At 41.5% G+C, this 144179-nt stretch overlaps 1 protein-coding gene and 1 pseudogene across 4 annotated transcripts; one reads left to right on the top strand and one right to left on the bottom strand.

The window, feature by feature from the left end:
- Nucleotides 1–34982: 34982 nt before the first annotated feature.
- Nucleotides 34983–35448, bottom strand: LOC136150750 (large ribosomal subunit protein uL16-like; annotated as a pseudogene).
- A 6799-nt stretch (nucleotides 35449–42247) lies between these two features.
- ZNF292 (zinc finger protein 292) lies at nucleotides 42248–139711 on the top strand. Of its 4 annotated transcripts, XM_065911288.1 has the most exons (8): nucleotides 42248–42424; nucleotides 92900–93054; nucleotides 93243–93321; nucleotides 95648–95783; nucleotides 116120–116322; nucleotides 121921–122057; nucleotides 123902–124043; nucleotides 130220–139711. In XM_065911288.1, exons 1-8 carry the CDS (start codon nucleotides 42257–42259, stop codon nucleotides 137363–137365), a joined length of 8166 nt encoding a protein of 2721 aa, XP_065767360.1. In that variant the 5' UTR covers nucleotides 42248–42256; the 3' UTR covers nucleotides 137366–139711. The 4 variants fall into 4 exon arrangements, with proteins under 4 accessions (XP_065767360.1, XP_065767362.1, XP_065767363.1 ...); XM_065911290.1 differs by lacking the exons at nucleotides 42248–42424; nucleotides 92900–93054; nucleotides 95648–95783; XM_065911291.1 differs by lacking the exons at nucleotides 42248–42424; nucleotides 92900–93054; nucleotides 93243–93321; nucleotides 95648–95783; nucleotides 116120–116322 and adding exons at nucleotides 118171–118237; nucleotides 121351–121440.
- Nucleotides 139712–144179: the final 4468 nt, after the last annotated feature.

The following is a 144179-nucleotide window of genomic DNA, read 5'->3' as shown; positions in this document are numbered from 1 at the left end:
ACCGCAGCACGCCAGGCCTCCCTGTCCATCACCAACTCCCGGAGTTTACTCAAACCCATGTCCATCGAGTCGGTGATGCCATCCAGCCATCTCATCCTCTGTCGTCCCCTTCTCCTCCTATCCCCAATCCCTCCCAGCATCAGGGCTTTTTCCAATGAGTCAACTCTTCACATCAGGTGGCCAAACTATTGGAGCTTCAGCTTCAGCATCAGTCCTTCCAATGAACACCCAGGACTGAACTCCTTTAGGATGGACTGGTTGGATCTCCTTGCAGTCCAAGGGACTCTCAAGAGTCTTCTCCAACACCATAGTTCAAAAACATTAATTTTTCAGTGCTCAGCTTTCTTTATAGTCCAACTCTTACATCCATACATGACTGCTGGAAAATCCATAGCCTTGACTAGACATAACTTTGTTGGCAAAGTAATGTTTCTGCTTTTTAATATGCTATATAGGTTGCTCATAACTTTCCTTCCAAGGAGTAAGCGTCTTTTAATTTCATGGCTGCAATCACCATCTGCAGTGATTTTGGAGCCCCAAAAATAAAGTCTGACACTGTTTCCAACTGTCTCCCCATCTATTTGCCATGAAGTGATGGGACCAGATGCCATGATCTTAGTTTTCTGAATGTTAAGCTTTAAGCCAATTTTTCACTCTCTTCTTTCACTTTCATCAAGAGGCTTTTTAGTTCCTCTTCACTTTCTGCCATCAGGGTGGTGTCATCTGCATATCTGAGGTTATTGATATTTCTCCCTGCAATCTTGATTCCAGCTTGTGCCTCCTCCAGCCCAGCATTTCTCATGATGTACTCTGCATATAAGTTAAATAAGCAGGGTGACAGTATACAGCCTTGATGTAGTGCTTTTCCGATTTGGAAACAGTCTGTTGTTCCATGTCCAGTTCTAACTGTTGCTTCCTGTCCTGCATACAGGTTTCTCAAGAGACAGGTCAGGTGGTCTGATATTCCCACCTCTTTCAGAATTTTCCACAGTTTATTGTGATCCACACAGTCAAAGGCTTTGGCATAGTCAATAAAGCAGAAATAGAAGTTTTTCTGGAACTCTCTTGCTTTTTCAAATACTTTTGAATGGAATATTACTGAGCCATGAAAAATGAAATCACACTGCTTGCAGAGACTGGTGCTGTCTGTAGGTGCTCAGCTGTGTCTGACCCTTTGTGACCCCGTGGACCACAACCCACCAGGCTCCTCTGTCCATGGGATGCTCCAGGCAAGTATACTGGAGTGGGTTGCCATGCCCTCTTCCAGGGGATCTTCCCAACCCAGGAATCGAACCGGGGTCTCCTGCATTGCAGGTAGATTCTTTATTGGTTGAGTTACCAGAGATGTGGATGGACCTGAAGACTATCGTACAGAGTGAAGCAAATCAGAAAAACAAATATCAAATGTTAATGCATGCATGTGGAACCTAGAAAAATAGTGTAAATGATCTGATTTACAAAGTAGAAATAGAGACACAGACATAGAGAACAAATGTGTGGATATCAAGGGGGAGTAGCGGTGGGGGTGGTGGTGATGAATTGGGAGACCGGGATTGACATTATATACACTATTGAGGCTATATACAGATTAGATAATTAATGAAAACATACTGTGTAGCACGGGGAACTCTACTCAGTGTTCCGTGGTGACCTAAACAAAAAGAAAATCCAAAAGGAGGGGTCATATGTAAACATATGGCTGGTTCGCTTTGCTATACAGCAGAAACTAACATGACATCATTGAGCATCTATGCTCCAATAAATTAATACAAAAATAAACTAAAATCCCCAGGACAGAGACTAGCTGGATATTTTCCAAATACATTTCCTCTTCTGTGCACCCAGATAAACACTTCCCAACCCCCGAGCACTTAGAAGAAGGGACCATATAATCAGCTCTTGTGAATGAGATGTGAAAAGGGATGTGCCTCGTCCATCCAGGCAGTTAAGAGGGCTTCCCCCTGTGCTTCCTGGATAATGCCAGGGTGCCTCTGAGGGGACCTGTTGAAGATGGCAGAGTCACAGCAGAGAAGGAGCCTGAACCTCAGTCAACTGTGTATAGAAGACCCTCCCGTACCCTCCACCCTCCACCACTGACTGCACTGATCTTCACAGTGAGCAAGGACTAGATTGTCATTACCATAAGGCATCAGAGTTTCGGAGACTGTTTTTCAGACCACTGGCTGTTGGCCTACTCACTATCACTTTGCTCCCCTCAAAAGACATTTCTACCACTATGAGCTACCAGGCAATGTCTAAACAATTTTTTTGTCCTCACATTTTTTTTGTTCTAGTTGCCTGCTCAAAGCCAGTGGATCCTAGCTTGGAAGCCAAGGAATTGTTTGAATTTGATAAAATTTCAAAACTCCTGTCCCTCAGAAAATAAACCAATGCACTCAGGCTCTCATTGTTTTTAATTGGAGGCTAACTGCTTCCCAAAGCGGTGTCAGTGTCTACTACACAACGAGGGGACTCAGCTATAAGCATGGTGTGTCCCCTCACCCTCGGCCCTCCCGCCCACCAACCCTGCCCCATCCCCGAGTCGCCGCAGGCCCTGAGCTGGGCTCCCTGCATTACACAGCAGCTTCCCACCTGCTGCCTATTCCACACGCGAAGCCGCAAGTGTTAGTCGCTCAGCAGTATCCGACTCGCTGAGACCCCACGGACTGTAGACTGCCAGGTTCCCCTGTCCACGGGGATTCTCCAGGAAAGAGTAGCCTTTGCAACTTCCAGGGCATCTTCCCAACCCAGGGATGGAGCCCAGGTCTCCTGCTCTGCAGGCAGGTTCTTTACCGTCGAGCGTAGTGTACATATGTCAAGACTACTGTCCCTTTGTTCCACCTTCTTCCGCTTCTGTCCACGCGTCCTTCCTCCATGTCTGCGTCTCTATGTGTGCGCTGCAAATAGACTCATCTGTACCGTCTTTCTAGATTCCAAACACACGCAGTAACATACAGTGTCTGTTTCCTCTTCCTGCCTGACCTCACTCTGTACGACAAACTCTAGGTTCATCTACGTCACTCCGTTCCTTTATATATCATGCCCAAAATTTTGCTTAAAACTTCAAAATATTTTCAGCATCCCAGACCCCAGGCTAAGATCCTTGCTACTAGCAATTAGTATATTAGGAAGGTAGAGGAACCTGAGTAAGTCTTAAGTGCATGTTATTTTCAATCTTTCCAGTTTTACTTGTCATCCCCTTCATTATACAGCTGCCCAGTCATATTCATGTCTTTGATCTTTCGATTTTAAAAATGCAAAATAAAACCTAGTTCTCCAACATTGATTTTTCTCTCCCAGAGCAAAGACATCAGTGTAACAGTCCCAATGCCAAATATCAATTCTGCAAACAGGCCTTTTGATTTCTGTATTGATTATGAGCAGTCTCTGCATCAGAACCATCAGCGATGTGATGGTCAATATTCTATGCCAGGCACTGTGCAATTGCTTTTGGAAACAGCACCTTAACTCCCTAGCATGAGCCTTGAGACCTTTTCAGTTTTGCCCTGTCAAGCTCCCTAATCTCATTTCTCATCAGTACAGCACATAAAATTTTTGTTCTTATAAAATCACATGGCTCATGGTGCACGGAATCTACCATGCTCTAAGACTTCTCGTGGAATATCCTCCCCCTGACTATCCAAAATCTCCTGTTATCTTTGAAGGTTCAGCCCAAGCATCACCTTTCTAGGAACCATCCCTGGCCTGCACACTCCTGGATGAAGTGTCCTCAAGCCTGCTTCCACAGGGTGGCCCCGGCCCCGGCCACAGTACACATCACAGTGAAGATTTGCGGCCATGCCTCCCGTGGGCCTCTTAGCTCCTTGAGGGTGAAGACTGTCTTTTGTTGCATGCTCCTTTTTATGATTTTGTTATTGAAGTGTAGTTATTTAAAATGCTGTGTTAGTTTCAAGTGTATAGCAGTGTGACTCTGTTATAGGCACCTGGCCAAAAGACACCTGCCCCTCAGCCCTCTGTTTCCACGTTAGTTTTTCTTTCAGGGACTCCATTCTATTTTTTTTAACTGGAGTATAGTTGCTTTACAATGTCACATTAGTTCCTACTGTATAACAAATCAAATCATCTCTATGTATACATATAACCCCTCTTTTGGAATTTCCTTCCTGTTTAGGACACCACAAAGCTTTGAGTAGGACTTCCCTGTAGCTCAAATGGTGAAGAATCTGCCTGCAATGCAGGAGACCAGGGTTTGACCCCTGGGTCAGGAAGATCCTCTGGAGAAAGGAATCGCAATTCACTCCAGTATTCTTGCCTGGGAGAATCCCATGGACAGAGGAGCCTGGTGGGCTACAGTCCATGGGGGTCGCAAAGAGTCGGACACGACTGAGCGACTAACACACACATATACAGAGCTCTGAGCAGAGGTCCCCGCGCTATTCAGGTGGTCCTCATTAGTTACCTATTTTATACGTAGTATCAACAGTGATGGGGCTTACCAGATGGTGTTAAGGGTGAAGAACCCAGCTGCCAAGGCAGGAAACTGAAAAGAGACATCAGTTTGATCCCTGGGTCGGGAAGACCCCCTGGAGGAGGACACGGCAGCCCACTCCAGTATTCTCGCCTGGAGAATCCCTTGGACAGAGGAGCCTGGTGGGCTGCAGTCCACAGCGTTGCAAAGAGTCAAACATAACGGAAGCAACTTAGCATGCGCGCACACATAAATAGCGTGCATGTGTCAATGCCACTCTCCCAGTGCCCCCACCTCCCTCTCCCCACCCTCGGTACTATACGTTTTGTTCTCTATGTCTGGGACTCCATTCTTTTTCCTTTATGCCAGTCTCTTCTGCACCTCACAGAATATGATTACTGGTGGATCCTAAACTTCATATGTCAGAGCTTTCATTACCATAAGTGATTTTTCTCGAATTCCAGGGCAAAAAAGTCCAGAAGGATGCTGGCCTGACTTTGGTCATATTCTTATCCTGGATCAACTGTGGCAAGTTACATAGTGACCCTCCCAATAGATGCCCACCTCTTGATCCCCAGAGCCTGCCTTACAGGGATCTTGCAGTTGAGACCAAGTTAAGGATCTGGAAAGAAAGATTGTCTTGGATTATCTGTGTGAGCCCAATATAATCACAAGGGTCCTTATAATAAGGAGGCAAGAGAATCAGAGAGAAGCAAAGAAAGAGAGAGATGTAAAGGCAGAAGCAGAGGTCATAGAGGAGAGAAGATGCTATACTGCTGGCTTTGAGGATGGAGGAAGGGGCCACAGGTTAAGAAATGTAGACAGCCTCTGGAGGCCAGCGAAGGCAAGGAAATGCATTCTTCCCCTGAGCTTCCAGAAGGCATGCAGGTTTGCTGGCACCAATTTCATCCCAGTAGAAGAATTTTGGATTCTGACCTCCAGAACTGTATAATAATAAATGTGATTGGTTTTAAGCCAATATGTTTGTAATACTATCTTATAGCAGCCATAGGAAATTAACATACCAATAAAATATGGCCAGGGAATGGGTTGAGCTTGAGTCCAACTTGAGACAGATCCTGCCTCACATTGATTTCCTATGACCAATATCGCCCATTAATAGTATCTGCGTTCTAGGCTACATTATAGAGCTGACAGATGTGGAATTGTTTAAGCTATTAAACTCCCTTGAGGACCCTCAACATCTAAGATTTCTTTAGGGTAACATGACCAATTGGTAAATTAAAGGTAAAGATTCTAATACATTGACTTTCCAAGCAATTTATTTATATATATATGTATGTGTGTGTGTGTGTGTATATGTATGTATGTATATATTCTAAAAGAACTAAATTGTATAACATATATTAAGACATAACAGTATAAGATTTAATTCTCTAAATTCTCTATTCAGTCATGATCATTAAATGACTCCCATGTACCAGACACTATCCACCCAGGTGCTGGTGATTATAAACAAAAATTTATGTGTGAGCAAAATACAAGTGATCTCTGGTACTTCTGTGATAATCCAGTGATTAAGGCTCTGCACTTTCACTTCAGGGGGCTCAAGTTCGATCCCTGGTTAGGGAACTAAGATCCAGCATGACTCGTGGCATGACCAAAAAGTAAGAGAAGAATAATAATAAATAAATTTTATATATATATATATATATAATTGAGCTCTGCTTTCACAGTGTATATTTTGAATAAGAGAGATAAATACTAAAGAAAGTCAAATAAAAATGTAATTAAAATGTAATTATAAATTATAAAAATGCTATATTTTTTTTATAATTTTTTGGCAGCAAAGAGGAGACAAATAATGAAGTAAAATTTAGAGAGAATATAATTTAACTGGGAAACAAGTCAGAAAAATTTAGAATTTTTAATCTCTTCAGATTTCAAGGTTAAAAAAAATCCATCAGAAGTAAAAGTAATTTAGCCACACTGACATCTTTCATCCTTAGGTAAATGTAACATATTTCGTGAATAAAGACTCACTCTGACATTTGGACATACACCTTCTTCTTTACATTCTTATTTTATTTATTTCAAATAACACATTAAGGATTGGTGGAAACTTCCTGTGGGAACTTATCTTGGGCTTTCCACTGAGCCAGTCTTTAAGACAGAAATATATTCATCTAAAAGGAAAAATTCTCTCTAAATGTATTTAAACACAGAATCTGTGTGTGCTGAAAGGTAACAAGTAAGATAAATTTGGAAAAAACTTTGGCCGTATTTCTACCCTGGATATTGTTACAAAAGATATCCTGTTTATTTCCTCCCTGCTTTCTCTCAAAATGAATATTTGGGCTAAAGTTATTATTTTTACTTTTTTAAAATTCCTTTTCATAGTTTACCAAGAAGCCATTTACACTTGGGATTGGATGGTAAAAATTAAGGCTATGGAGAGGGTAAAGAGACCAGGAATCTTCCTGATTTTGTGGGTAGATTCTTGTTATCCAATGACTTCTAAAAATCAGCCCTGCTTCTTCAAAGGCGAAACTGTCCTCCTCACCTGCTATCAATGGACTGCTGATCACAGTCACAGGGCTGCCTCAGCAAAGTGGGCTCCGTCCCAGAAAGGAGTTTGATCAAGATTGCAGAAGTCAAAAAAGCCACAGTTAATGAGATATCTGAAAGAATTTGGAAGATACTATTGGTTCCTTATTCCCTACAAATTGTTTAATCTCCTTAATCTTCTTTAAAAGGACAAAAAGAAAAAAAAAATAAAAGGACAAAAAGAAATCATAAACACACTCAGACACAAACAGACACACTAAATCTTGGATTACAGCCCAAGCAGAGTTCAAACAACAAATCAGAACTTATAATGAAGGCGGGGTCTGGGGCCAAGTTACTCAAGGTATGAGTTTGTGAATTTAACTGGAGCATCTCAAATCTTGGTTGATGAAACCATCATCATTATCATCAGAGTTATGAGCGATTTCTGAGGGCCGGGATCCAGACTAAATAGCTAATATACATCAGGTTACCATAGTTACTTCTCACAGTGACTCTGAAAGATAAAAAGGTTTTTCCTCATCTCACCAATGAGGGAAATGACACTTAGAAAACTAGAAACAGCAGAGCCGGCATTCAAACTCGGACCAAACTTCCCCCACCCCAGGGTGCTCTCTGTCTGCATACCAGTATTGTTTTCACTGCTTATTGACTTTAAAATCTCAACCTACATAAACAATAGTATGTGATTTTCTAATTTGGGGATTGTTAAGCCTTAAAGCACTGTCTTTGGGCTTCCCAGGTGGCTCAGAATCCACCTGCCAGTTCAGGAGACGTAGGTTCCGATTGCTGGGTTGGTAAGATCCTCTGGAGAAGGAAACGGCAACCCACTCCAGTATTGCCTGGGAAATCCCACGGACAGAGAAGCTTGGCAGGCTGCAGCCCATGGGGCTGCAAAAGAGTCAGACGTGACTTAGCAACTAAACAGCAGTAAGTACTGTTTTGAATGCATCCAAACGGTTTGCCTTCATTAACTCTACATATATACGTCTGTCAGTTTAGATACCAACAATAATTTAATATCGTATTTCAAAGAACAGTTGCTTTTGCTTTTGAACTTTTTAGTTTGTGCTGGGGTGTAGCCCATTAACAATGTTGTGACGGTTCCGTGTGAACAGCGAAGGGACTCAACCATGCACATGTATGTGTCATTCCCAAAGAAAAGCTCTTTGACCCACTGATTCACTACATCTTTCACGTAATGTGTGTGTCAGTTCTGTGTTTTTTAAACTAATGCTGGATTTCCCAAACTGATGTTCATTGTGAAGAAAAGGCATTCTTCAGAGAAAATCGTTTACCTATTAACATTATTAGAAATAATGCGATTAGCATTATTAAACGCAATAGATTGTGGAGAAATTTATTACAAAAATGCAATCGTTGAGATATACTGGGTTATATTGTGGCAACAAGTTAATCTTGAATTCTCGGTTGCTTGCTTAATATAATAAAGATGCATTTCTTGCTCATCCTACATGTCCATCACAGGTCATCAAGTATCTCTGCTCCATCCAAGGACCCAGGCTGACCAAGACCCTACCAAATTGTAGGCACTCCATATGGAACACATAACTTCCTCAGTTAGAAAAGAAGAGAGATAAAGACTAAAAAAAAAAAAAAAAGGAAAGAAAAGAAGAGAGGCTGAAAAATTATACATAGGCTGCTTATTCCTTCACTCTGAAGATCTCTTTGGCTCCCATTTCATTGGCCAGAACTAGTCACATAGGTTCACAAACCATAAAGAGGCTGAGACATGGAGGAGGAACCAAATGAAACATATGACAAATGAAACATTTGGTGAGCATTACTATTTCTCCCACAATAACATAATAATTTTTGCCTTTTATTCATCTTTCTTGTCTTTTTTTATTGAAGGATAATTGCTTTATTTCTTGTCTTTGGGGAACAGCATAAATTATCGGTCAAGCTACATGCACTCAAATAGAAATCCTTTTTAAATCATACTGTTTTGCCTTTTGTGCTCATTTATAACCTGTATTTATTTGAACTAGCTTAAGAAGAGTATGAAAGAAGAGAGTAGTTTCCTGATGTGCCCACCAACAGTTTCCATTGAGATGAAACAGGCCTCTGCAACGCCCCTTGCTGCTTTCTGCTTTTACCCTTGGGATTTGATAGCACTTTTTGGTGGCTCAGATGGTAAAGAACCCACCTGCAATGCAGGAGACTTGGGTTCAATCCCTGGGCTGGGGAGGTCTGCTGCAGAAGGGTATGGTACCCACTCCAGTCTTCTTGCCTGGAGCAGTCCATGGACAGAGGAGCCTGGTGGACTACAAGAGTTAGATACAAGTGAGTGACTCACACTTTCCCTTTTTCCGTGGTTTGAATACAGGGTCCCACTACAAACAGAGATAAACATTCTCTTATACGCAGGTTACACGCCTATTCAAATGGTCCAATATTGGTTTTAGATAGAATCAAACTTTCTATTACATGACCTCCCTCAAGAAAACTAAAGACCAAGTATTCTCGAATCAATGTCTTTATTTTTGTTCAATATCACCCAACCTTAAATGAGTTCATAATTTAAAACACTATAAATCCACTTATCAATATCTTACAACCAGTTTAACTTAATAGTTCCATCAGAATATCATATTTCTTAAAGGTATACATTTTCTGAGTCCTTTACTGAAATAGTTTTATGGCCAAGGTCAATGATTAATTATAGCTCCTCTAAAGTCTTTCCGGAATGAAATGATTGTGTATGTGGTCAGGGTAAAGAACTTTGACGTCTGAGAGCTCAATTGTCTGTTTTCGCCCTCAGCAAATATTGCTTCTTGAGAAGAATCTTGCCGAGCCTCAAGATGCTGCCACAGCCATCCCGGTGCCAAAGTGAGATGACTGCTTGACGAGCCCCGTGCCTTGCGATCCCAGCCAGTTTGGTGTGAAAAGCTAAGGCTCGTGGCTCTGCTCTCTGAATACTCATTTGATAACTTTGAGTGAAGCCCTCTGGGAGATTCGCAGAAATGGGAGAACTCTAAAGACAGTAACAAATACTTTGCCGGTTAGGAGGTTTCTAATTCTGTGCTTTCAACAAAATTGAAGGAACACCTAATCAAGCTGTCAGTTGCCCTATTTTTAGCACAGAACTTGAAAGAAGTTTTAAAAATTGAATAATATTGCCACAATAAAGCTTCTTCCATTCCCATTACTTACAGGAATAAAGATTTCTCACAGGTTGCATCATTAAAAATTTTTTTTGAAAATTGAATGCTGCAAATTCCATCTTTCTCCTAATGATAAGTAATAGCTATCCATGAAAGTGAAACTGATGGCCGCTCAGTTGAATCCAGCTCTTTGAGACCCATGGAGACCCTGCTAGGCTCCTCTGTCCATGGAATTCTCCAAGCAAGAATACTGATGTGGGTTGCCATTCCCTTCTCCGGGAGTCTTCCTGACCCAGGGATCAAGTCTCAGTCTCCTGCATTGCAGGCAGATTCTTTACCTTCTGAGCTACCAGGGAATTATCCACAGATGCATGCAAAATGTGAGTAGTAAGAGTTACATCATAGTACTGCTGTGAACAGCAAATAAACTAACACAAAAATGCCGTAGACCATGAGTCACAAAAAATCAACACTAATACACATTATTATTTTTATCATTATGACCTTTGTGCTTGGCATAGAAACAACAGTCATATGAATTGCAGCTGTTTCCCCATGCATTTCTAAAACGTTTAGAAATGCTTTAGTCTCTTCATCCATAAAATGTGGGTAATAAGAGTACCCTTTTCATGAAGTTGCTGCGACAAGTAATTAACCCAGTTCACGTAAAACAGACAATGCCAGACACCCAAAGACTATCCGACCCATTTGAGCTATTAGTATTCTTCTCCCTACACTTGGCATGCATGCTAAGTCACCTGAGTTGTGTCCCACTCTTTGTGACCACGTGGACTATAGACCACCAGGCTCCTCTGTCTGCGGGATTCTCCAGGCAAGAACTCCGAAGTGGGTTGCCATGCCCTCCTCCAGGGGATCTTCCCAAGTCAGGGATGTGAACCTGTGTCTCCGACAGCTTCTGCATTGCAGGTGGATTCTTTACCACTGAGCCACTGGGGAAAATCAATAATGCAGACATCTTAGCACAAGACTCTCAGTTCCCGCCTGGTCCCATACTGCTTTTTCAGCTTTTTGTCTGTTAGGATCCAGCATGAAGTTATTCTGGGAGACTCTTACCTACTTTTCCTCACATTCCCTGCTTTTCCTATTTTCTGTTTCTCTGTTTGGCTCAGTTTATTATTTTCCTGAAAGGCCCCTGTTTGTATGTCTGGGCTTACTGTGGGGCTGGTGTTTATGTTTCTGTTGCTTTGTTATAGGTGCATGCTAAAAGAATTGCAGACTGGGCTCCTGCAACCTCATCAAGACGAGATAAAAATGGTGGAAAACGTGAACAGGTCCTACTGACTAGAGTCACAAGACACGATTGTGCTAATAGCTCTGTGCCCGGTCACTGTGAGAAAACCCTTCCTGGCAACTTCCCTGGGAGACGTCCTAGGAACTCATCTACACCTTATGGTTTGTCTACCCCAGATTCGATGACCTCAGCGATCATGGGAAAAGTGTGATTTGGCACAACTCCATAGTTCTTGGCCAAAACTAAGTCTTAGATTTTTTAAAAAGTAATATAATTTTATAATCCCACAGCCTTACCTCCAAAATCTAAAATCTTATTCATTACCCTGTTGACAGTAAAACCCAATGCAACTCAGACTCATTTGGCAGTAAATCCTGGCCCAAACTGAGGCGATCATTTACAATCTTTATTCTACTCTGTGTGAATATTTATGTATTCCTGAGAAATATTAGAGTGCTAGATTACTTGATTACGAGTTGCTTTCTTAAACTTTCTATATATGTATATATACATGTATATAAATAATTATATATATAAAGAATATATATGTAATTATTATATTGTTTTTATATCTATCTGGCCTCTGGTGGAGTTTGGGAAAATAACTTATAATAGAGTAATCAAGCACTTCAGTATTTCTCAGCAAAACATGTATATGTGTATATATACATAGATATAATTTTTCTGAAATTAATACTTCAAAAAATCTCTGAATTATGAAACAGATCTGTGTACAAGGGTTGTAGATGTGGGTTTGTGAACTCGAACAGATGTAAAAACACCTGTCATATACAGTCTTCCTTCCACCATGCATTTGACCAGGGTTGCAGCTGGGTGTAGAAACATTGTAAATGAGTAATAATGGGCACGATACCATTAATTTCCAGGTACCATTTCCTGTTTACTAGCAACTTCTTAGGATCGCCTTCACTTACAGTCTCAAGGAAATTCTGGTAAGTTTGTTTGACTTTTCTGGAGATAATACACATCCTAAGTTGTGTATTATCACATGAAAAGTTATGCTTTTCGTGTGTCTGCTTCTTCACCCAGATGTTAAAACTGTATTACCTTTTATTGCCCAAGACTTTTACTGGTGCCCCCAGAGTTGGACTGAAGCAGGTTTCTGAGTCACCCATTTAGGGGCATCTCAGTGTCCTTCCTTCTAGCAGACATAACAGGCTGATTCCAATATTTGTAATTTTTCCACCCTTGTTCCTCTAGTTCAAAATTTGTAGGACCCTGTTCTCATAATTTGCCATTAATGCTGTCGTCATTTTCTTCTTTTCTATTTCCAGTTCTCTACTTTCTTAAATTACTCCAAAAATAATCATTCACCTATTTTGGAAATAAACTTTTCATGATTACTAAACTCCATACAACAATAAAATTAAGCATATTACAATTTCATATAAAGAGAACTTGCGTTTAGGGCAGGACTGCTGGCTTTACCATCTCTGAATATAATTTCTAGCCATTAATTTCTGTGCGGACAACCTGGGATTCTCTATGTACGCACCACGTGCATGTCTGTGCACGCGTCCTCAGTCGTGTCCGACTCTCTGCAGCCCTATGGACTATAATGTAGCCCGCTAGGCTCCTCTGTCCATGGGGTGTCCCAGGCTAGAGTACTAGAGTGGGTTGCCATTTTCTTCTCCAGGGCATCTTCCCCACCCAGGGATTGAACCGTGTCTCTTGCATCTCCTGCGTTGCAGGCAGATACTTCATCACTAGAGCCGGCTGGGAAGCCCCCGACACATGGACCATAATCACAATAATTTAAGGGATGATGTGACTTTTCCCAAAAGATGAGAGTGATCATTTGTGTTTCCAGCCAATAAATAGTTTAATAACTCAAGCAGTTTCTCTCCTGCACATGCCCTCACACCCAGTGTGAACTGTTGACCGGGAATTCCCCGGCCTTCCAATGGTTAGGGCTGGGTGCTTTCACTGGTGGGGCCCGGGTTCAATCCCTGGTTGGGGAACTAAGATCTCGCAAGTCACACCACATGGTCAGGGTAAGGGGTGGGGAGGACAAAAAACCTGGAATTAATTTAATTGTTCAGCCTGATCATCCAGAGGTTTCTCTCCATTACACTTTTGAAGAAGCTATTGCTGCAGATTCTGGTCTTTGCTGTGGTAGATGGTTCCAATCATAAGCATCAGATTCTGCTTGTTGAAGTTTATACTTGTTCACCTAGACACACACCAAGTAAAAAATCTCTGGTTCTGTGCATGTGCCAGTAATTAGGGATACAAAGTGATCTTTCCACAAGACTTGCAGAGCAAGCTGGTGATCCGTATAAACTATAAAAGCATGGCCCAGCAGAGGAAGATGTGAGACCCTTAACCCCCGAGGTAACATTAAGGGCTTCTCTGTCAATTGTGAATAATTCTGTTCTCTCAGCAATACTCTCTCAAGTAAGTAACAATTGGGGTCTCTTTGTCACTGGCATTTTATGATCAGACCCAGCTCCAGCCCTGACATCATGACACATAACAGGTAAGAAGCTGCAGTTTATGTTCACCATAATATATTCCTGTAGACTAAAAGTCAATATCCCACTTGACATTCAGAAAATGTCCTCATGAACCTGCCATGAACAAATACCACAGACTGTGGAACTTACACAGCAGAAATTTATTTTCTCAGTTCTGAGGATGGAAGTCTGAGATCAGGGTGTTATCATGGTTGGATCCTGGTGAGGATTCCATTCTTGGCTTATAGATGGTCACCTTCTTACTATATCCCAACATGGTGGAGAGAAAGAAAGAGCAAGCTCTGGAATCTCTTCCTAAAGTTCACTAACCCCTTCTTGAGGGTCCCATCCTGATTACCCCATCTGAACTATAAAGAAGGCTGAGTACTGAAGAACTAATTCTTTTGAACAGTGGTGCTGGAGAAGACTTTTGAAAGTCCCTCGGACTGCAAGGAGATCAAACCAGTCAATCCTAACAGAAACAGAAAATATTAAGAAGAGGGGGCAAGAATACACAGAAGAACTGTACAAAAAAGATCTTCACGACCCAGATAATCACGATGGTGTGATCACTCACTTAAAGCCAGACATTCTGGAATGCGAAGTCAAGTGACCTTAGGAAGCATCACTATGAACAAAGCTAGTGGAGGTGATGGAATTCCAGTGGAGCTATTTCAAATTCTAACAGATGATGCTGTGAAAGTGCTGCACTCAATATGCCAGCAAATTTGGAAAACTCAGCAGTGGCCACAGGACTGGAAAATGTCAGTTTTCATTCCAACCTCAAAGAATGGCAACGCCAAAGAATGCTCAAACTACTGCACAATTGCACTCATCTCATACACTAGCAAAGTAATGCTCAAAATTCTCAAGCCAGGCTTCAATAGTATGTGAACTCTGAACTTCCAGATGTTCAGGCTAGATTTAGAAAAGGCAGAGGAACCAGAGATCAAATTGCCGACATCTGCTGGATCATTGAAAAAGCAAGAGAGTTCCAGAAAAATATCTACTTTTGCTTTATTGACTATGCAAAAGCCTTTGACTGTGTGGATCACAACAAACTGTGGAAAATTCTTCAAGAGATGGGAATACCAGGTCATCTGACCTGCCTCCTGAGAAATCTGTATTCAGGTCAAGGAGCAAAGTTAGAACTGGACATGGAACAACACACTCATTCCAAATCGGGAAAGGAATACGTCAAGGTTGTATATGGTCACCCTGTTTATTTAACTTATATGCAAAATACATCATGCAAAATGCCACACTGGATGAAGCACAAGCTGGAATCAAGATTGCAGGGAGAAATATCAATAACCTCAGATACAAAGATGACACCACGTTTATGGCAGAGAGTGAAGAACTAAAGAAAAGAGCCTCTTGATGAAGGTGAAAGAGGAGAGTGAAAAAGTTGGCTTAAAGCTCAACATTCAGAAAACTAAGATCATGGCATCTGGTCCCATAACTTCATGGCAGATAGATGGGGAGACAGTGAGAGACTTAATTGAGGGGGGCTCCAAAATCACTGCAGATGGTGACTCTGCAGCCATGAAATTAGAAGACGCTTGCTCCTTGGAAGAAAAGTGATGACCAACCTAGACAGCATATTAAAAAGTAGAGACATTACTTTGCCAACAAAGGTCTGTCTGGTCAAGGCTATGGTTTTTCCAGTGGTCATGTATGGATGTGAGAGCTGGACTCTAAAGAAAGCTGAGTGCGGAAGAATAGATGCTTTTGAACTGTGGGGTTGGAGAGGACTCTTGAGAGTCCCTTGGACTGCGAGGAGATCCAACCAGTCCATCCTAAAGGAGATCAGGATTTCCTGAATATTCTTTGGAAGGACTGATGCTGAAGCTGAAACTCCAGTACTTTGGCCACCTGATGCGAAGAGCTGACTCATTTGAAAAGACCCTGATGCTGGGAAAGATTGAGGGCAGGAGGAGAAGGGGACGACAGAGGATGAGATGGTTGGATGGTATCACCAACTCAATCCACATGAGTTTGAGTAAACTCTGGTAGTTGATGATGGACAGGAATGCCTGGCGTGCTGCAGTCCACAGGGTCGCAGTTAGTCAGACACGACTGAGCGACTGAACTAACTAATCCTAAAGGAAGTCAACTCTGAATATTCATTGGAAGGACTGGTATTGAAACTGAAGCTCCAGTACTTTGACCACCTGATGAGAAGAGACCCTGATACTGGGAAAGATTGAAGGAAAGAGGAGAAGGGGATGACAGGGAATGACAAAGAATAAGATGGTTGGATGGCATCACCGCCTCAACATGAGATTGAGCAAACTTGGGGAGATAGCGAAGGACAGAAACACCTGGCGTGCTGCAGTCCATGGGCTCAGAGAATCAGACTTGACTGAGCGACTGAACAACAATAACAAAACCTAATTACCTCCCAAGGATTCTGTCTCCGAATACCATGACAATAGAAGTTAGGGCTTAAAGTTATTAATTTCTGGGGGTGGGGGAGGGGACACAATTCAGTCCATGACAGTTTCATAATATTTTTTCTGAGCAAACAATGGAATAGTTATGCAGAGGTTAAGCTCTGTGGGAAAAGCATGTGGAGGGGGTAATGTGGCAATAGAGATTTAAGTGCAAGATCTTCATCATGAACTTCGTGCACGCACACACAAACACACAGACACACATGATTTCACAAGATGGCATCTGGGAAATTTCCCCAAAAAGTAGTGCATGGTCTTAACACAATCAGTAATTTGCTCTCCTATTTGTTTCTAGAGGGGGAATTTATGGGCTTCCCTGCTAGCTCAGACGGTAAAGAATCCACCTGCAATGCAGGAAACCCTGGTTCAATTCCTGGGTCATGATGTTCCCCTGGAGAAAGGATAGACTACACACTCCAGCATTCTTGGGCTTCTCTGGTGGCGCAGATGATAAAGAATCCATCTTCAATGCAGGAGACCTGGGTTCAATTCTTGTGTTGGGAAGATCCCCTGAAGGAGGGCATGGCAACCCACTCCAGTACTCTTGCCTGGAGAATCCCCACGGACAGAGGAACCTGGCGGGCTACAGATCATGGGGTCACAGAGAGTCGGACACAACTGAGTGATAAGCACAGCACAGGGAAATTTATATTTCAGAGTAATTTTGGGTGTTGTTTTTTTTTTTTTTTTTTTGGACAATTCCACCTGAAGACTAGCCAGAGAAAGAAAAGAGCAATCCTTTTCCCCTGGCCATTTTGCCTGCTGAAGGGAAGTTTCTTCGTATATCTACATCCACAACTGAGCCTTCATAAAGAGCACTTCTTTGCCCACTATGGGATTGAACCAATTAAGGGGAAAGGAGTTGTTGTCATTTATTATTAGTTCTTCATTCTTTTTCAGTTTCTGCATGTATCCAGGCTATAGTGATTGTTTACTTTAGAGGTGATTCCAGAAATAAAAGACTATCCTTTTGAAGACCTGCTCCTTCTTGCTTGATTTTTGTGTTCTGTGTTTGTTTAATTTTTACTAATAACCAATATGTCTCTGGAGAAGGAAATGGCAACTGACTCCAATATTCTTGCTGGGAAATTCCAAGGAGAGAAGAGGCTGGCGGGCTACAGTCCATGGGGTCACAAAAGAGTTGCACATGACTTAGCGACAAAAGCAACAGCGATATGTCTCTGCCTTCCACCCAAGTCCTCTCTCCCCCATGAATCATATTTCATTCTGTTCTGAATTCTTCCTTTTTCTGGTTCTTAAAACATGCATTGTACGGGCTGCAAAATCACTTCCTCAATGATTCTTTAAGATGATCACATATAACGTTCAGTAAATATTTGATATTCTATATAAATATTTCTAGTCTATTAATCGGGCTTCCCTGGTGGCCCAGGTGGTGGGGCTTCCCAGGTGGTGCTGGTGATGAAGACCCTGCCTGCCAATGCGGCAGACGTGAGCAACACGGGGTTCGATCCCTGGGCCAGGAAGATCCCCTGGAGGGAAGCACAGCAACCCGTACCACTATTCCTGCCTGGACGAAGGACAGAGGAGCCTGGTGGGCTACAGTCCACAGGGTCACAAAGAGCTGGACGCAACTGAGGCAACTTACCCCGCACACACGGCAGCTCAGTGGTAAAGAATCCGCCTGCAAATGCAGGAGACGTGGGTTCGAACCCTGGTGCGGGAAGAGCCCCTGGAGAAGGAAATGGCAACCCCTCCAACTCTTGCCTGGAGAATCTCTTAGAGGAGCCTGGCGAAGGCTACAGTCCGTGGAGTCGCAAACAGCAGAACATGAGTAGTGACGGAGCACAGGCACACAGGAGTCTGCTAATTATCTGGCTCCTTGAAAGGAGCCAGCAGGGCAGCGGCAAGCTGTGGGCACTGAGCTGCTTCTGGTCACCTCTTCAGGGCTGATGCCATCAGGCAGTGGTTTCACTCACAGCTCTCAAGCAGGAGTGAAGGGAAGTCAGCGCAGAGTGGAACTCATTTATCAAGTATTCTTTCCAATCTCTCTGCCTTATACTTGGTCCTGGAGATTCAAATTTAAAAGCAAGGAAACGTTGATTGATTTGCGGATATTAAAGAATCCTTGCATTCCTGGGATAAAGCCCACTTGGTCATGGTGTATGATTTTTTTAATATGTTGTTGGATTCTGTTTGCTAGAATTTTGTTAAGGATTTTTGCATCTATGTTCATCAGTGATATTGGCCTGTAGTTTTCTTTTTTTGTGGCATCTTTGTCTGGTTTTGGAATTAGGGTGATGGTGGCCTCATAGAATGAGTTTGGAAGTTTACCTTCTTCTGCAATTTTCTGGAAGAGTTTGAGTAAGATAGGTGTTAGCTCTTCTCTAAATTTTTGGTAGAATTCAGCTGTGAAGCCATCTGGTCCTGGGCTTTTGTTTGCTGGAAGATTTCTGATTACAGTTTCGATTTCCTTGCTTGTGATGACTCTGTTAAGATCTTCTATTTCTTCCTGGTTCAGTTTTGGAAAGTTATAGTTTTCTAAGAATTTGTCCATTTCATCCAAGTTGTCCATTTTATTGGCATAGAGCTGCTGGTAGTAGTCTCTTATGATCCTTTGTATTTCAGTGTTGTCTGTTGTGATCTCACCCTTTTCATTTCTTATTTTGTTAATTTGGTTCTTCTCTCTTTGTTTCTTAATGAGTCTTGCTAATGGTTTGTCAATTTTGTTTATTTTTTCAAAAAACCAGCTTTTAGCTTTGTTGATTTTTGCTATGGTCTCTTTAGTTTCTTTCGCATTTATTTCTGCCCTAATTTTTAAGATTTCTTTCCTTCTGCTAACCCTGGGGTTCTTCATTTCTTCCTTCTCTAATTGCTTTAGGTGTAGAGTTAGGTTATTTATTTGGCTTTTTTCTTGTTTCTTGATGTGTGCCTGTAATGCTATGAACCTTCCCCTTAGCACTGCTTTTCAGTGTCCCATAGGTTTTGGGTTGCTGTGTTTTCATTTTCATTTATTTCTATACATACTTTGATTTCTTTTTTGATTTCTTCTATGATTTGTTGGTTATTCAGAAGCGTGTTATTTAGCCTCCATATGTTAGAATTTTTAACAATTTTTTTCCTGTAATTGAGATCTAATCTTACTGCACTGTGGTCAGAAAAGATGACTGGAATGATTTCAATTTTTTTGAATTTTCCAAGACCAGATTTACATAGAAAACTATAAAACACTGATGAAAGAAATCAAAGAGGACACAAACAGATGGAGAAACATACCGTGTTCATGGATTGGAAGAATCAATATTGTCAAAATGGCTATTCTACCCAAAGCAATCTATAGATTCAATGCAATCCCTGTCAAGCTACCAACGGTATTTTTCACAGAACTAGAACAAATAATTTCACAATTTGTATGGAAATACAAAAAACCTCGAATAGCCAAAGTAATCTTGAGAAAGAAGAATGGAACTGGAGGAATCAACCTGCCTGACTTCAGACTCTACTACAAAGCCACAGTCATCAAGACAGTATGGTACTGGCACAAAGACAGAAATATAGATCAATGGAACAGAATAGAAAGCCCAGAGATAAATCCACGAACCTATGGACACCTCATCTTTGACAAAGGAGGCAAGGATATACAATGGAAAAAAGACAATCTCTTTAACAAGTGGTGCTGGGAAAACTGGTCAACCACTTGTAAAAGAATGAAACTAGAACACTTTCTAACACCATACACAAAAATAAACTCAAAATGGATTAAAGATCTAAATGTAAGACCAGAAACTATAAAACTCCTAGAGGAGAACATAGGCAAAACACTCTCCGACATAAATCACAGCAAGATCTTCTATGACCCACCTCCCAGAATATTGGAAATAAAAGCAAAAATAAACAAATGGGACCTAATGAAAATTAAAAGCTTTTGCACAACAAAGGAAACTATAAGTAAGGTGAAAAGACAGCCCTCAGATTGGGAGAAAATAATAACAAATGAGGAAACAGACAAAGGATTAATCTCAAAAATATACAAGCAACTCCTGAAGCTCAATTCCAGAAAAATAAACGACCCAATCAAAAAATGGGCCAAAGAACTAAACAGACATTTCTCCAAAGAAGACATACAGATGGCTAACAAACACATGAAAAGATGCTCAGCATCACTCATCATCAGAGAAATGCAAATCAAAACCACAATGAGGTACCATTACACGCCAGTCAGGATGGCTGCTATCCAAAAGTCTACAAGCAATAAATGCTGGAGAGGGTGTGGAGAAAAGGGAATCCTCTTACACTGTTGGTGGGAATGCAAACTAGTACAGCCACTATGGAAAACAGTGTGGAGATTTCTTAAAAAACTGGAAATAGAACTGCCATATGACCCAGCAATACCACTTCTAGGCATACACACTGAGGAATCCAGATCTGAAAGTGACACGTGCACCCCAATGTTCATCGCAGCACTGTTTATAATAGCCAGGACATGGAAGCAACCCAGATGCCCATCAACAGATGAATGGATAAGGAAGCTGTGGTACATATACACCATGGAATATTACTCAGCCGTTAAAAAGAATTCATTTGAATCAGTTCTAATGAGATGGATGAAACTGGAGCCCATTATACAGAGTGAAGTAAGCCAGAAAGATAAAGAACATTACAGCATACTAACACATATATATGGAATTTAGATAGATGGTGGCGATAACCCTATATGCAAAACAGAAAAAGAGACACAGATATACAGAACAGACTTTTGAACTCTGGGGGAGAACGTGAGGGTGGGATGTTTTGAAAGAATAGCATGTATACTATCTATGGTGAAACGGACCACCAGCCCAGGTGGGATACATGAGTTAGGTGCTCGGGCCTGGTGCACTGGGAGGACCCTGAGGAGTCGGGTGGGGAGGGAGGTGGGAGGGGGAATCGGGATGGGGAATACGTGTAACTATATGGCTGATTCATGTCAATGTATGACAAAACCCACTGAAATGTTGTAAAGTGATTGGCCTCCAACTAATAAAATAATATTTAAAAAAATAAATAAATAAATAAAAGCAAGGAAACAATTGATCAAAAACAAGAAGTTGCTGCCTAAAGAATTCCTCGATTCTGTTTAGGAGTCTGTGCTTCCACAGCTGAGGGCCTGAGTTCAATCCCTAATCAGAGAAATACGATCTTACCTGGCGCAAAAGAGAAAAAGGAAAAAGGAAACTTCTGCCTTGTTCTTCTGGTTCCATTATCCCTGGGACATCTGGGGACATTGGCAGCCTAGCATCCATCCCACAGTACAACTGGGAAAGGATCAAGGACACAGAAGAACACGGGGGTCCATCCGTAACTACTGAGTGTTTTAAAACCTCATTTGGTGCAGATCATGGCGATTTGATTCAATACCAAAGGCAGTTTAATCATTATTGAAGGACTTATTAAAAAGAACACATTTGAGAAACAGGGTTTAGTGATCAATTTAAATAATTATTTTTAAATGAATCATAAAATTATGTTTGTCCTAGATTCCTGCAGGTTTCTCCAATTATTGGCTTACACAACAACTTACCCTATCAATGACATTTTTTTTCCTACAGAAATCCATTAACAATTTGTATCTGTAAAGTGCAATGTTGATCATTTGATTGCTGTGAAAAGCAGTGGTTTGCTTTCAGCAAAGGTGACATTTTGGCCCTAATCAAGTCAGAGAATAACCGTGTGTGAAGCTGTTATCTTGGTGCTGAACAATGAAGGTATGTGCATCCCGAACAAAGAAGGTATTTGCAAGGTGTTGATTTCAGGAGAGATTTAGAGGAGGAAGCTAATACTTTCTTGCTAAATTATATATCACCATAATACTTTGAATTAATCGCAAATTAATGCAAAGGGTTGTATGGCTGAAAACTATATACAAAGAGCTACAGGAAAATAAATTTAGCTGCTGAAGATATATGTGTTATAAAGCTTTTTATTAAGAAATGGTTAATATTACATTCTTCTCCCATTATTTTCTACATTTTTAGTTCTGCTACTCAACTATGTTACAAGAGGAATTTATTACATTCATTGTATTCCCATTAATCTTTTAAAAAATAAATACTGTATTGCTTTTCATTTTATTTCTCCGCTATTGTTTTTCCACTAGGCAATGATTTTTACCAGGAGGCTGAAATCAATAAACATTTAACAAGTACTATACATAGGTTTATCATCAATCAAAAACCCCAAGGACCTAACGCAGCACTTATTAAAATTGAGTTGGATTTCATCCTTGCTGTTGTATTTTGTGAAACCTCTTTTACAGGTTCTGGTTTATTTTACTGAGAAAATGATGCAATTCTCAATAATAATTGACAAAAGATTTAAGGAAATGTAACTCAGAAAAAAATAATTTACTGCACATAGCTGGAACATGAAAATTTGGAACCTTTTTCTTCCACTCATTCTGGTTTGGTAATATAGTAGAGAAGGATATTTTGAGACTACTTTGGCTTTATATAGTTTTTACATAGAAAACCTTTACTTAAAAGGAGATCAGAGATAGAGTGCTTTCCAGGAAGGCAAAATCAAACTCGTATTTTTGAGGAAAAGCTGCTTAAAATAACATTTGGTTATTTGGGTTATACTGTTAACCAAATATACTTTGGTTGTTTGATTATACTGTCTATCCCTAAGCCAAGAAAGTAAGATGGGACAAGCCAAAAATTTAAAGATCAAATTATTAAAATGATGGCAGAACTTTAGAATTAGAGTGTGGCACTAATTATTATTAGGAGTAGAAGGGAAAACACATAGTTAATACTAAGGAAAGCTGAAAATACGGGTACAGATGGACCTATAGAGAAGAGTCTAGCTAGCAATGAGAGGTCCTGGAACCGAAAACCAGACAACTCCAGATGTAGCGATGCAGAGATGACAGAAATGAGCTGTCAGGCCAGGACCTCACACTTTTCATGCATTGGTCTCCTTGTGTAATCCTCCGTCATTTGGTTACTTCTTCCTTTATTGCAGCCCATCACAGCCCAACCTGCAGTATTTCTTTGGGTTCTGGAACCCACTTGCTGGTTTTTCCCACCTGCCAGGAAGAATTTATGGCTGAATGTTTACCAAAGAATAATTCTCACTTATATTAACACAGCACAGCATCAACAGTGCTAGGAGCACATTCTTCCACTTCAAGAAACTCACCGCCGTTATTTTTACACATTATCCTTGCCAAATGGGGGTCAGTAGTGTTTGGAATGGCTCTGTTGTCTGTACAGGCATGTATGTGGTTATAAAGGAAACTTCTTGGGGAATGTCTTGATAGTTAAGAAAAGGAAAGGAAAGGTGGGAAGGTGTAAACACTTTGTGGAGAATAAAGTTTAGTAATTAGAAATAAGTCTCTGCAAGAAACTGGGAATTTTGTAAGACTGACCATAAAATCTCTGGGCTTACAAACCCTTCTGTAATCAATCTATCCCCCCAGGAAATGTTCTCAGAGGGCTGTCAGTCCTTTTTCTCCCACCATTTGATTTATAAATTAAAGTCAGGGATATTTTGTTGAAAATTTCCAACAAACCAAAAGAGGATAAGGCCCATTAAAAATTTGTATACTCCCAGGTGTAAAATAAACAGTTAGCGGGAACCTGCTACAAGGCACAAGAATCCCAGCGTGGAGCTCTGTGATGACCTAGATGGGTGGGATGAAGCGGGTGTGGGAGGGAGGTCCACCAGGGAAGGGAAATACGTATCCCTGCAGCCGACTCGCTTCACTGTACTCCAGGAACTAACACGACATTGTAAAGCAACTATATTCCAATAAAAAAAAGAATATTTTCAGTTCATGAAAACTCAGGAACTCATTAGAAAAGACCCTGATGCTGGGAAAGATTGAAGGCAGAGGAGAAAGGGATGATAGAGGATGGATGGCGTCACCAACTCAATGGACTTGAGTTTGAACAAACTCCAGGAGATGGTGAAGGACAGGGAAGCCTGGCGTGCTGCAGCCCCCAGGGTTGCAGAGTTGGACACGACTGAGTGACGGAACAACTGGTCAGTTCAGAGACTTCTCAGCTTCTCAAAGGCTGATATTACTGTTGCAGAATATGTTACAACTCGAATGCATGGTAATCTGTCAAATAGGAGAAGAAAAATCAGGGCAACAACTGTCACTCCAAGCTTTAGTTAATATTCCTTTAGAATAGGGTGATTTTTCAGAGCCTTAAATGCTTGCAACTGAAAACAGCTTTATGAATAAGAATAAGGTAAATTCTTAGCAGATCAATACCTTGTTTTCAAGGAGCCGGGTTCTCATTGTATGTAACTATGGAAATCAGATTACACAGGAAGACAATCTTCCCCAGAGAGCTGGTTACAGGTGAACCTTCTCATACTGCTAGTGAAATTAAAATTCCAAATCCAGCTATGTTGATTGAATTCAACACACTCTACTGGGCATATGCCTCCTTTTAGTAAGCTTCATTTTAGTTAACGGAAACAAAGTACAAATACTCTGATTGAAAGCCTTATTTGGCTTCTGAGTGTAATGCTGCTGAACAATGTGAAAACATCCTCTGCATCAAGAAGCTGGTATTAACATCCTTTACAACCAGCAGTAACACTTAGCAATTGGTTTTGATAAATTGTTTTCTAAGCCAAATGATTGTTATGTTTTCTAACATTTCCAGGCTCCTCTCTCCATGGGGTTCTCCAGGCAAGAGTACTGGAGTGGGTTGCCATTTCCTTCTCCAGGGGATCTTCCAGACCCAAGGGTCGAACAGGGATCTCCTGCAACTCCTGCGTTGGTAGGTGAATTCTTTCACCACTGAGCCACATGGGAAGCCCATTTTGTCTTAGGTATCTCTGTTTTACAAGTTTCAAGTTGTTGATTCTGTACTAAAATTAACCAGTTTAAAGACTATCTTCCATCTTTTAGGACATTAGCACTTGTGTTGGTTTCCTGTGACGACTGTAGCAGTGATCGCAGACTAAGTGGCTTAGAACAATACAGATTTGTTAACTACAGTTCAGGAGGTCAGGAGTCCTAAAGGAGCCTCACTGTTAAGGTCAAGGTTTTGTCAGGGCTGCATTCCTTCTAGATGCTCTAGAAGAGAATCCATTTCCTTGCCTTTTCCAGTTTCTAGAGGCTGTTGCTCCCTTTCACCTTCAAAGCCAGCAGCGGCTAATCAAGTCTTTCTCACAGTGGATCATTCTGACCTCCATGTGTTATGACCAAACTAGACAGCATATTAAAAAGCAGAGACATTACTTTACCAACAAAGGTCCGTCTAGTCAAAGCTAGGGGTTTTCCAGTAGGCGTGTATGGATAAGAGAGTTGGAAAGCTGAGCGCCGAAGAATTGATGCTTTTGAACTGTGGTGTTGGAGAAGACTCTTGAGAGTCCCTTGGACTGCAAGGAGATCCAACCAGTCCATCCTGAAGGAGACCAGTCCTGGGTGTTCAATGGAAGAACTGATGCTGAAGCTGAAACTCCAATACTTTGGCCACCTGATTTGAAGAACTGACTCATTTGAAAAGACCCTGATGTTGGGAATAATTGAAGGTGGGAGGAGAAGGGGACGACAGAGGATGAGATGGTTAGGTGGTATCACTGACTCAATGGACATGAGTTTGAGTAGGTTCTGGGAGTTGGTGATGGACAGGGAGGCCTGGCGTACTGCAGTCCATGGGGTCGCAAAGAGCCAGACATCACTGAGCGACTGAAATAAATTATCCATATTCATTTGTGTAATTTTTTCAGACTCTACATGTATGTGATATCATGTGATATCTGTTTCTGACACTTCACTTAGCATGTTATTCTCTAGGTCCTTCCATGTTGCTGCAAACTCTTTCTTACGTCTGAGTAGTGTTCCCTATACATGTCTATGTGTATATGGGTAGATACAGCTACACACACATGATATGTATGTATGGGAAGCGAAAGTTGCTCAGTCGTGTCCGACCCCATGAACTATGCAGTCCATGGAATATCTAGGCCAGAATATTGGAGTGGGTAGCCTTTCCCTTCTCCACGGGATCCTCCCAACCCAGGAATCAAACCCAGGTCTCCCACATTGCAGGCGGGTTCTTTCCTAGCTGAGCCACAGGGGAAGCTCAATATATATGTATGGAGTTTCCATACACACGTGAAAAGTATGTTCTCCATAGTGGCTACACCAATTTACAGTCCCCCCAACAGTGTAGGAGGGTCCCTTTTCTCCACACCCTCTCCAGCATTTGTTGTTTACTATTATTATCTTCAATTTTTTTTTTGGAATAGTTTGAGAAGTATAGTATAAGTTCTTCTTTATATATTTGGTAGAATTCCACAATGAAGCCATCTACTCTTAGAGTTTTGTGTGTGATGATTTTTTAAAATTATAGATTTTGCTTCACTTCTAGCAATTGCTCTGTTCAATTTGTCTGTTTCTTCTTTTTTAAAAAATTTGAGTAGAGTTGATTTACAATGTCATGTTGGTTTCAGCCATAAGCAGCATGATTCAGTTATATTATAAATGTATCGGTTCCTTTTCAGTCTCTTTTCCCACTTAGGTTATTACAGAATATTGAGCAGAGTTTCCTGTGCTATATGGCAGGTCCTTGTTGATTATCTTTTATGTAGTGTATGTATGTTAATTCCAAGCTCCTAATTTATCCTTCTCCCCCACGTCCCCTTTGGTAACTATAAGCTTGTTTTCAAAAATCTGTGAGTCTGTTTCTGTTTTTTAATGATTTCATTTGTATCATTTAAAAAAAATAGATTCCACATGGAAGTGATATTGTTGTCTGTTTCTTCTTGACTCAGTCTTGGCAAGCTGCATCTTTCTAGAAATTTGCCCATTTCCTATAGGCTGTCAGATTTATTGGCATATAACTGTTCCTCTTATGATTTTTTATATTTTGTAGTATTGGTTTTTATTTCTCCTCTTTCATTTCTTATTTTGTTTATTTAATTAAATGAGACTTAATTTTAAGCAATTATTATGCTGTGTAATATTAGTAAAAGACTTCATGAATATACCATGTTTGAAGTTGTTTATTAACTTAGATGCTAAAATATCCCCTTAAGGGGAAACCTTATTCTCTTACATCAGTAAAGGAATATTAAGAGTGAGCTAATGTTTCTTTCTCATTTGATATTTCTGCTCATAGAACGGCTTTCTGGTACATTATTTCTGTTTTGTATTAGTGACAGGTCGCAAATGGCTTGGTTTCTAGTAAGAATTACTTATTTTATATAAAATACTCAGTGAACCAAGGAGGCAACTTGTTTTAACTTTGTTTCAGGAAGCCCAAGGCTTGCAGTTACTTTCATTCCACTGTAGGAGCTCCTTCAAGTACAGAGAGAAACCGAACCTTAGAAGCACTCAACTGTCTCAGCTCTGGTGCATCATTTAGAAAGTAAGAATCCCTTTTTACCGAGTGCTGACTGGCACAACCAGCGGGGAGTGAAGCCGAAAAGAGAAACCGGGAGAGCTTACGTGTCCTCTGTGCTTGGGTTTCCTGTCAAACGAGTAAAAGCAGGAATGAAAAAATGAATCGAATGTGCTTCATGTCAACTTTCAAGATTAAAGTCAAAACATCAGGTTTTAACTTCCAAGTGATCGCTACGTATCGCTCCTCACAGAATAATTAGAAACTGCTGTGTACATGTTTATTTGAGGTCGTAGGTCTATAACTACCAAAGCTAGCTTTACGATAAACAAGATGTTGGAGTGTTTTGTATTTTTCATTTACTCGAGTTATATATATATATATATATATATATATATGACTCAGAAGGCTACTTTAAAAGGGTGACCGACCTCCATTACTACCCTGTATAAAGTTCGTGCACTGAGAGTTTTCCGCTGGTCCAAACCCTTTCCCTGCACAGCACACGTGAAGCCCCCGCTGTGTTAAAGATGCCCGCACCCGTGTGCCTTGCAGCGCGTCACACAGGTGTCCAGAGTGTCTGTAGGGATGATCTTCGTGAGCTGAAGCCTGAGTCCTCCATTTCCGCCTCTGAGCTCATAAAACCGTTTTTTGGTACAATTATTTTGGAAAGTAACCTCCTTTGACACATTTGCCACTGTTAAGTTTCTATTTGGGGAGGGGGGCATATCTTCTCAGATCCTTAAAATTTGAACTTGTGTCTTAGTTGCTCTTGATGTTGAGTGATTATTATTTTTGTTTTGTTTTGTTTTGCTTCCAGTGACTCAACATGCTTCTATTGTATTGGATCTTTGATCTCTTTAGAAACCCCCTTCAGGCCACTAAATATTTTTCTAAGTTTTGGCCATCAGCCTTCTCATTGTATCCTCTACTTTGGCCATCCCATCCATTTTCATGGCTTTAATTTTTATAAACCTGACTCCCAAATCAATATCTCCAAAGTGAACTTTTCCCTTCACACATCCACCTGCCTGATAGACAGCATCACCTAGGTGTTGTGCTGGCATCTCCATCCCAAAATGAACCCATCAAAATCCCCTCCCGCACTTGCTCTCACCCAGGTTAAGCTTTCTCTTGCTTTCTTATTTCCGTTCAGGGTATTACTTCCCTTCCAAGTTTTGGCTTCCAAACCTTGAGTTCGGCTTTGACCTTTTGCTTCCCCTCTCCTGTCTGTCCCACAGCTGTTCAGACTTGCCTACGAAATCTTTCCATCACTTCTCTTCTCCCTTCCCAATGTCGTGTCCCAGCAGCTCTCATAAACCTCTCCCAGGGAAAAGTTTCTTAATTAGTCTCTTTGCCTTATGTCTCTCCTATTTGGTCCTGACGATTTCCAGCTAGAGTTGCTCTTGTAAAGGAGAACTCCGATTTTAAGGCAGCGCAAGGTGGCTCAATGGTAAAGAGTCTGATACAATGCAGGAGACGCGTGGAAGACTCGGTTAGATCCCTGGGTCAGGAAGATCTCCTGGAGGTCAGTGGCAACCTGCTCCAGTATTCTTGGGAAATTCTGTCATGGGAAATTCCCATGGACAGAGAAGCTTGGCAGGCTACAGTCCAAGGGGTCGCAAAAGGGTCAGACAAGACTTAGCGAGTAAACAACAGCATCAGATTTGAGCCCCAAATCTGGAGTAAGCTAAGGGTGGAGGATTAGTTAAGCCACTTTATCTTCAATTCACTAGTTCTTATTTGTATTGTGGGTAACAATAATTTCTGTAAGCTGTCATTATAGCTGCAATTACATGAACATATGCACATAAGATAATTTTCCCTGGCATTTATGGCCTTCCCAGGTAGTGCAGTGATAAAGAATCCACCTAAGAAGGCAAAAGATGCCAGAGACAGAGCTTTGATCCCTGGATCGGGAAGATCCCCAGAGAAGAAAATGGAAACTCACTCCAGGAATGCTTGCCTGGCATTTTATTACTGACAGCACTCAGCAGATGGTAAGCTATCATTATCACGTCACTTTGCTGCTCAAAATTGTCAGTAGACTGGCAGTGCAGTGGTTAGGACTGCACGCGGTCACTGCCAGCGGAGGGTGGCTCCCTGGTCAGAGGAGTCAGCCTCCGCAAGCCGTGAGGTGTGGCCGGACAGAGAGCCGTCGGCGGCGCCGTGATAGTCACAGCCCTGACCTTCCAGCGCTGGCCCACCTGCTGGACCCTCAGCCTGCGAGCTGAGCTGCTCTCCACACGGGCCATCTACCCAGTGTGTTTCTTAGCTTCCCCTTTGTCTCGCGGCTGTTTATTTCACTTCCCCTATCTGAGTCAGCATTCTGTTAACTACAACTGTGAAATTAAGTAAAAAGGGATATTACTAACTCACCCATGGGAGTCAGTCAGGGACCACAAGGATGCCAGGCCTCACGGAAAACACCCCCTCGGCCACTGGCTTTCCGGGACCCCACGGGCTCCGCTTCTTTCTACACATCAGCTGCATTTCCTGCCCAGCAAGGTGGCTTTCTTTGCCTCCTCTTCTACCTGCAGCAACTCACCTCACAGGTGTATGCCTCACGATTTCCATCCACTCAGCTGCACGCAGAGATCAAATGACTCTGCATTCCAACTGCAAATTTCTGGGTCAAAGAGTCGGTACAATCCAATCAGGTTCAGCATCAGGGCATTTCGCCTCAAACGGTCCGAGGGGCCAGGCCCCCTGCGTATGCCAGGCACCTCTCAGAGCAAATCCATCCAGGGGTAAGATGTTCCAAAGCCAGTTAATATCCCAGAAAAGAAGATCATTAGGGTATGAATAGTGTCTTCTTATCTTTACATTTTCCCATCATCCTTACAAAGTGTGACATCCATAGACCCTTTCAATAAATGTTTGTAAAAGGTCCGAAATTTTCTATTGTGAGTTTGCTAAAAGCAATACCAATATTAAGAGTGACATTAAATTTATAATTTACTTAGTCTACAGAGAAAGATATAGACTTGAATGGGAGCTCCAAGACCTCATAATGCAATGGAAATTTTTGCCCAAAAGTGAAGGCCACACGAAAAGAGGCTCAGTGTCACCAATTATCAGAGAAGGCAAATCAAAACCACAGTGAGGTATCACCTCACACTTGTCAGAACAGTCGTCTTCAAAAAGTCCACAAATAATGTACTGGAGAAGGTGTTGTGAGAAGGGAACCCTCCCACACTTTGGTGGGGATGTAATTGGTGCAGCCACTATGGAAAACCATGGAACTTCCTGCAAAAACTCAAAGTAGAACTATCACATGATCCAACAATTCCATTCCTGTGTATACATCTTGAAAAGGAGAAAACTCTAATTTGAAAAGATACACGTATCCCTATGTTCATAGCAGCACTGTCTACCTTAGCCAAGACACAGAGCAACCCAAACGCTAATTAACAGATGACTGGCTTAAGATGTGGTGTGAACGCACACACACAGAGGCGCACACACACAAATGCTGATTCACAGATGACTGGCTTAAGCTGTGGTGTGAATGCACACACACAGAGGCGCACACACACAAATGCTCATTAACAGATGGCTGGCTTAGGATGTGGTGTGAATGCACACACACACACACAGGCGCACACACAACAGAATGTTACTCAGCCATAAAAAGAATGAAATGTTGCCATTTGCAGCAACATGGATGGGCCTAGAGATGATTATACTCAGTAAAGTCAGAGAGAGAAAGACAAATACTGTAGGCTATCTCTTATATGTGGGATCTAAAAAATAATACAAATGAATGTGTATACAAACCAGAAACAGACTCACAGACTACTGGTCACCAAAGGTGGGGAGAACAGCTGAGAGGCACAACATTAACATATGCAAACCACCATGAGTAGAGCTAACAGGTAACAAGGATTTACCGTATAACCCAGGGAAGCACGCCCCCAATCTTTACCGTATAACCCAGGGAAGCACGCCCCCAATCTTTACCGTATAACCCAGGGAAGCACGCCCCCAATCTTTACCGTATAACCCAGGGAAGCACGCCCCCAATCCTGTTGCGGCCTATAATGGAATATAATTTGAAAAAATACAGAACGCCTGTGCTGCACAGCTGAAGCTAGCACGACATTGTAAACCGACTCTACTTCAGCTTAAAGAAGGCTGCCCGATTTGACCCAACATTTAAGAAACGCTCATGAAAATATGGTGCTATTTTTAAATGATGAGATTGTTTTAAAGGCTTGACAAAACAGTTCTAGAAGGGTTCCTTGAAAGTGGGTTCTTTTCAACACCTTTCTAAAGTGTCGATGGGACTGTAGCTGGTCCAACATTTTGGAAGCACAATTTAGCAACATCTGACTAAATTAAAATCACAAATTATTTTCACTTAACAATTCTTCATTGGGGAACTTATCCCACTCATATTTACCTATTCAAATAATCAAATATATGCACAAGGAAGGTCTCTGCAGCATTTTTATTAAAAAAAGAAAAAATAACCTAATTGCCCATCAGAGAAATGATTAATTAAATTACCTTCATTTATACCATGGACTATCATATGCCCATTAAAAGGAATGCTGATATGGAAAACTTGTAAATAAATTATTGAGAGAAAGAAGCAAAATGGAAAACCATTCAACTAAGTGGCATGAATAGATTTGTTAAAAAAATAAGAGTGGTAATAAGCATACATTGCTTATATATACAGAAGAAAATTCTTTTTTTTTTGGCCACTGCATGGCTTGCAGGATCTTAGTTCCCCAACCAGGGATTGAACCTCGGTTCCTAGCAGTGAGAGTGCGGAGTTCTAACCACTGAATCACCAGTGAAAATAAAATTTTAAGACTAAGTAAACCACTGCTGAGCCAAGTAACAGGGTGGGACTTGATCTTGGAGGTCAGAAATGGAGGAAGATGTTTATTTTTTATTTTATATCTTTATTTGCTGTTTGAAAATGTTATGCAAACACAAATTATATTTATAATTTTAAAATTAATGGCACCTAATTAGCAAGCATAGGAAGTCTCAGAACCATGGATATTTGGAATTTACAAATCAAATTTAAGTCTTTCTTCCCTGTCCACTTACCCTTGTATGTATAAAAAGATGCACTTTAATAAGACTGATAAATATAGGGAAATTTTTGAACTCTTCTCCTACCCCTTCACACCACTTCTCATAGGGCTGTTAAGAAGTAATTATGTTCTTCTCCTTAACAAGGAGTTTTTCTGGGTATGCATGAGGAAGAGGTTAAAAAATGCATACTTATTAAAAACACCCCTCCCACAAGCTTCTCATTGAACTAGGAGCTTAGGAGTTAAATGATTCACAAAACAAAGGCTTTGAATAATAGGATGATTAGAGCAAATTTTGAGGAGTTGGCTATAACTTTTTTGAAAACAGATTTGTGCCCACTGGTGGGTGGGGCAAGAAAGAGGTTATTTAGCCTTTTTTTCTTTCTTTTTTACAAAATAGGTACAATGGCCATGAGTCAGAGGGAAGGAGAGGAAGGTAGAAATTCGGTAACTCTAGGTCTGGAACCATATTATTTGAAGGATCCCAAAGTGATGGTTAAAAATGCAGATTTCTAGAGCCCACCTTCAGTCTACTTAATCAGACTTTCTAGAGGTGTGGCCTGAGGATTTGCATTTAAGTCAAAATTTTCAAGTGAATTGATGCACATTAAAGTTCTAGAGGTTCTTCTGTAAGATAATTCAGACACTGAAGAATAAACCTTATTTGGAGTCAGAGGTAATCTTCTTACATTTATTTTTCTCTTTAGAATTCTAGGACGGTGGTAAGGCCCCATATTAAGCATTGCACTAAATGACAGTGAGTAAACTCACGGTGAAAAAATTGAGAAAAGATTTGATTATGTTAAAAAAAAAAAAAAAACGGACTGGAAATTTAGAATCTCTTGAGCAGATGATAAAAGAAAAAATGATATTGTAACAAAATGTAAGAGCAAAGACAAAATTAAATTAGATCTAAAACACAGTTTGTTTGTGAAAGAGAACACTAGAGCCTGCGTTTTTGCAGTTCATCTGATACAGTGTAACAACTGAACAATTATCTTGCCATCTTTTGATTCCACTTGCCATAACGTTTGATTATAGATAATTTGGTTGATTAACACAGATTCCCCCAAGTATTTCAAAGGCAGCTGTAAATAGGTTCCTGGAGGTGTGCTGTGCTGAGTCGCTCAGTTGTGTCCGACTCTTTGCGACCCCGTGGACTGTAGCCTGCCAGGCTCCTCTGTCCATGGGGATTCTCCAGGCAAGTATACTGGAATGGGTTGCCGTACCCTCTTCGAGGGGATCTTCCCAACCCAGGGATCGAACCGAGGTCTTCCGCATTGCAGGCAGATTCTTTACCATCTGCAGAAGAGCATGGCAACCCGCTCCATTATTCTGACCTCAGTTCAGTTCAGTTCAGTCGCTCTGTCATGTCTGACTCTGCGACTCCATGGACTGCAGCACACCAGGCCTCCCTGTCCTTTACCAACACCCGGAGCTTGCTCAAACTCATATCCATCGAGTTGGTGATGCCATCCAACCATCTCATCCTCTATCATCCCCTTCTCCTCCTGCCTTCAGTCTTTCCCAGCATCAGGGTCTTTTCAAATGAGTCAGTTCTTCAAATCAGGTGGTCAAAGTATTGGAGCTTCAGTTTCAGCATCAGTCCTTCCAATGAACACCCAGGACTGATCTCCTTCAGGATGGACTGGTTGGATCTCCTTGCAGTCCAAGGGACTCTCAGGAGTCTTCTCCAACACCACAGTTCAAAAGCATCAATTCTTCAGCGCTCAGCTTTCTTTATAGTCCAACTCTCACATCCATACATGACCACTGGAAAAACCATAGCCTTGACTAGATGGACCTTTGTTGGTAAAGTAATGTCTCTGCTTTTTAATGTGCTGTCTAGCTTGGTCATAACTTTTCTTCCAAGGAGTAAGCGTCTTTTAATTTCATGGCTGCAGTCACCATCTGCAGTGATTTTGAAGCCCCCCCAAATAAAGTCTCTCACTGTTTCCCCATCTATTTGACATGAAGTGATGGGACTAGATGCCATGGTCTTAGTTTTCTGCATTTTGAGTTTTAAGCTAACTTTTTCACTCTGCTCTTTAACCAAGAGACTCTTTAGCTCTTCCTCACTTTATTTTTTATTTGATTTGATTTTGACAGGAAATAGCATTTATTGGTGAGCATGATCAAGAAGGGGACAGCGCCACGAGTGCAGGGCCCGCCATTTGTCCAGGGGACCACGATTAGGGATGTATTTGACCCCACAGCCGTCCGGGATGAGTCGCTTTTCTGCCACCGTGTTTTCAAATTCATCCGCATTGAACTTGGTAAATCCCCACTTCTTGGAGATGTGGATCTTCTGGTGGCCAGGGAACTTGAACTTGGCCCAGTGGAGGGCTTCAATCACATGCTCCTTGTTCTGCAGCTTGGTTAGGATGGACATTATGACCTGGCCAGTGTGGACCCTGGCCACTGTGCCCTGGGGCTTTCCAAAGGCACCGCGCATACCTGTCTGGAGTCTATCAGCTCCAACGCAAGACAACCTCCTGTTGATGCGGATGACATGGAAGGGGTGGAGCCGCACTCGGATGTGAAAACCATCTTTGCCACAGCTTTTCACCAAGTACTTGTTGGCACAAATACGGGCAGCCGCCAGGGCTTCAGAGGTGAGCTGCTACACTCATCTGACACCATGTGGCCAAAGAATGGGAACTCGTCCACTTTGGCCTTCTTACGCCCCAAGTCGAAGATGCAGATCTTAGCATCAGGGACACCTTGGCAGAAGCGGGACTTTGGGTTCAGCTTGTTCTTACAATACCAGTCACACTGGGCAGGGTGGCGGCCCATGGCAACACCAGGATCTTCAGTGGCTTGCCGAAGGGAAAGAGCGCTTCTTCACTTTCTGCCATAGGGGTGGTGTCATCTCCGCATCTGAGATTATTGATATTTCTCCTGGCAATCTTGATTCCAGCTAATGCCTCATTCAGCCCAGCATTTTTCATGATGTTCTCTGCATATAAGTTAAATAAACAGGGTGACAATATACAGCCTTGACGTACTCCTTTCCCTATTTAGAACCAGTGTCTTGTTCCATGTCCAGTTCTGTTTCTTCTTGACCTGCTTACATTTCTCAGGAGGCAAGTCAGGTGATCTGGTATTTCCATCTCTTGGAGAATTTTCCACAGTTTGTTGTGATTCACACAGTCAAAGGCTTTGGCATAGTCAATAAAGCAGAGGTATATGTTTTTCTGGAACTCTCTTGCTTTTTCAGTGATCCAACAGATGTTGGCAATTTGCTCTCTGGTTCCTCTGCCTTTTCTTTTTTTTTTTTTTTTTAATTTGTTTAAGCATTTTGATTTTTAATGACTGAGAATTTACAAAGGTTATAAAAATAATTACAGTGGAGTAAGCCTTCAGAATCTTTTTTTTTTTTTTCCTCTGCCTTTTCTAAAGCCAGATTAAACATCTCGAAGTTCACAGTTCATATACTGTTGAAGCCTGGCTTGGAGAATTTTGAGCATTACTTAGCTAGTGTGTGAGATGAGTGCAAATGTGCGGTAGTTTAAACATTCTTTGGCATTGCCTTTTTTGGGGGCTGGAATGAAAACTGACCTTTTCCAGTCCTGTGGCCACTGCTGAGTTTTCCAGTATGGCAGTTTGCTGGCATACTGAGTGTAGCACTTTCACAGCATCATCTTTTAGGATTTGACATAGCTCAACTGGAATTCTGTCACCTCCACTAGCTTTGTTCACAGTGATGCTTCCTAAGGCCCACTTGACTTCACATTCCAGGATGTCTGGCTCTAGGTGAGTGATCACACCATCACAGTGTGGTTATCTGGGTCATGAAGATCTTTTTTGCATAGTTCTTCTGTGTATTCTTGCCACCTCTTCTCAATATTTTCTGCTTCTGTTAGGTCCCTACCATTTCTGTCCTTTATTATGACCATCTTTACATGAAATGTTCCCTTGGTGTTTCTAATTTTCTTCAAGAGACCTCTAGTCTTTCCCGTTCTATTATTTTCCTCTATTTCTTTGCATTGATCACTGAGGAAGGCTTTTTTTTTTAATCTCTCCTTGCTATTCTTTGGAACTCTGCGTTTCAGATGGGTATATCTTTCCTTTCCTCCTTTGCCTTTTACTTCTCTTCTCTCAGCTATTTGTAAGGCCTCCTCAGACAACCATTTTGCCTTTTTGCCTTTCTTTTTCTTGGGAATGGTCATGATCACTGCCTCTGGTACAATGCCATTAACCCCCATCCAAAGTTCTTCAGGGACTCTGTCTATCAGATCTAATCCCTTGAATCTATTTGTCATTTCCACTGTATAATCATAAGAGATTTTGTTTAGGTCATATCTGAATGCCTAGATAATCCTATTCTTGCCTAGAGAATGGACAGAGGAGCCTGGTGGGCTCCAGTCCACAGGGCTGCAAAGAGCCAGACACAGCTGAAACAACCTAGCACACACACGGTGTGTAGAGAGGATCATTCCTCACTCCGTAAAGTCTCGGTTATTTTTGATAATATGAGGATAAGTATAAATACATTGTCTATGACTGCCCAAAATAAATTGAATTGAATTTAGTTCAACAGGCATTTATTGACTATTCATTTTTACCCTGAAATGTGTCAAGGAGTAATACAGAAGGGAGCCTGGATATAAGACACAATCTCTACCCTCAAAGGGCTTATAGGCTCATGAGCATAGACTGTAATAAAAGGTAAGATAAGGGATTTCAAATAAAAATGCAGTAAATAATAGATTGAAGCTATAGGAGTTTTGAAGGGTGGTTATTTCTGTATGGAAAGTGGGGGGGTGGTCATGTGAGCTAAGGGAAAGCAGAACAAATCAGTCAACTCAACTTTGGTGACAGATACATCCAAACTTCACTCCGCTACCAAGAGAAAGGAAGACTGATCCGAGGAGCCCTGATTACAGAGGGTGTGAGCGAGAGAGTGAGGGTGTGCAGCGAGGAATCAGAGTAAATGAACATTTTTGTAAGGGTGTGACAGAGGGTCAGCATCTCGTGGGACTGATCTGGTCCAGTGTATGAACAGAATACTGAATACCCAAACTGACGCTATTATTATTGTTTTTGTTGTTATACTGAAGAATATACCTGTATGAATCACAGAAATCAGCAAAACTAAGAAGTTGATGTCCTAAAATAGTAAAAGAAACCTGTGCATTTCCAAGTTCATCACACTTTGACAATCCTGTTTTTAAAAATCCAGATACCACAAAAGTGATATTGTTTGATGGATTTCCAATGAGGTAAAGGAAATGCAATGATTAATAATTAGAAATAAGAAAAAGGCAATTTTTATATTGCCTTTCTAAAGGCAGTTTCTCTATTTCTTCTCCAGACAGATGCTGTGAATCAACGCAAGCATTCCCTGAGACAGCATAGGCCACATTTATGATTTCAAGATTTTATTTTGCTTTATTTTGCAATTCTTTTCACCTAGGTTAATATGTTTGAATGATTGACACTCTATTAAAAGTATTTTTCCTTAGAATGCTATTACTCTTTTCTCACCCGCACTTGGCTTTTCCTCAGGGAAAGAAAGACAAATCCAAATAGGCAATACAAATATCCCCCTTCATTTAACTACTTTTTCATTTAAATATATCCCCTGGAGAGGGAATGGCTACCCACTCCAGCATTCTTGCCTGGAGAATCCCATGGACAGAGGAGCCTGGTGGGCTACAGTTCATGGGGTCGCGAAGAGTCTGACAGGACTACCACTTTCACTTCTTCACTTTCATTTAAATATATATGCTATCTTCTTTCTGGAAAGAATTCAAGGACTCGGAGCCATCCTTTCAAACGCGGCCCGGCGGTTCCGGCGCCTTTGGCATCAGCTCAGCATCTGGCACATCACCTGCCCCTTGTTCTCCACCGCGGACCCCGTTCTCTGCTGTCTCAGGAAGATGTTTTCCTCGGCCAAGTGTGCTGTGTTTTTAACCAATTCCAGCAGACCTCCAGCCCAGGCCCCTTCTTTGTGTCTGCAGACAATGAGTGGTTCCGACTCCGGGCGGCGTGGGGTGGGGAGCGGGGGGATACTTCCTGCCGGACCGATGCCCAGACAGACTCGGCCCTCACCTCAGAGATTCAGAAGGCGGCTTGTCTGGGGTCTGGCGGCCCAGCCCCTCGGAGAAGAGCAGGTAGAGCCCGCCGGAGACCCAGCAGCCGTGCCCGCGTCGGGGCCTCCGCACGACAGACCAGCATCCCCGCCGCTCCCTTGAGAGGCTCCAGCATCCCTCGGCCTGGAGGTCCCGGGCGGCCGCGACTCCTGAGCCAGGATCCACAGTGGTTCCGCGGCCTCGGTCCGCAGGGCTGGGTGGAAGAGCCGCGCCGCCAGATGTCAGGGCTGCGGCTGCTAAGCGCCGGCCTCCGGGCAGCGAGCGCCCGGCCGCGCCCCGGGAGCCCAGCCCGCCCGAGTGGGGACCCGAGGACACGGCTAGCCGAGCGGGTCGGAGGCAACCTCAGCCCGGCTCCAGCCCCATGCACCTTCCGGGTCGCCGCAGGAGAAAGCCGGGGCAGGGAGAAAGGGCAGCGGCAGGGCGGCGCGCCCTCCGCCCTCTGCGGCCCGCGGGCCCTCCCAGCGAGCCGGGGTTGCTCTGCGCCCTGGGGGCCTCAGCCCTGAGCCATCCGCCGCGCCCGCCGCAGCCCGGGCGCGGCCTTCTGGCTCTTAGCAGGCACAGCCCCGCGCCCTTCCGGCTCCCAGGCTCTGCTATTTCAAGAATTTTAGGGGGGGAAATGTGCACTGGCAAGGTGGGGGCTCACGCAGCCTGGGAAACTCATGAAGCAGGCTGGCAGGCGCGGCCTGGATGCAGTGACCTCTGTCCCCTAAGGGTCTCCCCAGCTTTGCTGATCGCAGGGGTGGAGTGGGGGGCTTTTTCTGTCTCCCAAATTTACTCTGAAATCAAGTCTCTCGGGAGTGAAGGTCCACATGATTGTATCACATCCATAGCAGTCGCGCTGTGTCCTATATGGATACACGGTACTCGCGACGCAGACACTGAGGTCCCCAGAGACGCTGAATCTCTTGGGCCCAGGGCTTATGCTTGTTTTCTGGGTGGAACAGGCCTCTGAATTCCCCCCAGGAACGTCTCAGTAAGTAGGGGTGTGTGCGCGCATGTGTGCAATGATTCCCATGACCTGACAGCTATGTTATTATTAATATAAGACCAAATAGACTTAAGCGCAATAATACATTGTGTACTTGTAGATACACCTTTTTAAATATATAATGAAATTTCTGCGATCTTGAAGATCGACTTGTCAAAGCATAGAATTTCCAGTCCTCGTTTAATTAAAAAACCTGCACTTCTGTAGAGATTCGATGGACATGTCTAGCTAGCACCTTTGGCGTTCCAAATTGAATCTACGTTCATTTTCATAATAGAGCACTTGTCAGAGGGACTGCCACTGCAGGTCACTCTTCCTCAAAACTGGACGCTGCCTCAAGGCAGGGACAGTTTCCATTCACCTTTGATTTTCCCCTGCGCAAAAGTATCAATAAATGATTGTTAAGTGATTCCACCACTCACTCCAATCCTTACATTTTCTATAGATTCTAAAGCAGGAATGTAGGAACGGGGCGGTGGGGAGGAAAGATACCAAATAAAAGTGAACGACTTAGTAGTACAAGCTGAGGCACATTTGCAAGACACTGATAATGCTTAGAATCAATTTGTTAATCAAATCTTTTTGGTTTTAGGGCTTACAAGAGCAGGAAGTGGAAATGATCGACATTCTCCGGGCTTTTAAGCCAATAAGTGGATACATCTCTTTTGGATATATTTTGCTTTCTTTTCTCCTTTTTTTTTTTTTCTTTCTTTTTATATATTAGGTGTGGTGTAAGGCATTATACTTGAAAATATGCCTTGCTGGCCTTTGATACCTTAGATGTTTTGGATTTATGTTTTGGCCTTAGATGTTTTGGTGGCTAATCTCATGTTTCTCATTTTTTATATTTTCACTGGCATCTGACGATAACATACATTGGAGAAATCTGGCTTAGATACCTAAAATACTCCACTTGGGAACATGAGCTACAAATACTAATATCCATTAGCTACCTTAATTGTTGGTTTTTAGCTCTCAATGGCACTTTTGTATCTTTGTTCCTTAGTCCTTGAGTGTACTCCACAGACTCTTCTCTTCGTAAATATTTGAAGAACCTTTGTTGTTAACAGGTAATATCAGCACACACATGTTGTATTATTATTTAGCTGATAATTGTTTTCATAAAGGGTGCATTTTGTGCCCACTCATACAATGGCAGTTAAACACTGCCATCACTGATGCATTACAAAACATTCATTCTCGACAACATACTGTCTAGAATGTTTTCTACTAATACTAGAAATCTCTAGATACCTCATCACTATCATTGTTCCTGAATTTCTGTAGACCAGTTGTAAGGAAGCTAAGTCTTTTGTCTAATTTTAGACTACTAAAAAATATTTTAGTCTGAACTTTACGCTTAAGCACTTGAATTTTTGTTCTACTTCTACTTTGTTCAAGTGCCAAGTAACCATTCTTTTCAGGTTGTAAATAAAATATGTTTCAGAAGACCATCCCTATTTACAGCGCCAGGAAAAAATGCTGTTAAACGTATAACTCTAGATAACCTTATTATTTTGTTCTAGCAATTTTACCTCCGTTGTGATTTTTAATGAAGTCCTTATTGCTGTCTTTGTCTTGACCTACTTTCAAGAGCTTTCATATACAAGGTGTTTCAGTGTTGGTGATTTCTGTACTGTGTAGGAGAGCCTTAAATCGCGGTGGAACAGATTAGTTGGCTATCATTTATTCCAGAAATGTCTTCGTGGTTTCAAATCACCTGGTTTCAACGTCCACAATTTCACAGTATGAAATCTTTTAAGCTCCGCTTTTCCTGGGTTTGCTCCGTTCTCCAGACTGAGGACTGACTGGACCTCATTCTGCTGTGATCCAACTGTTATTTTTCTTTGTTGCCTCCACCCCCTAGAGATTGTATTTCCGAGGGAGAGGCGTTCTTGGGGCTGCAGAGGAGAGTGGGACGAGGTCTGGTCCCTCAGGCAGTAGGAGGAGAGCTCTCCTCCCCATCCCGGTGAGAAGTTGGGGACAATTCTGACAGTTCAGCGCCTCGCCTCGGCTCTCGGGCTTGTGGTCCATGGGTAGGTTTTACCTGCTCCCAGATCCCCCGCCTCTGGCCTGCCTTCGGGCCCGTCGCAAATGCAGCGCTTACCCCACCCCACCCAGAGCGCCCCCTCACCCGTCCTCTCGGGGAGCGGGGCCCGTGTCCGCAGCAGACTTCGGGACGGGGGAGAGCCGCGCCGGGACCGGGCGCTCGGGAGGGCGGCCCCTCCCTGGGCTCTTCCCCGCGTCGCGGCGCCCACGTGACCGAGCACGGGCCTCCGCCGGCCCGCCCCTGCCGCCCGCGGCTGCCGCTTCCCGCTCGCGGTGAGTACGCCGCGGTGTTCCGCGCGGACAGCCCCGCCCTCCCCGGCCCCTCACCTCCCCGCCGCGGCTCCCCCGCCCCGGCCGCCCCGGCCTCCCGCCGGGCCCTTTGTACGTGCTCGGCGGCGTGCGAGCGCGCCCGGCACGTGACCCCGCCGAACGTGGCATTGTGTTATCACGTGACCCAGGTGCGTACGCGACGGAGCGGGGTGTGAAGATGGCGGACGAGGAGGCCGAGCAGGACAGGCTGAGTCGCGGCGGCGGCGGCTGCGCCGCGGAGCTGCAGCGCCTGGGCGAGCGGCTCCAGGAGCTGGAGCGGCGGCTGCGGGAGAGCCGGGTGCCGGCCGTGGAGGCGGCCGCGGAGTACTGTCAGCAGCTGTGCCAGGTGAGGGCGCCGGGGGTCCCCTCCCCCTTTCCCGCTGCTGGAGGGGGACGAGGGCGAGCGAGCGCCTGGCGGCCGAGCGCTGGTCGGCGCTGCCTTGGCATCGTCGGCGCCGCCGCCCGGGCGGGAGCGGCCAGCCCCAGGAAGGCGCCTTTGTGTGGCTGCCGCTGTGGCGGTTGTTGTCGGCTGCTCCCGGCTGGGGGAAGGGAGTTGTGGTCAGGATGGAAACCCCCCTCCCCTCTCCTTCCCCGAACTCGGGACTGCGCGGTCCCCGAGACCCAGAGATGCAGACGGCGAGGTCTGCAGCCCTCGCCGCTGTGGACGCGGGTAAGCCGGGAATGCAGGCCAGGTCCGCTTCCTGCTCATTGTGCACCGGGGATTACCGCGCCCCGCTCCCTGCGCCCCTGCTCCCCACTCCGACGGGCCTGCGCCCCCACTGGTTTGGTAGCTTTGCCTCCGCTGGCTTGCTTTCATCCGTCCCGCCCCCCGGTCCCGTTCTCGCTGTCTCCCGGCCTTTGTTGTTCGAGTTTCGCTTTAGGACTGAAGGGGCCTTTGTTGATGTTCCGAGGAGCAGTCCCCGCCGACCCCTTCCAGCCGGCCAGACGTTCGGGGGTAGTGGGGCGGGGGTCGTCCCCTCCTGCCTTTACTTGCTAGGAGCCCCGCTTCCATGGTAAAGGCTGCTCTCCTCGCGGAGGGAAACCGTGTGTGTATCCTAGGGTCGAATGTCCCTACGGGGTGGCTTCTCCAGAGCCCGCTTCTCTTGCTTTCACCCTGGGAGGAGTGTGTGTTCCTGTCTGCCCTTCCTCCCCCGTCTACCCACCCCTCTATTACTTGGAGCCGTCTCTGTTTGGCCTCCCGGTGGAACGGAGAAGGTTATGTGGACCCGTGCTCAGGTCAGTTTCAGGCCTTACCCTCCTTTTTTTTTTTTTTTTTTGGCAACAAGGACACTGCTTTCCAGTAACTGCGTTCTAACCAGGATTTGGAATGTTAATAGCACTGTTTGCTTGATACAAATCGGGGAGTTTGTATCTTCATTTGGACTAGATTACATACCCTCCAGTTAAGTTTGAAATTTCAAGGTGCTGCTGCTGGCTATGGTGAAGATTTTGGTTAGATTATCTTCTTGAGGAAGCAAAAGAATTTCTAGGGGTCGCATTTCGAGTTAGCTTGTGAACATATTATAGACAAGTTGTTTAGGAAAGATACTGAACTTAAGGTGAAACAATGGTGGACCTTTTTAGCATATCAGAGTCGATCACATTTTCACTTAATTTTTAGCCTCCACTCTCTGAAATCTTTACAAGATCAGGGATACTTGATCCCATACTCAAAATTCTCCATTGTTATTTGCACCTTATTGTCACAGATTATTTGATAGTGGTTCATTTTCTTGAAATAAGCAAACCAAAAACAAATTTGTGAGACCGCAAGGTGACTTTCTGGGAATAAATGCAATGTGAAAGCCACCCACTTAAAAGGTAATATAGGTCTGGTGAATACCTTTGCCATAATTAGAGATTATGTCATTCCTTAGAATCCTAGTTTTATAGAATTGTTGAAATTTACTAATCTCACTATCCTGACTGTAACCACTCATTCCTAATTGGCCTTGTAGATATTAAAGTTTATCTTAGATTTTTTTTTAAAGCTAGAAAACTTTAGTAAGATATGCATAAAAGGAGCTCTTTCATTTGTAAGTGAAGTTAGCTTTTTAGTCCGTAAAAAGTGTATCTTTGCTGAAAGACATTTTTCAGGTAGCAGTTTCCACTGATGGATTTAAGGCTGATTACTGTAAATACTCTTGAGCAGCTGTAATTATAAGCAGAATTAATAATTCTGGGTAAGTGAAGTCTCATACAAGATGGTTTGATCTGGAGGCTGTGGAACATAGATAGTTGTCACTTTAAAATGATTTTTAATGCATGAAGCAGTCTTCCTTTTTGTCAGCATGAAAGAAACTTCCTGTATCAGTTTTAAGTGTTTAGTCTTACAACATGTACATTGTTTTTACTGACCAGTGCTACTTGAAATAGTAATAAAACAAATGCTGGGTTTGTGAGTTTCAAAAATGATGAAGTATTGCAGGCACTAAAATCCCACAATAAGGTAACTGCATTTAAAAGTGATCTCCATTATTTGAATATGAGGGTGTATCTGATGTTTCAGATCTGCTATAGAACATTTTCTATATGTGTGTGTGTATATATATTTGGTTACCTATTTGGTTTTGCTAGATGGGAGATAACTGGAAACAATTGCTTCTTTAAAATTGTGTCATAGCCATTGTTACTTAACGTTTCAGATAGGAATTGAGCAGAGCAATGATTAACAACTACAGGATTTATTAGAGCGGTCTAAAAACAGTGCTAGAAATACTAGGAGCTAGAAATTGCATCTGCCTTTATTGTTTAGCTTTTCTATCTGAGGCTTCCTTGTAAAACGGGGATGTTCACACGCTTCAGGAAGGCAAAGATGAGTAAATATTTGTCAGAGTTAGTGTGTTTCAGAGTTAGCATTCTGTGAGTGTTGATGCTTGGTGCTTGTGGAACCCTCACTGTTGCATGGATTTTAAAATATGACTTAGTTTATATCCTGAATTTTTTATCTTAACAAAAGGTGAATTTCTGGAGAATGTAGTGAAACTGACGGAAATAAAGTTGCTTACTCTTTTCTGTTACAGCTTTTTCTTTCCTTTTGAATGAGGTTTAGGAGAGTAACAGATTTCTTGAGTTCTGAGACGTGGAATAGAAATGAGAAATGTTTAAGTTTTTCCTATTGTTAACAGTATTGTTTTGCTCTTTATATTGGGTTGCTTCCTGGAAGCATGCCCTGCTTTTACACGAGCATTTGCTTTAAGTACTTTTATTTTAAAAGTAAAAGGAGGGGAAGGTGGTAGACATGGGCACAAGGGGGTGTCTGTAAAGAAAAATCTTAGGTCTCTTTACATCTTTTTAAGCTAGTTGTAATCTGGATAATGCTTACTTGTTTAAAAACCAAATTAGAGTAAAAATATCTGTATCTTTATTATATATAAAACTGATTGTAGTTGGGACTTGGGGCTTTCTTGTATTAGACAAGACCAGCATTCACTCACGCATTCAGCATTGTTATTGAACACCTGCGTGGGGACCAGGTGACCGTGAGCGTGTTCCTGGGCCACAAGGATTCTACAGCCTCTGGAGAAAGACAAATAATTGCAGCAAAGTGTGATTTATATCTTTTATACAGAACACTGTTTATTTGGAAGTTTCAGCAGAGGCATTCCAGTAGAAGAATTGTTCTGAAAGGAGTTTAAAATGATTGTTCGTTTAAAAACTTATGGTACTGTAATGGTTGAAGAATGAGTTGTTGGAGCTTGGTGTTTGTTGACAGCATTGTATACCTGACTGGGTGACTGCTTGATGAATGAGTAGTGACTGCTTTTTGGTTATTACCAAAACTGATAACCATTTTATTTATTTTTTTAAAGATTTTGTTTATTTGGCTGTGCAGGGTTCAGTTGTGACATGAGATCTTCAATCTTCGTTGCTACCTAAGGGATACTTAGTTGTGGCATGCAGGATCTAGTTCTTAAATTGGGAGTGTGGAATCTTAGCCAGCGGACCACCAGGGAAGTCCCTAATAATTATTTTAAGAGGTGAAATTGCTGTTGTGGAAATTCAGTTGCATATCATACACACACGCACATCTCATACCTTTGTTCATACCATAATTCATATAAGCAGTGCTTCTCAGCTAGGCAAGTGCTTTTTCCCACTGCATTTCTCTATTCAAGGACATCTGGAAATATGTGGGGTCAGTTGTTTGGTTACTGCAGTGACTGGGGTTGTGATCACTGGCATTTAGTGCTCCTGGGCCTGTTGCTGCATTTTCTGAAGTCACCAGGACAGTTGCACACCACTGCAATGTACCCCCCTGCCTAAAGACCCACAGTGCCCTTCTGAGAAACAGGGGAAAAAAGAAAAGGAATATATTGATGTTTTTGACTGTTATGCTCTTCTTACGTTCATATAGGTATATTGGGCTTCCCTGCTGGCTCAGACTTTGAACCGCCTGCATGCTGGAGACCTGGGTTTGACCCCTGGGTTGGGAAGAGCCGCTGGAGGAGGGCATGGAGCCCGCTCCAGTAGTCTTGCCTGGAGAGTCCCGCGTGGACAGAGGAGCCTGACAGGCTATGGTCCATGGGGTCGCAGAGTCAGATGTGGCTGAGCAACGAGGCACACAGGTGTATTAAGAAGTGGAGTCAATCTGGAGCAGATCCAGGCCAGTGCTTCCTGACCGCCGTGTAAATGCACACGGAGCGTCAGCGCACATTGAACTTCAGCATTTCTACTTTCTTAGCAGAAATTACAAGCAATTACTTAAACAGTTACTCAAACAATTCACTTTTACTAGGTTAAAAAGGGTGGCAAATTCAGCATCCTTAGTTGACCTGATTAAAGCAGAGATTTGTTGACCTTTTGATGTCACTGAAATTCTGTGCTTATAAGAAGATACAGGAGACTAGTAAGAAGTAAATGAATAAGATTTAAACACTTTAGGTACATGCTTGGCTGTCCAGTGGTTAGACCTGTGCTTCCACTGCAGGGAGCGTGAGAGTCAATCCCTGGTCTCACAGGTGAGCTAGGATCTTGTATGCCAAGTGGCAAAACATCATTCCCTCCCCACTCCCCACCCCCCAAAAGAGAAAAGATTGAAATGTCACTTAAAGATGACAGTTGAAGAGAGTCAAAGGCTGTGTATAAACATACTTGCTTAATTTTTTATTCTCTTTTTAAATTGAAAATGTGGTATGTTAAAATGAATTTTTAAAAGACAAACACTGAAAACTTGATCTCATTCCCACCCTAGGTGTCCAGTCACCTTCCACAAAGACAGTCCCTTAATAGTATTTTATGGATCTTTCCAGAAATGCCATTTACTCTTTTAAGAAAAATTTTTAAAATGAGGGCATATTGTATAGTGCATCTTCGTTTCACCAAAAAAAAAGGTATCTGAGAGCATTTTGTAGCTGCACATGTAAACCTGTGGCTTTCTGTTTTAAATTGTATATTGATTCTAGTCTGTGTCTTAATCAGTTAATTGTTGGTGATTATTTAGAAGAAGAATTTAATTTCATGTGCAGCAGTTTCAGTAGAATTCAAAATAGGTAGTAAGCACTTCAGCCTGGGGTATCAGAAGGTTTTATTGAAGAGGTGGGATTTGACTTAGACCTTAATGCCTTTATTAACTATGTTTAGTGCCTTATTGGTGTGAGAAGCAAAAATGAAGTAAGTTAAAACCTTTGAGAGCTACTAAGTTAAAATTGTGCAGTTACAGTGTTTCTTTGTATATATTTCTTTCGTGTATTTGATACAAGTTGATTTTTTTGTCTGCGTTTTTTTGCTTCGTTTTAATTGTAGTGGCAAGAATTTTGAAAATTCTTAAACATTCTCCTTGAGAAACCAGACTTGATTGTTAGAGACTATCTTAAGTTAATTTGTAGGTCACTTCAAATCAGAAGAAAAGATGGCTTGCTTGTTAATTAGTGATAATTACTTTAGGTATTGAGGGAGTAATAAGTCATTTAAACTTCAAAAGTTTAGGTAATGCCCAGGGGAAATAATTTACGTGTTCATAATTAGAATGATTGCATGCTAGAGACATTAAATTCCGCTTTGCAGAGTATACTTAGTATAGAATATTAGTATAGAATATACTAAGTATACTAATATACTTTCCAGAATATACTTAGTAAAGGAAAGCTTTACTGAATTTTGCTTGTCTCCTTAACACCTCCTGGTCCTAACTTAAAATAGGGGAAGGGAAGATGTATTCTTTAATTGCCATTCATAATATTTTATATTACTAACCTGCAAAACCAAGGATTTTTGAAAATGTGTGGTCTTAACTATGAAACTGCTGCTGTACTTATTTTCCTTGAGATTCTGTCAAAGTTGAGAAATTACCTTATTTTTCTCAACTCCCACACATAAATTCGGTTCAAAAATTAACCAACTAATATGTGAGTAGCCTTGCTTCTAAAATGGAAAGTTTACTTATTATTAGTGTGTTTGTCAGATACCCTGTATAACTTTTAACTATGTATTTTCCAGGGAGGCTCTTGATTCATTGTTTCTCTTTTAGCATTTAGAGTTGCACAGTGCACCTCATTAGAAAAAATGTTGCTTTTCCCGCCTTACCTATATTTAGCCAAGATTTGTTAAAATTCAACCAGTTACACATATATTTATAAATGTATTTTAAGCAAATATTTAAATTCCTCTCATGTGGGAGCATTAAGAGCTATGGAGACTTGTAGCATAGACTGCAGAATCTGGCGCATATATTCATAGTTAAGTAATACTATTAGATAATAAAGTACCTGGTGATACAGTAAATGGAGTGTGAATTAAGAAAAACTGGAGCATTTTGAAATTACTTAAATTAGTTAAAAATTGAACAGGAAAGGAAAACATTGTTTACATTGGGTCTTAAATGTCAGTAACTAATGCTAGAAGGATGGGAATAAACCTCAGAGAACTGGAACAACTTTTCAAACTGGCATCTTGGAGGAAATGTCAGGGGCTGAGATGAAAAACAGGATAGAAAAGGTAGGTTAGAACCAGTTTAAGGATGTAAGATCCAAACCAAGAAATTTTAACTAATCTTGTAAGTGTAGAGGATAAATGGTTACCATTTCCTGAAGACTTGCACTTCCAAGTTTGAGGTCCTCGCATATTTAGAAGTTCAGAATCTTAACAGCCTTTGTTTTTTCTTGAAATATCCCGTATCAGTCGATGCCAGGTAACTACTCAACCACAGTGGCTCTAAGAGAGTAGCCCTTCTCTGTTACTGTTACAGGTTTATGGGTCTGAGGAACAGCTCTGCAGGCAGCTGGTTGGTGGCCTGAACTGAGTGATCGCAGATGAGCCCACTCCCGTCTTGTGGTTGGTGGTTTGGTTGAGGAGCCCCAGTGAGGTTGGCTCGTCGCTGCTCCGCTCTTAGCCTCTGCTCTAGTGAGGCAGCCTGAATTTCTCCACTTGGCAGCAGGAATGCCGGTTCCCTTGAACAGTGGCTTTCCAAGCTTCTGCTTCTGTCTTGACCCGCTGGCTCAGCAAGTAGTCAGAATCAGCCTCTTTGTGGGTGTAGTGAGATGTGATTCTTCAGGGACCAGTTTTATAACAATCTATGACATATCCTAGTGGTGTGATCACTCATCTAGAGCCAGACATCCTGGAATGTGAAGTCAAGTGGGCCTTAGGAAGCATCGCTACAAACAAAGCTAGTGAGGTGATAGAATTCCAGTTGAGCTATTTCACATCCTAAAAGATGATGCTGTGAAAGTGCTGCACTCAGTATGCCAGCAAATTTGGAAAACTCAGCAGTGGCCACAGGACTGGAAAAGGTCAGTTTTCTTTCCAATCCCAAAGAAAGGCAGTGCCAAAGAATGCTCAAACTACCGCACAATTTCATTCATCTCACACACTAGCAAAGTGATGCTCAAAATTCTCCAAGCCAGGCTTCAGCAATATGTGAACCGTGAACTTCCAGATGTTCAAACTGGTTTTAGAAAAGGCAGAGGAACCAGAGATCAAATTGCCAACATCCTGCTGGATCATTGAAAAAGCAAGAGAGTTCCAGAAAAAACATCTATTTCTGCTTTATTGACTATGCCAAAGCCCTTGACTGTGTGGATCACAACAAACTGGAAAATTCTTCAAGAGATGGGAATACCAGATCACCTGACCTGCCTCCTGAAAAACCTGTATGCAGGTCAGTAAGCAACAGTTAGAACTGGACATGGAACAACAGACTGGTTCCAAATAGGAAAAGGAGTACGTCAAGGCTGTATATTGTCACCCTGCTTATTTAACTTATCTGCAGAGAACATCATGAGAAATACTGGGCTAGAGGAAGCACAAGCTGGAATCAAGATTGTCGGGAGAAATATCAGTAACCTCAGATAAGCAGATTATACCACCCTTATGGCAGAAAGCAAAGAAGAACTAAAGAAAAGAGCCTTCTGATGAAAGTGAAAGAGGAGCATGAAAAAGTTGGCTTAAAACTCAGCATTCAGAAAACTAAGATCATGGCATCTGGTCCCATCACTTCATGGCACATAGATGGGGAAACAGTGGAAACGCTGAAAGATTTTATTTTGGGGGGCTCCAAAATCACTGCAGATGGTGACTGCAGCCATGAAATTAAAAGACGCTTGCTCCTTGGCAGAAAAGTTATGACCAACCTAGACAGCGTATCAAAAAGCAGAGATGTTACTTTACCAACAAATGTCCGAGTAGTCAAAGCCGTGGCTTTCCCAGTGGTCGTGTTTGGATGTGAGAGCTGGACCGTGAAGAAAGCTGAGGCCGAAGAATTGGTGCTTCTGAACCGTGGTGTGGAGAAGACTCTTGAGAGTCCCTTGGACTGCAAGGAGATCCAGCCAGTCCATCCGAAAGGAAATCAGTCTTGAATATTCATTGGAAGGACTGATGCTGAAGCTGAAACTCCAATATTTTGGCCACCTGATGTGAAGAACTGACTCATTGGAACAGACCATACTTTTTTCATGCTGGGAAAGATTGAAGGCAGGAGAAGGGGTTGGCAAAGGATGAGATGGTTGGATGGCATCTCTGACTCAATGGATATGAGTTTTAATAAACTCCGGGAGTTGGTGATGGACAGGGAGGCCTGGCATGCTGCTGTCCATGGGGTCTCAGAAAGTCGGACACGACCGAGGGACTGAACTGAACTGAACGACATCCCACTTGTGTTTATTCTCCACTGCAATTCCGGGCACTTTTATGGGTCAGATTTTTATTTTTCTTCTCTATAGCCCCACCTCTGCTTTCTTCTCATATATACTCTGTGATATTCAAAGATAATTAGATTTGCAAAGCATATCTAATTGTCCCTTTTCTCCCTGGTTGGCAAAAGGCTTGTCATTCCTGTTTTCTAAACTCAGTCTCTAAATAGAAAGGCATCCCCCCCATCATTGTACTTTTGGGAAATTTATGGAACAGTTTCTTATTTCCCGTGGTTCTTTACCGTAATGTCAAACCTAGTCTGGTGTTTTGTGTTGTCTCTCTGTCTTACACAGTTTAATAATAAAAATACAGTTCTTGTCCTAATGTTGAACTTATTTTTTCTTAACTGATAAACTTCTTTTAACCTGTCATTCAGTTCGTGAAATTTTCCCAACATCCTGCTTTTAACCTTCTACCTCAGTGACAGTCCCGAACTCATGACAGTTTTTCTCAAGTTTGTGTTTGCAGAAACTCAAGAGTCTGTAGGTTTTAGAGTTACTCAGCTCAGAGTAAGATGCAACTTTTTTTACTTCACCACTAAGTTGTCCACTGAAACAAGATTAGCAGACAGAAATACTTACCTTTACTATGTGTGATGCATTCTGTATTCATTTATTATTTTTTGAAAGCTGCTGTTGATTTTGTGATCCTCTAATACATCATAACCAACAGATTGGCAAACACAACTTTGAGGGAATTAGTGGGCACAATTCACGAGTAAGCACAAAGCCAGGTAGCCCTTTGTTGTAAGGTAGCCTTCTCATCTAGTTGATTCAGATCATGCGTGCATTTTTATTATTAGGAGCATCAGAATTATAAGTTTACATTTCTTACAATGAATGCTGAAAACCCTCCTGTGTCCAGGGAATCAGTTTGAGAAATGCTGGCCCAGGATCAAACCCACACTGAAGCTTGAGCCGGCATCTCCTTGCTTTGTCACTATTTCTGTCATATTTTCACTTTTCAGCAGGAATTTTCTGCTCACTCTAAATTGTTCACTCCTCATTTTACTGCTTTTGTGACTTTGTTCAGAGGAGCAGTGTTATGCAGTGAAAAGTCTTTGTATTCAAATAGGAGGTCTCCAACAATCCACACAAGGTTTTAGCTCATACTTTGTCTGGGGTGAGGCTGAAGCTTGGGGTTAGAGACTAGACCTAACAGATTGAAGAGGAAAATAATCAATGTTCAAAGCAGGCACTGTTAGATGCTTCACTGACAGTGAATTGCTTAATCTGAAGACCTGTGAGGTCATAGGATTAGGAACTGTTTATAAATGTCTGTTTACCCAGATTGCCTCTTAAGATCTCATCTTTGCTATATGATGCTTGTTCAGTATGACCGTGATTTATTTCACTGTTATCAGGCACTTGTTTAGGAAGACTGAGCCATGTGGTTAAATGGTCAGAATGAAGCAGTTCTTTAAAACATGAATTTCAAATATGTGGATGATGTATTCGTGTGGAAGGTTTGGCATCCTTATCAGTGTCAGAGCGTGTGTCCAGTTCCCTAGTTGGTGCACCCGTTTGTGACCCCGCGGACCACAGCGCGCCAGGCTGCCCTGTCCCCTCACCAGCTCCAAGTCTGGTAGGCGGTATTACTTATGTTCTGAGCTTATCACTCCTAGATACAAGCTTTATTCACTTTCTTTTTTTTGACTATCATTTATTTATTTGGCTGGGCCGGGTCTTAGTTGCAGCATGTGGGATCTCAGGGCCTTTGGGCTCAGTAGCTGTCACGTGGCCTTCGTTGCTCTGTGGCGTATAGGATCCTAGATCGAATCTGAGTCCCCTGCATTGGAAGCGCAGAGTCTTAACCACTGGGCTGCTAGGGAAGTCCCAGATTTTACATTTAGAGAGAGGTCATCTAACTTTAAAAATAATAATTAATTGATTTGGTTGTCATCCCAGTTAGTTTTGGGGTGTTTTGGGTTTTTTTGCCTCTCGGCTGCCTGACCAGGGCTTGAACCCCCAGGCCCCAGTCGGTTCCCCCCCCCCAACCAATGAAAGTGCCGAACCCTGACCACTGGACTGCCAGCGAGCTCCCCTAAGCAATCTGCAGAGATACTGGAAAGCTGGCATAACAAATACTTAAATTAAGTCCTGTAGTAATTTTGATTTACCAAAGTTAATGAAGCAGGTATTTGTGATTTTGAGAGAAATTTATTTCCAGTAAATCAGGATGCTTGTGTTTGCTGCTGCTTTTAGATGACCCATTATTGTCAAAAGCGGGCATTTAGAATTTTTATTTGTATAAAATAAATAGCTTAATAAATGTTTTCTAGGTAAACATTTGTACATATTCTTGATCATTTCCTAACTTCTGTAAATATAAGAAATTCCCATTTAACATAAAAAACTTGAAAACATCATTATACACTTAATTCAAAAGCATGAGTATTTTTGTCAGTTTATATTCTGAAAAGTGTAGATTTTTATTTTCTGAACAAAACTTGCACAAGATTATATTTCAAAAGAATAAAATGTGAAGCTTAATAAAATACCTGTTAAAAATTAATGCGCTTTCCAGGTGGTTCAGTGGTAAAGAATCCACCAGTCAATGCTGGAGACGCAGGTTCAATCCCTTGGTTGGGAAGATCCGCTGAGTTGTTGCTCAGTCACTCATTCATGTCTCGCTCTTTGGAACCCCATGAACTGCAGCATGGCAGGCTTCCCTGTTCTTCACCAGCTCCCAGAGATTGCTCAAACTAATGTCCATTGAGTCAGTGATGCCATCCAACCATCTCATCCTCTGTTGTTCACCTCTCCTCCTGCCTTCAATCTTTCCCAACATCAGGGTCTTTTCCAGTGAGTTGAGTCTTCGCATCAGGTGCCCAAAGTACTGGAGCTTCAGCCTCAGCATCCGTCCCTCCAGTGAATATTTAGGATTGATTTCCTTTAGGATTGACTGGTTTGATGTCCTTACAGTCTAAGGAACTCTCAAGTGTCTTCTTCAACACCACAGTTCAAAAGTACCAATTCTTCGGCACTCAGCCTTCTTTATGGTCCAACTCTCACATCCATGCATGACTTCTGGAAAAACTATAGCTTTGATTAGACAGACCTTTGTCAGTCCCCTGAGTAGGAAGTGGCAACTCACTACAGTTGCCTGGAGAATCCCCATGGACAGAGGAGCCTGGCAGGCTACTACAGTCCATGGTGTTGCAAAGAGTTGGACATGAGGGAGCCCGAGCATGACTTAAAATCGATGCTTAAGTAGTTTGTATCTGTAACTTGCCATGACTTACCCACTACATATTTATATAACTGTATTTTGAATCTTTTTAGGGAAATTAAAAAAAAAAAAAAAACTGCTGGACTAAATTGGGATATTGCAGATAGCATAATAGTGTGAATAAAATCTATATCCTCAAACAAATTGATCATGAAGTTCATCATCAGCATGAAGATATTTTATAGGGAGAGTATCTGAGTGCTTGTCATAAACTACTGCTTCTTAGTAATTCAGGATTAACCCTAGTAGTATGTAAAATTGAATATGTTGGCAAGAAATGAGTCAGACTTAGTATATTTAGTATTGTGACCTACTTAGTATTTCTGAAAAGGCAACCTGATATTGTGCATGCTACCCGAAGAGAAACTAACACCCAAGAAGACCTTTGAGGATTTACCTATCTGGAATGGAAACATTTATAGTGTTTAGTACCCCACTCCCCCCAGAATCATCTTTTGTTTTACTTGATAGGAAAACCTCCCCTCTAGATTCTTTCACATATACCTCGCTTGATAGTCCATTAGATACTGTGAACTAAAATACTGGAATTCTAAGGATGTTGATTTTAATTTTCATAAAAATTGTTTATTGTGACCCTTGACATACTACCTATGACTTTCCTGTTTGTTTTTCCTTGAAATTGAGATGCTACAGACTTTTGTTGGTTGTTACAAGAATTGATCAAAGGCATGATTATGTAAAGTGATTGTCACATAAAGTAACATTTTCATTTACACTTAGAGACTACTTTCGAAACACCTTTGTTGTTTTATACATGATAATGATCTAGCATAATTTTTTTGCATTAATGCTATCATTTTCAAGTCATCTATTATCACTCTGAAAATAGCATTAGATTTCTGACTTACCAACTTGGTTGAAGTCTGCATTTTAGAGAACACAGAATTAGATTTTATAATAACTTATGAAAGATCTTTTTGTCTTTGGAGAAGGGGTACATATTATTCAATGTGTGTGAATATGCCAGGAGAAGATTATTGGCTTTGCAATTAAAATCTTTCCTTTGTCCAAAATTGTAAAACGGGGATTTGAGAGGCTGGGATGAGAGAATCTAGTATTACCTAGTAGCCAGAAGTATGGATTTTGAACTATGATTTGAATCTGGCTCTCCTTCCTCTCTGGGACTTCAAGCTTGGTTTTCTGCCTGTGTCCTCATCTCTGGATCAGAAGTAAGAATAATATCTGCCGTAAAGCTGCTGTGATTAAGGTATAATATATGTTGGGCACTGTGCATATCATGATGCTGGAAGCACACAGCAAACGCTAGCTGTTATTAATAATACATTTACAAGGACAAGATCGGAAACTTTCCCTCAGAAAAGAATGTATTTCTGTCGCCAAGTCAGGTCTGACTCTTTGCGACCCCATAAGAGAAGATTAATCTTAGTAAAATAGTCTTTAGGTTCTTCTCTAGTGGTTTTCAAACTTAAAAAAAGAGAAATGAGGGAACTCCTTTCTCCTTCCCCTCCCCCCCAAGTCTGACTTGAAATCTTGTGAGTAAAACAGAAAAGTTGCAGCTGCGGAAGGTTTGGTAGGTGTAAGCCTGAGGGAAGGTTAGTACCACCGCTGCCGGAGGTGGCAAAGGGAGTCCAAGCATTGTTCTCTTCAGATGTTTTCTTCTTCTCAGATGGTTCTCTTTATTTTCCTTCATTCTGCTGCCGCTCTACACTCTCCCAGGAGAGAATGAGTGAGCTTGTCTTAGAGGCAATAACAAAGCCATCAATGAAGTACTTAATTTTTCCACACTAAATAAACTCAGTTTTTGTACTTCAGATTTAAAATGCACTTGCCTCTCTGGAAACTTGGCACTGATGTAAGTATGTCTAAGTAGGGAAGCTGTGTCTTACCAGAGAAACAGGAGATGTTAAATCACAGTGAAAGTTGCACATGGGGCCGTCCCACAGGCACACTCAGGGCTTGCGTTTCGCTCTTTCTGGAAGCTTATTGGGGACCTAGACCAGCTTGTATACCCCTCATATTTCATGTTTTTCTCTAAATCATTTCTTTTCTTTCTTGCGTTGTGAGGAAGTGACTGTTACCTGGCAAGTGGATCTTATCTGTGGCCTTCTCAGAGAACCTTTCCACTAACCCTGATCCTTGCTGCAGACTGGATGGTCTTTTCCGCTGTGCGTCTTCTCAAGGAACCTTTCCACTTTCCTGTTCCTTTATGTTTTCCTTTCCGTCACGTCTCTCCTTCAGCTTACAGAGATGTGTGTGTGTTTCTTGTCTTGTGGCTTTGTTGATCATGTCTTCGGATTTTCTTCCTTTTTTCTAACCCTTTCTCTCCACATATGAGATGTCTTCTATCCTAAAATTTATTTATTTTTTTAAAAATTTTAACTGGAGGGTAATTGCTTTATAATGTTGTGTTGGTTTCTGCCATACAACAGTGCACATTAGCTGTAAGTATATATGTGTGTGTATATATATAAAACCCCTCTCTCTTGAGGCCCCGCCTGCCCCGCCATCGCCCCTCCACCGCCCCGCCCCGCCCGCCACCGCCCCGCCCCGCCCCGCCCGCCACCGCCCCGCCCCGCCCCGCCCGCCACCGCCCCGCCCCTCCACCGCCTCGCCCCGCCCCTCCCCGCTCCTCCACCACCCCGCCCCGCCATCGCCCTGCCCCTCCACTGCCTCGCCCCGCCCGCCACCGCCCCGCCCCGCCCGCCACCGCCCCGCCCCGCCCCGCCTCGCCACCGCCCCCGCCCGCCCCGCCACCGCCCCGCCCCGCCCCGCCCGCCACCGCCCCGCCCCGCCCCTCCACCGCCCCGCCCCGCCCGCCACCGCCCCGCCCCGCCCCCGCCCCGCCCGCCACCGCCCCGCCCCGCCCCGCCCGCCACCGCCCCGCCCCGCCCGCCACCGCCCCACACCGCACCGCCCCACACCGCCCCGCCCCTCCCCTCCACCGCCCCGCCCCGCCATCGCCCTGCCCCTCCCCTCCACCGCCCCGCCCCTCCACTGCCTCGCCCCGCCCCGCCCCGCCCCGCCCCGCCACCGCCCCGCCCCGCCCCTCCACTGCCCTGCCCCGCCCCGCCACCGCCCCGCCCCTCCACCGCCCCGCCCCGCCCCGCCCCGCCACCGCCCCACACCGCACCGCCCCACACCGCCCCCCCCACCCCGCCATCGCCCCCCCCGCCCCGCCAGGTCCTCACGCAGCTGGGCGGGGCTCCGCGTCTATATAGAGCGTTCCCACTGGCTCTGTCCCGCCTTGTGATGCATTCATGCCGGCGCCGCTCGCCTGGTCGCACCCTCTCCCCTGTGTCCACAGGTCCATTCTCTCCGTCTGTGTCTCTATTCCTGCCCTCCGTCTGTGTCTCTATTCCTGCCCTGCACGTGGGCTCGTCAGTACCATTTTTAGATGTTCTTCTTTAACTCTTGTTTTCTAGTCTTTCTTGTCAAACTTCTTTGGAAAAGCACCGCATATGTTGTCTTTCGAAAATGCTCTTTTGAAGGTCATTTACTTGGCATATTTGTATTTAACTTTAGATCCTTGGATCTAAAGTAGCAATCCAGCAACTTAGTCTATTTGCTATGCCTGCACATTGTGTTTAATAAAATTTGATTGTCAACATTTTAAAAATCATAGGCTTTCATGTTGAAATGAGACTGTTTGATTTCTCCTGGAAAATCAGAAAATTGGGTGATATTGGACTCATTCAAGGCTACCAGCTGAAGTGCTTGCTCAGCCTCTGTTAGCATTTTAGAATGTTTGACCCATCTTAAGTCGCTCTCCCTTCACTTTATTTACACTGCTCTTCCGATGCTCCTACGTTTGTGACTGTTCCTTCGTCGTCCTCCCTGACTTCCTTTCACCTGGAAATGCATGGTCATTATTCACTAATATTAATATATTAGTATTTAAGAGGACCAGGCCCAGCAGTTGTGAAGATTTTTGTGGCATTTCTTCAGTGTTCTTTTCTTCCTTCCACTCTTCACTGGTGACCCTCAACCTTTTTCCCCACCTCATCATCGTGCCCGAGAGGACGCTGATCAGAAGGCGGCTTACATCAGTGCGTTCCCGACGGTCTCCTCTTCGGCAGGTGTGCACTCCGGCAGCATCGCCCTCACTCTGGATGCGATTTCCAGGGCGTCCCTCCTCTTGGGCCTTGCCACTATTCTTAGCTCTTGCCTCTCTTCCCGGCCACCTGTGGGACCCTTCCTCCTGGGAGCTCAGCACGTACTTTTGTTGTTGTTTTCGTTTCTACTTACTTGTCTGGTTTTGCAGCGCTCGGGCTCCGCTGCCGCACCGGCTCTTCTCGTTGCGAAGGGTGGGGGCGGCTCCCCGGCGGCGGCTCCTCTCGTTGCAGGCGCTGGCTCGGTCGTGGGGTACACCGGCTTGGTGGCTCCACGGCACGTGGGGTCTCTCCTCAGCAGGGATTGAGCCCGTGGCTCCCGCACGGGCAGCTGCATTCTTCAGCGAGCCAGCAGGGAGGCCCCAAGTTGGTATTTCCAATCAGCAAGTCTGAGATTGAGCCCGTCCGTGCTCCTCTCCTCTCCCCCACCCCCGGCCAGAAGGAAGACAGGTGGTGGTAGCGTCACTGCTCCCCTCGCCCTCAAACTTGGGTTTTGAAACCTTGAGTCATTTTCAGCTCCTCCTCGCACCTCTGCAGCCCAGTCACTGAGTTCCGTCAACTTTATACATGCCCCGATCCTTGTATCCTCCTCTGCTTATATCTGATGTACTGTTAGTAACCACTTGGTTTCTGACAACAGCAACAAAAAAAACCCAACAGAGGTTTTTTCTCGAAGGTACTTTTCTGTCCATTCACTTCGCTACTCTGTCTTCTACATTGTCACTAAGATTGTGTTAGCCTTTCAAAGCATGGAGATCACATTTCTAAAGCCTTTCAGAAGGGTAGCACAGTGTGGAAGAGTCCAGGCTCTGGGAACTGAAACCCCAGCTCCGCTGTTGACTGGCTGCGGGCTCGGTCTCCTGACCTGTTAAATACGGGAGTTGTATCCTAGGTCACTGAGGCACCACACATCACTCGTCACATTAATAAGTGCCACATAAAATGCTCTTCGTGAAAAGTAAAATTCAGGCTCGTTAGCCTTGCATTCAAGGACCGTCGTGACCTGGCCCCAGCCTGACTTAGCAGCCTGCGCAGCAGCCACATCTCTCTTCCGTTTTTAGGTAAAGCCGTTAGGAGTTCATCGTCTGTTCTTTGCTACAGTTTGCGTAGCTTCCCTCACCTCTGTGCATCGGCTTTAGCTTTCCCCTTCAGTGTTTCCTTCTTTTATCGACTCCGTTTCTCCATGCTTTCTCCCTTCAGTCTGATCAGACTTAGTTATTATTACATTTTTCATGAGGCTTTCCTGTACTTCTAAATGGATTTAATGATATATTCCCTATCCCTTTTTAATGAACTGTGTGTGCTTTTCTGACTTTTTATCATAGGTTTTCCATATTAAGATTGTGGCTGTCTCTTCATCCTCTCCTCAAACAGGAGCTCCTTAAAAGCAGGGGCCATGCCTTATTTTACTGAAGCAGAAGTGGTTAAATCTGTTGCATGAGTGTCTTCTCTTTTTTTTTTCTTGAATAGGTTGGTTTAAACTGTGGGTTGAATTTTGTGCTCCATTACTTATTGAAATTAGGTTTCTTCTGACCACTCATGTTTCATCTCAATTCCGACATGAGTTTTCTGTGTTCAAGGCAAGGGCTCAATTTGATCAGACGTTTTTATAAAGCAGACTTTATGTGTGATGAGTGGTAGCTGTCTCGATGTCGTGCGTTTATTAAGCGCTGACTGTGTGCGAGGCCCTGGGGGGTGTGTGTGAGAGAGAGAGATGGCGTGAAGGGCTGAGAGTGAGCTCACTGTGACCCTGAGTCATCCTTGGGGGGCGTCCACTGTCCACATTTATGTAGGAGGCTGCTGAGGCGCAGATAAGTACCTTGCCCAAGTCAATAAACTTATTTAATAAAAAAAAAAAGCAAAATGCAAACTAAGTTAAACTTCTTTTGTTTCTTTTTGGGTATTAAAATTTGTTTTACATACTAAGAGAGCTTACAATAATAACCTTAAGTTTTTTGAAACTAAACTTCAGGAAAGTAGAGCAATGAATATAGGCAGTTATTGTGATCAAATTTGAGTAATAGTCTTATTTAAGAATGTCTTGGTTTCTTTGTTTGGCAGTAGTGGGAATTTCATTAGTTTTGAATTTCTTTGAGTAATGTTGCATATTGGGAAAGGAGTACATCAAGGCTGTATATCGTCACCCTGCTTATTTAACTTATATGCAGAGTACATCATGAGAAACACTGGGCTGGATGAAGCACAAGCTGGAATCAAGATTGCCGGGAGAAATACCAGTAACCTCAGATATGCAGATGACCCCACTCTAATGGCAGAAAGAGAAGAGGAACTAAAGAGCTGCTTGTTGAAGGTGAAAGAGGAGAGTGAAAAAGCTGGCTTCAAACTTAACATTCAAAAAATGAAGATCATGGCATCTGGTCCCATCACTTCATGGCAAATAGATGGGGAAACAATGGAAACAGTGACAGATTTTTTTTTTCTTGGGTTCCAAAATCACTGCAGATGGTGACTGCAGCCATGAAATTAAAAAACACTTGCTCCTTGGAACAAAAGCTGTGACCAACTTAGACAGCGTATTAAAAAGCAGAGACATTACTTTGCCAACAAAGGTCCGTCTAGTCAAAGCTATGGTTTTTCCAGTAGTCACGTGTGGATATGAGAGTTGGACCATAAAGAAGGCTGAGTGCCAAAGAATTGATGCTTTTGAACTGTGGTGTTGGAGGAGACTCTTGAGAATGCTTTGGACTGCAAGATCAAACCAGTCCATTCTAAAGGAAATCAATCCTGAATATTCATCGGAAGAACTGATGTTGAAACTGAGGCTCCCAATACTTTGGGCCTCTGAAGTGAAGAGCTGACTCATTGGAAAAGACCCTGATGCTGGGAAAGATTGAAAACAGGAGGAGAAGGGGATGACAGAGGACGAGATGATTGAATGGCATCACCAGCTCAGTGGACACAAGTTTGAGCAATGTCTGGAAGACTGTGAAGGACAGGGAAGCCTGGTGTGCTGCAGTCCTTGGGGTCTCTCAACAACAATTTATAGGTCTTTTAAGGGTATAATAAATACATATTTCTAATAAATTACAATGAGGGCAACTTGTTGAAGAAATCTATTTCTAATGTCCTAATATAACTAAGATCAATTCTTTTATCAGATTAAAAAAAAATTGCTTTTGTGTTGTTTGGCCTATATGGTGCAAAGAAGTACCTGAAGTCCATGGGGAAAGTAGGTCATCAGTGGTCTTTAAAACTGCTTTTAGTTGGGAATCTCATAAACATTTGAATATGAAAGCTCAGTATAGGGATGTCTCATTATAAACTTCACACATGTGCATGCTTATTACTTCAATTTACATTGCTATTTGAATCTGTTTATTAAGTAATAAAGTTTGTATTTTAGATAGATTTCATAGGAAAAGTTTTTTCCCTCTTCTGTACTGTATTTTGCACTCTGTTTGGAAACTGCTGGTTTATAGTGCTACAAGTAGCTGATGTTTCTGAGATACATTGTTGAATAAGTGCTGGGTTTATTTCCCCCATTTTCGTAGTGTACTGGAGAAGTGACGGTAGTGACCCAATCAGGTTTTGTTTTTCATCCTGCCTTTGAGCCACATTTAATGTAATGTGTATTTCCGGTTTGTGTTTCTGTCCTGCTTTACCCTTTATGAAGACCCCTGAGCACTGAGTGTGCCTCTTACATCAGATTCCCTCTCAGCTCTGAGTCAGCTTGCTCTGATGTTGGAGCTTGGTCCTTTAAGCATCTCTCCATTGATTGAGTTTGTCAGGAGGGGATCTGAAGGGACTTTGCACAAAGAGGGCTTCTTGTTTCTCGCCGCGGCTGCGTGGCCGTGCGTGGCACAGATGCAGGGACAGCCAGTGGCTCTGCCCCGGTGGGTGCCCGGCGTGGACAGCGCCCCGCTGAGCTCACAGCCCCAGCCCCGGGTTTGGGACCCCCTCTCCATGTCCTGACACGGACGTGGCGCAGCCCCGCGCCCTGTGCGGCCGCTTGCTCCGTGGGCTGTGTCCCGCGGCCTCTCCGGGCAGATGCTGCTGGCCAGCCGCTTAGGCCAGGGAGCCCAGCCTGCCAGACTTCTGTACCATCCTGTGGGCCGCAGCCGTATCTTCTCCACCGGGGTGCAAGCCCGCGCTTTGCGGAAGGGCCCGCTGCCTGGCTTGTTTTTTTGCTTCTGGTTCTGTCTCGGCTCTTGAGTGTTTTTTAGAGTGCTCTTTACCTGTCTGTCTGTTTCTCTCTGTTACGAGCACTCTTTCTGTGAGACTTTCCCTGTTCAAATCCCCAGTTTTTTGGTTTGACCCTGACGCAGTGGGCTACAATGAGATAAACTACACACTAAACGTAAACACTGTGTGCAGATTAACATCAGTACTTTCCGCCTCGTACACTTTGCATATTTCGCTCATCAGCTGGTGCATGGAAACTGGCTTTGGTATTAAAGGAATATATACATATACACACACACCGTGGTTGTAAATTCAGTTTTTTATTCTAGTAGGATTATAATTAACGTAAGAGTGGTCCTGAAAAGTCATTGCTCCGCAAAGTTGTTTAGATGAGGGAATGGAGCAATTGTGTGTGTTTTCATAGTTTAATATCTCTCATACTTTAAACAATCAGGAAGCATCAAATGAGAACTTTTCAGTCTTAAAAAGTTATTAGCATGTTTATTGCTCAAAAAATTTCCACCTGGTCAGTTTTTGGAATAAATTAGCAAATGACAGGCAGGAGTTATCTTTAAAGAAATTCCCCAAGTAGGAGGTTGGGTTAAAAACAGCACACCCGCACTGGGAGGACGTGGGGCTGGGGAGGCAGGAGACGGAAGTGCTGCCCTGGCTGACTTGGTGCTGGTGACTTCCTGCGTGGTTCCTCTGTAGACCTCTGAGTTCGATTCTGTTTAACATTTTCATATTTGAGGTTTCTTGTGGATGTTTAAAATTAGTAACTTTGCTAATTCTAAGATTGATCTATCTTCAGTGACACTTAGCACATACCTGCAGTTATTGCCATACAGTTGACTAAAATACTCTATTAATAAATACTACATTCATTCCCAGGAATTTTTCTCAATTCTCTGCTTACTGGATTTCTGACTTCCACTATGGTTTGTGTGAACCCTAGTTCCAGCTTTTTCTTTGAGGCTTAAAATGGATGAAGATAATGTTTCCAGAAGTTGAAGATGAAAATAACAAAAATAATAATCAGATTATTGATTCTGCAGCCAATAATTTTGCAGTATCCAATAGCCTTTACACTGGCATGAAAGTAATGAATCTACATAGTGTAGTAAATAAATTATGTATTTTTAATTAATAAAAGGACACCAGAATCTGATTTGTTTTTAACTTCACTATTTGTGACAACTTTGGTAGAGAGATTATTGAAGATAAAACTGATAATCCTGACTTTGTAGATGATTATTTTCCCAGTGGAACATTTATCCAGTTAGTATTTTAAGTAAAATTTTAAAAGCAAATGACATTTCCAGTGAAGGAGCCCATTAAAAAAAAACCAAAAAACAACCTAGCTTATAATTACTGTGTATACCATGAGTGCTTTTGAAAAGGAAAAATGTATTTTTTAGTAAAGTTACAAGTAGAAATTTTTCTCCCTGCAGTGGAAAGAATGGTACTTTATATAAGTCTTTAAGTCTTTGACATATGAGATTGATTCAGTAAGTGTGTGATGTACTTGAGAAAGACTATAATTACAAGGAGATGAATCTAATCATCTTAAAGAAAAATAGAATTCTTTGCAATAGTGAAAGTAATCGGGAGGGACGTAATTTGTAGTGTGTGTGTGTGTGTGTGTGTTAGTCACTGAATCGTGTCCAACCCTCTGTGACCCCCTGAGAAGGAGCCCACCAGGCTTCTCGATCTGTGGATTCTCCAGGCAAGAATGCTGGAGGGGGTTGCCACTTCCTTCTCGAGGGGATCTTCCAACCCAGGGACTGAACCCGGGCCTCCTGCACTGCAGGCGGATTGTTTACTGTCTGAGCACCAAGGAAGCCCAGTTTATAGTATGTATTACTATCAAATGCATGTTTTTCTTGCTGGTTGTCATCTACAAGAAAATACAATGTGAAATTGATGTGGCATATGTTGTGTCTTCAGAGAAGGCAGTAGCACCCACTCCAGGACTCTCGCCTGGAAAATCCCGTGGACGGAGGAGCCTGGTGGGCTGCGGTCCATGGGGTCACTAAGAGTCGGACACGACGGAGCGACTTCACTTTCACTTTTCACTTTCACACACTGGAGAAGGAAATGGCAACCCACTCCAGTGTTCTTGCCTGGAGAATCCCAGGGACGGCGGAGCCTGGTGGGCTGCCGTCTGTGGGGTTGCACAGAGTCAGACACGACTGAAGTGACTTAGCTAGCTGGATTCCAAAGCCTTGGCACTTAATGCTGGAAAATATACATGTCCTTAGCTAGATCTTTAGCTGATGGCCTGTTGAATGAACCTGTTTTGTGGACAAATGTTTGGCATTTACTGATGACCTAATGCAGTGTGGTGCTTCTGTCTTAAAGCTGCTCTTACTACTTAACCGTCTGTGCTGGCAGTGGAACGGTGAACGCCTGTAAGTAGCAGGAACGTGGAATGAAAGAATCGCATGTGTAGGGAAGGGCCGTGAAGAGCCAACAGTGCCTCTGTGACGCCTCAGGTACTCCCTGCAGGCTCGTTACTCCCATGGGGAGCTCTGGACCCATTATTGCTAGATCTTCCGGTTTGTCCTAGAACTAGAAATCACATGTGCATTGTCCCAAGTTTGAAATATTGGCACCTAACTCAAAATGTCTGGGAGGATCCCCAAAACACATTGTGTCAGCCAAACAAAACATGTCTGGGAAATTTAAATTTATTCCTGGATATTTTGAGCAGTTCACAGTTTGCCAGAAACAGTACATGGAAAAACTCCTCCCCCAGAGTGAGATTTGGTTATGATTCCATCACTGTTAATGTGTTTCCCTTTTTCATTTGCATCTCTGAAAATAGTACTCCTGAAGGCATCTGGAAAGAGGTGTGTACAAATGGCTAATGTAGTGGGAGGAGGGAGACAAGTCAGCCAGCTTTGGCACCTTCTTTAGAGTAGAGAACTCCCTGAGGTAATGAGTCCTGTTGGCAGATACCTAGGAAATCTCTTACCATCCTCCAAGTCTTGTGTTTCTGCTGTAGGACTCTATGCATTGTTTGATTTATCCTGAGGCCTGACAGATTTTTAACCAGTATTCTAGGTTTCAGGAGCTGTTTAAATGTTGTGTATATCCAAGGGTGATTGTATATCAATGGAAAGACAGGAGAGCAGATCAAATAATATTAGCTTGCAGCCCGGTTAATTTGGTTTGGGTGATTATTTTAAAGAGTTAAAAATATGCTTCTGTTAAAATTAGGTTTTAGAATGTCAGTATTCTTATTTAATTTTTTTGCATTATCTAAGAAGAATTCTTAAGTTTAGAATTAATTAGCTGTATTAGCTTTTGTAACAAATAGTCAGATACTGAGTTTGAAAATTAATGAAAGATTTTAACAAGTAAATAACCTTTTAAAGATAAATTTCTTTTTTAAAAAAGTTATTCATTTGTTTGGCTGCGTTGTGCTCGGTGGTTGCAGTGTGGGTTTAGTTGCTCCAAGGCATGTGGGCTCTTAGTTCCCCAACCAGGGATTGAACCTGCATCCCCTGCACTGCAACACAGATTCTTAACCACAGAACCACCAGGGAAGTCCCAGAAAATAAATTTCTTGTTAGGATAGTTTTAGATGCACAAAAACATTCTGAACACAGGACACTGAATTCCCATTTACCCCATGACCAGTTTCCCACATTAGGCACATCTTGCATTTGTGTAGTAAATTTGCCATAGTTAATGACGCTGTATGATGCAGTATCCCTAACTGAAGTTATACTTTATTGGCATTTTCTTAGTTTTTTCTCTTAATGTTTTTTTCTTGTTTCAGAATCCCATCGAGAACGCTTTACACTTAGCTGTCACGCCTCCTTAGGTTTCTTTGTGCGCTAATGAACTTCTCAGACTTCTTGTATTTGATGACCTTAAGTTTTGAGCAGTTCAGTTCAGTCGCTCAGTCGTGTCTGACTCTTTGCAACCCCATGGACTGCAGCACACCAGGCCTCCCTGCCCATCACCAGATCCCAGAGTTTACCCAAACTCATGTCCATTGAGTTGCTGGTGCCATCGAACAATCTCATTCTCTGTCGTCCCCTTCTCCTCCCACCTTCAATCTTTGCCAACATCAGGGTTTTTTCCAGCGAGTCAGTTCATCGCATCAGGTGGCCAGAGTATTGGAGTTTCAGCTTCAGCATCAGTCCTTCCAATGAACACCCAGGACTGACCTTCTTTAGGATGGACTGGTTGGATCTCCTTGCAGTCCAAGGGACTCTCAAGAGTCTTCTCCAACACCACAGTTCAAAAGCATCAATTCTTCAGCGCTCAGCTTTGTTTATAGTCCAACTCACATCCATACATGACCACTGGAAAAACCATAACCTTGACTAGACGGACCTTTGTTGACAAAGTAATGTCTCTGCTTTTTAATATACTGTCTAGGTTGGTCATAACTTTCCTTCCAAGGAGTAAGCATCTTTTAATTTCATGGCTGCAGTCACCATCTGCAGTGATTTTGGAGCACAAAAAAATAAAGTCAGCCACTGTCTCCCCATCATATTTGCCATGAAGTGATGGGACTAGATGCCATGATCTTAGTTTTCTGAATGTTGAGTTTTAAGCCAACTTTTTCACTCTTCTCTCTAACTTTCATCAAGAGGCTCTTTAGTTCTTCTTTACTTTCTGCCATGAGGGTGGTGTCATCTGCATATCTGAGGTTATTGATATTTCTCCCAGCAGTCTTGATTCCAGCTTGTACTTCATCCAGCCCAGCATTTCTCATGATGTATTCTACTTATAAGTTAAATAAACAGGGTGACAATATATAGGCCTTGACGTACTCCTTTTCCTATTTGGAACCAGTCTGTTGTTCCATGTCCAGTTCTAACTGTTGCTTCCTGACCTGCATACAGGTTTCTCAAGAGGCAGGTCAGATGTTCTGGTATTCCCATCTCTTTCAGAATTTTCTGCAGTTTACTGTGATCCACACAGCGTAAGGCTTTGGCATAGTCAATAAAGCAGAAATAGATGTTTTTGTTTTGAACTCTCTTGGATTTTGGTGATCCAGTGGGTGTTGGCAATTTGATCTCTGGTTCCTCTGCCTTTTCTGAAACCAGCTTGAATATCTAGAAGTTGATGGCTCATGTACTGTTGAAGCCCGGCTTGGAGAATTTTAAGCATTACTTTACTAGCGTGTGAGATGAGTGCAATTGTGTGGTAGTTTGAGCAATCTTTGGCACTGCCTTTCTTTGGGGCTGGAATGAAAACTGACCTTTCCCAGTCCTGTGGCCACTGCTGAATTTTCCAAATTTGCTGGCATATTGAGTTCAGCACTTTCACAGCATCATCTTTTAGGAATTGAAATAGGTCAGCTGGAATTCCATCACCTCCACTAGCTTTGTCTGTAGTGATGCTTCCTAAGGCCCACTTGAATTCACATTCCAGGATGTCTGGCTCTGAGTGATCACGCACACCATCGTGATTATCTGGGTCGTGAAGATCTTTTTTGTACAGTTCTTCTGTGTATTCTTGCCACCTCTTCTTAATACCTTCTGCTTCTGTTTTGAGAAGTACTGGCTAGGTGTTGTGAAAATCCCTGAAACAGAATCTGTCTAGTGGTCTTTCCTTGATTGGACTGAAGTTGCAGTTTTTTGGCAGGAAGACCAAGCGTGTCAAGTGCTGTTGTCACAGTCACGTTGAGTTCAGTTCAGTCGCTCAGCCGTGTCCGACTCTTTGCGACCCCATGAACCGCAGCACTCCAGGCCTCCCTGTCCATCACCAACTCCCGGAGTCCACCCAAACCCATGTCCACTGAGTCGGTGATGCCATCCAGCCATCTCATCCTCTGTCGTCCCCTTCTCCCTGCCCTCAGACTGTCACGTTACAGGTACGTGTGTTAACTGTTAAGTGAATGATCTGACACTCTTGATGTTGACCTGATTACCTGGCTCAGTAGTGTTGGTAAGGTTTCTCCAATGTAATGTCACTCTTTTTTCACCCTTCCCATGATGTATTCTTTGGAAGGAAATCCCTACACTTAAGATGTGGCAAGGTAGGTTCTACCTCCTTGATTGTGGTGTCTGGATAAATTATTTTTAATTTTTTTAAGAAATTAGTAACCTTTTTATAGTTATTTAAAAATATTTTGGTTACTCTGCATCTTTGTTGCTGCATGCAGGCTTTCTCTAGTTGCAGCAAGCAGGGGCTGCTCTCGGTTGCGATGCTCGGGCTTCTCATTGCAGTGGCTTCTCCTGTCGCAGAACGTGGGCTCTAAGTGCACAGGCTTAGTGGTTGTGGCACGTGGCGTTAGCTGCTCCGCAGCATGTGGGATTGAATCTGCGTTCCCTGCATCGGCAGGCAGGTTCTCACCCACAGTACCACCAGGGAAGTCCTTGTCATTTTTTTATAATGGGAAGTTTGTCTCTTTTGCCACATTTATTTACATCAATCTGGATTCTTGGCTTTGTTTTATACCTTGGGTTATGATTTAATTCTGTTGTACTTTATTGCTCAAATTGTTCCAGTTTGGGGCATTGGCAGCTCTTTCGTTTGACTCATGTGTCCTTGTGGATGACTTTCTCTCTCTACCATTTCCGTGTGTGTGTGTGTGTGTGTGCGTGTGTGAGCACAATAAGTCTTTCTATCTAGAAAAAAAAATTGTTTTTAATAGAGGTTAAGTTTTAAACACAGGTAATCTTTCTATTTTTACTGTCTTGCTAACCCTAAAACTCCACAGTAACCAGCAAAATTCCACTATCATGATTACGCCCTATTCTCGGCTTGCTTTATTCTGGTACTTTCACAGGCATTGGTGAATATTATCTTGGAAGTGAATAAATGTTGTCAAGATAGAATATCCTAGAAGATTTTGAAGTTCTTGAAGCAGTGCTTGCTACAGGAAAATTTAGCAGAAAAAGGAGTTCTTAGGCCCATGGATATATTTTTTAAGAATACTGCAGAAAAATTCCTTCAGAGGAATATTTAAATATCTAGAAAACATCTTTGAAACATATATTTATTTTACTTTTGATCAACTTTAATAGTTTTTGGTGATATAAAACTCATTTCCAGGGATTGGACCCTGATATATAATCTGTCTGTAGAGTTTGACTTATTAGGAGCCAGTGAAGTCATTGTTTGAAGTGAGGTTACTCACTGATGGTAATTATTCATAGAAACGTAATAGTCAAAAAAAAAAAAAAAAGAAATAGTCATTAGCATCCTCTGAAAGTCACTTCTAACACGGTTGTCTATGTGGTTTAAACGTTCTTTAAGTCAGATAAAATGCTTCTGTGTTACTAGTTTTTATTAGCTCTCCAGTACATAATATTAATAGTCTCTTTCCATTTTTTAACTATTCCCTTTAAGTTAAAAATGACATTCTTGTTACTTAAAAATCTGAGGAATATAAAGTGTCATCCTGCCTATCCTGTTCTGCTCTTCAATCCAAGGATAACTAATTACAAAACTGTATCTTTGTAGACATTTTTCTATGCATTCACTTAAATGTTATTCTTTATATATTTGTATTTAAATAGCAAGATAATATAATAAATATTGTTCTGTGCTGTATATTTTTTTCACCTAATAATATATACTGATTATTTCGTGTCAGTAAATTCAAAGCTACTTCATTCTTTTTAAATAAAACATTTTATAATGAGTACATACCATAATTTAGGTCTTCCCTGGTGATTCAGGTGGTAAAGCGTCTAGCTGCAATGCGGGAAGACCCGGGTTTGATCCCTGGGTCGGGAAGATCCCCTGGAGAAGGAAACAGCAGCCCACTCCAGTATTCTTGCCCGGAGAATCCCATGGACAGAGGAGCCTGGTGGGGCTTCAGTCCGTGAGGTCACAAAGAGTCGGACACGACTGAGTGACTTCACTATACCTATACCATAACTTATTAAACAATCTATTACTGATATTTAAGTTTCATAATTTTTGTCATTTTGCAAAGTGAGATGGTAGCTCCTTGTTGCTTCTAGTCTTATATTTCTGACAGCTGGGGTGGTATGAAAATTTCTTTTTCCTAGACTATGCTTTGCAATGGAAAAGTCTTTCAGAAGGTTTTATTTTTCATCTCTGATTCAAGGTTATAAAGGATCTACAGCTGAAATGGTTTTCAGATAGTTTCTGTTTTAGGAGTATTTTTTTAAATCTTTATATCAGGTGCCTGTGAATTGACAGTTAATATTTTCTGGAAAAAATATGATTTCAAACCATTAATGTTTTAAGCGATCTTAAATATATTGATCAGTATTTTCCATTAGTTTCAAATTGATTCCATGAATATGATGCATTAAAATCAGGAAATTCAGACAGCTAGAGATCTATGTCTTATATGACGCAGTTTAAAATTTAAATTCTGAAATAATCGAGTCATATTACATAGTATACATTGTCTTTGTGCTTCATGTTCAGTCATTTAAAAATATTAAAATAAGGACTAATTTGTAGTTGGGAAATGGATATTGCTTACTATAGGTTATTATATGATACAGAATACTTGAATGTGTTAGAAGGGCTTGAGAAAGTTATTAATTCTCTCTGAATTCAGCAATCCTTTTTTGAAACCATTGAAGCCAGATGTGATTCAGAATTCAAAATTTTATGACTTTTCAAAAAGTTATATGATGCATGTACTGTGTTTTATACAATACCTTCAGAAGGGCTTTGGGTTGCCCATAGACACATAGCAGGATATATGGATATTCTCAGTAAGTGGAATAAAAGCTGTGAAGTATTTCATTTCTTTTTATTTTTTTATTGGATAATATTCAACTGTATGGATATAATACATTTTATTTGCCCATCCACTCCATCTAATGGACATTTGACTTGTTGCCAGTTAGTGTTGCTGTGAACATTCATATACATTTCTTTTTATCACCATGTTTATATTTGTTGGGGTGCTTTGCTAGTAGAATTGCTGGTTTAGATAGTGAATTTATGTTTACTGTTTTATGAAACTGCCAGATTATTTGTCACAAGTGGTTGTATGTACCATTTTACATTCTTCCCAGCACGCATGAGGGTTCTAGTATCTCTAGATTCTCACCAAGACTAGGTATTGTCTATCTTTAATTACAGCTATTCTAGTGGATTTATAGTGGTAACTCGTGGTTTAATTTGCATTTCTCTAGTGACTAATGATACTGAACATCATTTCATGTGCTTTTTAAGTCATTTGCTAATCTTTGGTTGCCTGTCCATGTAAAACCTTTGCCCATTTATTTTGGGAGGGGGTGGTCGTTTTTCTTTTTATTGTAGAGTTGTAATAGTTCTTTATGTATTCTGGATACAAGTCCTGTATCATGTACGTTATTTGCAAAAATTTTCTCCCAGCCTAAGCCTTGTCTTTTCATTTTCTTTCTTTTTTTTTTTTTTAAATAAATGCTTTCAATTTTTTCCAGATCTCTTGAGGTACAATTAATAAATAAAATTGTATTTATTTAGGGTGTGCATGATAATGATTTGATATGCATACACATTATCAAATTATTACAATCAAATTAATTTAGCCTATCCATCACCTCACCTAGTCACCATGGTGAGACCCCTGGGACTTACTGTCATAGAAAGTTTGAAATTAACTCTAGTCACTGTGTGTACATTAGATTCCTAAAGCCTGTTTACCTAATAACCGAGTGTGTGTATCCTTGGGCCAGCATTTCTACATCCCTCCCACGCCCCAGTCTCTGGCAGTCACCATTCTGCTCTCTGCTTCTGTGATTTTGAGTGAGATCATGTAGTGTCTGGTTTTCTGTCTGACTTATTTCACTTTGCATAACATCCTGTAGGTTCATCCACGATGTAGCAAATAACAGGATTTTTCTTTTTTTGTGACTGAATTTATATATATAACGTTTCGTTCTTTGTCAGTAGACAGTTCAGGTGTTTCCATATTTTGGCAATTGTGAAAGATGCTGCATGAACATGGGTTCCAGATATCTTCTCACGATACTTATTTAGTTTCTTTGGGTATATATTCAAGAAGTAGAATTGCTGGATCATACAGTAGTTCCATTTTTAATTTTTTGAGGATCCTCCATACTGTTTTCCACAATGGCTGTGCACTTTACACTCCCACCAACATTTCACAAGGGTTCCCTTTGCTCCACATCTTCTCCAGTACTAATTTGGTCTTTTTGATGACAGATATCCTAAGAGATCTGAGTTGATACCTTGTCATGGTTTTGCTTTGCATTTCCGTGATGATTAGCAGAAGTAGATAAGCAGGACTGCATCAAACTACAAGGCTTCTGTACAGCAAAGGAGGTTTTTTCCTGCGTTTTATTCTAGAAGATCTACAGTCTCCAATCTTCCTTTTACCTCTGCAGTCTATTCTGAGTTAATTTTTATGAGTGGTTTAAGATAGAGGTTTAGTTTTGAAGAATTGATCACTTTTTAAGCTGGGCTTTCTGCTGTAACATTTAATGTTCTAAAGTAGGTGCATTAGTTCATTTGAGCTGCTATAGCCTGAATAACATAGACTTAATGGCTTAAAAGCAGTAGAAGTTCATTCCTCACAGCTCTGGGGGTTGGGGAGTCCAAGGCCAAGGCATGAGCAGAGTCTGGCCTGGTGACGGCCCACTCTCTAGTTCATAGGCAACTCCTTTTCACTTTGTCCCACGTAACAGAAGAGGCGAGGGAGCTGTCTAGGACCTCTTCTGTAACAGCACTAACCAGACATATTTTGTGTTCTTAGACTGTAATTCTAAGAAATTCTAAGAAATACTGTGGAGACGAAACTGCAGTCACAGTTGTCAATTTTAGGGTATGTTTCCTGTATGCAGAAAGAGTTATATGGTGTTGTAAGAGTTAATTGGATGGAATCTAAAAACACTTCCTTTCTAGGTTACGTGCTAGACCTTCTTACTTTTTAATGTCTGTTACATCAAGTTTCTTAGGAAATTAAAGAGTCACTTAAGGGCATTGTGGTTCGGCTGGTAAAGAATCCACTTGCAATGCAGGAGACCTGGGTTCCATCCCTGGGTTGGAAAGATCCCCTGAAGAAGGGAGCAGCTACCCCCTCCAGGATTCTGGCCTGGAGAATTCCAAGGGCTGTGTAGTCCACGGGGTCGCAAAGAGTCAGACATGTCTGGGCCACTTTCACTTTCATGGGCGTTGTGAACAAGTTAGTGTCAAACATGTTCATATTAGTCTAAAATTGAGACCCGCTACACCAAGGAACTCAAATATTTGACTGCTTTTGTAAACCTTGTTTATGTTATTTGTTCATTTGCTAAGTCTTATGTCCAACGCTGTAGCCCTGTGAACTGTAGCAGGGCAGGCTTCTCTGTCCTCTGCCATCTCTGAATTTGCTCCAATTCATGTCCATTGAGTTGGTGATGGTGTCTAACCATCTCATCCTCTGCCACCCCCTTCTCCATTTGCCTTCAGTCATTCCCGGTATCAGGGTCTTTTCCAGCGAGTCAACTCTTACCATCAGGTGGCTGAAGTATTGGAGCTTCACCTTCGGCATCAGTCCTTCCAGTGAATATTTAGGATTGATCTCCTTTAGGATTGACTGGTTTGACCTCTTGCAGTCCAAGGGACTCTCAAGAGTCTTCTCCAGCCCCACAATTCAAAAGCATCAATTCTTATCAACCTTCATTATGGTCCATCTCTCACATCCATGCATGACTACTGGAAAAACCATAGCTTTGACTGTATGGATCTTTATTGGCCAAGTAATGTCTCTGCTTTTTTATCTGCTTTCTAGGTTTGTCATAGCTTTCCTCCCAAGGAGCCAAGTCTTCTAATTTCATGGCTGCTCTCACTGTCCACAGTGATTTTGGAGCCCAAGAAAATAAAGTTTGTCCCTGCTTCCACTTTTTCCTCTTCTGTTTGCTATGAAGTGATGGGACCAGATGCTGTGATCTTTGGTTTTTGAATGTTGAGTTTCAGTTCACCTTTTGCACACTCCTCTTTGACCTTCATCAGGAGACCCTTCCGCTCCTCTTTGCTTTTTGTCTTTAGAGTGGTATCATCTGCGCATCTGTTGTTCAGTCCCTCCGTCGTGTGCACCTCTGTGACCCCATGGACTGCAGCACGTCAGGCTTCCCGTCCTTCACCATTTCCCAGAGCTTTCTCAAACTCATATTGGTTGAGTCAGTGATGCCATCCAACCATCTCGTCCTATGTCATCCCCTTCTCCTGCCTTCAGTATTTCCCAGCAGCAGGATCTTTCCCAATGAGTCGGCTCTTCCCATCAGGTGGCCAAAGTATTTGGAGTTTGAGCTTCAGCATCAGTCCTTCCAGTGAATATTCAGGGTTGATTTCCTTTAGGATTGACTGGTTTGATCTTCTTGCAGTCCAAGGGACTCTCTAGAGTCTTCCCCAACACCACACACAGCACAAAAGCATCAATTCTTTGGTGCACAGCTTTCTTTATGGTCCAACTCTCACATCCATACATGACCACTGGAGAAACCATAGCTTTGACTGGATGGATCTTTGTTGGCAAAGTGATGTCTCTGCTTTTTGATAATGCTGTCTAGGTTGGTCATAGCTTTTCTTCCAAGGAGCATCTTTTAATTTTGTGGTTGCAGTCACCATCTGCAGTGATTTTGGAGCCCAAAAAACTAAACCTGCATATCTGAGTTTGATATTTCTCCCTGCAGTCTTGATTCCAGCGTATTATTCATCCAGCCTGGCATTTTGTATCATGTACTCTGCATGGAAGTTAAATAAGCAGGGTGACAACATACAGCCTTGTCATACTCCTTTCCCACTTTTGAACCAGTGATTGGTTCTGTGCCTGGTTCTAACTGTTGATTCTTGCCCTGCGTGCCGGATTCTCAGGAGACAGGTAAGGTGGTCTGGTATTCCCATGTCTTTGAGGATTTTCCATGGTCTGTGTGATCCACACAGTCAATTTAGTGTAGTCAGTGAAGCAGGAATAGATGTTTTTCTAGAATCCTCTTGCTTTTTCTATGTTCCAGCAAATGTTGGCACTTTGATCCCTGCCTCTTCAAAACCCAACTTGTACATTTGGAAGTTCTCTGTTCACATATTTCTAAAGACTTGCGTCAAGGATTTTGAGCATTATCTTGCCAGCATGTGAAGTGAGTGCATTTGTATGGTAGTTTGAACCTCCTTTGGCATTGCCCTTCTTTAGGACTGGAAGGATATATTGGGTTGGCTAAAAAGTTCATTAGAGTTTTCCATAAGATGGTATGGTAAAACCAAACCTTTTGGCCAAACCAGTACTATTAGAACTAGAGGGAGTAATGGGCCACACCATGGTGGTAGGGAATAGAAAATTGTGGGGTCGTGATGTTCCTGCCACCAAAATGCTGCAAGGAATTAGGCCTTGGATTCTTGGAAATTCTGGAAAGTGAGTGTTTATAGCATCCATATTAGAAATTATTTAGGATTTAAAGCTGTCAGAAGCTCAGGTTCTGAATGGTCACCTCACATACTAGAATGAGTGTATGGGCATGTGAATGATGTCAAGTTCATAATTGATTTTCTTTGAAAATGCTGAGGTGCTACTGAAATAGCTACAAGAGTGGGCCGTTTGTCAGGGCCAGTACACTGTGGTATTGGGAAACAAGCGTCTGCAGCAGAATAATATGGAAGTAAGATTATGAAATAACCCTGCATTTCATCACAAGTGAGAGCGACTCATTCAGCTCTCACTGTTGAGGAGAAAGAGGACCCAGAAGCAGCACAGCCCCGAGGGACAGGCTCCGGCCGAGCCCCGAGGGCGCCCGGGGGCTGCCCAGGGCTGCGGGGTGCCGGGCGGCGCCCTGAAGTCAGCCTTCTGGCTAGCTGGGTGGTTGGGGGTAACTTCACCAGTTCTGTGCAGAGGAGCTTTGTGTTATGGATGTGTTCATATGTATTCCTGGGAATATGGGTTTCAAATACCTCTTGCCAGTTGTAGCTTTTCATTTTATGTGGGGTTTCCGTGACCAAATGCTAAGTTCCAGTGGAACTATAGCTGTCAGCGTCTGCCTTTATGGCTGTGTTTTGCGTCTTGTGTCAGAAATCCTTCATTGTCCTTTGCCATGCTCTCAAGATCTTGAGATCTTCTCTTCCTGTATCCTTGATGTTTTAAAGTATTGGTTTTCACATTTATGTTTTTAGATATTTAATCCATTTGAAATATAATTCTGTTATATAATGAGAATTGTAGTTTTTTTCTCCTGAGGAGCTGGTTGTTTCAGCATTATCCATGGAATGGTCTGTGTATTTCTCACTGATTACTAATGGCACATCTGTTACATACCCACATTTCCATATACACCTAACTCTGTTAAAGCCCTGTAGTTCTCCTTCGTCATCTGTACCTGTACAGATATCATGCACTCTCGACTTCCATCTCTTTAAGATGTCTTGCTATCTGGCTAGGGGATATAATCCCACCTGGCTCTTTCAAAATTGGTTTGGTATTTTGTGTGAGTTTTAGAGTCAACTTGTCAGGTTATATGAAAAATCCTTATGGGGAATTTCTTCAGCATTCGTTTCACTTTTTATATTAAATTTGGGACATATTGCCATTTAAAAATTTTGTCTTCTGATATTCATGAATGAAGTATCTCCATTTATGCAGGCCTTCTGTTATGTCTTTAAATGAGGTTTCATAATTTTTCCTGGAAAGATCTTATATATATATATTTTGTTAGATTTATTCTTAAGTACCTCATAGGTTTAGTTACTGTGAATGGTGTCTTTTTTAACAGATGCTTCTACTTGCTTGCTTGTGAATAGAGTTGATATTTTTTTTTATCAGTTTTATATCCTCCAGCTAATCTGAATGCTCTTGGACTTCTTATGTCCACATTTTCTGCAGTCATGACACTTTTATTTTTCCTTTTCAGTCTTTTTTCTGTTCATTTTTTTTTCTTGTTGCTCTGATGAGGCCTACATCGTTGAGTAGAAGCAGTGATGGCAGGCATTTGTTTTTGTTTCTGACTTTAAAGAGAAATGCTGTTAACATTTCACCCTAAGTACGAAGTTTGCCCTGCCTTTTACTAAGTACATTTTATCAAGTTAAAGAGCTCTCCTTCTATTCATCATCTCTGAAAGGTTTTGTATTGTTCTTTACCTTGAATGGGTTGTATTTTTATCCTGTCCTTTTTTGGTAGTTATTGAGATAATCATATAACTTCCCTTTAAATCTATTACTATGATAAATTAGTTTAAAATGAGAGAAATCTGTTTATTGGTAAGATAAATCCTCCTGAGTCCAAAATACATTTAAAGAATACACGCAGTCCTTCCGTTTCCTTCCTTGAACAGTTCAGTCCTTGATAACCTTGTGTAGAGGCGAGCGGGGTAGGTGTCTGTGGCGGGAGCAGGGTGCTGCCTTGGCCCCGGGTGAGCGTCGCGGCGGGCTGGGTGAGGAGCAGCTCTGCGGGCAGGAGTCGCAGCCCAGTTGGGGCGAGGAGGAGCCCGCAGGGAGTTTGCAGGGGCGGCTGCATGTGGGGTGAGAGCTCAGGTGACATGAGCACAGCTGGGGAGGGGCAGAGCAGCCTGGCTCGGGGCTTCCCTGGGGGGCGTGCCACCGAGGGGCAGCCTGGCTGGGGCGCCGCGGCAGAGGGAGAAGGCAGGCGCCTGCACGCGCAGCCTGATGAGGGCAGCCCTGACTGCGTCAGGTGACCAGCGAAAACAGCATCCGTGATGGGACAGGCTGAAGTCCCGTGTTGCTTGATAGGATCCAGTGGGCAGAAATCATCCTGCTTCTGTGATATTCCTGCCGAAATGTGTAAAATGGGTATAATTATGAGGAAACACTGAAGCCGACCTGACAGCTTTTCTGCAAGAATGGCTGGTGTCTAATCTCTGGTAGTGTGAGAGTCCTCAATGGGCCTTCAGGGCTGCCCTGAGCACTTGGAGACTGCAGCGGCCGCGCCTGTGAGCGCAGCGCGTGCCTCTGAGCACGCTGGGGCAGCTGGCACACTTGGTGGTGTCTGAGAGTCGCGTGCTGGTAGTGTACTGCTGCTTACCTCCTGACTCCCGTGGTCTTGCTCGGGTCGTGTAGGAAGTCCTCGTTTGCAGGAAATGCACATGAGACGTTTGAAAGCTGTGGAGCGCCAGCTTGGCGACCTACTCCCAAATGGTTCTGGAAAAACCTGTGTGTGTGCTGTGTTCTCAACTTGCTGTAACTTTGTGACTGTTTCAGGGGTTTTTTTGTTTGTTTTTTTTTAATTTTCAAGAGTTTATTGCAGGATTTGGTTGCCTAATATTTGGGGTTTTAAAATCTGTTTACTAAGTGAGATTGGTCTGTGATTTTCCTTTCTCATATTATGTTTATTCAGTTTTTAAGTCTGTATCCTCAAACAAGATTTTGGGGAACTTTTATTCCCTCCCTTTATCCTTTTCTTTCTTCCAAAGGTTTCTTTAATAGACAGTGTTTCCTGAAGGATCAGTTCCTGGATTTTCCTATAGAAAACCAACTTGATTCTTTTTTAAAAAATGGATTCAGTTTTTTTAGTGAGTAAAGGACTTTATTCTTGAGATACTTTTAGTAGCTTTTTCTAAAACACTTCCCATTTCATTCATATCTTTAAGCTGTTTCATTAAAAAACAAATAGTTAAAAAAAGATTTTTAAAGCTGTTTCAAATAAGGAATAACAGTGTATTAAGATTTAAAAAACCCTGTATTCTGTAGTTTTGGTCCCTTTCTCATTCCTAAGTCTGTTTGTACTTTCTCTTTTTTTCTTGATTATTTTTGCCTGAGGATCTTTTTTTTTTTTTTTAAAGTCTTTTCAGGTGACCAGTGTTTGGTTTTATTGATCTTCTCTTGTATTTTTGTTTTCTATTTCTTATCTGTCTGCTCTTATTTTTTTATTACTTTAAAATTTTTTGCTTTCTTTGAATTTATTATCTTTGTTTAATTTAACTACTTAGTTGTTTTGACAAAATTCTGTGTAATAACCACAAAACCGTAGTCACATCTGATAGTAAGTATATATTACTCATTTATCTGAAGTCAGGACAGGGTTGGCAAGGCAATCTGCTGGCCTTGACTGAAGTCATACACAGGTTTAAGGTTGACTGGATGTCAGCTGAAAAGAGGGTGGTCTCAACTAGAGCATCCGGGATGACATCATCTCATCTTCCTGGAAACAGCAGCCTAATTTGGACACACCTCCTTTTGATGGTAGAAGCATACAAAGGAGCAAGATTCTTAAAGTCATAGATAACCTACTATCACTTCTACCTCATTCTGTCAAAGCAAGTCACGTGGGGTAGGAAAATATTCTCTGCCCTTCTGAGAAAAGTATTCCAAAGTTATGTGAAAAAGTGTGGATACAAAGAGTGAGGAATTCAGTCTGTCACTTGCCGATCCCCAGTATTTTGCTTTTCCAAGCTTTTTCTTATAGAAGTAGTACAAGGACAGTACACTGAATACCCAGTGTTAGCATTTTGCTATATGTATTTTGTCTCATGCTTTAATTCTCTTTTCTTCCCTTGAATTCTTTAGAGTTAGGCATCATGACATTGCCCCCTTGTGTTTATGTCTTAAATCCAAAAAGTGCAGTCATGACACTCAGGAAATTTAATACTGACACAATAATAATGTCTGATTACAATATATGTTCAGATTTCTCTGTCTCAATAATATTCTCTGACTTTTCATTTGGTCTTTTTCTAATGCAGCCAGTTTAGCTTTATCACAACATAAGTATTACTGCCAATAACTTTGCTGTGCAAAATTGTACAACAAAAATCACAAGGCTTATGGGGGAAAATACAACTTCATCATTGTCACCCATGGAGTCTTGTAAGAACTGCAGCACCATTTTGTATCTATTTAGTGGTTAAGACAGAGATAAAGCAAACATGGTGCTTTCCTTGAGAAAGACCTAGACTTTGTAGCAGTGGGTGTCGGAAGGGTTGCAGGTCGCGAGTTAAGGGGAGGAGGTGGGAAGAGAATTCTCTGGAAACGGACAGAAAGTTGAAACCATGTGTGGATAGATATGGCCCATCACACACCGCTGAACTGACATAGCTGGTACATGTTTGAGTTGTGTGCATTTTCTGTTTTCCCACACAGCTTAGTTCAGCCGTACTTTTCCAGTTTCACCTAGTGTTTCTCACTGAAAAAATCACACATAGGCAAATAGAAGTTTAATGTTTTGCTCATACTGTGTTGGAACAAATTTACTTTTTTTTAAGCTATAGCACAACTTAAAGTCCAAACATATGCATCTATAAATTTCCCTCTTAAGATTGCTTTAGCTGCATCCTGCAGATTTTTATGTATTTTGGCTATAATTCAGATCTGAGTATTCTCTGATTTCTGTTACGATTTCTTCCCCCCTTGATTTAGAAAGTCACACAAGGGAGGGAGGGATAGATTTGGAATTCGGGATTGACATGTGCACACTCCTATATTTAAAATAGATGTAGCCAACAAGGACAGCACGAGGGGCCCTTGTCGGTGCTCTGTGATAACCTAAACGGGAGAAGAATTTGAGAAAAGAGTAGGTGACACTATTGTATAACGAATCAAACACGTGTAGCTGAGTCTACTGTACACCTGAAACCTCACACAGCTGTGTCACTCCGCTGCACTCCAAGAGAAAATAAAAATGCTTTTAAAAAATGCGCTTAAAAAATTTCAAATTTGTAGTTTTCTTTGTAGGTGTATCTTGTTAATATTTTCTAGCTTTATTGCTTTGTGTTCAAAGAATGTGCAGTGTGTATAAAATTCTTTGTTATTATTGTGACCGTGAGTGTGGAGTCAGTTTTTGTAAATGTTTTGCATTTTTAAAGAATGTGCATTCTCTAATTGCTGAGTACAGGTTAATATACTTAAATTACCTTATTTTCTTAGCTGAATATTCTATGTTTACCTCACTAGTTCAATCCAGACTCTCCCTCAGTTATATAAATCTCCTCTCAGCTTATTCAGGCACGTGAGGTAGTCTGTTAAGTTCATCTTGAGGAAATTTGTCCTAGAGTCATCTGATATGTGGTAGTTATTTTTCAGGCCCATTGTCTTCTTGGGATGATTCTTCTTTACCTCTCTGCTGTTTCCCTTTTTCCTAGATATCATTTTCATTCCTTCCTTAGTTTATCTCCTCTCATTTTGATGAAACTCTCTCTTCAGTAGCATTGTGGAAAAAAGACGCCTACACGTTGAACTTTTTGAAAACTTGCATGTCTGAAAATGACTTTTCTGCCTTACTACCTGTGGTAGTTGGGCAGAAGTGATTCCCCTTCAATTTTTCATGGAGTGCCTCATTTTCCTTTGGCTCCAGTGCTGCTGTTGAGAAATCTGCTCTGCCCCCAGTCTTCTCTGAAGTTTGTTTTGATCTTCTCTGTCCTTGAGTGCCAGAATTTTATGAAGGTAGTGCCTTGATACAGGTCTAATTTAAGTGATTGTGCTGTGCACTCAGTGGGTCTTTCGATTCTTAGAATTTGTGTCCTTAGATTCTAGGAAATTAACTCGAATTAGTTCTTTGATTTCCCCTCTGTTTTTCTGTTCTAACTTCTGGAATTCCTGTTGTTGATTTTGAGATCTCTACCGCTCTTCTCCAGATCTTCTTACCTTTTCTTTCCTGTACCTTTTAATTTTGGGGTAAATTTCCTCAATTTATCTTCCAACTCTTTGAGGTTTTAATTTCTGCTATTATATTTTTAATTTAAATCTTTTCTCTATAAATATTCCTTTATGATGTGGCGTTTTTATTCACAGGTCTAATACATTCTCTGACCCCTAGATATTAATGATGGTTTCTGGGAATCTTGTCTTCTTGTTTTTACTCCAAGTTTCCTTTCACACTAGTTTGTCTTGGCTCCCGTTCTTTAAAGGGGTGTGTGTGTAAGCGTGCTCAGTCACGTCCACGTCTGCAGCACCATGGAGGCAGCCCGCTAGGCTCCTCTGTCCATGGGGTTTTCTCGGCAGGAGTACTGGGGTGGGGTGCCATTCCCTTCCCCAGGAACCTTCCTGACCAGGGAAAGTCGCCCTGGTGGGTGGATTCTTCCCACTGAGTCAGCTGGGAAGCCCCACTTAAAGGCGTACCACCAACAAACCCACTGAGAACGCCAAGCCCATGCATGGGGTTTGTTGTGACCTTAACCATAAGGGGGTTCAGCTGTTTTCTTTTCATGGTGGAAGACTTTGTTTCAGAATCCTTGGGTCTTCTCTTGAATTTCCTGAGAATGACTCATCTAAGGAGATTTTGGCAATTATGAGGAGAAAGGAACTCAAGAAGGGAAGTTGTCTCTATAGTCAGTATTTGGAAAACTCAGCAGTGGCCACAGGACTGGAAAAGGTCAGTTTTCATTCCAATCCCAAAGAAAGGCAATGCCAAAGAATGCTTAAACTACCGCACAATTGCACTCATCTCACATGCTAGTAAAGTAATGCTCAATATTCTCCAAGCCAGGCTTCAGCTATACGTGAACCGTGAACTTCCAGATGTTCAAGCTGGTTTTAGAAAAGGCAGAGGAACCAGAGATCAAATTGCCAACATCCATTGGATTATTGAAAAAGCAAGAGAGTTCCAGAAAAACATCTATTTCTGCTTTATTGACTATGCCAAAGCCTTAGACTATGTGGATCACAACAAACTGTGGAAAATTCTTCAAAAGTTGGGAATACCAGACACCTGACCTGCCCCTTGAGAAACCTGTATGCAGGTCAGGAATCAACAGTTAGAACTGGACATGGAACAACAGACTGGTTCCAAATAGGAAAAGGAGTACGTCAAGGCTGTATATTGTCACCCTGCTTATTTAACTTATATGCAGAGTACATCATGAGAAATGCTGGGCTGGATGAAGCACAAGCTGGAATCAAGATTGCTGGGACAAATATCTGCAGATGACACCACCCTTATGGCAGAAAGTGAAGAAGAACTAAAGAGCCTCTTGATGATGGTGAAAGAGGAGAGTGAACAAGTTGGCTTAAAGTTCAACACTCAGAAAACTAAGATCATGGCATCTGGTCCCATCACTTCATGGCACATAGATGGGAAAACAATGGAAACAGTGACAGACTTTATTTTGGGGGGCTCTAAAATCACTGCAGATGGTGACTGCAGCCTTGAAATTAAAAGATGCTTACTCCTTGGAAGAAAAGTTATGACCAACCTAGGCAGCATATTAAAAAGCAGAGACATTACTTTGCCAACAAAGGTCCATCTAGTCAAAGCTATGGTTTTTCCAGTGGTCATATATGGATATGAGAGTTGGACTATAAAGAAAGCTGAGTGCCAAAGAATTGATGCTTTTGAACTGTGGTGTTGGAGAAGACTCTTGAGAATCCCTTGGACAGCAATGAGATCCAACCAGTCTGTCCTAAAGGAGATCAATCCTGAATATTCATTGGAAGGACTGATGCTGAAGCTGAAACTCCAAATACTTTGGCCACCTGATTCGAAGAACTGACTCATTTGAAAAGACCCTGATGCTGGGAAAGATTGAAGGCAGGAGGAGAAGGGGACGACAGAGGATGAGATGGTTGGATGGCATCACCAACTCGACGGACGAGTTTGAGCAAGCTCAGGGAGTTGGTGATGGACAGGGAAGCCTGGAGTGCTGCGGTCCATGGGGTTGCAAAGAGTCGGACATGACTGAAGGACTGAGCAACTGAACTGAACTGAACGCTCCCCTCATCTCATGCAGGTATCTTTCTCTGATTCTCTCCAGAATAAACTGCTGGCGACTGTGGTGGTGCCCAGCTCAGGTCACCTGACACTGGAGAGGACGCAGAAATCAGCGTGGCCAGCTGCCTGCACAGCCCTGGCATTCTGTCTCACCTTTGCCCCATTGCCAGAAGCACCAGATGCTCCAGTTCTTGAGCCCTTTGGTGATTCCGAAGGATTAGCTCTTTACCTAAACCCTACTTACTTAGGAGTCATTTTCCTCAGAGTTTGAATCTTCCATATGCTTTCCAGTGTTTAAAATTTTGTTTATCTTCCCCCTACTCCTGTTTTCTTAGTCCTTGTAAGTTTATGTCACTTAAAAAAATTACTCTTGATTTAGTGAGGTTTGAAGGGAGCAAAGTACAAATTGTATGTGTCTAGATCCACCATTTTCACACAAAACCTTAAAGTAACATTTAGCAAGTTTGAAATTCTGAAAGAGTATCACCCACACTCAGACTCAGTGGGTACAAAAAAGTGAAAAACCTGTTGTTTCTTTCACTTTTGTCCAGTGGAGTTTTTCTGGAGGTTACATGATGTGTGATATTGCAGCAGATTAAATGCAGAGATAGATAAGAGAATCTTCCTCTTTTCTATTAAGTCAAACATTGAAGAGATTTGAAAAATGTAAAAAAATACCACTCTTCTAATTTTTTGAAAAAAATTTTTCATTAAAAATACCGTATTGATAGTAACATAGGATGAGTTTCTTGTTATTTTAAATCCATTTATAAGTATATAATTAAACATCTCAGTTTTCATGTCTAATTCTCACATGGTAAAAATCAATAGTTACAGCCTTCATAAACAAACACTTTGGATTTCTCAGTAATTTTTAAGAAAGTAAATGGTTTTGAGGTCAAAACTTTTGAAAACATGCACTCTAGGGAATCGTAGATGTAAACTGAAATTGGACCATGCATGTAACAGTATAAACATATCCAACACTCCAGTCTTGCCTTTACATAGGACAGTAGTGTAATTTAATCCTCGTGCTCATTAGATTGAACACTCCTGTGGTTTTGTTCCTCTTTTGTTTTTTCTCCTAATAATCATGAGAGGAACTAAAAGAAGCTTCTGGAAATTACAATCTATACTGGCTTTATCCCTATAGGTATTTTAGTCTCTGCTGACCTATAATAATAAATCAACTTAGCCAGACTATTAAATGTGCATTTTTGTTCTCAGGGGGACACAATTGGTTCTCAGGGAGTAAAAAGAATTTTAGATATTATAATAGTTTGTGGTCCCTAAACAGATATATAGTACATTTGTGGTATTACAGTTTCATTGGGGGTGGGGGCCAGTTAGGAAAAAGAGTCAAGTCTCCATAGGAGCAGATGAGAATGAAAAAGAGGTTGAGAAACACTGTTTTAGAGATCCTGCTGGAATGTGACCCTTGAACCTGTCTTTTGCTTGTATTTCTTTCTCAGACCCCAGGCCTGCTACCTGATACACACTATAGAATTGCGGTGATGACACAGTTGACTTGTGGGAATCCACTGGGTCCCTTCAAGAGGGAGACGGCGCGGTGAGGGCTCCAGCAGCCGAGAACTAGTGCCTCAGCTTCCGCCAGTCGTTGCGGTGCTGGGATATGAACCCAGGCTTTCTACGTTGTCCAAATCGGAAAAAGTTAGAAATCCAGACTCTCTGTAAACTTACGATTTCTAAATGTTAGAAACTAAAATAATTTTTAAACAATATGCCCATCAGTCAAAACCTCTGTGAATACCCAGTTTAGGGGCTCCCCCCATCCCCACTAGTATACTCTCTTTTGGCATGATGGAATGTGTCTCCTAAGTATGACTCCTTTATTTATCGCAGTCTAAACTCAGAGCCATTTTGCTCCTGCTTGAGTAACGTCAGTGATAGATCCACCTGTCCCAGGAGGCCAACCTGTTCAGTTTTTGGTTAGCTCTCTTGCAGGGTCAGTCTGATAGGAAGCAGAGATTTATCGTAAAACTTTAACCTAGTGCTCTTGGTTTTTCCTCTGAGGCCACAAAGAATAAAACTCTTGTTTTGTGTGACACGTCTTCAGATTTGTTACTTTGGCTCTGAATCAGCGCTTTATTTTTCTAGAAATGTAGAGCATAGTATTTGAGAATTCAGGCTCTGAAGTCAGACTATTAAGGTTTGAATCTCCTCTCTCTGTCTAGCTCTGTGATCTTGGGGCTTACTCATTTCGTACCTTTGTCCATTTTAATATCAGCACATGGCTGTAATTTATCTAACTGGTAATGGGTGTTCCATGTGATACTTGAAGAGCCGTGTCTGGCGTGCAGTGACTGTGTCGTGAGTGCTGTTCACCGCCCACGTTAAGCATCTGATCCCGAGTTCCGTCCGTCATTCTGGGCGCTGTGCTGTGCTTAGTCCCTCAGTCGTGTCCGACTCTCTGTGACCCCGTGGGCTGCAGCCCCCCAGGCTCCTCTGTCCATGAGGATTGTCCAGGCAACAACACTGGAGTGGACTGCCATGCCCTCCTCCGGGGGATCTTACCAACCCAGGGATCAAACCCAGGTCTCCCACGTTGCAGGTGGACTCTTTACTGTCTGAGCCGCCAAGGAACCCATGCTTCATAGACCACAGGTTTAAATTTGCTTACTAAGCTTATAGTTTACTCTAATGGAAGCAGTCTTGCCTTGTAGGAAGACTTACAGATTTCTTTTCCTATCTCTTCTATACTATCTCCTCCCATATGCCTCTCCAAATCAGTTCACGATGGCTTTTATCTTTGTCCATTTCTGTCTGTATATGTAAATATGAAAGCATCACACACAGACATACAGACTTACTCATTCTTGAACACAAGATCATTGGAGGGACAACCCAAGTGTGAGGCTTAGGCCCTCCCCACTTTCTAATAGAACCCTGATTTTGCTCACACATTTTTCTTTTAAAATAGGAACCTTGGAGAGTGCCGTTTGATTGGTTTAAAAGTCAACCATGGAGTCCTTTATACTGTGTGATTTTTTTAGCTTTTTATTTTGTGTTGGAGTGTAGCAGATTAACAGTGCTGTGATGGTCCCAGGTGGACACCAGAGGGACTCAGTCGTACATGTGTCCATTTTCTCTCAATGGCTGTGTGATTTTTACATAGGCATGTGATGAGATTCTAGTCATTGAGACTGGAGGAAAAATTTACTGACAGAATTGGGCTTTTGGTTTCTGAAAAAGGTTTCTTTGTTCCTTCAAAAGAGGCACATGAAGTGGTGGTCTCACCTTCTGGTTTTTGCTGAGACCTCGGGATTGGGTGGGAGCAGGATGCAGAGTAACGGCAGAGATGGGTCCTTGGAGATACTGTTGAGCTGCTGAACTAACCAGTCCGGCAGCCTGTCCTTCCTCTTAATGTCTTACTATGTGGGAAACCTTTCTTACTGATTCTGCTGCTTTGAGTTGGGTCTCCTTACTTTCACCTGAAATATGACTGGCAAATTGGATAAACCGGCCATAACCTCATAAAGTTAGGAGGAATAATTGAAATAATAAAGTAACCTGCAGATTTATGGTTCTGTGACATTGCCACAAACAGTATGTAGCGGACAGAATGTTTCATTGAGAGTGAGGCTACCTGGCTTTGCTAATTACTGATTCAGTTAATATTCGAATTGCAGGTCACTCAACTTCATAAAACAAAATTAAGTGATCTTTAAGATCTATTCTGATTCTGCGTAAAGAATATGAGTGATTATTCTGAAATTCCTGCCTGAAACGAAAGGTTTTGTATAGATTAAGGCAGTAGATAAAAATAACTTTTTTAGTTGAAGAAAGCATAGTTTATTAGCCAAACGTGTTGGGAATGCTTCCATTTCCATGGTGGTCCTGCTAATTTTAGGGTCTTGAGAAACAGGGGAAGCTCTACTATCAATCTGTACACTAACCAGTTTGCGTATCAACTCATAGCTTTGTAAAAATAGACATTTGTTTTTTTAGCCCAGCTTTGAAACTTATTCCCTTGTAAGTCATCAGAACAAGCATGGCAGTTTTATTTTTTTCATACCATCTCATCATCTGCTGTGATCCTTTTCTTCTACCCTTTCCCTTAATTATTAATACACTTAGTCCCAGATCATTAAGCAGCCACCTAAGAGCTTTGCTTTTCACCAGAATCTGCTTTCTCTCCCTCTTTCTTCATCTATAAATGAGGTGAAAGTATATAATTTTTAACGTGCTTTATGGTTCTAACATTCTGTGATTTGTCAGTTATTTTTCTCATCAATTCAGACCTTGTTATACCTAAAATAACTCATCTTTGGTTATAACTGGACAGTAGAACTCAGTTATGTAAAGGAAAAAAGGTATATAAGTACCCTGTGCAGAGCCAGATATATCAAGAAATGTAGAGCCTGGGCAAAATGTAGATATATATACACACATGTAGATATATGTAGTTTTTTAAGGGTTTTTTTTGAAAGGGGATTGATTGGGAGACAAGAAAAGGAAGAAACTTATAATTTCAAAACTTTTAGGAAGTCAATACATTATTTTCTTTTCCAGGAAAAGTTAAAACTATTACAAGATTGATTTATTACTGCAAGAGAATTAATAGGGGAAACCTAAGTGTTTGATCAAACCCATGTTAACATTTGCCAGGCATGAAATTCCCTAGACATCCAAACTTCTTTTTCCAGAAAAAGGAAAATAGTATTTAATGATCTTCAGTAGAGAGACAGGTGCTAGCTGAAGTAAGAATTATATGGATCAGTTCAGTTCAGTCGCTCAGTTGTGTTCGACTCAGCGACCCATGGACTGCAGCACTCCCAGCCTCCCTGTCCATCACCAACTCCTGGAGGTTACTCAAACTCATGTCCATTGAGTTGGTGATGCCATCCAACCATCTTATTATCTTCTTGTCACCCCCTTTTCCTCCCGCCTTCAATCTTTCCCAGCATCAGGGTCTTTTCAAATGAGTTAGTCTTCACATCAGGTGGCCAAAGTATTGGAGTTTTCAGCTTTGGTCTTCCAATGAATCAGTCTTTGCAGTGAATATTGAGGGTTGATTTCCTTTAGATGGACTGGTTGGATCTCCTTGCAGTCCAAGGGACTCTCAAGAGTCTTCTCCAACACCACAGTTCAAAAGCATCTATTCTTGTTTATAGTCCATCTCTCATATCCATACATGACTGCTGGAAAAACCATAGCTTTGACTAGATGAACCTTTTTTGGCAAAGTAATGTCTCTGCTTTTTAATAGGCTGTCTAGGTTGGTCATAACTTTTCTTCCAAGGAGCAAGCATCTTTTAATTTCATGGCTGCAGTCACCATCTGCAGTGATTTTGGAGCCCCCAAAAATAGTCTGTCCCCATTGTTTCCCCATCTATGTGCCATGAAGTGATGGGACTAGATGCCATGATCTTAGTTTTCTGAATGTTGAGTTTTAAGCCAACCTTTTCACTCTCCTCTTTCACTTTCATGGAGAGGCTTTTTAGTTCCTCTTCACTTTCTGCCGTAAGGGTGGTATCATCTGCATATCTGAGGTTATTGATATTTCTCCCGGCAATCTTGATTCCAGCTTGTGCTTCTTCCACCCTAGTGTTTCTCATGAAGTACTCTGCATATAAGTTAAATAAGCAGGGTGACAATATACAGCCTTGACGTACTCCTTTTCCTATTTGGAAGCAGTCTGTTGTTCCATGTCCAATTCTAACTGTTGCTTCCTGACCTGCATACAAGTTTCTCAAGAGGCAGGTCAGGTAGTCTGGTATTCCCATTTCTTGAATAATTTTCCACAGAATCTATTTGTTTACTTCCACTGTATAAGCATAAGGGATTTTATTTAGGTCATACCTGAGTGGTCTTAGTGGCTTTCCCTATTTTCTTCAATTTCAGTCTGAATTTTGCAATAAGGAGTTCATGATCTGAGCCACTGTCAACTCCCCGTCTTGTTTTTACTAACTGTAGGGAGCTTCTCCATCTTTGGCTGCAAAGAATGTAATCAATCTGATTTCAATATTGACCACCTGGTGATGTCCATGTGTAGAGTCCTCTCTTGTATTGTTGTAAGAGAGTGTTTGCTATGACCTGTGCGTACTCTTGGCAAAACTCTGTTAGCCTTTGCCCTGCTTTATTTTTTATTCCCAAGGCCAAATTTACCTGTTGCTCCAGGTATCTCTTGCCTTCCTACTCTTGCATTTCAGGCCCCTGTAATAAAAAGGACATCTTTTTGGAGTGATAGTTCTAGAAGATTGTAGGTCTTCATAGAACTGTTCAACTTGAGCATTACTGGTCGGGGTATAGACTTGGATTACTGCGATACTGAATGTTTTGCCTTGGAAACGAACAGAGATCATTCTGTTGTTTTTGAGATTGCATCCAAGTACTGCATTTCAGACTCTTGTTGACTGTGATCACTACTCCATTTCTTCTAAGGAATTCTTGCCCACAGTTGTAGATATAATGGTCATCTGAGTTAAATTCTCCCATTCCAGTACATTTTAGTTCACCAGTTCCTAAAATGTCAGTGTTCACTATTGCCATCTCCTGTTTGATCACTTCCAGTTTGCCTTTATTCATGGACCTAACTTTCCCGGTTCCTATGTAGTATTGCTCTTTAGACCATCAGACTTTACTTCCATCACCAGTCACACCCACAGCTGGGTGTTGTTTTTGCTTTGGCTCCGTCTCTTCGTCTCTTCATTTTATTCTGGAGTTATTTCTCCACTGGTCTCCAGTAGCATATTGGGCACCTACTGACCTGGGGAGTTCATCTTTTCAGTGTCCTATCTTTTTGCCTTTTCATACTGTTCATGGTTGGTGTTACAGTTTCAAAAACCTTGAAGGTGTCAGTGGCATCATCCTGCATCATATCATCATATCATAAAATAACCAAAGTGAAGTGTTAGACACTCAGTTGTGTCAGATTCTTTGTGGCCCTGGAGACTGTAGCCTAGCAGGCTCCTCTGTCCATGGAATTTCCCAGGCAAGAATACTGGAGTGGGTAGCCATTCCCTTCTCCAGGGGATCTTCCTGACCCAGGGCTCGAACCCGGGTTTCTTATGTCTCCTGCATAACCAAGGAAAACACTAAAACCAACCATGACATTTGCACATTTAACATTTTTTTAGACACAGAACGTCATGCTAAGTTTTATTCCTAGAAATAGAGGGATAATCACAAGACAGTTCCAGAATGCAGATTTTTCCATTCAGTTGGTAGGTTTTGTTTTGATTTTTCCAAGTCCTATTGAGAGATTTGTACTGACAACTTTATAAACACATGGCATTTTTTCCAGTACCGCTTCTCAAACTCTCTGACGCCAAATAGGTGTCCTCCAGTTCAGTTCAGTTAGGTCGTACTCCACAGGGAAAGGACTCAGTCCCACAGACTGCCCTTGTTTCACATGCCAGTTCCAAGTACTAGGCCTTCAAGTAATTTGTGCTTCTGTCCAGCTTGGAGATGGTCTGGGTTTAGGAATATATGACTACTCAGAAAAATAATTTGTTACTATGTTGCTCTTTAATTTACCAGGTTACCTTTTCTATTCCTCATTCTCTCTGATTGCTTACTACTTCTAGTAGTTATAGGGCTGTAGAGAGGACAAGGTAATAATTCTTTTGAGTGTTTGATAGTAAAATATAATTCTGTCCTTCCTACTTTCCTCCTTGCACATTTTTAAACAGCTTCCTCTGTATGCCAGAGGGTACAAGCAAGACCTCATGGAGTATTCCTTCAAGATGACCTTTTTTCTAGGAAATGGCACCTAAATCTGCCATGTGTTGATGAGTCTTAAACCTTGAAGTGTGAGAAGGACTAATTGTGGTCATCTTCTATGTTATAAAAACATTTAATTAGAGTTCTACTTCATTTAGCATAATTGTAGAACCTTTTAGATAGTTTTTAGTAAGTAACGATTTTAATAGCTGTAGAACAAGTGGGTGTCTAATTTCTGCTGCCAGTTTCTTCCATTTCTTACTTCTGTAGGATAAGCAGCATTTTGTTTTTCCTTTTAATAATTTTGATGAGGTAAAATAGTTGAACTCTTTACTTCATTAAGGAATGAAGAGTGTTCTTTATTTTAAAAAATAAGCACTTTATTATAAAAATTTCTTGAACTTCTAATCATTCTTAAAATCTTTAATAGTGATTTTATGTATGCCAAACATCTTTAGATTGATTTTTTTAATGATAAAACTTGTCATAAAGCAGTAATATGCAAATAATATTACTTTTTATAACTGAAAATACTTCATGTCTTTTCTGGCCATAATGTAATTCATTTATTGTTAGATTTTGAGTTTTATGTTCCTTGCATGAAAAATAGAAAACAAATATTTGAAATTCTTCACTGCATGCCTGCTCAAATATAACTTTCCCACACATCTTCTTTTTAAAATAATTTTTAAATCTCAGAAAATTGGGGGTGAAAGATGGCGTTTTGACTCAGAAAGATAGAAGAGAATGCTTGCACTATTTAAAACCATACTTCATGAAATGATGCTATTTTTGGATGAATTAACTATTATTTTCTCCTACAAAGAGCTGCTGGATTGTGGCTTTATTACTTTTAATATTTTAATCCATATAAACTGTGCAGTTTATACGTATATCTGTATTTTATAAAATAAAATAATTTTTCAAAATTTCCTAGGAAGGAAAGAAAAACAGTTGATTTGTCAATCTGTATTTTGATTTACATTGAATACTTTTTATTATTCCTTCCAAACAGACACTCCTTGAATATGCAGAGAAGTGGAAAACTTCAGAAGACCCTTTACCTTTATTGGAGGTATACACAGTGGCTATCCAAAGTTACGTGAAAGCCCGACCTTATCTTACCTCTGAATGTGAAAATGTAGCTTTGGTTCTGGAACGCTTGGCATTGTAAGTAAACTTTTGAGTAAATAAAAAACTTAGATTAAGCTTTTTGTTTTAACTCTGCATCTCAGGTCTTATGATAGTTTAATTTTAAATAGCTATGGAGAGTCTACTGATAATATTAGAATTATTTATCTTGTTTTACTTTAAATTTTAATAATTATTTGTATCCTTACAACTTTTTGTTTTTTTAGAAGCTGTGTTGAACTTTTGCTGTGTCTGCCTGTTGAATTATCTGATAAGCAGTGGGAGCAATTTCAGACACTGGTGCAGGTGAGAATATTTACCTACTAGATTTAACATAGGTATATTTTATGGCAAGTTTGTTTATTCTGAATAAATTATTTATAGTTAAAATGTAAAAGATTTAAGTGATGACAAACATTAATTGCTGTTCTTATTAACAGTGATGACTTGCACCTAGTCAATACTCAAGATGTTTATTAAATGAATATATACACTTAAGTAGATTGATCGAATATTGCACAGTTCTTCAAGATCAAATAATTAGAACTTTGCCACGGCAGTAAGAGAACACAAAAGAAAATGCCCTCATTTGTGTTTAGAAACAATTTAAAAAAAAACAGTTTAATTGCTGAAAATTGTGGTGTGCTTTGTAAGAATTTAACATACCTCATTTAATCCTTATGAAAACTTTGTGGGGGTAGGTTATATTTTTTCCCATTTTAAAGGTGAGGAAACTGAGGCTCAGTTCTACAGTATTTATTAGCCCATACTTTCACAGCTAATATCAGAGTAGTAATTTGAACCAGGATTCTTTATTCCACAGCCCAGGCTTTCTCCTGTACCTGAAAACACGTGCTTCATCTCTTTTACTTAGCGCTGTGATTCTACTTATAAAAGTACTACGTAGTTTAGCTCTTAGTTGTTTTGGAGAATTTCAAGAATATTAAATTTTGTTTAAGCACTAGATTGTGCTGGATATATTATAGCTTCAAGTAAATTTTGATTAATTGGTTAGTTTAAAAGAATGTTCCTGCCAGCTAATCTCAGAAAGTATAGTTGTCTCTCTATTCCTCTATCCAGAGTTCTTAAAATACCTTTTGGCCTTACGTTTTTGCATAGAAGAAATATTAAAAGTAGATTAGTCTCAGATTTTAGAAGCATGTGAAATAAACTGTAGTTAGGCAGAAAAGTCAACTTTTCTATTTTAATATTAAAATATTTTTAATTTTAATATTAATATTAAACATTTTAATATTAAACATTAAAATCTATGTCGAGTGCAAAATTCTTAAAAGATAGGATTCATGTCTTTATACCATAGGATTTCACATAGTATTTTACACATAGTAGATACTTAATAACTGTTGAAAGTGTCTTGTCCTCTGTGTCACATTGCAACTAACTTTTTGATCATGCAGTTTCTACTTCAGCATATCAATAACTTGTGTCTCAGGTTTTTTTTTCCCTGCAAGTGGTTATTTTCAGGTAAATGATTGTTTCAGAACTATTTTCATAGTTTGGTACTCATATACACTCTACCACAGAATTAATTAAGTAGATAGTTTATATTGCAAATATAATACTGAATTCCTTATACTAATTTTGTTTGTCAGCATAAGGTAAACTTTGAAACTTTCCTTTTGAAATAGCACTACTTGATACTTTTTCATGTGTGTTAATGAGAAGGAAATAACTAAATCCCAGTATGGTAGCTCTTGGCATTTGCTCAAAAAAAAAAAAAAAAAAAATCTTAAGGCACTTGAACTTGTTTCAGTGAGATTTTTATGGTTTTGAGGAATAGATTGTTAATACAAACATAGCATGAGCTTTAAGAGTTTCCATGACACTTTGCTTTCATTTCAGAGCTTCTTCAGACTTATTTTATACCGGCTTAACTACATTTATTTTATTTTGCCTGTGTTTTAACTAAACATTTCTCTACCGCACTAGAGGATAGGCCCCATAAACGCAGGGACTAGTTGCTCTCTTCCCTGGTACTTGGCCCACAGAAATTCTCAGTAAACATTTTCTGAATTGATTTAAAATTGTTGGTCTTTTGTGGCCTGAAAAATATGCCAGTTGCACGAACACTTGGAAACAAATAAGCAAGGTTCGGTGTCAGCTTTAATAGGATATTGCTAAAACTATGCAGTCTTACAAATGTATGAAAAGTCATACATTTGGTTGTTTTCATAAGTCCCTTTTATTGAAATACGTGTATATAAGTTGTCATTTAGGCCTTGCTGTAAATTTGTCATCTGTTAATGGTAGAAGTTTTTCGGAAAATTTTTTTACCAACAGAGGATATAAAATGTATAAGGTCTTTCATGCTATGGATATTCCGATAGCTTCCTCGAGAAATAACTTTACTGTTGATTTAGATCTTGGGGGAAAAATAATATGAACTTATTTCTAGAAATTTATTTTATTTATTTAAAATTTATAATTAGTATAATTCTTATTCTTGAGATTCATCTTTAAAAATCAGAAAGATGCAGCACTTTGTAATGTGACATGAAAATTTTAAGATTAAAGTCTTATTTTTCAAAAGTTTAGTATTATATTTAAAGGCTGATAAGCTTGGTTTTGAAAATCTGTTGTAATTCTTTGGATGTTTATTTAATATTTATAGGTAGCTCATGAAAAGCTGATGGAGAATGGCAGCTGTGAATTGCATTTTTTAGCTGCTCTAGCTCAAGAGACTGGGGTGTGGAAAAACCCGGTACTGTGCAGTATTCTTTCCCAGGAACCATTGGATAAGGATAAAGGTAAATTTTCTAGAGAGAAGAGAGAAAGAAAAAAGAATCATTAGACTAGAGAAAATAAGTACTTAAAATTGTTTTGATATAATCCCAGAATATTCCAAGAAGGACCATTTTATTTAAATTTTATATGAGGTGCTTGAGGCCCTTCACTTTTTTTTTTTTAATTGGGGGAAGATGTATTTATAGGGTTATGTAATCTTAGGGTAACAGAGAAACTCAGTTTTTTTCTCAACATTATTTTATCAGAGGAATTCCCTCTGTAACATCCTGACAGGTGGCAATCTAGCTTATATTTGATAACTTATTTGACAGATGGAGAAGCAAAAGTAGGGTAGTGAAATGATTTTTCTCCAAATAGATAAAATTAACGCTAGTAACTCAGAAAGTCTTCTGCCTCTAAGATTAGCACTCTTTCTCAAACAGTTTTTTCTCAGACTTATTTTATCCTGCTTTGTTGTTGTTATTATATGAGCTTAGGCAATAAAGATCCCAGTTAAACTGAAACTGACAGGTCTCCTACTAGAAGTAGATGGCTAAATCACTGATATGTGTAACACTTAATGTTCAGAGTTCAAAAACTGTATGTGCTGTGAAGAAGAGCACACATAATTATCTGTGATATTTTCTTGAGATGGTTTAGGAAAGTGCTCAGATTTCACCCTAAGTTTTCCCAAGGTTTTTAACTAGAGAAATAAATAAGTTTCTTCCATTGTTTATTGTTGCTTTCCTTGTTGGTTGATGGCAAAGCTTAGGCATTTTGCTCCATGATAGCAGTTTCTGAGGCTCTGAGAAAGGAGTAAACTCACCGTCGTCAGCTCTTCTGGTACTTTGACATTTACCAAAAGACTTCTCAGCTCATCTCCAAACTTCTCACGGAGCTGACTCTTCCTACCCGACTCCTCTCTCAACATTTCCCCACCTTTCTGGATAGTTTTAGCAGTGTTGTCTGGTTCTTGGCATTCACTGAAAGTTCATTTGTGTTACTGCCCTTGGTGTATTTCCATAGATTAGTTACATTATTCTTAGAGAAATAGATCCTCATTATTTAGAATAATAAGAACAACATTTAAAGGTTGAGAGTCTTAGGGGCTTTTTGCCTTTGGTGTATTATTTTTTTATCCCCAGTGTATTACCACTATGTTTTTATTTCTATAATTAAATTCTACTTTTTACTCTTCTCAGGTTTAGAAATAGTGGATATAATATATTAATAATGATACCAAATTACATTGTGTAGTTATTGCTGTTTGTAATGTGCTTTCATATGCCTGGTTTCTTTTAATCTTCACAATGATCCTGTGGAAAAGTAGGATCTTTTTTGTCCCTGTTTTACAGGTGAGAAAATACAGGCTCAGAAAGATTAGTTGTCTTTTCTATATCACATTGTCAGTGATGTGAAGTAGAGCTGGGAATCGGAGGGAGGTCCCCAGCTCTGTCCTTTTTATATTATGCCATGTTGCACCCAGCCTAATAAAATAAAATCACACCTAGCTTAAATAAAGATTTAAGTCCTTTTTTCTGTTGTCAGTTTCTGAAGAGCATCTTTGCCAAACTCACACATTATGCTAATGCAGAAAAATAGAACCTTTGCCTTTGCAGAGATTTAAAATTTACCTTAATATGTGCTCAGTGTCCTTTCTTGTTGCAATGCGCCTGACATTGTTTCTGTAACAGATGTCTGCCCATCCCTGTGCTCCTTTATTTCATGATCCTCACCTGGCATAGCTACTGGAATAATCTGGGTTATAAAGCAAAAGGAGTTTCTACAGTAGCAGATAGACTGTAGGTAGCCAGATCTTAGTATGACTTGTGACGTAACCAGAGAGGTGTCACATGACTGAGAGACTGCAGCTGTAGTCTTTATTTGGCCCTGTTATTTAGACCTGCTTCTTTGGTGGGAGTTACTCTGTGGGTAATCACACAGACTCGGAGTATGTGTTGGCGTAGTTAAAATGTGACGCATGTCCGCTAATTTCTTCACATTTTCAAATTGGGCAGTTGCACAGCCTGTGGGACTTCCGCTTTTTGTATCATCTATCCAGACCCTTGGTTTAACCTCTGCTGGCCTATGGCACGTTTGATGAGAGCTAGAGCTCTGCCAGTAATAGGTACACTGTAATAGGCTATGTTTGTTAGTTTGTTTATAGCAAAGCGTTTGAAGTTTTGAGTAGTAGTTGAACAATGGATAATCAACTTAATTCTGATTTATAACTAATTTTTATTGACTAATTTTAGAACTGCTAACGCCAGGCGGCTCAGTGGTAAAGAATCTACCTGCAGTGCAGGAGGTCTGGGTTTGATCTCTAGTTCAGGAAGATCCCCTAGCGATGGGAACGGCAACCCGCTCCAGTATTGTTGCCTGGAGAATCCCCTGACAGAGCAGTCTGGCAGTCTGTAGTCCGTGGGATCGCAAAGCGCTGGTCGTGACGGCACACGTGCAAAGGCCAGCTGAACCAAGAAATGTTCTTTGATTTAGGGACTGAAGGTGTGTGGGACTCAATTGAAAATGCTGGTTTCACTTTAAGGTTGTAGTACCCTAGAATAACGTTAACTCTAATAATTAAACCAGTGTAGTTCAAGTAGATGGCCTTTGACTATCACAGGAACTTCAGGCTTACATGTTACAGTGCCTTTCATCTCAGAATTGGAAAGGCACTGAACGATCATTTATTTTTTACTCAATTTTAACTCCCTTCTAAAACATCACTCACTGGAAAATGAATGGGCCTTTGTTTGAACACTTATAGAGAATGGTAACTATGTAATTCACTCCGTTAATAGCTGCTGTTATATTAGATAATCTTTAATATGTAAATTGTGAAGATCTATGTACTTAGAGTTGCTCTCTTTTGGTTCTAGTGCTACCCCTAAAGCCATGCATACCTCACAAGGTACAGGTCCCTCTAAAGGGACTAAAAGCTGTCCTGGTGTGGCGTGACTTTAAGTATACAAACGTGATTTCTGACTTCGGTGCATCTTGTTTGTCGTTCATGTGTAATTCTCAAAACTTAACGTGAACCCCAAGTACGACCTGGCAGGCTCTGAAGTCACGGGCACTCCATCCTCTTCATCTTAGTGTGACTTATGATGACATTACCTTTTTGGGTGGCCTTATCATTCTTGAAACTCAGTGAGGTTACTAAAATCACAAAAAATTTTTTAAAAAATACATAGTACTCAAATTATTTGCATTTTTATACATAGTATTTTGGCATACAAAGTACTCCTTTTTTCTTTTTTTCTTAAATTTCAAAGTGTTAAATGCATTCTGCCTCTGCAGCTTGTCCATATTATGTTAAATCTTGGTTTTGTTATTTCCAGGGTTTTGTCTTTCCAAGTTTAAGCAGATATTATTAGCATACACTGTGTTGGCATCCAGGTTCTTGATAATGACCATCGAGAAGGTGATACCCCAAATCCTAGCCCCTGGAATACTTGGAGAAATTGTCTTGTTTGCTTTGAGTTTTTCGGCCAGTGCCCGTTGATGATGGTTGTTTCACCACATAGGCCTGTTTCCTTGTGTCTGGTCCATGGCCTGCCTTTTTATCTCTAAGGATGCTGTGATGAAAGACTGCAAGAGCTATTTGGCTAGAGTTATGTTAAGTAAGGTTGTTTACTATTGAGGTTAGTCTGACATTAATCTTTTCTAAAATATTTTTCTTTATTTATCTGACAGCATCTGGTCTTAATTGGAGTGCACAGAATCTTCATTTCATCGTGGGAGACTTTCAGTGCTGCTCACGGGCGCTAGTGTGGCGCAGGGGCTCAGGGCGTGTGGCTCGGTGGCTGAGGCGCAGGGACTCAGGGCGTGTGGCTCGGCGGCTGAGGCTCAGGGTTCAGGCCGTGTGTCTCAGGAGCTGAGGCTCAGGGGCTCAGGGCGTGTGGCCTCGGTAGCTGAGGCTGAGGGGCTCAGGGCGTGTGACTCAGTAGCTGAGGCTGAGGGGCTCAGGGCGTGTGGCCTCGGTAGCTGAGGCTGAGGGGCTCATGGCGTGTGACTCAGTAGCTGAGGCTGAGGGGCTCAGGGCGTGGCCTCCGTAGCTGAGGCTCAGGGGCTGAGGGCACGTGGCTCGGTACTGAGACGCAGGGGCTCAGGGCGTGTGTCTCAGCAGCTGAGACGCAGGGGCTCAGAGCGTGTGACTCGGTAGCTGAGGCGCAGGGGCTCAGGGCGTGTGTCTCGGTAGCTGAGGCTGAGGGGTTCAGGGCGCCCGGTAGCTGAGGCTGAGGGGCTCAGGGCGCGTGTCTCGGTAGCTGAGGCTGAGGGGCTCAGGGCGCGTGGCCTCAGTAGCTGAGGCTGAGGGGCTCAGGGCGTGGTCTCGGTAGCTGAGGCTCAGCGGCTCAGGGCGTGTGGCTCAGCAGCTGAGGCTCAGGGTTCAGGCCGTGTGTCTCAGGAGCTGAGGCTGAGGGGCTCAAGGCATGTGGCTCGGTAGCTGAGGCTCAGGGGCTCAGGGCGCGTGGCCTCAGTAGCAGTGGCTAAGGGTGCGTAGCTCGGTAGCTGAGGCTCAGGGGCTCATGGCGTGTGGCCTCAGTAGCTTAGTCTGAGGGGCTCAGGGCGTGTGGCTCAGTAGCTGAGGCTCAGGGGCTCAGGGCGTGTGGCTCAGCAGCTGAGGCTCGGGGTTCAAGGCGTGGTCTCGGTAGCTGAGGCTGAGGGGCTCAGGGCATGTGGCTCGGTAGCTGAGGCTGAGGGGTTCAGGGCGCCCGGTAGCTGAGGCTGAGGGGCTCAGGGCGTGGTCTCGGTAGCTGAGGCTGAGGGGCTCAGGGCGCGTGGCCTCCGTAGCTGAGGCTGAGGGGCTCAGGGCGTGGTCTCGGTAGCTGAGGCTCAGCGGCTCAGGGCGTGTGGCTCAGCAGCTGAGGCTCGGGGTTCAGGCCGTGTGTCTCAGGAGCTGAGGCTCAGGGGCTCAGGGCGTGTGTCTCAGTAGCTGAGGCTGAGGGGTTCAGGGCGCCCGGTAGCTGAGGCTGAGGGGCTCAGGGCGTGTGGCTCAGCAGCTGAGGCTCAGGGTTCAGGCCGTGTGTCTCAGGAGCCGAGGCTCAGGGGCTCAGGGCGTGTGTCTCAGTAGCTGAGGCTGAGGGGTTCAGGGCGCCCGGTAGCTGAGGCTGAGGGGCTCAGGGCGTGTGGCTCGGTAGCTGAGGCTGAGGGGTTCAGGGCGCCCGGTAGCTGAGTCTGAGGGGCTCAGGGCGCGTGTCTCGGTAGCTGAGGCTGAGGGGCTCAGGGCGTGGTCTCGGTAGCTGAGTCTGAGGGGCTCAGGGCGCGTGTCTCGGTAGCTGAGGCTGAGGGGTTCAGGGCGTGTGACTCGGTAGCTGAGGCTGAGGGGCTCAGGGCGTGGTCTCGGTAGCTGAGTCTGAGGGTCTCAGGGCGTGTGTCTCAGTAGCTGAGGCTGAGGGGCTCAGGGCGTGGTCTCGGTAGCTGAGGCGCAGGGACTCAGGGCGTGTGACTCGGTCTCAGGGCGTGGCCTCGGTAGCTGAGTCGCAGGGGCTCAGGGCGTGGCCTCAGCAGCTGAGGCTCAGGGTCTCAGGGCGTGTGTCTCAGTAGCTGAGGCTGAGGGGCTCAGGGCGTGGTCTCGGTAGCTGAGTCTGAGGGGCTCAGGGCGCGTGTCTCGGTAGCTGAGGCTGAGGGGTTCAGGGCGTGTGACTCGGTAGCTGAGGCTGAGGGGCTCAGGGCGTGGTCTCGGTAGCTGAGTCTGAGGGTCTCAGGGCGTGTGTCTCAGTAGCTGAGGCTGAGGGGCTCAGGGCGTGGTCTCGGTAGCTGAGGCGCAGGGACTCAGGGCGTGTGACTCGGTCTCAGGGCGTGGCCTCGGTAGCTGAGGCGCAGGGGCTCAGGGCGTGTGACACGGTAGCTGAGGCTCAGGGGCTCAAGGCATGTGGCTCGGTAGCTGAGGCTCAGGGGCTCAGGGCGCGTGGCCTCGGTAGCAGTGGCTAAGGGTGCGTAGCTCGGTAGCTGAGGCTGAGGGGCTCATGGCGTGTGGCCTCAGTAGCTTAGTCTGAGGGGCTCAGGGCGTGTGGCTCAGTAGCTGAGCCTCAGGGGCTCAGGGAGTGGTCTCAGTAGCTGAGGCTGAGGGGCTCAGGGCGTGGTCTCGGTAGCTGAGTCTGAGGGGCTCAGGGCGCGTGTCTCGGTAGCTGAGGCTGAGGGGTTCAGGGCGTGTGACTCGGTAGCTGAGGCTGAGGGGCTCAGGGCGTGGTCTCGGTAGCTGAGTCTGAGGGTCTCAGGGCGTGTGTCTCAGTAGCTGAGGCTGAGGGGCTCAGGGCGTGGTCTCGGTAGCTGAGGCGCAGGGACTCAGGGCGTGTGACTCGGTCTCAGGGCGTGGCCTCGGTAGCTGAGGCGCAGGGGCTCAGGGCGTGTGACACGGTAGCTGAGGCTCAGGGGCTCAAGGCATGTGGCTCGGTAGCTGAGGCTCAGGGGCTCAGGGCGCGTGGCCTCGGTAGCAGTGGCTAAGGGTGCGTAGCTCGGTAGCTGAGGCTGAGGGGCTCATGGCGTGTGGCCTCAGTAGCTTAGTCTGAGGGGCTCAGGGCGTGTGGCTCAGTAGCTGAGCCTCAGGGGCTCAGGGAGTGGTCTCAGTAGCTGAGGCTGAGGGGCTCAGGGCGCGTGGCTCGGTAGCTGAGGCGCAGGGGCTCAGAGGGTGGTCTCAGTAGCTGAGGCTGAGGGGCTCAAGGCGTGTGGCTCGTAGCTGAGGCTGAGGGGCTCAGGGCGCGTGGCTCGGTAACTGAGGCTCAGGGACTCAGGGCGTGGTCTCAGTAGCTGAGGCTGAGGGGCTCAGGGCGTGTGGCTCGGTAGCTGAGGCTCAGGGGCTCAAGGCATGTGGCTCGGTAGCTGAGGCTGAGGGGCTCAGGGCGCGTGGCCTCAGTAGCAGTGGCTGAGGGTGCGGAGCTCGGTAGCTGAGGCTGAGGGCCTCATGGCGTGTGGCCTCAGTAGCTGAGTCTGAGGGTCTCAGGGCGTGTGGCTCAGTAGCTGGGGCTCAGGGGCTCAGGGCCTAGTTGCTCCAGGCGTTTGGGATCTTAGTTCCCAAAAGAAGATTGAGCCCATGTCCTCTGCATTTCAAGGAGGATTCTCACATACTGGGCCACCAGGGAAGTCCCTGACGTAATCATATTTCAAATGAACTATTTTAGAATAGTTTTCCAAATACTCCACACCAGTTTTCCCAGCTATGATTGTTGTACATTAGTATGATCTGTGTCTCACAATTAATATGCAATATCAATACTTTGCATTAACTAAAATCTGTACCTTATTCAGATTTCCCTGGTTTTTACCTAATATCCTTCTTCTGTTCTAGGGTCCCATCCAGGATATCACATTACATTTAGTCATCATGTCTTATTAGGTTCCTCTTGGCTGTGACATTATTTTCAGACTTGCCTTGTTTTTGGTGATCATGTCAGTTTTGAAGAGTGTTGTAGAATCTCCCTCAGTTGGGATCTGTCTGATGTTGCTCGCAGGATTAGTACTTGGCTTATGGGTTTGGAGAGGAAGATCACTGAGGTCCAGTGCCATTGTCATCACACCAAAGGTACCTATAATCAACATGATTTCTTCACTGTTGGTGTTAGCCTTGGTCAGCTGGCTGAGGTAGTAGGTAGGTTTCCTCACTGTTGGTGTTGACGTTGGTCAGCTGGCTGAGGCCGTGTGCCTTTTGGGCTTTTCTCTGTGATATTATTCTCTCCACCTTTCCATGTTGTGCTCTTTGGGAGGAAGTCACCACATGCAGGGGCCACACTTACGAGTTGGAGAGTTAAGCTCTACCCCTTTGAGGAGGCAGTATCTACACAGATTATTTGGAGTTCTCCACAGGCAATTTGTCTTTTCTTTTTTAAAGATAACATTTTTTGACTGTGGTGGGTCTTCATCGCAGCATCGGGCTCTCTCTTAGTTATGGTGGGTCTTCATCACTGCATCGGGCTCTCTCTCAGTTACGGTGGGTCTCCATCGCTGCATCGGGCTCTCTCTTAGTTACCGTGACTCTTCATCGCTGCATCGGGCTCTGTCTTAGTTACGGTGGGTCTTCATCACTGCATCGGGCTCTCTCTTAGTTACGGTGGGTCTTCATCACTGCATCGGGCTCTCTCTTAGTTACGGTGGGTCTTCATTGCTGCATCAGGCTTTCTCTTAGTTACAGTGGGTCTTCATCGCTGCATCGGTCTTTCTCTTAGTTAAAGTGAGTGGAGGCTGCTCTTGGTTGTGGTGTGTGGGCTCTCATTTCTGTGGCTTCTCTTGTTGCAGACCACTGGCTCTAGACTTGCCAGCTTCCGTAGTTGCAGTTCCTGGGCTCAGCAGTTGCGGCTCGTGGGCTCTAGAGTACTGATTCAGTAGTTGTGGCACCTGGACTTAATTGTGGGATCTTCCCAGCCCAGGGATCGAACTGGAATTGCTTGCATTGCCAGGCAGATTCTTAACCACTGTATTACCAAGAAAGCTCGAGATTTGTCTTTTCTTTCTTATCTATTCGTTTAATTAGTATAGACTCACTGATACTTACTTTATGCTTTGGTGATAATCCAACACTATTTTGTTGATCAAATTGTTCAGCTTTAACCACTGGGAACTCTTCAAGTTAACTTCTGTGTCCCTTTGACATATCCCCATGGTTGTGGGTTATGTTTTTGTTTGAGTACTTCCTTGTTTTCTGTTTCTACAAGATGCTCCAGGTTTATTCGGCATAATTCTTGCTCCAGTCCTAGAATCAGCTGTTTCTCCAAGGAACCTTAGTTCAGCAGAACAGAGTAAACTCTGTTTACTCTGAGCAGACAGAGTAAAAAAATGTATGTAGGTATAATTAATCTGTGTGTGTACACATATTTATAAATGTATATGTGACCAGTTGTATCTGTATTAAACTATATGTGAGAGTTATACAGATGTCTCCAGCTCTAATCTATTGCACCTGGATCATTCTGACCTTCTCTTCTTGATTATCTATAGCCTCTCATTTCAGGAGAATGTCATATAGTTGGAATCTTACAGTATGTAGCATTTTCAGACTTGCTTTTTTTACTACAGACCATCCATATATTCCTTCTTCCTTACTCCTAGTATATGTGTAGTAGTTTCAGAATTGATAACCTGTACCCCTGTGGAATCCGTGGACACAGCTCCTCTGCATATCTGCACTGACTCTTGTCCCGTTAGGTGAGCAGACCATTCTTCCATCTCTTTCAGTGAAGTTCTTTCATCACGTTTGTAAGATAGAATCTTTTGCCATATTCTGCAATCTGTCCTGGGCTTCGCAACCTCCTAAATCATATTCAAATTTGCCTACCTTTGGAGTCCTTCCTGCCGTAAAGTTGTTTGGGTTTTGACCAATGCATATTATCATGTATCCTCCATTACAGTGTCATACAGGATAGTTTCATTGCCCTAAAAAAGATTAACTGTGCTTCACCTATTCAGCCCTCTCCTGAATAGATGACAATTACTTATCCACATTTATGGACTTTTTCAGTCTACCTTCATTCATTTAACAATGTGCATGTAACATTTATCTATGTATTAGAGTGACTTAGTAGCTCACTCAAAAAAAAGTCGCTGAATTATATTCCATTGTAAGAATGTACCACAGTTTGTTTATCCATTCACCTATTAAAAGACATCTTGTTTTCTACCAGTTTTTGGCATTTATGAATATAACTGCTATAAATATTTCCATACACGTTTTTGTGGATAAATTTTCAGATGAGTTGGGTAAATACCTAGGAGAAAGATAGTATATTTTACTTTGTGAAAAGCTGCCCAACTATAGCATTCTGCAGGCTGTTCTAGATTCTCACTGGTAGTTGATTTTATCTATTTGGGGAATTTTCAGTTCAGTTGCTCAGTCATGTCCGACCCTTTGCAGCCCTAGGAACCACAGCATGCCAGGCCTCCCTGTCCATCACCAATTCCCGGAGTCCACCCAAACCCATGTCCATTGAATCGGTGATGGCATCCAACCATCTCATCCTCTGTCGTCCCCTTCTCCTCCTGCCCTCAATCTTTCTCAGCATCAGGGTCTTTTCCATGAGTCAGCTCCTCACATCAGGTGGCCAGCCATTCTGATAGGTGTGTCATGATATCCCATTGCTTTAATTTGTGTTTCTCTACAGACAGATGATTGTGAACATCTTTTCATGTGAATAGTTACCAGCTGTATATCTTATTGGGAGAAGGATCTGCTTATATATTCTGCTCTTTCAGTTGAGTTTTTTGTTTTTGGTGTTTTTTACTGGCATTATAGTTGGTTTACAATGCTGTGTTAGTTCCCGCTGTACAGGAACGTGAACCGTTTGTACATACATACTTATATGTGTTCATACACGTAGACGCCGTTCACACACATAGCCTCCGTTCACACACATAGCCCCCGTTCACACACGTAGCCCACATTCACACACACAGCCTCCGTTCACACACACAACCCGCGTTTGCGCACGTAGCCCGCGTTTGCGCACGTAGCCCCCGTTCGCGCACCTAGCCCCGTTCACACACACAGCCCGCGTTCACACACACAGCCTCCGTTCGCACGTAGCCCCCGTTCGCACACCTAGCCCCGTTCACACACGTAGCCCCCGTTCACACACACAGCCCGCGTTCACACACACAGCCTCCATTCGCGCACCTAGTCCCGTTCAGACACGTAGCCCCCGTTCATACACGTAGCCCCCGTTCATAACACGTAGCCCCCGTTCACGCACGTAGCCCCCGTTCCATAACACGTAGCCCCCGTTCATACACGTAGCCCCCGTTCATACACGTAGCCCCCGTTCATATACGTAGCCCCCGTTCATCGCACGTAGCCCCCGTTCATCGCACGTAGCCCCCGTTCATATACGTAGCCCCCGTTCATCGCACGTAGCCCCCGTTCATACACGTAGCCCCCGTTCATATACGTAGCCCCGTTCGCGCACGTAGCCCCCATTCACGCACGTAGCCCCCATTCACGCACGTAGCCCCCATTCACGCACGTAGCCCCCGTTCCATAACACGTAGCCCCCGTTCATACACGTAGCCCCCGTTCCATAACACGTAGCCCCCATTCACGCACGTAGCCCCCGTTCCATAACACGTAGCCCCCATTCACGCACGTAGCCCCCGTTCCATAACACGTAGCCCCCGTTCATACACGTAGCCCCCGTTCATACACGTAGCCCCCGTTCACGCACGTAGCCCCGTTCGCGCACGTAGCCCCCGTTCGCACACGTAGCCCCGTTGGCGCACGTAGCCCCGTTGGCGCACGTAGCCCCCGTTCGCGCACGTAGCCCCGTTGGCGCACGTAGCCTCCTTTTCGGCTCCTTTCCCATGTGGGTCCCTGCAGGGTTGAGCGGAGTCCCCTGCGCCGTGCGGCAGGTCTCTGTAACCGGCCTGTGTTAGGTGTGGCAGAGTGTATGTGTCTACCCGTCTCCCGGTTTATCCCCCGCCTTTCCCCCTTGGTAACTGTAAGGTTGTCTTCTACATCTGTGACTCTTCCAGTTTTGTAAACAGCTTTATCTGTACTCTGTTTATTTTAGAGTCCACATGTAAGCGATGCCATGATACTTGTCTCTCTGACTTGCTCAGTATCACCCGCGGTTCCTTTTTGTTGCGGTTTGATACAGGTCCTTCAGCAGGTAGCAGCTTGGCGCATATCTCCATTTACTCTGTGACTTGTCATTTTTCTTCACAGTGCCTTGCAGAGGGCAGAAGTTTTAAATTTTAATAAAGTCCAACTTATTTTTTTTTTTCTTTCATGGATTGTGCTTTTGTTGTTTTATCTAAAAATAATCACCAAACCCAGATCATATAGATTTTTCTCCTCTTATCTTCTGGACCCTGGAGAAGGAAATGGCAACCCACTCCAGTGTTCTTGCCTGGAAAACCCCATAGACAGAGGAGCCCGGCACGCAAAGTCCATGGGGTTGCAAGGAGTCGGACACGACTGAGCGGCTTCGCTTTATCTCCTGGAAGTATCACATTAATAGTTTGGCGTTATATATTTTGGTCTGTGATACATTTTGAGATAATTTTTGTAAAAGCGTAACCTAATTTATGTTTGGTGAATCTTTCTTGGTTCTTAACAGTCACTTTTATTTCCTGAACACTCACAAATCATATTTTTAATGTATTAATTTTAAGACTCTTAGGAATATATTTATTCCTCTAATCTACTGTTTGCAAAATGTACCTAAGTCCCATTTTGAAAATTATATTTTCCCATCTGTTTCCATTTGCTCCATTGTTCTATCCTTCTCAATCTAAAGGTTATTATCAGACCCACCATTCTCTCTGTTCTCATAAACAATGAATAATCAAACCCAAGGAGCAGAGACCCTTCTCAAGAAGCTACCCACCTGCACCAGTTTGATTACGTCCAGCGTATTCGGACTCTGCTTGTTGAGCTGCTCGCTGCGTCTGACACTGTTTCAGCCCCGTGGAGTGTACCCTGCCGGCTGCCTCTGTCCGTGGGTTCCCCTGGCAAGGATTCTAGACTGAGTTGCCGTTGGCTTTTCTGGGAGGTCGCGTTGCTGGCAGACTGTTTACCACTGAGCCGCCAGGGCAGTCCAGTCGGTGAGCTGGGGGCCATCTTTCCAGTGACAGTCAATACCAGGTGCTGACAGGTCAATACCAGGTGCTGACATTCATGGTGTATGCATCCTTGGTCCTGAGCCTGCTGTTTTTTCTTTTTTTGTATATGTCATTATTGTAAAATCTAAACTCTGAAAGAGCGCCCTACTAACAGTTACACTGAATTCCTCCAGCCCTTTCCCTTTTATTTTGGAATAATTTGCAGTTGCATAAATTGTATTTTTACCAGCTTGCCAATTCTTTTTTGAATCCTAAGACCTGTGGTTCATTTTTTGTTTTTTGAACTCCTTGGTGCTCAAAGGAAATTTCTAAAGCTTAAGATTTTTCCATTGTACTTATAAATCCCTCAGAGCTTTGTGAGAAAATAAGTCTTTATTTCAGTAATAAACTTTGCATTTTAAAATAAACAGGAAAAACATGCTGTTTGGTTTACCAGATATTAGCATACCTACGATGTGATAATATTTTAAAGGAAGAGATGGGAGGAGAGAACAGATGAAATGAGGCCAGATCTGATTACATGCAGCTGAATTTGTTTTCCGATAGAAATCTCCAGTTCTTTGACTTGTTGAAAATTTTCCTGTATTTTTTATGGGCCTATGTATATCTTCACCTGTATATTCTATGTATAGAATACCAAAATGGGTGATTCTGAAACCTACACTTAAATATGTTGACAGTTTTTTTGAGTGTTAAAACATTTCTCATACAAAATCACTAAAAAGAACATCTTGTAGATTATACATGAAATAAGCTTAAGAAATACAGTTCTCCTAACCATTTCTATTTGATTATTTTTTGTTTTTTTTTTTAGTTAAAATTATTTTGCCTTCTCTCCCTTTTGCTCTTACTGACCTTGTCTTGTTATAAAAAATAAATAAATGGAACATTTTGGATTTTATTTTTAAAAATCACTGCTAAATTAGATTGCCCTCTGTGTCCGTTTTACTTGGATCAGTGACTGTGGATAGAATTAAGCTGATGGAATTTAACTGCAGTAAAATTGTAGAAGTGTTCACTTTCCCATTTGAGACTGATGTTTTATTTTGCATTTTGTTAACCTTAATTATATTCTACTGTTATATAACTAGATATATGGTGACCACCAAGATTTTATTTTTACTATTAGTGATTTTAAAACAAAAACTTACTGGCTTTTCTAAACATCCTAGAAAAATTCATTATTTCTGTTCTGAGTCTGATTTCATTATCATGTTACATGGATAAAGACATGAGAATTCAATGAAATGTAATAGTAATAATTAAATCTTATTCCACAAGAAGATTTTAGGGTTACTTGCTTACCTTTGTTGTTGGTGGTCAGTTGCTAAGTTGTGTCTGACTCTTTGCAGCCCCGTGGACTGGAGCACGCCACGCTCCTCTGTCTTCCACTGTCTCCCAGAGACTCACTAGGGTCATCTGTAACATGGGATTTTAAAAATTTATTTAAATTCTGTTTTATATCAGTTATGATCATGAAGTTTCAGGCTTAATGACAAAGTAGGCAGTTCAAGCAATTCTGAAATCTTGAGTGAAAATTCTGTTTCTTGAAATTTAGCTTGTTCTTCCAGGAAAGCGTGAGAGGTTGGGTGAAGGAAGTGTTAAGCTTTTCTAAAATTTCTGAATTTGAATTTTTTGGACTAATAATGCTGAATTGATTTTTTTACTGCATTTTTTTCTTGGGGTAAAAACAAAATAAAATGTATCATTTCGTCATTTTTAAGTGTATTTTTAAGTGTACAGTTTAGTAAGAGTTCAGTAGTGTTTTGTATATTCATACTGTTTTGAAACAGATCTGCAGAACTTTTTTAATCTTGCAAAAAGATTTTATCACTTGCAAAAGTGATTTTAAACAATAGCTCCCTCCTTTTCCCATACACCACTCCCAGTCCCTGGCTAGTCAACATTCTGCTTTTTGTTTCTATGACTGACTACTTTAAACACCTCATATAAGTGGAGTCATACTACATATTTACCTTTTTGTGACTGACTTATTTCACTTAGCATAATGTCCTCCACATACAACTTGTTAGTATGTGACAGAATCTCCTTCTGGTTTAAAGGTGAATAATGCTACATTATATGTACTTGCCGCACTGGTCTGTCCATTCACCTGTGATGGACACGTGGATCACTTCTGCCTCTTGCCCCTGCTCAGCAGGGTTGCTGTGAGCGTGGGCGTGCACAGGCCTCTCTGAGACCCTCGTCTGACCTCTTCTGTGACCTCCAGAAGTGGGTAGCTACATTTTTTGAGGCACTTCTAGACTGTTTTCCTTAGAGGCTGTATCATTTTATAGTGCTGTCAGTAGGACACAGAGGTTACAGTTCCTCTCACCTTCACCCAACATTTATTTTCTCTTTTTGTTTTGTTGTTGTGCTTTTGAAAATAACCATTCTGAGACACGTGTGAAATGATATCTCACTGTAGTTTTGGTTTGTGTATCATTTTTGGAGAAGTGTCTGTTCATGTCCTTTGCCTATTTTCAATTGGAGCATTTGACTTTGTTGTTGTTGAGTTATAGGAGTTCTTTGCATGTTCTGAACATTAACCTCTTATCACATATAATTAGCAAACATTCTCTCCATTGTGTAAGTTGCCTTTTTACTCGTTGATTCTGTCCTTTGATGCAGGACGTTAACTTCCATGTAGTCTTTTTTTGTTGTTCTTGGCTAACCCTTGGTATCATATCTAATCAATCATTGCCAAGTCCAGTTCTTGAAGCTTTTCGCCATTGTTTTCTTCTATAAATTTTATAGTTTTGGGTATTATATTTAGGTCTTTCGTTCATTTCAAATTTTTTTTATATGGTATAAGTTTAATTTTATTCTTTTGCGTGTGAATATCCAGTTTACCCAGCACCATTTGTTGAAGAGACTATCATTTCCTATTGTGAGTGGTCTTGCCACCTGGTTGAAGATTATTTGATCATTTAGTGAGGGTTTCTTTCTGAGCTTTTTCTATTCTGTTGCATTGCCTGTATTCCTGTCTGTTAGCCACTTTTGATTGTTTTGTAGTCCATTTGAAGTGAGGAAGTGTGAGACCTCCAAGTTCATACTTTTTCAGAATTGTTGTGGCTGTTTGGGATTCCTTGAGACTGTATATGAGTTTTAGGGTCAGTTTTTCTATCTCTTCAAAATAGCCATTCAGTTTTGTTGGGATTACATTGAATCCATAGCTTGCTTTGGGTTATTGGACATCTTAACAACATTAAGTCTTCAAACGCCTGAACATGGGGTTCCTTGCATTTCCCTGTGTCATCTTTAATTTCTTCAGTAATGTTTAATTTCGTGCAGAGCTTCCCTGGTGACTCAGGCAGGAAAGAATCTGCCTGCCGTGTGGAAGGCCTGAGTTCAGTCCCTGGGTCGGTAAGATCTCTAGAGAAGGTAATGGCTACCCACTCCAGTATTCTTACCTGGAGAATCCCATGGACATAAGAATCTGGTGAGCTGTAGTCCATGGGGTCGCAAAGAGTCGAACATGTCTGAGCGACATGAATTCAAATTAGCTGTTTGCTTCCCAGGCGGCACTCATGGTAAAGAACCCACCTGCCAATGCAGGGGACAAGAGAAGCTCGGGTTCGGCCCCCGGGTCTGGAAGATTCCCTGGAGGAGGGCGTGGCAACCTGTCCCAGTCTTCATGCCTGGAGATGCCATGGACAGAGAAGCCTGGCAGGCTACCCTTCACAGAGTTGCAAAGAGTTGGAGATGCCTGAAGCGACTTAGCGCACACCCAGTGGTTATCGGTCTCACTGTGCACGTGTTTCACTCTCTTGGTCAGGCCTGCTAAGCACTTTGTTCTTTTTGTTGCTATTATAAATGGAATTGTTTTCTGAATTACCTTTTCAGTTTGTTCATCATTAGCGTATAGAAATGCGTCTTGTTTTTGTGTTCCAGTTTTGGTATCCTGCAACTTTGCTAAATTTATTTAGTGTGTGTGTAATCTTTAGGATTTTCTATCATCTGCATTCAGATGATATTATTTCTTCCTTTTTATTTTGGATGCCTTTTACTTTTTGCTCAAATGCTGAATTGATCTTAAGAGAAAATAATTTTTTTTAATGGGATAGGTGATGCAGATTCATGAAGGTCATGATGGGAATTTTGGAATTTACCATTTGAACGCAAAGGAAAACCACTTGGAAATTTTAACTGGGAAAAGTGAATTGAGCATGTTCTTCAGAGCAGGGGGAAAAAGCATCCTGAGTCCTAGCGGAGATGTGTCAGAAAGACTAGCAGAATGCAACAGGGTCATCTAAGAGATTAACAATTTTGGCTGGGAGAAAGGGGTGAATGGTAGGTGTATAGGTGGAGAAAAATGAATGGGATTAAGTATTTAGGAGTTGGAAATAACAGGATTGTATGGTGAATTGTAGGTTAGGATAAGAAGGAGGAACAAGGCAGAAGAGGAAAATTTTCATACCACCTTTTAGTTCTCTTTAGTTTTATAACACAAATTGTGGCATAGATATTTTTGTATGCAGTGTTTGAGATGATTGGGAAACAGCTAGCTGGAGATGCTGCAGGGGGAATTATGTGCAAATCTGAGTGTGAAGATAGACACTTGGTAAATAGATTTGACTCCACTTTGGGGGGAGTCCAGGACTAAGTCCTACAATTTTGGTGTATGGTACATGATCAGTTAATATTTGTATAAAGATTTATCACAAATATTCAGCTTACATATTGTAAGAGTTTAAAAATTAATTTTATCTTTCATGTTTTTCTTTTTACTATTATGTAAGTAGCATTGTATGGAAAGAAGGCCATATTACTTTAACTGAACTGACAGTGTCACTCATTTACACTGCCATGGTAGGTCATCCAGATCTCTCGATACGCTTGAATGTAGTAAATAAAACCTGCTTTTTCCTCCCAAGTGCATAAATACACAGAAAATAGATAAAAAGGCTACCCGAGTAAAATTCAGTGTACTTTATAGTTTTATGGGATGGAGGGTGGGGAAAGCAGGGTAGGGAGTGAAATTTGATGTGACTAGCTACTCAAGGATAAAGATAAAGCTTTTTTTCAAGAGTCTGATAATCCTTGATGTGCTGTTATAACTTTGTAAGGAAAACATGTCCTGGATTGGAGAGAAATAGAGAAACATATAGAGGAATGGGGGAAAGGAAAGCAGGTAAAAGGAAGATGGAGAAGGAGAAGGAGGAATGTGGGGAGTGAGTTTCCCTCCCCTAAGGGGGAGGTTCTGAATAGAGTGTTAAATGAAATCTGCTTTTGATCCATTTGAACCATGAGCTTCAAAATACATCATTACTTTCTTCTGAAAACGAATGCTACTTCACAGCTCTGTTACTTAAAGTGCTGTTCTAACGAGCAGTAGGCACACTAGCTAAAGAGGAAGTTTATTTTTCTCATTGCACCACTGCGTTAAGGTGGAAGTTTGCAAGACTGGTCTGCTTCTGGTTCCAGTTCTGTGATAACTGGGTTTATGACCCTAGGAAGTCGTTTGCCTTCCGTGAGCCTCAGTTTACTCATCTGCCAAACGATGGAGCTGGACAAAACGATCTGTGAAGCTCCTTCCGCTCTAATGTTCTGTATTTCTTTGAAATCTGTTTTGCGCTAAGTGTGGCAATGGTTTCCCATTGTTTAAAAACACACACACAAATATGTCTTTGCAATGTATAGTAACATATTCTACTCTACTTGAATTAGTACAGAAATTTTGTGTAATTTGTCACTCTAACTACATGCTGCTCTTTGAGATTTTAGGGACTGTTTGAAATTCTATTATCATTAGTTTCATTTAAAAGTTGCCACCCTTAAATAATTTCTTTGCTATGATCCTCAGAGTTCACTGAGTATGAGGTTTTGTGGGAGTGTGTGAAATAATTCCCAGGCTTTTTACCACTAGTGTTTTTTGGAACCTCAGGCTGTTTTTTAAAGTCCATAACTTATAGCCAGAATATCTTTTTTTAAAAACTCTTCATTTCCTTAGTGTTTTCATTGAAAATCTTTACAGATTTTGCTTTGGCTATTGAGCTAAGCTATGAAAGGATATTTGCAGTGTAATTGTCCTAACAGAATCATGTGATATTGAAAAGAAAAGTAATGCCCTATGTATGTCAGACATACCATCAGAGGTACCAGAGGGTTATACAAATAGTGTTATTTCTTTGTGTTTAGTCTTTATATATATATATATATATATATATATATATATATATTTTTTTTTTTTTTTTTTTTTTTTTTGGTGTAGTTTAATGTGTAAAGAATAGAGAGTAGCAGGAATAAGGTCTAGACTTCAAGCAAAGAATGAAATTTGGGATCCTGTATTAAATTGCTTATGTGCTCATGGTTTTAATACTGAGGAGCTTTGATCATACTATTTTATAGAAGAATATTTTCATAGTGGAGTATATAGTTAGAGCCAAAGTTACTAAATGGTAGCAAAGGATATTTACAGAGAGGAAGAACATCTTTTATTTTCCATGTTCTAATTCACAAATTACTTCCTAGACATGTTTTCCAGTCCTTTCACAAGTTGAGAAATCTTGTTTTATTTATGGGCATATAAAATTGTATCACTTGAAAGTCTTCCAAAGGTTGTTGGCTAGCCATCACCAAGTAAACTTTTAAGCACCATTTTCATCCTGGTAAAGAAAACTTAAGGAAAAGTTTAAATTTGTGTTTGTTAAATTTTAAAATTTCCTTCACAAATTAGAAAAAAAAGTTAAATTCTTCCTTGTAGTTGATCAGACAAGCACTCAGAAATTCAAAGTTTGAACAGAATGAATATTTATTCTACATTAGTGGGTCTTAAGCAAGTGTTGAGGTTTATTGGTTGGTACTTTTTAAAACCTAGAGAACTTTCAGCAGGCTACCCTCCAACCCCTCATTTATTTTTCCATAGGTAATTTAAATTTGTCCTAAGACGCCTATTAAGGCAAGATAGCGCTTCCCTGATGGTGCAGCAGTGTAGAATCCACATGCAGTGCAGGAGCCGCAGAAGATGCGAGTTCCACCCCTGGGTCAGGAAGATCCCCTGGAGGAGGAAATGGCAACCTACTGTAGTATTTTTGCCCGAAAAATCGCATGGACAGAGGAGCCTGGCGGGTTGCAATCCATGGGGTCGCACAGAGTCAGACACGACTGAGCATGCGTGCGCAGACTTCACCTTTTAAAATGAAAATACATCAACAGAATTGAACACAATATTAGTTGAATTTCATCTTCTAGAATATCCAAACATCCTTTTGGGGTTACCCATATAAGAATCTTCCTGTCATTACAGGAAATGCCAAGAGAGACAGGTTCAATCCCTGGGTCGGTAAGATGCCCTGGAGTAGGAAATGGCAACCCACTTCAGTATTGGCTGAAATATTTCATGGGCAGAGGAAACTGGCGGGCTATAGTCCATGGGATTGCAAAAAGTCAGGCACAGCTGAGGGACTGTGCATATACACATATAAGTGTGTAATGCCCTTGCCCTGCAATGACTAGAAATGCTAACCCCTGATACTGTGGGGAAAAGAATTTAGTATAATTTTAATAACACCGACTCAGAATTCAATGCAAAATTATTTTTATAATCAGGAATTCAACTCACCTCATTGTAAATCATTATAAATAGTACTTTAAGGGGCTAAAGTATTTAATACAACTCTAAAAAATTAACTACATGATCATCTTCTGCTTATAAGATCAAGTATTTTGTGATAGTCTGAGAATGATAGAAAATTGCAACAACAAAAAAGTTTAGTTTCTGTGCTTTAAACAAATATTCCTTGTAAGTGTTTGTATTGCAAATGAACTATTTACCAAATGTTAATAATCTATTATGTCTTGTTTTTTAAAGTGAATGAATTTTTAGCTTTTGAGGGTCCCATCTTGTTGGATATGAGAATTAAACATCTAATCAAAACAAATCAGTTAAGTCAAGCAACTGCTCTGGCAAAGCTGTGTTCCGACCATCCAGAGATTGGTACGAAAGGTAGCTTTGAGCAAACTTACCTTGTCTGTCTTTGTACGTCGTCACCAAATGAAAAGCTAATCGAAGAGGTGAGTATGTTTTCTCTTGTTAGTAGTTATTTTTTTAAGTAAAGCTAATAATTTTTAATTATATTAGAATGTCTTTGACTTCCTTTTCTCTTAAATAGTGAAGAGCCATTGTTATCAGTGTTAAATTTTTGATATGCTCTTAGATAGTGATTGTAAGCAGCTTTCAGGATTCCATGTAAACATTTCACCTGGCTTCTACTTTAAATAAGTTGGCTCTTTTTTATCAGAAAGATGGTGGTAGCTTAGCTAGCTAGCATTTTATATTAGTGTTCGGCCTTTAATTTCAGTTTTACCTGACTTCACAATACTTGCAGATTTTATTTTAAGTAAGTAACTTTAAAAAATTTATATGTCTTCCTCCTAATAATACTCTCTCTCTCTCTCCCTCTGTATACATATATATCTCTATATCTATCTCTATATATTTTTATTTGCATAGTTTAAATTTGCATATTTAGTTTTTCTTTGTAAGACCAGTGATTGTGTTTTTTTCACTTCTAGTTGGCAGAAAGCATAGTATTCATGTATTTGTGTATTTTATACTACAGATTTCTAAAAGTAGAATCGTAATCCAAATGGAATTTTGCATCTTAGAGGACTCATAATTCCAAAATGAAGTTGAAGACTGGGTAGGAGAATTGAAAGTTGTTGATCAAAAAAGCAGAATATGTATATAAAGAGAACAGATAAAACTATAATACATTGGACAATGATGTGTATATATGTCTTATGTCTCTAATATAAGTATCCTTTGATTCTAGAGCAGTAGCGAATGGAGAACAAAGGGATTGTGGGACAGATTTTAGGATATGCAAAGGGAAAAGCTGAAATAAGAGAGGGGGGACAATTAACAGAGGTGCACGATCCCTTGGGTAGATGGAGACTGTAGTCAGAATCCAGAAGAAAGATAACCTCTGACAGAAAGCTAAATGCCCACATGAGGTTAAAGGTTGGAATTATAATGGTGATTGGGTGATTTTTCTTGAGAATAGAAAATAAAGAGGAAGATGATAGCCTTGGACCAAGATGAGAAGCCTGTTGTGTATGTTTTGGATAATGAGGATCCTGGGAAGAGTGATGCAGTTTCTAGACCGCATGAAGTAGAGCCAAGGGCTCTGGCTTAGGAGATGTCATTAGTTTGGATATTAGCTATTTTTCTCTTTAGTGTTTTTCTTTTATCTCAGGTAATGGCTTTTTCATTGCTGTAATAGGAGCTAAATAGAGGATTGAAATTTTCTTATTAGTCATGAATAACTCTGTAGACAACTTCATTGGCAGATGTATAAAGTTTCTTGAGATACAGCCTTTGAAATGTGTGTGACATTTTTTAGTCCTTAAATAGTTATTATGATATTGCATCCTATGTATTTTTCAACTTCATTTAAGTTTTCATTATGAGTTCAGTCCCAACCCTTAATTAAGTCTGTCCGTCTGCTCATCCTTCCTTCAGCAGATTTTTATTAAGTTAAATGAAAGGTGTCCTCTAAACACCGAGAGGGTTGTAAGTGAGTAAAGGACGGACCCTTAGAAGCGTACCTTCTGGCAGGAAAGTATCTAAAGATAGGGTGGTTACATTAACTTTTAAAGTCCTGTTTGAAGTTGAAGACTATGAATCTGTTGTCTCCAGGAAAGTCTCTATTTCTAGCTGTCCTGAATAATCAAAAAAATCTTGCATTATTGAACCTAAATTCCCTCTTGGTTTAATTGTCCAGAGCCCACTCTGCTGTGGGAGCTCCTCAGGAAAATTCTCTCTGAGGCCCCTGGGTGTCTCTGATGTCATGGGAAGTTGTTTTTTCCTTCTCATTTTAAGCAGGTGGAACTAAGATACTCCGTGTTCTTTAAGCAGAGTACACAGAATCCGTTTCCCCACCAGAAGCGAACCTAGATCAATACTGTAGAGCAGAACAGGATATGTGTAAGTCTGACAGCGCTCCTTGTTAGGAGTCTCTTTTCACTTAGAGATTGTTTGACTGTTCTTTTATTTTTCTATTACAAACATATTGATTGTTCCAAGTGAAGTAAATTCTGTCATCCCTTCTGCCCCAAGGAAAGTAGTCACTTTGGAGCAGCTGCCCAGACATTGCCCCCTTCAGAGGAGGCGCGCTCCCTCACATGGCCCACTTCAAACATTTCCCTCACCTACCTGGTTCTTGTAAACACTTGAGGTTTTTACCCATTCTTTAGAGTAGGTGGCAATAGATATTAGAGTCAGCCGTGACCTGGACCTTTAGTCTTCATCCATGAGCCTGTGAGCAAGGGTTGGCTGTTTCTCAGGACCCTTGCACTGTGGCAGAAATAGCAGCTAGCCCTGGTGGGTGGCCGAGGGATGCGGCTGAGAGACCAGTGTTTACCTGGCTTCTCTCTAAGGGCTGGGCTTTGGCCTGGGTTCTTGGTGTCAGTATAAAAATGAAGTTAGCAGTGTTTATTTTATATTCAGTATTTCTCCTGGTTTTGTTGTCAAAATAAACATGAAAGTAAAATCTACTTTGTCTCTGTTATTTCCCATCTGACCCAAGTAATCATTAAATGTGAAATTTTTTATTTCTAATATTTTTACGTATAAACATTCTTTAAACATACACACATCCTGGCTGATAGGGACTTTTCCTGCTCTTAGTATGGACATCTTTCCATGTCATTTCTTATAAATCAACCTCATTCCTTCTCATGGCTGCATAATTCCATAGTATAGATTTTTAATTAATATTTTAGTCAAACTAGAGGACATTTAAATTGTTGCCTGGTACTTATTGATACATCCTTTCTTTCTTCTTGGGGGTACACTGGTGAGGTAAATTTCTATAAGTAGAATTGCTGAATCAAAGAACCTACACATCTTAAATCGGGCCATGCTACCATCCCCCCCAAAAAAAGGTTATGAGTTATGCTCCCATAAACAGTTATGAAATTTTTTATTCCCTAACACTATAGATTATTTGTCTTTTAAATCTACCCCAAGATGTTGCTACTCTGAGAGTTAAAAAAAAAAAGTAGCTAATTATTCTAATGTGACAGGTTTACGATTTAAGTCCTTTTCTGAATGAAGGAAAGCAATTTTATTTTGATAAGCAAAAAGCTTCTCCTGAAATGTATTCAAGCCCATACATTTTAAAAGTGCACTTGGTAAATGTATGTAAAATATGAAGTATTCTATATTTTTTTAATATCTGACAGAAGGCTATATTAAAACATAAAAGTCATTATTTGCACTTTTGAAATGATTTTTACACTTTACAAAGGGATTTAGCAAAGTATATCTTTAACAAACAGATGGTGCTAATTGACTTCCAGTGTTCTATTCATATTTTTAAATTTTCTAGTGTTAAATTTTTGCTTATTTTTTCAAAGCAATACAGAATAGATATCTGTAATATACAAATAGTCCCTATATTGGTAGTATATTGATAATCCTTACTTTATGCTGCCTTGGATTATAAAATATAGTTCTTGCTCATTGATGGCTAAAGTTGACCTATGTTTCACTTGCACAGTTTTAATTCAGCCATTGATTAGGTTTCAGTTTCTCTATAGTGTCCTATTTTTATTTTTCAAGTGGGGTATCTATATTAGGGAAATGAGTAGTGCATAGTAACAGTTGCTTCCTTAGCATACCAATAAAAAGTGAAATATAATTGAATATAGCAGATGTTTCAGTTAGTATGTTGTATATTTGTGGATTTATAGGAGCTACCTTTGTTGGTTTTATATTTTAGATAGATATAAATATATGTTTTATTATTAAGCTAACATAGGTAATATCATTGGAAAAACTAACTTCTTATTTATAATGTACGTATTTTGCATTATTTAGGCATTCAGTAAGAACACCTTAGGTTTTTAAAAAACATGAAAATTTGATTCAAAATAAATTAGACTTTCATGATGTAAGAATTTTTTAAAACTTGAACTTGTAAAATCAGCATTGGTCAATGAAGACCCTCGGTGCGTTTATGTGGAAGTCTAGAAGCAGCACAGACTTTGAAGCTAGATCTGGTTTGAAATCTTGACTCTGCTAATTAAGCATGCAGCTTTGAGCAAGTAACTTAATTCTCTGCGCCTTGTCTCTAAAAAGAAACAGTAGTCGTGTGTACCAGGCAGGCCACCGTGCTGGGTTAGCAATGCTTCTCCTGAAGAAAGTGAGAGGAATGAGTAGTAGAGTAGCTGCTATTTGTTATCATTACTGACGTCTTACGTGTAAAATGTTTCTGATGCCTGTCTAGTAGAAAAATTAAGATTAATAATTACATACACGTATAAAATGTCTAACAATACATTTAACTTATTGTAGGTATTTGAAAATACTAATTGTATAAATATATATTGTTCAGCCCTTTTTGTGTTTGTTTACATAGGGTTCCTTATAGATAAAGATCTGTACAAAAGAGGCAGACACAGGAATAATGGAAAACGTACTGTGCCAGAGAGTTCCAGGATTTGGGTTTTAGTTATAACTCTTACACTAACTTCATATTTACTTTAAGAAGTGATTGTTGTTAAACACGTAGATTCAGAGTTGGGCCTTAGTGTTTCCTAGCTCAATTTAATATGTAAAATGGAACTTCTGAATCTGTCCCCTTGCAGTTTTTATCCTTGTTGTCAAAGATCAAACCTCAGGATTACCCCATTTCCATTAAGACACTTGTTTAATTCTAAACACCTTACATTTTACACACAGACACACACACACACACTTTTCCTGTACTCAAAAATTAATGACGAGACACAGAGATTAACAGGGAGATGTATAGTTAGCTCCGTGGTACATGGGTGCTAATGGTTTGTATTGATCTTCAATTTTTTCTGCCGTTTGACAGTTGTACCATGTTAATTCTGTGGAACACCAGTGATCTGTGATTGTGTGCTCTTTGTCACATCTTTATCTTAAAGCAAATCCTTATAGAGCTCATAGGTACATTCTGATTGTTTATTGTAGTAAATCATTGTAGTAGAGATAATAAATTTTAATTTTTTAAAAATAAGCAATAGATGTAAGTGCATAATTAAATGAAGCAAGTTGCCTTCATCTAGGTTATACTTATGCATGCATGACTTGACAAGCTTTGAGATGGAATGAATATATATGAAAAGAAAAATAATGGAGATTTATAGAAAACTGAGGTGAGCTTCATTTAAAAGTGGTATAGCTACATAAAATGTTTCATGTTTTATTTTATTCCCTGTAATGAATAGACACTTTGTTTCTTAGTCTATATCCAGTAAATGTTTCTGTCTTTTTGTTCATTCTAATGCTTTTTAAATTACTGGATAAACGGAAAAAAATACAAGTAGCAGCTTTTCTTTTTCAGTATTATAGACCTGATTTAATGGGTAGACGTTGCTTGTAATTAGCATTAGTTATTTACATATAAATGAATACTTATAAAGGTCTTGAAGATCATTGGTTCTCTGACTTGAAGAAAGATTATTTCTTTAAACAGTAGCCCAGTCATGACAAATTATGAATTGATAATGTATGAGTAAATGAGGTTTTACCAAAGAAAATGATCTGTACATACCTAATAAAAATTGTTAAGTATATTACTATATATTCTAACCTAAAACCATTTTATGGCATATTTCTGTATCCTTTCTCTGTAGATTTCAGAAGTTGATTGCAAAGATGCCCTAGAAATGATCTGTAACTTAGAATCTGAGGGTGATGAAAAAAGTGCTCTTGTCTTATGTACTGCATTTTTATCACGTCAGCTTCAACAGGGAGATATGTACTGTGCTTGGTGAGTTGATTTTCTTTTGAAAAGAGAAGGTTTTTAAATAAGATTACAGATAGGTTGTGCAGATAGCTTAAGAACATATTTTTTAAAATCTTTTTAGTGTTACCAAGATAAAAAAGCTTATTTTCAGATACTATATGCTGTGTAAACTGATTATCAAGTAGTTCATATTATAACTTAAAATTTTTTTTCTGTTAAGAGACCACACAATTCCTCAGTATACCAGTAATGATCATATAATGATCAGTTATGACTAGGAAAATTTTAAATGTTGGAAGATGAAAGAAGGGCTTATTTTATTTAATGCTACAATAAAAATGTTTTCAGATTTGGAAGCCACCATTGGTGTATGTATTGTTCTTTTGCATATTGCACACTTTTTGCTATTAATGCATAACTAGGTGCTAGTCATTTATGTGTATAAATATAGTTCATTTACCCACTTACGAGTTGTCATTCTATTACTTCACTAATTCTTCAATACACATTTCTTCATACGGTACATTCCCTAGTGTGCAAACCTGTTACATATATCATCCTTTAGGAGGATACAGATAGCAGGGATAATTACTTGAGTTAAGTCAAAAAACTTAAGATCCGCTGTCTTAAGTTAGTGTTAGCTCACACTGACAATTTATCTGGTCAGTCAACTGTATTGTTAGTCTTCAGTGTTGTACTTGTATTGTGGAAACACAAAAGAAAATTGAGTGTACAGCATTCTGAGATTTAAGAATATTTACCTGAACTGTGAGGGTGAGCTCATGGTAGGAAGTGGCAGTACGGAATTGAGTTGAGATAGAAAAATCAACTCGAAAGCCTGTAAGTAGTTCAGCTGGGGAGTTAAAGTTTCCTGTGGATATGGGGCGAGGTGAAAGAAATGTTTGAAGAGGCTGATAGATAGGGTCAGTGATAATGATGTGTTAAATTAGAAGGGCAGTGAACCAAAAAGAATATTAATTATCCTTTTCATGTATTAACTTTCAAGTTTCAGGAGAGATCAAAGTGGGGAAGTCTTAGAAAAAACTAAAGAGGTGAAAGTGGTCAAGACTAGAGAGACAGATTTTGAAGTCCTCAATATGCAGGTTAAAATCCAGTTAGATGAGCAAGTTACTCAAGTGGATGGTGAAAAGGGCAAAGCTTCTAGGACTGGAAACTGAGGAGCTAGTTGGAAAGGCCTATATGGAGGAGAATACTTGAAACAGCAAAGATTTGTGTGGAAGTTAACTGTGGAGGGCAGAGAGAAATAGGATGATAGGTAAAGGGTGGAAAATTTCTCAGTTCAGTAGGGTTATTTTCTATGAAAAATACAGTGTGATTGCATTTGGAATAAATTTCAAAGTTTATTTTTCAAAGTCTTTTATTTTTTTCACTGCAGTAGCACAGAGCAGTTGTTTTCTTCTGGGTTCTATGTCATCATCGATTCTTAACATTATCTAATAATAAATTATTAGAAGATAAAAATTAAATGCTTTTTAAAAATCATTTTGCCATTGATGCATTTTATATATACACATATTTTGCATTTCTTATTACTTTTAAAGTTCAGATGTGTGTGTATCTTGTTTAAATGTCGGGTATGTATCTTATTTAAATGTCAGGTGCTTTCCTAGTAAAAGGTAGTGAGTGCTGCTTTGAGATTGAAAAATCTTAATAAAATGATAAATCATATCTTGATTTTATTTAATAAGTCTCTAGAAAATTGAGGGTCTTTTTCTTTTAAACTTCATTCCACATATAGCATTAGAATATGAAACTAGTTTTAATTTCAAATGTAATTACTAGACAAAGTTCATGATTTTACATTGCACCTCCAACTTACTTTTTTTTTTTTCTTTTTTTCTTTTTAGGGAACTCACTCTCTTTTGGAGTAAATTACAGCAGAGAGTAGAACCATCTATTCAGGTGTACCTAGAAAGATGTCGTCAACTTTCTTTGTTAACCAAGACAGTATATCACATTTTCTTCCTGATTAAAGTTATTAATTCAGAGGTAAGAATGATCAAGGTATCTTAATTTCAGATGTGTAAATTACACATTTAATATGTGGACTTCCAGTGACTTTTATTTCATTTAATGCTTTGAATATTGATTTTATTAGTCCTTAATTTTACTTGATACAGAGAAACTTAAAAATGCAAATGATAGCCAGGGGCTTGCTCTTAGCCTGAATACAAGCACTGTATACATAATACTCATATTTTATCATTCCACAGTTTTTCTTCTAGGTGTTAACACTGTTTTGATAATTTGGTTCTATATAAATTTAGAAAGTGTAAAAAGAAATACAGTTTCCTTTGCTTGCTGTCTGGCAGATTACAGTATCTAAGATTCCTTCTTCTACAAAAGACCCAGAAATACTTGATGAAATAAAACATTGTTCTTAGTGGTTAGCAGCTTAATTACAAGAATAGTGGGGAATTCCCTAGACTCAAAAAGAAGAGGAACCTCAAAACTGGAGTAGAAACTTTGAGCTGAGGCTAGGGTTCTCCTAACCTGCTGGGGAGTGGGGTGTGTTAGTACTTGGAGCAGCTTAGGGGTTTGAAGTTTTATATCCACATAGGGAAAAGATAAGATATAGCATCTTGGGCCCTTTTTAAGTTGGGGATTTAGAACTGAGTTCCATGTCCCCCACCTCCTTTCCACTAACTTGTAAAGTACTATAATTTCATTGCAAAGTGAACTAGAAAAATATTACTTGAACACAGATGATGGTCGGAAACCTTGTCCAACTGGACTGTGGGTCAGAGAAGGAAAATATTTTCCCAAATAAATTGTAACCGTAGGTCTGCCTTCACACAGATTTAGGGTCCACATTTACCCTACACTGTAACCAGGAATCCCCACATTAGGTGGGTGTCAGGGAAGAAGACCTTTTCCTCTCCCCTTTCCTTCTTAGTTATGTTGGCTCTTCTAAGAATTAAACAGACATGGGGCAGATTAACAGGAAAACACCAAGCAAAAGTTTAATAACATATATACTTGGGAGAGGCCCAAGAAAACGATAAGTAGCTCGCCAAAATGGCCAAAATCCTCACCTTAAATACTGCTCTCAGTTAAAGACAAAGAGAGAATGTTGGGAGTAGCAGTTTGGGCCTTTGGAGCAAAAGGAGGGAGTTCACATGGAAATGGAAAAGCAAGTGCTTGTTGGGTCCTGAAGAAACAAGGAGACACGGTGGACTCTGATCTCCAGGCCCTGCAGTTTCCTCCACTGTGCCCAGCCCATGTTCTTTGCAGATATGTCTGGAAATAGCTCTGTTACAGGAACAGGCCCTTTTTCTAAATTCTTTTAGTCAATAAAGAGGAGTTTTGGGGAATAACAAGAAAAACCTTGTTAGTCTTCTGTTTTTTAAAAATAATCAGCCTAAAATAATCCTCCTGTCAAAGAGACACATTTTGGGGTGGTGGAGTTTGCTCCCCTACATAAGTAATATTTAAAAAGGTAAGGGTGAAGTCCTGGGCTGGTAAATGCCTGGGATCCCTGGCAGAAGCAAATGAAGAACTACTTTGGAGGGACATACCTTCAATACATGATTTCTTTCATAAAGCTCTTCTCAAGATAGGTTCACCATCCAGCTTTACAATGAAAGTGTCAGCCATGGACAGTTTTTGCAGAGACAGCTAACAGTAGAATTAAACTTTTTAAAGGATAAAAAGTATAAATAACATATTTAAAGACATAAATAAGTTAACCATCACTATCTATTAAGCATACAAAACAATCCAACGTGAATGAATTTCAGTAGACAAAACGATGGAATCATTTGCTTGATTCTTTAAATACAGTCTGATAAATCTATGAAATACATATATTTAAAGATATAAAATAAGGAATGAAAGTGTGAAAAAGAGAGGTCCTATAAAATGACCAAGCAGATTTTAAAAAGAGTCAAAAGAACTTTTACAAATACAAAAACATAATCATAGACATGAAAACACTTAACAGATGGATTAAACAGTAGATGAGACAAAATTCTAAAGGGCAATGATAATAGAGATTCCATATGTGTTTCCATTCATTTACTAGCAAAAATCAGAATCCAGCTTTTACAAAACTAATTTGTTTTGTTATAGTAATCGTTGTAGGAATGCATTTGGTTTCCACTTTAAAAGTACACAAAGACAGTTTCCAAAGGTGCTACCACTGCATGGGATGGGATGCCAAACAAACAGGTCTTAGGGATCCTTGAAAGCTAGGATGTAGCATGATATGAAGTATTTGTATGTATAATTTTGTTTTTGAAAGTAGGGACCAAAAGACATTCTTACTGTCTTTGATCTTTTAAGATCTGTATTTGGTCAGTACATACTGCATGTATCTTTTGCTTTTTTTTTCCTCCTGAAATAATTTCTCTTCATTTTCAGGAGTAAAGAACAGGAATGAGCAGTAGAGGAAAGAACAGGAATGTTTGTCTGGTGTGCCTCTTTCCCCTCTGTCCCTCAGAGCTCCCGGAGTTGTTGAGAATTGTTGCCCAGCTACTGACATAATGACTTAGAATAATTATTTCCTTCTTAAACTGTAATTGAGATCTGTAAGGGAAATGGGGCAGATAACTTGGTTCATCATTTGATTTATTTTTTTCTAGACCCCTGCAGTCAAAGAGTTGGAAATATAAAGCCCTACCCTTGAGGATCTCATATTTGCCAAGACACATTGCCAGTTGCTTTGTAATACGTCTTTCTTGACTAGTGGGATATCGAGATTGCTGAGAGGGGAAGAGCACGTGGCTCAGCACAGTCCCTGGTGCAGAGTAGGCACTGAGCGAAGGAAAGAGACGCCCTAACCCGCTTACCTGTGAGTAGGCGCTGACCGAAGGAAGGAGAGGCCCTAACCCGCTTACCTGTGAGTAGGCGCTGAGCGAGGGAAGGAGAGGCCCTAACCCGCTTACCTGTGAGTAGGCGCTGAGCGAGGGAAGGAGAGGCCCTCACCCGCTTACCTGTGAGTAGGCGCTGAGCGAGGGAAGGAGAGGCCCTAACCCGCTTACCTGTGAGTAGGCGCTGAGCGAGGGAAGGAGAGGCCCTAACCCGCTTACCTGTGAGTAGGCGCTGAGCGAGGGAAGGAGAGGCCCTAACCCGCTTACCTGTGAGTAGGCGCTGAGCGAGGGAAGGAGACGCCCTAACCCGCTTACCTGTGAGTAGGCGCTGAGCGAAGGAAGGAGACGCCCTAACCCGCTTACCTGTGAGTAGGCGCTGAGCGAGGGAAGGAGAGGCCCTAACCCGCTTACCTGTGAGTAGGCGCTGAGCGAAGGAAAGAGACGCCCTAACCCGCTTACCTGTGAGTAGGCGCTGAGCGAGGGAAAGAGAGGCCCTAACCCGCTTACCTGTGAGTAGGCGCTGAGCGAAGGAAAGAGACGCCCTAACCCGCTTACCTGTGAGTAGGCGCTGAGCGAAGGAAGGAGAGGGCCTAACCCGCTTACCTGTGAGTAGGCGCTGAGCGAGGGAAGGAGAGGCCCTAACCCGCTTACCTGTGAGTAGGCGCTGAGCGAAGGAAAGAGACGCCCTAACCCACTTACCTGTGAGTAGGCGCTGAGCGAAGGAAGGAGAGGGCCTAACCCGCTTACCTGTGAGTAGGCGCTGAGCGAGGGAAGGAGAGGGCCTAATCATAACCTGTGAGTAGGCGCTGAGCGAAGGAAGGAGAGGCCCTAACCCGCTTACCTGTGAGTAGGCGCTGAGCGAGGGAAGGAGAGGCCCTAACCCGCTTACCTGTCAGTAGGCGCTGAGCGAGGGAAGGAGACGCCCTAACCCGCTTACCTGTGAGTAGGCGCTGAGCGAGGGAAGGAGAGGCCCTAACCCGCTTACCTGTGAGTAGGCGCTGAGCGAGGGAAGGAGAGGCCCTAACCCGCTTACCTGTGAGTAGGCGCTGAGCGAGGGAAGGAGACGCCCTAACCCACTTACCTGTGAGTAGGCGCTGAGCGAGGGAAGGAGAGGGCCTAATCATAACCTGTGAGTAGGCGCTGAGCGAAGGAAGGAGAGGCCCTAACCCGCTTACCTGTGAGTAGTGCTGAGTGAGGGACGGAGAGGCCCTAACCCGCTTAGCTGTGAGTAGGCGCTGAGCAAAGGAAGAGGAAGCCCCTAACCCGCTTACCTGTGAGTAGGCGCTGAGCGAAGGAAGGAGAGGGCCTAACCCGCTTACCTGTGAGTAGGCGCTGAGCGAGGGAAGGAGAGGCCCTAACCCGCTTACCTGTGAGTAGGCGCTGAGCGAGGGAAGGAGAGGCCCTAACCCGCTTACCTGTGAGTAGGCGCTGAGCGAGGGAAGGAGACGCCCTAACCCGCTTACCTGTGAGTAGGCGCTGAGCGAAGGAAGGAGAGGGCCTAATCATAACCTGTGAGTAGGCGCTGAGCGAAGGAAGGAGAGGCCCTAACCCGCTTACCTGTGAGTAGTGCTGAGCGAGGGACGGAGAGGCCCTAACCCACTTACCTGTGAGTAGGCGCTGAGCAAAGGAAGAGGAAGCCCCTAACCTGCTTACCTGTGAGTAGGTGCTGAGTGAAGGAAGGAGAGGCCCTAACCCGCTTACCTGTGAGTAGGCGCTGAGTGAAGGAAGGAGAGGGCCCTAATCTGCTTACCTGTTAGACTCGCACGTGGTGTTGGCCAGACACAGTTCCTAGTAACCCAAGAGACATGAAACGCAGCATGAAGAAAAGGCAGTTTTCTCCTCTCTTCACTCCTCATGAGGTGCGTCTGAGCGCCACGTGTGTGATTTTTTTCCCACACTAAGCACTCCTCTGATTCTCCAGATGCCATTCCAGTGCTCTGTAATTTAACTCAGTTCTTACGCTGTCCACCTAGCTCTCTCTCGACTCAGCTCTAAAGATAGTTGTCATATAACCAGTTCATGAATTGAACATTACCCATAAACTTAATCTTCAGTCACACATATACAGACCGAAAAAAAACTCACAAGAACAAAAATTTTGACACTGTTTCTTGTTGGCCTTCTTTGATAAGGTTTCAGGCTGATTTACAACATGAAGATGGCCAGTCCAGTTTCTCAGCCTGTTTCACTCGCTGTCCTCTTGGCCCACAAATCTAAGCTTCCCTTTTAGTGAAATATTTTGTTTCCTTCTTAACCTGTGAAAATACAAATCCTCTCAGCTCTTTTGAACTTCTTTTGACTTCCTTGCCCTTTGGTGTAAAGCACACATATTTCATTCCCTTGAATGTGGCCACATCTTGTGACTGGCTTATTTCTCATTTATTTGTTGTCTTTTAGCCTCTTAAAATATATTTTTATCTCTTCATATATTTTTCAAATGACTCTTACCTTTGTTACTGCTATATTATCATAATAGTTCAAGATGCTAATTCAAAAGGATAAAAGGTTTGTTGTGTCTCCTGCTACTCCTAATTCTTAGGATGTTCCAGTCATAAGGTAGGTGATTTGGCATTCAATTTTGGGCTTCCCTTGTGGCTCAGCCGGTAGAGAATCCTGCAATGCAGGAGACCTGGGTTCAATCCCTGGGTTGCGAAGCTCCCCTAGAGAAGGGAAAGGCTACCCAACTCCAATATCCTGGCCTGGAGAATTCCATGGGGTTGCAAAGAGTCGGACATGACTGAGCGACTTTCACTTCATTTCACTTCACTTCACTTTATGATTGAATTAGGATTCCCTTTAAAAAAAACTTTATTCTCAAATATGAGAATCTCTTTTCATTGCTAATGAGTTAGGAATTATGGGGACATTCTCAGTTTTATAACTAAACTAAGAGGGTTGTTGTTTCAGAAGGATTGTAAATACAAACTTAGGAAATGAAATTTATGATAAAGTTAACGACATTTCTTGATCACTTACTATATGCCAAAGATGATACTTTAGATGCATGATATCTATTAATGTTCACAACAGTTTCATTAAGTTTTAAGTGTTGTTTTGATCTCTTATTTTATATTGTGATGTGAAAGATCAGAAAAGTTAAATAGCATCCAAGTTTGTCTGGCCATTACATGATTTTATACTCATGTCTTAGCTACCAACATTTATGTTTTTTCTGCTATTCTCTGCAGCTCATTTCACACACACACACAGCCACAGTGCTTGGGAGGGGTTATTTTCATAGATGGGCTATTGCAAAATTTGAGAAAACAAACCTCAGTTTTAAAATTACTAAATTTACAAATCTGTGTTGATGAGTGTAAATTAAGGTAACATTTCTTGCTTGCTTCTTCACAGACTGAAGGAGCTGGACTTGCCACTTGTATAGAGTTATGCGTAAAAGCTCTTCGCCTGGAATCTACAGAAAATACTGAAGTGAAAATATCTATCTGCAAGACCATTTCATGCTTGTTGCCTGATGATCTGGAAGTTAAACGTGCTTGTCAACTGAGTGAATTTCTCATTGAGCCTACGGTAGATGCGTATTATGCTGTGGAAATGCTGTATAACCAGCCAGACCAGAAGTACGATGAGGAGAATCTTCCAATACCAAATTCCTTACGCTGCGAGCTCTTGCTTGTGCTGAAAACTCAGTGGCCCTTTGATCCAGAATTCTGGGATTGGAAGACTTTAAAACGGCAGTGTCTTGCGTTAATGGGAGAGGAAGCATCCATCGTGTCTTCAATAGATGAATTAAATGACAGTGAGGTTTATGAGAAAGCAGCAGACTACCAGGAGGAGAGTAAAGACACTGCTGTGAACGGTGGAATCGGTGCTAACCCTGGCCTCCTCAGAGACGCTTGTGATGAAAAGCAGAAAAAGAGAGAGATAAAGCAGTTGAGAGAGAGGGGGTTCATATCGGCCCGGTTCAGGAACTGGCAGGCCTACATGCAGTACTGTGTGCTTTGTGACAAGGAGTTCCTCGGCCACCGGATCGTGCGGCACGCTCAGAAACATTTCAAGGACGGGGTTTACAGTTGCCCCATTTGTGCAAAGAGCTTTAGCTCTAAAGAGACCTTCGTCCCTCATGTCACGTTGCATGTTAAACAGTCAAGCAAAGAGAGGCTGGCAGCTATGAAACCATTAAGAAGGCTGGGAAGGCCTCCTAAGATCACAACTACCAACGAGAATCAGAAGACGAGTGCTGTGGCCAAGCAGGAGCAGCGGCCGATCAAGAAGAACAGCCTCTACTCCGCGGACTTCATCGTGTTCAACGACAGTGACGGCTCAGACGGCGACACTGATGACAGAGACAGGTCTTACGAGCCAGCGGCGGTCCCAGTCCAGAAACCAGTGCCTGTTAACGAGTTCAATTGCCCTGTCACATTTTGTAAAAAGGGCTTTAAGTACTTTAAAAATTTAATTGCTCACGTAAAGGGACATAAGGATAATGAAGATGCCAAGCGCTTTCTTGAAATGCAAAGCAAAAAAGTTATTTGCCAGTATTGCAGGCGGCATTTTGTAAGTGTTACTCACCTGAATGACCACCTACAGATGCACTGTGGCAGCAAGCCGTACATCTGTATACAGATGAAGTGCAGGGCCGGCTTTAACAGCTACGCAGAGCTCTTAACCCACCGCAAGGAGCACCCGGTCTTCAGGGCCAAGTGCATGTTTCCTCGATGCGGCCGGATTTTCTCAGAAGCTTACTTACTGTACGACCATGAAGCGCAGCATTATAACACCTACACATGTAAGTTCACAGGTTGTGGTAAAGTTTACCGTTCTCAGAGTGAGCTTGAAAAGCATCTGGAAGATCACAGTACTCCTGAAAAAGTGCTGCCTCCTGAAGACCAACTTGATTCAGCCAGAGATTCTGTTCAGCCTTCCAGAGTGAGTCAGAGTACAGAAGGGAACTCTGAGAAAGAAAGGGCCATGCTTCCTTCAGAAAATAGTGTTGAAAACACCATCCCAGCTGATAGAAGTGATGCTTGTGATAAAAGCAAGGCAGAATCACCTGTGAGCAAACAAGACCAGATTTCTGCTTCGGAGCTCGGGCAGACTGATGGAGCACTGCCAGATGGTTTAGGAACCACGGCTCCCACTCCTCTGCTTCAGGCCGGTGAGGTAGCTGTGTCCATTAAAGTGTCCCTCAATCAGGGGGTCGAGGAGAGCTCTGGAAAGCAAGAAAACTCAGCTATAGAAAGCACTGGTGAATCACTGGTCACAAACTTACATACACCAGTTGAAAATGCTTGTAATGATTTGTGTCACACAGATTTCCAGGAGAGAAAGGAACAGGATTGTTTTCATGAAACCCAGATTACTCAGAATTCTTTAGTGGCCTCAGAAGCCCTCAAGATAGACGGCATGACCACGCAAAACTTAGAAAGACAAGTGAGCAACCTGATGACCTTTTCTGTGCAAAACCAGGCAGGGTTTCAAAACAGTTTACCAACTCCCAAGTTTGAATGTGGAGGTAACGTTAAAACATCATCCAGTCTTTATAGTTTACCTCTGAAGACGCTGGAAAGTATCACATTTGTTCCACCACAGCCCAACCTCAGTACTTCTTTAGGAACTCCGTCAGTGCCTCCAAAAGCGCCAGTTCAGAAATTCAGTTGCCAGGTTGAGGGATGTACTCGAACTTATAACTCTTCACAGAGTATTGGGAAACACATGAAGACAGCACACCCCGACCAGTATGCAGCATTCAAAATGCAACGCAAAAGCAAAAGGGGTCAGAAAGCTAACAATTTAAATACACCAAATAATGGAAAGTTTGTTTATTTTTTGCCATCGCAGATGAGCAGCTCTAATAACGCATTTTTTACACCACAGACCAAAGCCAGCGGGACTCCTGCTTGTTCTGATCAGTTGCAGCATGTCGCATCATCCATTTTCCCAGCTCATTTAGCAAGGGTGTCAGCTCCACTGTTGCCCTCGGTGGAAAGTGTCATAAATCCAAATATACCTTCTCAGGATAAGAATGAACAGGGTGGTGGTCTGTTATGTTCCCAGATGGAGAATTTATCTAGCACCACCTTGCCAGCACAAATGGAAGACCTAACCAAAACGGTTTTGCCTTTGAATATTGACAGTGGCTCAGACCCTTTTCTTCCATTACCTGCAGAAAGCAGCTCCGTGTCTCTCTTCCCTTCACCAGCAGACAGTGGGAATAACTCCGTTTTCTCCCAACTGGAAAATAATACAAATCATTTTTCTTCGCAGATCGAAGGAAACACCAGTTCCTCCTTTCTAAAGGGAGGGAATGGTGAGAATGCAGTTTTTCCTTCACAAGTCAGTGTTGCAGATGACTTCAGTGGCACTGGTGCCCAACAGCCTGGACCGGAAAAAGTGAAGAAAGACCGCGGGCGGGGCCCCAGTGGGAAGGAAAGAAAACCCAAGCACAACAAAAGGGCCAAATGGCCGGCGATCATTAGAGATGGGAAGTTTATCTGTAGCAGGTGTTACAGGGCTTTCACCAACCCCCGATCTCTGGGTGGGCACTTGTCTAAGCGATCTTACTGTAAACCACTCGATGGGGCAGAAATTGCTCAAGAACTTCTACAGAATAATGGGCAGCCTTCTCTTCTTGCCAGCATGATTCTCTCTACAAATGCAGTAAACTTGCAGCAGCCACAACAGTCTACATTCAATCCAGAAGCATGTTTTAAAGATCCGTCATTCCTGCAACTTCTTGCTGCTGAAAACCGCTCCTCAACATTTTTACCAAATACATTTCCTCGGACTGGTGTGACTAGCTTTAATACAAGTGTTAGTCAGGAGGGGAGCGAAATCATCAAGCAGGCTTTGGAAACGGCTGGTATCCCCAGTACGTTTGAGGGCGCCGATGCGCTCCCTCACGTCCCCACAGGCTGTGTCTCCGACGCAGCACAGGTGAACGCGACAGTGATACCAAACCCACCTGTGCCAACGCTGCTGCAGACCGTGTGCCACCCGAGCCCCCTGCTGACAGGCCAGAACGGGACCCCAAACCCCAAAGCCTCCTCCATGGAGGAGTGCAGCAGCTTGCCTGTTTTCCCAACAAACGACTTATTGCTGAAGACTGTTGAAAATGGTTTGTGTTCTGGTTCATTCCCTAGTTCTAGCGGGCCATCACAAAATTTTACCGGTAGCAGTTCACATGTTTCAGTTATAAGTGGTCCTCAGAACACAAGGTCTAGTCATTTAAATAAGAAAGGAAACAGTGCTTCTAAGAGAAGAAAGAAAGTTACTCCTCCACTAATTGCCCCTAATACTCCCCAAAACTTGGTAACAAGTGACTTGACAGCAATGGGACTTATAGCAAAGAGCATTGAGATACCAACTACTAACCTTCATTCCACTGTAATTCCCAATTGTGAACCTCAGGTTTTGGTGGAAAATCTAACACAGAAATTAAATAATGTTGACAATCAGTTGTTTATGACTGATGTGAAAGAAAACTTCAAAACCAGTCTGGAGTCCCATACAGTGTTAGCTCCTTTAACATTAAAAACTGAAAATGGTGATTCCCAAATGATGGCTTTGAATTCATGCACACCTTCAATAAATTCTGATTTGCAGATCTCTGAAGACAATGTCATACAAAACTTTGAAAAGACTCTTGAAATTATTAAAAGTGCTATGAATTCTCAAATACTTGAGGTAAAAAATGGATCTCAGGGTATTGGTGAAACATCACAGAATGCTCAAATAAATTATAACATTCAGCTTCCTTCAGTAAACACTGTACAAAATAACAAGTTATCTGAGTCATCTCAGTTTCCCTCCTTCATAGGTGTCATGCCAACAAAAAGTAGCATTCCTCAGTCTGAAGTATTACGTAAGGAGGATCAAATGCAGGAGATTTTAGAAGGCTTACAGAAATTAAAATTAGAAAATGACCTGTCCACTCCAGCACCCCAGTGTGTGCTGATAAATACATCAGTGACACTGACTCCTACTCCTGTGAAATCAATTTCAAATGTCACAGTTGTTCAGCCAGTTTCTGAAATTATAAGCAACATTCAGTTTAATGACAGAGTTAATAAACCCTTTGTGTGTCAAAACCAAGGGTGCAATTACAGTGCTATGACAAAAGATGCACTATTTAAGCACTACGGGAAAATTCATCAGTACACTCCAGAGATGATTCTTGAAATTAAGAAGAATCAGCTGAAATTTGCTCCATTTAAATGTGTAGTACCTACATGTACAAAGACATTTACAAGAAACTCTAATCTTCGGGCACACTGTCAGTTGGTACATCATTTTACAACAGAAGAAATGGTCAAATTAAAAATAAAAAGACCTTATGGAAGAAAATCTCAGAGTGAAAATTCATCAGCCCCACGAATTACACAAGTAAAAAGACAGCTAGCTCTGACAGAGGAAAATAAAAGGGAATCCCAGCCTGCTCTGGGATTGGGAGCAATGAAAGAAAACACCCTCAGTAGTATAGCAGCGATCCCAGAAAAGCAACTTCTAGAAAAAAAAAGTCCTGAAAAAACAGAAAGTTCTTCTCAAGTGACTGCAATTACTTCAGAACAGTGTAATACAAATCCTCTCACAAATGTGCAAACCAAAGGACGGAAAGTTAGGAGACATAAAAAGGAAAAGGAGGAGCGGAAACGCAAGAAGCCGGTTTCTCAGTCTCCTGAGTGTCCCACGAGATACAGTCCCTACAGACCTTACCGCTGTGTTCATCAGGGCTGCTTTGCCGCCTTCACGATACAGCAGAACCTAATTCTGCATTACCAGGCTGTGCACAAATCAGATCTGCCTGCATTTTCTGCAGAGGTTGAAGAAGAGAGCGAAGCTGGTAAAGAGAGTGAAGAAATTGAGACGAAACAAACTGTGAAAGAATTTCGATGTCAGGTGAGTGACTGTTCCCGAATTTTCCAAGCAATTACTGGCCTAATACAACACTACATGAAGCTTCACGAGATGTCGCCTGAAGAAATTGAAAGTATGACCGCTTCTGTGGATGTTGGGAAATTTCCATGTGATCAGTCAGAGTGTAAATCTTCATTTACAACATATTTGAACTATGTTGTTCATCTTGAGGCAGATCATGGAATCGGGGCCAGGGGAAGTAAAACTGAAGAAGATGGCATATACAAATGTGATTGTGAAGGCTGTGACCGAATATATGCAACCCGGTCTAATCTCCTCCGACACATTTTTAATAAGCATAATGACAAGCATAAAGCTCATCTCATTCGGCCACGAAGATTAACACCTGGTCAGGAAAATATGTCAAGCAAAGCAAACCAAGAAAAAACAAAATCTAAACACCGGGGGACAAAATACAGATCTGGAAGGGAAGGAGTCAAAATGCCTAAGACCAAACGAAAGAAAAAATATAATTTGGAAAACAAGACTGCAAAGATTGTGCAGATTGAAGAAAATAAGCCTTACTCCCTGAAACGTGGAAAGCATGTATATTCTATAAAGGCTAGAAATGATGCCTTGTCTGAGTGTACGAGCAGATTTGTTACCCAGTATCCATGTATGATAAAGGGGTGTACATCAGTTGTTACAAGTGAAAGCAATATAATCAGACATTATAAGTGCCATAAGTTATCTAAGGCATTTACATCACAACACCGCAATCTCCTCATTGTCTTCAAACGGTGTTGCAGCTCTCAGTTAAAGGAAACTTCTGAGCAAGAAGTTGAAAAGACTGGTGTGAAGGATTCTGACACAGGTGTATCAGAGAGCAATGATAATGCAAGAACAGCTGTAGTTCCACAGAAGGAAGTTGTGAAAAATGAAAAAGATGAAGTGGATGAACTAACAGAATTATTTATTACCAAATTAATAAATGAAGACAACACAAGTACGGAGACCCAGCCTCAGACCTCTTCAAATGTAAGTAATGATTTTAAGGAAAATAACCCCTGCCAGTCAGAAAAACAAAAAACAAGTAATTTGAAGAGAGTTAATAAAGAAAAAAATGTCTCCCAAAATAAAAAGAGAAAAGTTGAAAAGGCGGAAGCAGCCCCGGCAGTTGAGTTAGGTAGTGCACGTAAGGAAGAGGAGACTGCTGTCGCCATTCAAACCACTGAGGAGCACCCTGCGTCCTTTGACTGGAGCTCCTTTAAACCAATGGGGTTTGAGGTATCCTTTCTCAAATTCCTGGAGGAGTCTGCAGTGAAACAGAAGAAAAGTACCGACAAAGATCATCCCAATAGTGGGAGTAAAAAAGGATCCCATTCAAATTCAAGGAAAAATGTCGACAAGACTGCTGTGACTAGTGGAAATCATATATGTTCTTGTAAAGAAAGTGAAACTTTTGTACAGTTTGCCAATCCAACACAGCTTCAGTGCAGTGAGAATGTAAAAATTGTTCTAGACAAGACTCTGAAAGATTGCACTGAGCTTGTCTTAAAGCAGCTTCAGGAAATGAAACCTACCGTCAGTCTGAAAAAACTTGAAGTGCATTCAAATGATCCAGATGTATCTGCTCTGAAAGACGTGGGTGTGGGCAAAGCCACAGGGAGAGGGCAGTACTGATAACCGGTGTGCTGTAAATGCATTATTTACAGTTTTATTTTAAATAGGAAGCCATCAAGCATGCTAAAATTGTGAAGCTTTTTCGTTATTTTTTGTTGTTGCTGACATGAATTAACCTGGCCAAAAAAGAAAAAAAAAAAAAAAACATGGCATTTTGTCATGTAAAATTTTTTTTATCCCTATGGGACTTGAGGAACAGAATCCATACTTCAGTTACTGTAAATAGTTGAGCTAAACCTCAAATTTCTATCAGCCAGTTGCCCTTTTCATGAACTAAACTGAGTTATCTGTGTGATTGATTTGTCTCACAAGGTCACTGCTCATCTGTAACAGTACTCTTTGTTTGTAGATACCTTTTTTTGTATATATTTATTATTGTAAATCATTTGCTGCCACCAGCAGTGTGTAAGTCTAAACTATTAAATGACACATTTATATTTGGAATTTTAATTTTTAACCAAGTGATCAAGTTTTTAAAACTGTTCTTTTATTGTTTTAAGAATTTTTTGAACTGAAAACTAGAAACTCTGCCATAGTTCATTGATTTTTTTACATAAAACATTTATTTACAAGATGATCTCCAAAAAAAATTTACTTTTCACAAAGTAGGCTCATTATATCAACAACTTGCTCTACTTTGTAAATTTACCTTCCAGGATTTTTTGGGTGGTATACATGTGAAATTAAAACAGATTGTTTAGGAATTTCCTATAGCTACATTTTTTTTTTCGAAGCTTTTAATTGGATATAGTTACTATGATTCCATGAAATATAATGGAAATGTGAATAAAGGATTTCCTACATCAAAGATTTTAAACATTTCGTATTTAAAAAAAAAATCCTTTGTGAATGTGATAGAAACTAGTAGTGTGGAGCAGTGTAAATATTTGAGGTGGTGATTTGTGAAGTAGCCCAGTATTGCCTTAAATAAAATCACATTTCATTTCTTGTTTTATACATGTGATCTTATAAAGGTTTTGTCCCCCCCCCCCCCCCATTTTCTGAGATTTATAGATTGGTGTATAGCTTTAAACTGTATAAACTTTTGTGGAAAGATTTTTTTAAACATTTTTATAAATCTTAAAATTGGTATCATCAAAGTGAGCCCATCTTGTGTTTATAAAATGCAAGAGTTCCTTAAACATTTATAATTACATAGATAAAACACTTTCTATAAGGAAGTTGGATGTTTTGATTTTACTGTTTATAGATGTTAGATTGTACAGATTTGTCTGTATTTTCCTGCCATATCTAATGATACTTTTTTCATTAGATTGGTCTTCCAGAGCAGTATTAGTTGTTATAATTGATTATTTTGATTATTCAGTATATAGTTAGCTCTTATAGTTTAGCTTTATTCACCATATTTATACTGTGGATTTACGGTCAGAGATAGAGGTTATTTCAGGAGAGTTTATGAACCTTCCTTTGAAGTCCAAGTAAAATCAGTACTGGAAACAAAAGAAAGCATCCTTTCAAATTTACTTTTGTTTCTATCTGCCATGAATAGTAACATTGATTTTTTACTTTGTTTGTTATAAACCAGTTACATTCACAATATTATTTGCCTGAGATATTGATGATATTGTGATATGAAAATGTGTATATTCCCTGTGCAACATCAGACTTGCAGGAAAAATGAAGCACTTAATATTAACTGAAATTGCTGGTACTCTGAATAAATAAGCATGGTCAAGGAGTGAATTATTTTCTTTTGGGAAATATTTTTTTAAGTTTTATTATTAAAGTATTATAGTTTTATTTTTAGGGCCGAATGGGGTATATGGAATAGTTGGTTTCACCTCCTTAAGGTTTATTACCAATATGCATAAAACTTGACACATTAAAATCTCTACCCTTTGGTAAGCCCACTGTTATTTATTAAAATAAAAATTGTTCTTATGGGTGATTAATACATGTTTTTTTTTCTAAATTAATAGTAACTTAACTTTGAATAATTTTAATATTAAATTTTTGTCAACAATTGAATGTTTCCTACAGTTTTCTTAGAAGTTGACCTAACTCTTAAAGGTAGGAATTTGGCAAACTGCTCTATAGTACAGCAGCAGATAGGCTTACTTCTGATGAATGTAGTGATGAGCCTGTTAAGGGAAAATGCCAATGTATTGGGGCTTTTCTTTTGCTTATTAGCTTAAGAAAATTAACCACTAGACGTTTCTGTAATTGTTCTCCTACGTGTCGGGGGGGAGATTTGCCAACATTGAGTTAATTTTTTTTATATTCCAGGTACTGTATGCTAAAAGTAATTATGGAATAGTGGGCTTTTTAGCATGGAACAGAAAAATCAAATTATGGTATAAAATAAATGATGAATTTATAGAACAACAGCATGTTGGTAAAATTTGATACGGAATGTAATGCCTAAGTATTAAAAAAAGAATCAAAAAGTATATATTTTTCATGGTATGCTTTTCCTCAATCCCTGTGAGATACTTCCTTCCCACAGTGTACATTTGCCTAAGGTGTCATCTTCTGAAAAGTGGATTTTTTTTTCCCCTCTTCTAAACCCAGAGAATTTGAATCTTACCAGTCAGAACATGTTATTCAAAATACATCAAGTTACGTGAAGTGTAACATTTTGAGAATTTTCCAGCAATGTCAAATTGAGTCAGCATAAGTAAATTATTTTTTTAAACTGCTGGACAGAGAGTTTAACAAGGCAAAGTGTGATCAGGTAAGCAAACACAGTTGCTGTAGCTATTAAAACTACATAAAAGCTAGAGATATTAAGGAGGAAATGCTCTGTTTTCAGGAGAAAGATAAGTGGTTATGAGTGTTTATAGAAAGATGAGTCTTGAAAGATGAATGAGAGGTCAACAACTGGTCAGAGGGGAAAAGGGAATTCTCGGCTGTAGGTGGGAAGTAGCATAATGCAGCATTTGCAGCATTTGCAGTATTACGGTGGTCAGTGCGGAAAGATGGGGAGTTGGAGAAGCTGAACCAGAGAGGCCGATGGGCCAGATCATGAAGGTTCTCGTATGCCGTGTTATCTTCACCATGCTTTGATTTTTAAGTGTTTACTGAATGCATTTATGTTGAACAATCTAATCAGGTACCAATTTTAGAAAGGCAGTTGGCACAGTATAGAGGATAAGTTGGAAGTTAAAAGTTGGGAAACTTGAAATAGTTCAGGCAAAAATTAGTGGGTAGTGTGTGTGATGTCAGTGGGTGGGAAGGTGATGGCAGTGATCAGAGAAGTTTTCTAAACTGTATTAGATCTCCCTTTAAAGAACCCACTGTGTCTTAACATGTGGAACTTCTTTTGTACAGAAAAGATGTTACATGTTAACAGTGGGAATTTTTCAGACTTCAATGACAGTGAAATATAAGATTGACTATAGTTTCCTATGCTATACAGTAAACCTTTGTTGCATATCTATTTTTTAATTAGAAATCTAACATTCTATTCAAAGTCTAGTGGAATCAAAATGTCATAATTTTTTAAGGAAAAATTCATTATTTTCCTAATATATATAATGCATTTTTATATATATGTATACAAAAGCTTTCCTACTACACTTGATAAAGACTTGAGAAAGATCATAAAAAACAAGAGATGGAAAAGTTGGAAAACAAACTAAGTGAAATGGGAGCACTGAATCTGAAAGAGAAGAAGTAAAACATACTAGATAAAAGTAAAAGATGATTGTGTAGTCCAGTTGTTTTTAACCATGACTGCTCATTAGGAACATCTGGAGCTCTGGAGAAAAAAGCAATGCCTGAGCATTTGTATTTTTCAAAAAATGTCAAGGTAATTCTGATATGCATCTGGATTTTAAAAGGTAATTACAGGTTTTTCTATTATACCCTAGTTTTTGGTGAAAACGTGCTGTGGTTAGTCGCTCAGTCGTGTTTGACTCTTTGCAACCTCATTGACTGTAGCCCGCCAGGCTTCTCTGTCCGTGGGATTCTCCAGACAAGAACACTGGAGTGGGTTGCCATGCCCTCCTCCAGGGGATCTTCCCAACCCAGGGATTGAACCCAGGTCTCCTGCACTGTAGGCAAGTTTGTTAACCATTTGAGCCACCGCGGAAGCATTTCAGTGAAAATTGAGTTTTCTTTTTCTGCTGACCAATCATACAATGGTATTAAGTGAGTAATAGTTACATAATTCACTAGAGTAAAAGACGTTTATCAGTTTCACAATCAATAGCCAGACAAAAAAGATAATTGTAAGCCATAATGGGAACATGATTAACTTAGTAATATGAAATAGTCACATATAGTTTGGGGAGTCTCAAACAGTCATGTGGTAAGTGGAAGTGCATACAGGCAGATGTTTTCGTCCACCCAGCTAGTCTGTGTCTTTTGGTTGATGCATTTAGTCCATGTACATTTAAGGTAATTATCCATATGTATGATCCTACTACCATTTTCTTAATTACTTTGGGTGTACTTTCTGTAGGTCTTTTCCTTCTCTTATGTTTCCTGCCTGCCTAGAGAAGTTCCTTTAGCTTTGTTGTAAAGCTGGTTTGGTGGTGCTGAACTCTCTTAACATTTGCTTGTTTGGAAGGGTTTTGATTTCTTTGTCAAACCTGAAGGAGAGTCTTGCTGGGTAGAATATTCTTGACTGTAGGTTCTTCCTTTTCATCACTTTAAATATATCATGCCATTCCTTTCTGGCTTGTAGAGATTCTGTTGAAAAATCAGCTGATAGCCTGGTGGGAGTTCCCTTGTATGTCATTTGTCATTTTTCCCTTGTTTATTATGTGTTGCTTTTAATATTTAATATTTTATCTGTGTCTTTAACTTTTGTCAGTTTGATTACTATATGTCTCTATGTGTTCCTCCTTGGGTCTATCCTGCCTGGGACTTTGTGCTTCCTGGACTTGGTTGATTATTTCCTTTTCTGTGTTCGGAAAGTTTTCAGCTATTCATTCAGTTCAGTTCTGTTCAGTTGCTCAGTCATGTCTGACTCTCTGTGACCCCATCAACTGCAGCAACCATGCCTCCCTGTCCATCACCAACTCCTGGAGCTTGCTCAAACTCATGTCCACTGAGTCGGTGATGCCATCCAACTATCTCATCCTCTGTCAACCCCTTCTCCTACCTTCAGTCTTCCACAGCATCAGGGTCTTTTCAAACGAATCCGCTCTTCACATCAGATGACCAAAGTATTGGAGCTTCAGCCTCAGCATCAGCCCTTCCAATGAATATTCAGGATTGATTTCCTTTAGGATGGACTGGTTGGATCTCCTTGCAGTCCAAGGGACTCTCAAGAGTCTTCTCCAACACCACAGTTCAGATGCATCAATTCTTTGGCACTTAGCTTTCTTTATAGTCCAACTCTCACATCCATACGTGACTAGTGGAAAAACCATAGCCTTGACTAGATGGACCTTTGTTGGCAAAGTAATGTCTCTGCTTTTTAATAAGCTGTCTAGGTTGGTCATAACTTCTAAGGAGCAAGTATCTTATGGCTGCAGTCACCATCTGCAATGATTTTGGAACCCCCAAAAATAAAGTCTGCCATTGTTTCCACTATTTGCCATGAAATGAAGAGACCAGATGCTATAATCTTAGTTTTCTAAATGTTGAGTTTTAAACCAGCCTTTTCACTCTCTTTCACTTTCATGGAGAGCAGCCCACTCCAGTACTCTAAATCCCATGGATGGAAAAGCCTGGTAGACCACAGTCCATGGGGTAGCAAAGAGTCCAACTCGACTGAGTGACTTCACTTTCACTTTCAATGTTGTTGAGAGGTCTCTTAATCTGTCTTCATTTCATTTCTTTTTTCTGTGTTCTGTTCTACCGCAGTGATTTCCACTATCCTGTTGTCCTGGTCATTCATCTGTTCTGCTTCAGTTATTGCTTTTGATTCCTTCTCGTGTATTACTCATCTCTTGTTTGTTTGTTCTTTAGTTCTTCTAGGTCTTTGGTAAACATTGCTTGCGTCTTCTCAAGTCTTTGCCTCCATTCTTTTCCCGAGATCCTGGATTGTCTTCAGTATCATGATTCTGAATTCTTTTGGAAAGTCGCCTCTCTATTTCTTTAGTTGTTTTTCTCAGGTTTTATCTTGTCCCTTCATCTGGGACATAACTTTCTGCTTTTTATTGTGATTAATTTTCTCTAATTTGGTTTTTGTTTTAGCCACTGTGAGACTGTGCTTCTTCTGTCTGCCTTTTGATGGGTGAGGCTCACAGTCTTGTATGAGCTTCCTGATGAGACGGACTGGTGATGGAAAAACTGGGTCTTGCTCTGGTGGGCAGGGCCTTGCTCAGTAAAGCTTTAATACAATTACCTGTTGATTGGTGAGGCTGCACTCCCTCCGTTGTAGTTGTTTGGCTTGAGGCAACCCAGCCCTGGGGCCTGCAGACTCAATGGTGCAGTTAATGGCGAGCCCCAAGAGGGTTTACACCCAGGGTGACCATCCAGTGCTCCCATCCCTGTGGCGAGCCCTTGCCGACCCACGTCCCACAGGAGGCCCTCCAGCACTGGCAGGCAGTTTTGGTTCAGTGTCCAGTGGGGTCGCCTCTGTATCTTGGTGCGCATAACATTTTTTTGTGCTCTCCAAGACTGGAGTCTGTTTCCCCTAGTCCTCTGGAAGTGCTGTAATCGAACCCCGCTGGCCCTCAAGGCAAGGTTCCCTGAGGATTCCCAGTTCTTTTGTCGGATCCCCCTCTGGGAAACCTGGGGTTAAGAACTTTCACAACAGTGCAAGAACAACTTGGGTGGTATTCTCCAGTCTGTGGGTCACCCGCCTGGCAGGTGTGGGATTTGATTTCATCGTGATTGTGTCCCTCCTGCCATCTCCCTGCAGCTTTTGTCTTTGGATGTGGGTTATCATTTTTTG

Source organism: Muntiacus reevesi, chromosome 19 (assembly GCF_963930625.1).
Source record: "Muntiacus reevesi chromosome 19, mMunRee1.1, whole genome shotgun sequence".
Lineage (NCBI taxonomy): Eukaryota > Metazoa > Chordata > Mammalia > Artiodactyla > Cervidae > Muntiacus > Muntiacus reevesi.
The sequence above is the reverse complement of the archived record's forward strand: the minus strand, read 5'-3'. Positions and strand labels throughout refer to the sequence as shown.

Excerpts from the sequence above, each read along its gene's own strand:
- ZNF292 (XM_065911288.1), top strand. The coding sequence starts at position 42,257 with ATGGCGGACGAGGAGGCCGAGCAGGACAGGCTGAGTCGCGGCGGCGGC. Across the intron at positions 93,055-93,242 it reads GTTCTGGAACGCTTGGCATT|AAGCTGTGTTGAACTTTTGC; the intron begins GTAAGTAAACTT and ends TTGTTTTTTTAG. Across the intron at positions 124,044-130,219 it reads TTAAAGTTATTAATTCAGAG|ACTGAAGGAGCTGGACTTGC; the intron begins GTAAGAATGATC and ends GCTTCTTCACAG.